Source organism: Sarcophilus harrisii, chromosome X, assembly GCF_902635505.1.
Source record: "Sarcophilus harrisii chromosome X, mSarHar1.11, whole genome shotgun sequence".
Taxonomy (NCBI): domain Eukaryota; kingdom Metazoa; phylum Chordata; class Mammalia; order Dasyuromorphia; family Dasyuridae; genus Sarcophilus; species Sarcophilus harrisii.
Window position 1 is genome coordinate 12935949 of NC_045432.1, and position 105436 is coordinate 13041384.

At 48.7% G+C, this 105436-nt stretch overlaps 4 protein-coding genes, 1 long non-coding RNA gene and 2 other non-coding genes across 14 annotated transcripts; 2 read left to right on the forward strand and 5 right to left on the reverse strand.

The window, feature by feature from the left end:
- Positions 1 to 3585: 3585 nt before the first annotated feature.
- SSR4 (signal sequence receptor subunit 4) lies at positions 3586 to 8588 on the reverse strand. Its single transcript, XM_023507283.2, has 7 exons — positions 8299 to 8588; positions 7048 to 7166; positions 6035 to 6109; positions 5714 to 5803; positions 5303 to 5368; positions 4943 to 5103; positions 3586 to 4131 (listed from the first exon to the last, which is right to left on the reverse strand). The coding sequence occupies exons 1-6, from the start codon at positions 8522 to 8524 to the stop codon at positions 4999 to 5001; spliced, it is 681 nt and encodes a 226-aa protein (XP_023363051.1). The 5' UTR covers positions 8525 to 8588; the 3' UTR covers positions 3586 to 4131; positions 4943 to 4998.
- Positions 6191 to 6326, reverse strand: LOC111721677. The gene has a single exon (XR_002770757.1). It is a non-coding gene; the product is annotated as a small nucleolar RNA SNORA42/SNORA80 family (small nucleolar RNA).
- On the reverse strand, positions 7401 to 7542 carry LOC111721676. The gene has a single exon (XR_002770756.1). It is a non-coding gene; the product is annotated as a small nucleolar RNA SNORA42/SNORA80 family (small nucleolar RNA).
- Positions 8589 to 8669: 81 nt separating the features above from the next.
- IDH3G (isocitrate dehydrogenase (NAD(+)) 3 non-catalytic subunit gamma) lies at positions 8670 to 23157 on the forward strand. Of its 3 annotated transcripts, XM_003775204.3 has the most exons (13): positions 8670 to 8876; positions 13374 to 13415; positions 13920 to 13928; positions 14563 to 14660; positions 16101 to 16213; positions 17484 to 17544; positions 17638 to 17770; positions 20617 to 20750; positions 21090 to 21192; positions 21950 to 22096; positions 22186 to 22280; positions 22401 to 22461; positions 22894 to 23157. In XM_003775204.3, the coding sequence occupies exons 1-13, from the start codon at positions 8796 to 8798 to the stop codon at positions 22993 to 22995; spliced, it is 1179 nt and encodes a 392-aa protein (XP_003775252.1). In that variant the 5' UTR covers positions 8670 to 8795; the 3' UTR covers positions 22996 to 23157. The 3 variants fall into 3 exon arrangements, with proteins under 3 accessions (XP_003775252.1, XP_031800821.1, XP_023363049.1); XM_031944961.1 differs by lacking the exon at positions 13374 to 13415 and having other exon boundaries at positions 22894 to 23154; XM_023507281.2 differs by lacking the exons at positions 13374 to 13415; positions 13920 to 13928 and having other exon boundaries at positions 22894 to 23154.
- A 120-nt stretch (positions 23158 to 23277) lies between these two features.
- Positions 23278 to 33174, reverse strand: SRPK3 (SRSF protein kinase 3). Of its 3 annotated transcripts, none has more exons than XM_031944958.1 (15): positions 32537 to 33174; positions 31236 to 31369; positions 30686 to 30794; positions 30462 to 30549; positions 30143 to 30230; positions 29707 to 29813; positions 28439 to 28604; positions 28240 to 28265; positions 26677 to 26869; positions 26293 to 26589; positions 26097 to 26197; positions 24761 to 24868; positions 24609 to 24678; positions 24409 to 24501; positions 23278 to 23838 (listed from the first exon to the last, which is right to left on the reverse strand). In XM_031944958.1, exons 1-15 carry the CDS (start codon positions 33157 to 33159, stop codon positions 23654 to 23656), a joined length of 2388 nt encoding a protein of 795 aa, XP_031800818.1. In that variant the 5' UTR covers positions 33160 to 33174; the 3' UTR covers positions 23278 to 23653. The 3 variants fall into 3 exon arrangements, with proteins under 3 accessions (XP_031800818.1, XP_031800820.1, XP_031800819.1); XM_031944960.1 differs by having other exon boundaries at positions 31236 to 31440; positions 32537 to 32624; XM_031944959.1 differs by lacking the exon at positions 32537 to 33174 and adding an exon at positions 31613 to 32284.
- Positions 33175 to 35273: 2099 nt separating this feature from the next.
- On the reverse strand, positions 35274 to 90261 carry PLXNB3 (plexin B3). Of its 3 annotated transcripts, XM_031944951.1 has the most exons (37): positions 90111 to 90261; positions 89583 to 89747; positions 87728 to 87815; positions 82991 to 84037; positions 82523 to 82702; positions 77329 to 77457; positions 77122 to 77222; positions 72885 to 73023; positions 72580 to 72736; positions 72358 to 72466; positions 72028 to 72142; positions 71633 to 71758; positions 71422 to 71538; positions 71196 to 71289; positions 70899 to 71068; positions 70268 to 70419; positions 69127 to 69232; positions 68037 to 68167; positions 67495 to 67671; positions 67028 to 67241; positions 66688 to 66927; positions 66143 to 66304; positions 65776 to 65927; positions 64694 to 64794; positions 56589 to 56806; positions 43779 to 43957; positions 42893 to 42959; positions 42339 to 42654; positions 41637 to 41740; positions 41413 to 41506; positions 40699 to 40865; positions 39961 to 40121; positions 38699 to 38846; positions 38388 to 38452; positions 38133 to 38208; positions 36543 to 36617; positions 35274 to 36020 (listed from the first exon to the last, which is right to left on the reverse strand). In XM_031944951.1, the coding sequence occupies exons 4-37, from the start codon at positions 84026 to 84028 to the stop codon at positions 35916 to 35918; spliced, it is 5685 nt and encodes a 1894-aa protein (XP_031800811.1). In that variant the 5' UTR covers positions 84029 to 84037; positions 87728 to 87815; positions 89583 to 89747; positions 90111 to 90261; the 3' UTR covers positions 35274 to 35915. The 3 variants fall into 3 exon arrangements, with proteins under 3 accessions (XP_031800811.1, XP_031800810.1, XP_031800812.1); XM_031944950.1 differs by lacking the exon at positions 89583 to 89747; XM_031944952.1 differs by lacking the exons at positions 87728 to 87815; positions 89583 to 89747.
- Positions 86038 to 88986, forward strand: LOC116420336. Of its 2 annotated transcripts, XR_004230632.1 has the most exons (3): positions 86038 to 87335; positions 87471 to 87656; positions 88171 to 88986. It is a non-coding gene; the product is annotated as an uncharacterized LOC116420336 (long non-coding RNA). The 2 variants fall into 2 exon arrangements; XR_004230631.1 differs by having other exon boundaries at positions 86038 to 87656.
- Positions 90262 to 105436: the final 15175 nt, after the last annotated feature.

Consider the following 105436-nt stretch of genomic DNA (forward strand, 5'->3'; position numbering starts at 1 on the left):
TTGATGTTTCTCTTGGATCTCATATGTCAAATTTTCCTGGCAATTCATTGAATGTCTTTATTTTTTCATTCAGGATCATGCAGGTGTAATAATGATTAAAGCCTCAGAGAATATAGGATGGCTCAAGTTCAAACCCAATCTCAGACATCTATACCTATACACAGCTCTCTGGGTCTCATTTTCTTCAAATGGAACATAAGAAGGGAATTGTACCAGATGGCCTCTAAGGCCATCCCTGTTGCTCCTCTAGTATTCAGCAGGCCTTAAAAAAGTTCAGGCTAGATTGTTTTTGTCCCCCATCAGGGCCCAATCTCTAAAGAGAACATTCTCCTAATCAAGATATTAGTTCACAGCTTTATAGAGCTGGAAACTGAGGTCCAAAGAGTTTTAGCTACTTGTCTATAGTCAAGCAGTAAGCAGTGGAGACCAGGCTTGTGATTTGCTTTTTTCTTTCCTTTTTTCTGATCAAATTAACCAAAGGTTAATTTTGTTGGTTTTTTTCATAAACCCAACTCAGTTTTATTAGTTCAATAGTTTTCTTAGCTTCAATTTTTTAAATCTCTCCTTTTGAGTTTTAGTTTTCTCCATAATCCTAAATATTTTATGCATTTAAAAAAGTCCTAAAAAGTGGCCCACAGGCTTCATTAGACTGTCAAAGGGATTTGGCACATAACACCTAACAGGCTTAAGAACCTCTTCCCCGAAATCCAACTGGTGCAAACTTCCTTTCCCTCCATTTCTAGCTGATGGGGTTATTTCTCATTTATGAGAAAATTTATGCCTAAGCAGCCATCCCAGCACCTCTTGCAGCTGACATGCTATTGGAAGAATTGAGCAGAGAAGGGTGGTCTTTTTTTTTTTATATATGGGTAATTTATACATGGGTAATTTCTGTTCCAAACTTCCCGCTCCTTCCCCCCACTCTAGATGGCAGGCAGTCCCATACATGTTAAATATATTAAAATATATGTTAAATATGTATAGTTACCTTGCTGCACAAGAAAGATCAGATCTAGAAAGAAGGAAAAAAAACCTGAGAAGGAAAACAAAAATGCAAGCAAACAATAACAAAAGATATGCTTTGTTGTGGTCCACACTCAGTTCCCACACTTCCGTTTCTGGGTGTAGATGGCTCTCTTCACTGAACAATTAGAACTGATTTGGTTCATCTCATTGTTGAAGAGAGTCATGAATTGATCATCATGTAGTATTGTTGAAGTGTATAATGATCTCCTGGTGCTGTTCATTTCACTCAGCATCAGTTCGTGTAAGTCTCTCCAGGCCTTTCTGAAATCATCCTGTTGGCCATTTCTTACCGAACAATAATATTCCATAACATTCATATACCACAATTTACTCATCCATTCTCCAATTGATGGGATTGATTCCAAATGATTCATTTTTCAGTTTCTAGCCACTACAAAAAGGGCTGCCACAAACATTCGTGCACATACAGATCCCTTTCCCTCCTAGATCACTTTGGGATATAAACCCAGTAGTAGTAGCTGGGTCAAGTTTGATAACTTTGAGCATAATACCAAATTGCTCTCCAGAATGGTTGGATTCATTCACCAACAATATACTAGTGTCTATTTTCCCACATCCCTTCCAACATTCGTCATCGTTTTCCTGTCATCTTAGCCAATCTGAGAAGTACCTCAGAGTTGTCTTAAATTTGCAATTCTGATTGACTTGGAGCATTTTTTTACCATAATTTCTTCATCTTAATTTCTTAATCTGAAAATTGTTCATATCCTTTGACCATTTATCAATTCAAGAATGGCTTGAATTCTTATAAATCTAAGTCGATTCTCTTTATTTTAGAAATTTTTGTGAAAATTTATGAAAACCTTTGTGAAAACCCTTTGATATATTTTGTTTATTGCTTCCCTTGTAATCATGTGCATTGGTTTTATTTGTACAAACTTAAACTTAATATAATCAAAATTATTTTATGATCAATCCTTCTTTGGTCACAAATTCCTTCCTCCTCTATAAATCTGAGTTATGTTCTACTTATATCACTTTGTCTACATCATGAATCCATTTTGTCTTTAGGTGGAGGTCAAGGTTAGGTTTCTACCATACTAGTTTCCAATTTTTTTGTTCCCAAAAGCTGTGGTCTTCATCAAACACTAGATTATTAAAGTAAATGGTTTTGGTGACTGTTGCTTTATAATAGTTTTAGATCGAGTACAGCTAGGCCACCTTCATTTGATTTTCTCTTTAATTCCTTTGAAATTCTTGACCTTTTGTTGTTCCAGATGAATATTTTTTTAAGGTTAGTAAGAGTTTCTTGGGAGCCCGATTGGTATAGCACTAGATGAGTTTAGGTAGTGTCACCTTTATCAATTCACTGGACCTATCCAGGACTTGTTGGTACATGATTTGCAAGTAAGTTTCCTTATTACATACATCATTTCTTATTGGAAGGCTAAAGTCTTGATTACCATCAAAGACAGTTCTGACAATAAGGTGGAAAGGCCTGCCAGGGGGCCAGAATCATGTGGCTCACGATTCAGGAACCAGAGAAGCAGCTATGTTTACTCTTTGTTCCCATCACCTCTAGCTCCACCTTTGTGTCCAGCATTTCTTCTTAAAGCGTCTCCTTACTGGCTACAGATAATCTTCACCCTGGTTTGGGTATCCCCAAATATCTGGTAGCAAAGACTCAAGCTTGGCTGTGTTCTGGTGAGAGCATCTGGCCATGTATGGCAGTGCTATTTTTAGTGGTCAAGAGGTATAGGGTGTGCTGGCCTTTTGAACACCTCCTGGGGCTGATACCTTTCACAGTGAGCTCATTTGGGTTATTCTTGGCAAGATGATTTCCAGGACATTTTGCAAAAGAAACTGAGGCAAAAGGGGATAAATTACTTGTATGGGGGTCACTATTGGCAGAATTGAAAGTTTTAAGAAGTCCTAAGCTCTAGGAAATGTGGAGCTAGAAGCGACAGTTAAAGATTCGACAACACAGAATAGAGCACAGGACATGTAACTGGAGAGAAAATACAATCTCAGCTGCAAGGAACAAGCATGTACAATGTAGAAGGGAACCAACAGGGTACAGGTCTGAGGCTGGATTTGAACATGGGTATTGCTGATGCCAGGGCCAGTGGCACCTGGCTCTAAGAATAGAATTTAGATTTCTGGACCTCACCCTGAAGTGTAAGGAAGAGTAAAAGATTCCTGACACAGGTGGAGATCAAGCAGTTTACAAATCAGATTATACCAAATCAAAGTGAGATGCAATTGCTAGATGACAACTTGAAAATCCTGCCAACTGGGAAAAGCTCCAATCAACAGCAAATGTCCAAATTTGAAAAACCAATGGATCAAAAACTGCTAATCAATGAAATTTGACTCCTAGTTCCCATCAAAGTTCTATAACATTTAAGAAATGATGGTGCAAAATTCAGATTTTCTTACAAATCGAGTTTCCCACTTGTATGGCTTCAGAGAAACCTGGGAAGACATCAAGTGGGCAGAACCAAAAAATGTATGTAATGATAAGACAAGCTTCAAAAGCTGTAAACTGTCAACTGAATGACCAACCAGAGGACTGAAGATGCTTTTCTGTGCTACCACTTGACACAAGATACAAAATAAGATTTAATCTGGGATCAGGACAAACAATGACAATGTTTTACCTAACTATGCAAATTGGTGACAAGAATTTAATTGAGGGTTCTCATCAAGGAGTGCTAATTTACTTAGGACTTTAACAATATATGATCAGGCATCTCAGTATTCTCATGGCAGAGACTTGGAACAGGTTGAATGCACAGGTTCATGAGAGGTTAGTTCAATGTTATGAACTAACAGCTCCCAATGAAGTATCCATAAACCTTCACTCATCTCCAGTCATTAATACAATGACTTGGAGAAGGGTGTAAATGTCCAGGACAGGGGAAGCCTGGTTTGACAGGCCTTTGCATGAATCCAGATCTGGGTGTATCAGTCTCCCCTGTCTTTTGTCAAGATGAAATCTGAAGCACTTTGCTCAGTTCTAGGCAGCATCACAGGATAAAATGGCCACTGGAAAGGTGGAGAATATCCAGAGGGCAAGCAGAATGATCACAGGCCTCGAGTCCACACCTTGAGGTTCTGTCGAAGGGACTGGTGAGGTTTAGCCTAGAAAAGAGAAGACTGGGAAGTGGAATAGATACCTATGACCACCAAGCAGTGTGTTTCTATTTAAAGCCTGGAAAATCCCGATTCCAGCTGTTCTTAAGTCAAATAGGTGGCTCAAAGGGTTTGGCCAAACCTGAGGGGATTAAGCAGAAGCTGGTATTCCACTGGTTGGCCGTTACTAGAGCGACCATGTGGCATGAGGTCAAAGTGCCTTTTTAATTCTTAAATACATGGATTCAAACCAAATTAAAATGTAATTGGCAAACACATGGTTTTCTGAGTGACCCTCATTTTTTTGTTTTGATGCCACTGATCTATTTCATTCTTTGAGAAAGGAAGTGACTCATGGTTCCATAGTTGATAGAATCTTAACCATTATTCTGCTATAAGCACCAGCAACTTTTTCAGTCTCCTCTGTAAAATGGAGCAGGTTAACTCTGGTGTTAGAGCCATTCTACAAACACAACATCTCTCCTTGTGGAGAGCAAAAATCCTTCGAAGTCTTTCAAAGCCTTAGTACCATAGGGTCCAGATAGCATGATTTAGGGCAGACAAAAGTCACAGGCTGCGTGAATGCAATGGGCAGACTGTCAGTGACCATTAAATCATGAGTGCCTACCTACCTAAGGGACAGCCAGCTGCTTTCCTAGTGGCCTCTATCTTGGACCCAGGGGACCCTTGAAGCCTGGCCCTAGGATCTATTTGTCACACAGGCCTCAGTAACCTGTTCTACTCCTGACCAGGCCACCCCGGTGTTCTCCCTTTAATGAAGTTATGAACTGCCACCACAACATATTCTCCAATAACAAACCCTTTTATTTTTTCATGAAGAAAAACTTGTATTCAGAGAAACTCAATTCATATGGCTCAGGCTTGAATGTTGCTTTTGGCACTAAAGGCCATGTAATAGACCACCATGCCGATCATTGCAGCCAGCACCTCGGTAGAGACCCAAGGCCCATTCCAAGCACCCTGAAAGAAGAAAGACCAGTTGGTAGGGAAGTGAAGAATCCCTCATCCCCTGTACTCCCCGCCCCCGCCCAGTGCCCTTTTCATCCCAACAACTTGAGACAAATAGTATATCCTTTACCCCACCCTCTCCTGTACTTAGGGGCCAGTACAGATAGTTTTTCCTTCTCACCTCTGAAAAAATTCTCATCCCCTTACTTACCCGGTGATCCACGCTAACTGTGAACAAAGGTTTAATGGCCGAAATATCCTCATTGCTTCTCTGGGCCTAGAGCAGAAGATATAGCATAGGAGTTAAGCACCTAATCCCTGAAGAGGCAAGATATATTCGACAAGGATATCTGGAAGAAATCTCAAATCATTACTGGCAAGTCCAAAGTCTAAAGTGTGGAGAGAAAAAATGTCAAGTAATTGGTGTTCACTGTGCAGCTCTCCCAACAAAGATGGCTTATTTCCACTCACAAAGCTTCCATCTTGTACTTATACACAAACTCTTCATTTCATGTGTAAATAGGGCCCCCTAGTGGCCATTACTTCATCTCTAGGAAAAGAGATACTTGTGCTTATGCCTGGGTCCCTAATGCTTTCCTCCATGACTGGAAATCCTGCTCACCTTTCTCAAAAGACTGTAAGATTCTTCATCAAAGAACTTGACTTCATATGTTCCAGAATGAGCACTCCTATGTTCCAAGCTCCAGGATACCTAATATCATGGAGAATGAGAACTCTAGTCAGAAATATCCTGGGGCTTTGTGTCACCACCCTCTGGAACCCTTTTGCTTTGGGGTAATGGGCACACTGTCTACAGAAGAATACAACTCATTTGTTGCATTTCCAATCCATTTGACCTCAAAAATCCCCCGGGTGTTATCTTCATTCTATCAGCCCAGGGACCCCCTTCCTCTAAAAGCCCAAGTACTCTCCCCTCTCTTACCTGATAACGGCCAACGTCCTGGCCCCGGGTCACTGGGAACTGCTTTCCGTTAACATCAGCATAGAGGGCTACATTCTGGGGAGCAATCAATACAGGCAAAAATCAGAGGAAGCCAAAGAGCCCTCAAAAAAGACATTCGTACAATCGCTAATAGTACACTGTGCCACCCACATCAGTGCTCGTGACTTACAGGTATAAGTCTGGCAATGGTTCGGGGTGGTTGATTTCTCTGGCATGGAATTCACTGAGAGGCCCATGGAGAAAGGACCTACCATAAATTCAAAAACCATGCTAGGAAGGAACTCTGGGAAATATGAGGTACTAGGCTTTTGGGAGAAATCAAGCCCTCAAGTCATAATGCCTTGCCCTATTCCTATCTAGCTCCACCCTCTAGGCGTCTGTCCTAGATCTAGAGTCTATCAGTCATGGACCGTCCTTTGGCAGTCTAATAAATGGCTCAATGGAGGCCATTTCTCAGAGGTAATTTAAACTCAACTCACCAATAAACAGCAATCTATTTTATGCCTGCTGGAAGGATGATCTCCTAAGACAGACTAGCCTGGCTTTTGGATGACTAACAGAAATTCTTCCTGTTTAACTGAAATTTGTTTCTTTCTAACTTTTACACATAATTCTAGTTCTGCTCCCTAGGACCATGTAAAATAAGTGTAACAGGAGTCCTATAACTCAAAGACAACTGTCTCCCTCTATTCCAAGCCCTTTCTGCAGGCAGTCTCCATTCAATCATTTTTCATATGGTATATACTCTTGCCAAGATTTCTTGGTCATTGAAAATATTTTTAAGTGAACTGGCATGCAAATATTTGACTGCACTTAAAAAGGTCTAGCCTGGGGACAAGATCATATGGTTGGATTAAAAAAAAAAACAACCAAAAACCATCATGGATGTGAAAGCTACTTTAAAAGTTAAAGGACTCATGAATAAATAAACCCAGGATCAGAGGCACTTGCCTTCCTCTTGCATAAAGGTTCTTCCCAAGTTCCTCCCTCACCTGTGCTCCATTCTTGCACATCAGAGAGATCTCAACGATGAAAACAGTCTCGGTGGAAATGACTGCATCAGAGGTGGTATAGTAGGAAGGAGTGATCATAGGGTCAGTGCATGGTTCCGCTGTTTTGAGAGGATAGAAAATATCAAATTAAAATTATACCAATGGATACCCAACAGATACCTATCTATACTTCACCCTATTGTGTGAAGTATACAGAGGTACAATTGGGGTGGGTTAGTGGTTAAGTATGAAGGGGCTCAAAGAGAGGACCAGTGAGTATTAACACAGGCAAATTTCCTGTGTCACTTTGGCTATACCTTGATGGTTGAGGCAGAAGAAAATATCTTCAAACATCCTGTTCTACCCACTTCAGGGCCTAAGGCCTACAGATTGTGGAGGCCAGGCAATGGTTCAGGGTAGTCAATTTCTCTGGCATGGAATACACTATGAGAAACCCTGTTTTTGGAAGGGTTTTTCATAAATCCAAAGCCATGCACAGTCCTAAGCAATTAGACACAAACCACAAGACAAAAAGCTAAGACCACACTGTGGTGCTTTAAGTACTAGGTTGAGTTCACTTAAAATTTACTCTGGAAACAACTAGTAAAGCTTTCTGTGCAATTAGATTGGGGGTGGGGGGAAGCACAACAGTGAAAGATGAAAGAAAAGCAATTACTGATAACTGTTGGGATTTGATATGAAGGAGAACTCCCAAGAGCCAGGTTTTCGAGAAACCTGAGGCCCAGGAAAAATAGCATAGCCTGCAATCACTCGATATCCGGGTACTACACGTGCGCAGGAAACGGGGGGGAGGGGGGAAGTTATCCAAAGTGCTCGCTCGCAGCCCGCCCCCTCCCCCAGTCCACATAGATGAATTGGTCAATTTCACTACGAACGGAATACGTGCCACGATTCATATAACGCTAAGGCTAGCGAGGGGGGAGGGGGCGGACGACGGATATAAAAGAGGCCCGGCGCGACCCCCGCCCCAAGAGCCCCTGGCCAATTAAGGAGTACTTCAGTTGGTTCAATTACTCCGCTCCAGGACCTCCGGGGCACCGAATGGGCTACCTCTTGGCGCCGGCCTCGCGGTCGGGAGCCAGGCCCCCCTCCCCACGCACCCTTTTATTTTGCGGGACCGCCCCTCCCCCCGCCAAGCCCGGGAAACGAGGTGGCTCTCCCTTCCCCCCTCCCCCCGCCAAGCCCGGGAAACGAGGTGGCTCTCCCTTCCCCCCTCCCCCCGCCCGATACCTGAGCAGCCGGGGAGCCCGATGAAGAACAGCAGCAGGACCAAGGCCTGGCGCACAGAGACCAGGGAAAGCTTCAGAGGGCGCGCCATCAGCTCCCTCCAGCGCGGGCGGGAGAGAGAGGGAGCGTGGAGCACGGCTGGCCAATTTAATTGCTGAGGGCTGGACCGGATGGTGCACGTAATCAGCTCCTGCGAGCCAATCAGGGGAAGTTCCCCCAGGCACCCCATTGGGAGAGCTCCACCACGGCGCGGTCCTGACGTGGCCTCCTCCAGCAGTTAAGAGTTTCGACAAAATGGCCGAGGCTGCCCTCTTCCGGCCGGGAACTACCTCGCACCGGAAGAAGACGTCAGAATTGACCTTGCTTATGCGCATGCGCGTTACCGTGCCTCCCGCTTTCGATCCCGAAGTCTGGATATCTTCTTCCTTCGGCCCTTCCTCAAATCTCGCGACAGCGGCTAATGCTCGCGAGCGTCGGTGTGCCGGGATTCACTTTCAACTATGGCGACTAAGGTGGTGACAGCTGCCAGTAGTACCGCGAAGGCCATCTTAAAGTTAGGGGCTATTAGTCGCCCTTGGGAGGTGAGAGCGCTTCCGGGCCAGTGGTAGGGTGACGGGATACCGACCGAGGGGAGAGGAGTATTGGCCACCGCTTCCCTGAGCGACCCCAACAACTCTAAAAGCGACGAATTGGGTGGGGGAGGGACAACAGCGGTTTCCGAAGGGAGCCTAGTTTGTCTTACAGTCCGAAAGTGGGGGCGGGAATTTTTCCGAGACCTCGGGTTTGACTAGTCGTGGTGGGACTAGAGGGTCGTTTGTCGTGGCTCATTGGCCGTTGCCTGTGTGTGGTAGACGGGAGGGCGCGCGAACTTCACCTTGAGAGTGGCCGGTGTGAGCTGGGACTGAGACCGAGGAAATGCTCGGATTCACCGCTCTGTCCAAGAACTGTGGGCTGCCATCACATTGCGTAGTAAGACGTACAATGCGCTGGCCTTGGAGTCAGTCAGTAAACACTTAAGCACCTACTATGTGCCGGCCCCTTGACTAAGCTCTAGGAATCTAGGAGTCTTTCTCCCAGCCTGAGTAGGCCCGCAGTACATGCCTTTAAAAATGCCTCACTGTGAGATGGGTGCTCGACAGAGATAGGCTGGAACTGGATAGAGCTGGGAGGAGCAAATGAGAAATTGAGAGAGGGGCTAGGGAATAGGAACCCTGGCTAATCTGATCATTCTGCACGGCCTACTGAGATAGAGCACTCAAATAGGAAGGAAGCTAGTGGGAGAGTGTCCCCAAAAGCCAAGTGACAGAAAAATCTCAAGCCCTCTCAAAAGCTGTAGTGCTGAGGCCTGAAAAAGGCTCTGCCATTAAGCCATCAAGAAATCATTGATCTCTTTATTACCGAGTCAATCCTCCTAATGTTTTTCATATTTTGTTGCAATTTCCAAACCAGACAGCTAAGGAGATAGAATGGCTTAATGGATAGAGAGTCAAAATGAGCTAAAATAAATTGCAAAGAAGGTGTGCAACTGGTAGAGGAATTTCCCTATACTGCTGAGCTCATAGTTGTGCCAGTCTATATCCTCATCCCTTTTGTCAAATAAAATCCTTAAAAGGGGCCATCCTTGTTTTATATTTATTATATTTATTTATTTTGGCAGCCATGCTGCTAAATATTTCTCGTTCAAATATAATATCAGCTCCTGGGTTGAGGTACATACTTTTATCCAATTAAGTAATCCCCCCCTTCCTTTTAAGTGATTTTTTGTCATGAATGTTAGATTTTGTCATAGGCTGATTTTAGAAAGTGAGAAGTTTGGATTAGTTATTCTTCATTTTCTCAATTCTATGAGCCTATTCCCTCTGGAATATCTAGAGGATACATTTCACTGAAAGCCCTTTGTATATCATAGAATGCTGTAGAAATGTGAGTGGTCTTACTGTTGTCATTATCATTAGTAGTAGTAGTACAGATTACACTGAGCCATTCATTTAAGTAGCTGTTGGCTGTATTTTGTTTCCCTTTATAGACTAGAAACTTATTGAGAGCAGAAGCTGCTTTGGTTTTGCTTTTGTATGCCCAGGTCTTAACTCAATAAATGCTTATTGATTAATTTGCCACAAGTCCCAGGAGAGGCAAGGTAAAAAAGTTTACTGGATTACAAATTGGAGCACATGAGTTCAAATCTCATCTCGGCTGCTTTGGAGGAAGTCATTTTACCTGTATCATCCTCAGTTTCCCCGTGTGTAAAATGAGGGCATTGGATTTAAACATTTTCTTTTTGAACAGTGTTTTTTTGGTGCTAAATTCTGTGATATTGGGTTAATTCCTTGTCTGCAATAATAATAATAATTGTGTGTGTGTGTGTACACACGTGTGTGAAAAGTTTTAGGGACTTTCTTCACAGTGGTGAGTAGGTCAGGTCAGGTATTGTGATTTCTGTTTGAATGATGAGGAAACTAATTTTCAGGGGGGTGGTGCGGCTTGCCAGTAGCGTCAGGGCTAGTAAGTGTCACTGCCTGAATTCAAGGCCAGAATTCTTCACTTCAGTTCACTGTGCTTGCCTCTCTACAATTCTTTCTTTGGTCAGAAATTATTTCTGTGCAGTTTTGGGTTGTGACCGTTTTTAGACAAATGAGAGTGATGTTTTGTTTGTATAAGTCATGGAGTTCTGTTAGAGAAATTATTTTCCTGGAGGTTGAGACAACCATGCTAGCATTTCTGTAAAGCAGGTTAATAACTTGTGAGGATGGTTTCATGATGGCTTAAAGGGACGTCTCCTGAAGGCCATTTCTCTCTCTGTACATTGCAAACATTTCATTGGAAACCTGACTTTGCATGTATACTTATTGTGTATCTAATTTATATTTTAATGTATTTAACATCTACTGGTCATCCTGTCATCTGGGGGAGGGGGTGGGGGAGTAAAAGGTGAAAAAATTGGAACAAGAGGTTTGGCAATTGTTAATGCTGTAAAGTTACCCATGCATATATCCTGTAAATAAAAGGCTATTAAATTAAAAAAAAAAATTGAGATCATCAAAAAAAAAAAAAGAAAGCTGACTTTGCTCACCACTGGAACACCCCCAAAAATGTTATTATTTTTGCATGGAACCTTTGTGATCTGTACTTCCAAAACTTAGCCTCGAGAATCCCTTAGTTGGAGGCCATACAAGGGAAGCTTACAATCTTTTGGGGAAATGAGATCACCTTGTTTCACAGATCTTTCTGGATTTGATTGACTTGGACCATCAGTGAAAAGTGCAGATCTGTATTTGATTGACTTGGACCATCAGTGAAAAGTGCAGATCTGTATACAATGAAGTGCCTACTACTATTCCCAAATCATCCTGGTGAATTGTTGTTCTGGAGCCCTAGCAATAATCTCTCTGAGGACATGGGTTGTTTCATTTAGAACTCGGTGTCCTAGCTCTTCTGTGTAATGAGCATAAAATAATTGTTTGAATCCAATATCGCCTATTAATTTACCTACAGCATAGTTAGAGCTAAGTGCGCCCAAAGACAAGCAAGTGCCAAGTGGCACACGCAGTAAGCTGTGTCAGAGGGAGGGGAGAATCTAGGCATTCTTACTCTGTTAAATAAATAAGTAAACAGCCTCTGATTGAAATCTATCTGCCTTTCTCTCCTTGGGTCAGTGTGTGAGAAAGAGAGTTGAGAAGCAGGAGGGGATCAGAACAAGACCCCAGCAGAGGAGAGCACACACATGGTTTTGGTGTACTGCAAGACTGCTCTCTTGAGGGAATCATTCTTGGGCCTGAGCTACCTTAGGGCTGGTGTTTACAATTAGGTTGAGCTAGAGATCAACCTAACTGATCTCTAATCCTTTCTCATGGGCCTTAGCCTATCATGTGATGGATTTTCCTTTCCAGTTAGCTTCCTAATTGCTCCTAATTGGCTTTGCTTATCTTGACCTGGTTTTTTTGTTGTTGTTGTTGTTTATTTGGGGTTTTTGTGTTTGTTTTGTTCTGTTTTTTCAAAACAGAAAAGGGCTAGTTGGCTTCTTAGGGTTAGAGAGTCCCAGTCTGGTAGCTGCCCTGACCCTAGGTTTCCTCCATCTCTGATTACAGGGAAAACTAGGAGACAAGTGGTACATCGAGCTGACAGGGCAGGGACATCTTGCCTTTTGTAGCCTGTTCTAATCCCAAAGAGAACTGGGCAGTCCCGTTCCCTGCTCTGCCTTGCCAAGAGCCTTGAAAAGAGTAGTTTCCCTTGCAGTCAGCGCTTGTGGTCCAGTTCAGCCATTCACCAGGATTGGTGGGAGGGAGGCAAGACAGCATGGAGCTTCCAGTCTACATGTGCTCCCCTTTTTAAAGTAAATCCTATGCATGATAAATGGCCATTTGCTTAAAATAATTCACTTATCTGAAATAAATTATTTCTTTAGAATAACTAAATTTAAAATAAAGGAAGGCAGCAATGGTAACACCACTACTTGCTAGCTGAACAAGCTTCTGTGAGCTTCCCTTTTCTCATCTGTAAGATGAGAGTGCTTGGACTACTTATTCCAGGAAGGTGTTTTGCAATCCTTCAAATGCCACAGGTATTCAAGTCGTTGTTCCATTCTTGGCCCAGGGCTGGGCCCACAGTAGGGACTTCATCAAGCCTTGGTGTGCTCCTTCCTAATGCTTCCCAAGTGCATTCGGGTAATTGGCTCCCCAGATGCAGCACCATCGCGGGATAGTTCTAGCCCTAGCTCTGCCAGAGATGTGGGCCAAGGCTCTCCTCCTTGCTGGGCCTCAGTTACCCCTTCTATAAAATAGGGAGGTGAGACTCCAAATTTTCTGATTCTCTCATTTGATTACTTAGTTCACATACACTCTGCAGTGTGTATGTATATATATATTTGCTGTGTAAAGTAAATGCTGCTTCTTGAGAGTCAAGCTGTAAACCCAGGCAACAATGGGAGGCTGTGTTAAACAGTATCTAATCAAGTGCTAGATATGGTGCTAATTCCAGGAGTCCTAAGGAGGGAGGCCAAATCTAGTCCCTCAGTCCCAGTTCCTCTCCTAGGGAACAGCATGGGAGATAATGGAAGCTCGGGTCTGATTTTTGTTTTCCAGGTTTTAGGTGCCCGGGAGGCCAGCTGGAGGGGCTTCTCCTCAGTAAGTGCCTGTCTTGCGTGTGTGCAAATTCCCTTTGCCTCAGTCCTTCTGGGTGCTGCTGAACTGTCGCCAGCCTCCAGGGGTTCTGCTCACCTCCCCCACATACCCTTTGCCCTCCCTCTTCCCCGCAGCACGCTTGACAGGAGCTTCCAAGGAGGCGGCTCGAATCCTCTCTGGGTTTCCCACTTAGAGTGGGGCTGGGTCCCCCTCCCGGGCTGATCTCTCATCTGTCCCAGGCTGCCCTTCAAAGAGTCCCATGTCACCTTGTCCCGCCCTGCATCTGACTGTGCAGGGCTAACCAGTGTTGAATGGGGAGGGAAAGGGAGGAGGTCCTATGCCAGGGAGTGCCAGCCTTGATGAGCCCCTAGCCCCACCCCAGGTGGTCAGCAGCAGCAGCCAGACCTCACAAGGTGACCACTCTAACTTCTGCTGTTTTGTCTCCTCCCTTTTACCCCGTCCTTTTCGTTTTGTTTTGTTTTGTTTTCCTGTTCCTGGCACTAACAGCAAACAATTGTGAGTATTGTTTTTCTTGCTTCTGGGTAGGCACAGGGTCCTGCTCACCATCCCCACCTAGTCCCCTCTGGGTTTAAAGGTTGACACATCTGCCTTCCCCAGGTGTTCAGCCTGGGTATTCTCCACTTTCTCATTGTTTCTCTTCAGTGATAGGAGAGGCCAGAGCAGCATTTGGCTCAGAATCCTCCCCTGTGGGGGGAGCGTGGTGGGCACTTCAGTGGGCAGAGCATTGCCTCCGCTCATAGGAATAAAAGGGTATTCTGTTACCAGCCTAACCACAGGTGGTTTAGGCATGCCCTGCTGATGTACACTTGACCCTTGGGGTGTGTAGGATAAGAGAACTGGTTGGAATTAACTGGGGCTAAAAGACCCTGAGGCCATTTTTAGAACTGCCCTGCGGTCTCTCTGCCCCGGGATGCCCCCTCCTACCCTCTGTGTCATATCCATTCCAACTCGGGGCAGGCGGGCAGATACTTCTGCTAAGGGATGGGTTCGGCATGGGTGGCTCCCCCTCTTCTTATAGCCCAGGTCATGGGCATGGTGCCTAATGAAAAAGGGCAAGGATGAGGTAAGGGGTGGGGGCTGCTGAGCATCCCAAGGTGTTCCTTTAACCCCCTTGACTTCTCTCCCACAGCCTCCGTCTGCCAAGTATGGAGGCCGACACACCGTTACTATGATTCCTGGCGATGGCATTGGGCCTGAGCTCATGCTGCATGTTAAGTCTGTGTTCAGGTATGGAACCGACTTCTCCCTCCTCATCCCTGTACCTTCTCTCAGTGCTCCTACCCTGATGTCCCCCCCCCCCCTCACATTTAGCCTTGCTGTTTTGCAGTTTCTAGAATGTTTGAGGTAGCAGGGCCCTCAGAGATCATTTGACCCAGGGAAGTCGGTGGGTGGTTGGAGAGGCGAAGGCCAGAGATGGTTGGTACTAGACCCCAATCTAGAGACTCCACGCTCCCAGTGGGTCTGAAAAGCGGAAAGAAGTTTGTTTGGTGACAGTCGTGCCTCCCAATTCCAGTAGACTTGTGATAGAGGGAGCCGTCCACGTCCAGAGAGAGAACGATGGAGACTGAATGTGGATCAAAGCAAAGGAGTTTTACCTTTGTTGCTGTTATGTTTGCTTGGGGTTTTGGGGTTTTTTTTTTTCCCCCTTTTATGATGTTTTTTCCCTTTTGATCTGATTTTTCTTGTGCAGCATGATAAATGTGGGAATGTGTTTAGAAAAATTGCACATGTTTAACCTATATTGGATTGCTTGCTACTTAGGGGAGGGGAGGGGACAGAGGGAGAAAACTTTGGAACACAAGGTTTTGCAAAGGTGGTTGTTGAAAACTATCTTTGCATGTATTTTGAAAAATAAAAGGCTATTATTAAAAAACAAAACAGTCAGGCCTCATGTTTGCTGAGTTCCTCATTGAGGCCAGTGGGGTGTAAGGGGGAAAATGGGGGACTAATGAACTTCCAAATGAACAGACTTTTTAGACCTGCCGTTCGTAAGTTCAAACAATTCATTCCAGCTCCTTTGGGCTCATTTCTATTGTGTATCAAATGTGGAGGTTGGACAGGATGGGTTCTCCCAAGCCCCACTGGAACATTTGACAGATGAGGAAACTGAGGCACAAGGAATTGTTGGGAAAGGTCCTGCATGAAATATTCTATTGCTTTCTTCTCCCCAGGCCCCCAATATCCCCAAATCAACCCACTTTTGACTAAAACAGGATTTTTCCTGATCAAGTTTGATTAAAACACAAAGAAGCATCTGTTGATGGCTTGGTTTGCTTTGTCTCCACTAATTCTTAGCACTCTTGCTCTGCTCGACACCTGCTGGGGTGGGGGTGGGGGGTACTCATTTCATTTTCCAAAACACTGAGCACCTGCTGTGGCTCTTCACAGTGTGGCCTTGGTTTTACTGTTATGGGAGCAGAGCGAGAGCTGAGCCCTAGCTTTCTGAATGTTGTTATGTTTGGGGACTAGCCCCAAGCCACCCAAGAACCTTGTGAGGCAGGGAGAGAGTGATCAAGTGGGAAATTAGGTGACCCTTGAGACTTGAAGGAGAAATGAGCTTCCTGACAAGGAAATCGGACAATTCAGGCTCTGGGGTCAGTGCTGAACTGGGGAATTGAGGGGGGGCTTCCTGGCACTGCCCACTCCACTATCTTTTCTTTGCCCCAGACATGCCTGTGTGCCTGTGGATTTTGAAGAGGTACAGGTGAGCTCAAATGCTGATGAGGAAGACATCCGCAATGCCATCATGGCTATCCGACGCAATCGTGTGGCTTTGAAGGGTGAGCCTAATCCTTGATTGTGAATATGCTTAGGATAAGGGGGGATGAGCAGAAAGAGACCTGAGCCCTAGCTTTCTGAATGTTGCTGTGTTTGGGGAGTAGCCCCAAGCCACCCAAGAACCTTGTGAGGCAGGGAGAGAGTGGTTCTTTCTCCCCTTTCCCAAGTGTCAGAAACCGGGTTTGATCTCAGCTGCTCCTGACTCCAGCAGATTAGGAAGTGAGACTCCTGGGCTCCATTCCCAGGACCGTCTAATACAGAATCTGATCTGAGAAGCTCAAGAGTTGGAAGGGACCTTAGTGGTCATCTGGATCAATCTATTTTAGCTTAGAAGTTTCTCAAGGGCAAAGATTATTTTATTGTATCTTTGTCTCTAGCCTTGAACACGGGCTGTAGGAGACTCTTGAACCTCTCTGTTGGAACAGGAATTGCTTTGGAGCAGCATATTCTGATAGGAAGCTCCCCTGATGCAATAGTCTGTGCCTTGTGATGCTCATTCTGCCCATTGGCAGAATTGCTACCTAAGCCAACCTTGTTCACTTTTTCATATGACAGCTCTGACTGTTTAAAGGCAGAGCTGGTATTTCTTGGAAGCCTTCTCTTGGCTAAATATCCCCATCTTCTTCCACTACTCTTGCCGTAGTATAGTACCCAGAGCCCTCCCTACCCTGGTCTGCCGCTTCTGAAGTTAAATGCGAGGGACTCTTTAGGATGGGATGTTTCTATTAATACGGCATCAGATTTCATTTGTTTTACTGGCAGTCATGTTACATTGACTCATACAGAGCTTGCAGTTGGAGAAAACTCTTAAGTCATGGGAACTGATGTCTCATCAGATCTGCCTTTTCCCATTCTTGGGGGGCTGTTTTTGTTTGTGTGTTTAATCTGAGTTACAGCAGTTTCTTGGATCCTTGTGAAACTATAGCTTGTTAGTACTGGCCCGTTGGGAGAGTGGTTTTTCTCATTGTCTCAGGGATCCTGGTACCTGTGCCCCTGACGGCAACAGAACATTCCTCAGCCTTCCCCAGATCCAAGCAGTGCCAGGAGCTCAATGGGAAGGAAATACCAAGAAGGAAAGAGACGGTTTCCAGATTGTCTAGACATCACCCTTTCTCACCAGTCACTTGAGCAGAAGTATTTCTCTCCCCCTGTTTTGAGAAAGAGAAAGTTCAGAGCTAAACAATAGTTTGGTAGAAATAGCATTTGAGCCCACCGGTGACTTCCCTCTGTATCCTCTTAACCCAAGCTGACTGCCTTGCTTGTAATTCCTAGGAAACATTGAAACCAACCACAATCTGCCACCATCTTATAAGTCCCGTAACAACATTCTGCGGTAAGAGCCGGTATCGTGGTGGGGGGTGGGGAGAATATTGGCAGTTTCCTGCTGGATGTGTGACCCCTCTCTTCCCTCTTCTTTCATCTCTAGCACCAGCTTAGACCTCTATGCCAATGTCATCCATTGTAAAAGCCTGCCAGGTGTGGTGACTCGCCACAAAGACATAGACATCCTCATTGTTAGGGAGAACACAGAGGGAGAGTACAGCAGCCTGGAACATGAGGTAAGACCTCTTCCTCCCTATCCATTTCCTGCATCCCCAGCTAGACAGTGAAGTGTCAATGGACCTAGGCTTAGCTGCACTATCCCAGGGACTCTCCTACTTGGCTTTGGGAAATCCCTTCCACATGTAGAATCCATCCAGGTATAGCTGAAGACCCAGCTGGGTTCTCCAAAGAGATGGAAGTCAAGAACCATCAAATATTCTAAAGCTGCTGGAGTGGACTTTAGTGAGCTTCTAGATTCTAACCTTCCCAGCAGGCAATTTTCCTATTCTTTATCAGAATTTTTGAGTCCTTCCACGGGTATGTGCTGCTTTGACAATGTTCCAAAAGTCCGGTAGGCTTGGCAGATTGGAATGAGTGACCCACAAACTTCTCCATAGCAGAGGTGTCACTTTGTTAAACATGCTGAAAAGGAGAGGGAGGTCCAACCAAGAAACTGAGCTTCCACGCCTATAATTCCCACTTAGCTCCATCATTGGAGGGATGAAACCCATTACACCCCCACCCCTACCCCTAGCTAGTGGAAGGAAAGACTCTTCAGAAATCTAGGTTAGAGCAGTATATCACCAGTGACTGACCACCTGGGACCTTGACCTCACTGTTGCTGGGTCACTCTTGTTGGCGTCAGACAGCTTGGACAGAAAGGAGGAATTCTGTGTGAGCTGGTCATCAGGGAGAGAGTAAGCCTCTTTGGAGCCCCTCTTCCAGCCAGGAATCACCTCGGCAAATGAAAAGATAAGCTGAAGAGAATGCCTGTCCTGGCCAGCGTGCTTTGGCCTTATTTGGGGAGTCTGCATTGGGGAAAGAAAAATCTTGGCCCTTCTTATAATAGTGATGCATCATTTGTATCTTTCTGTCCCACTTTGTAAGCTAGTTATGTACATAAGAGGTCATTATGGACTAATGAAGCATCTTCAATAACTAGAAGAAAATACTGTATAAGGACTTTTATGGGAACATTTTGTAGACTTCTGCCAAATTCCAGGCTGACAGTGCACACTGCTCATGTGAAGCTTTGCCGAGCTTAATTTTTCTTAATTTTGATCACGGGTACAGTTTGGTCTCCAAATTGTCATTTATATAATGTTTTGATGCTATCTCCAGGATATAATAGGCCTTTGATCATCTTGGAAGGGGAGGGGAGAGCTGCATATATATATATATATCCCTTATATCAAGTTTTCAAGGTCTGGCCATACCACTTTTTGTGAAACCTTGACTTCAGGCCTTCCCATTGCTCATAGATTCCCTACCTGGGCCTGATTCAGTAGGCAGATGGACCCCTCAGAACAGTTATGGCTTCCATGTGTCACTCCTGAGCAAAGCATTCCTGTAAGTGGGATCCTTACAAAACTGACCGGTATGGAGCTGCCCGTTGCATTAGGAGCAGGTGCTAAAACATCATCTTACTGAGTTAGGAAAAAATAAAAACAGTTCATTTGGAAGAAGTAGATTCAGTAGTAACAGACCTTAAACTATAGTATAAAGTCAGAGCGTTGCTGGAGTGTAAAAGGGAGACTTTCGATTACTTTAAATTAAAATTTTCTTGTATAAATAAAACCTATTTGGAAGGAATGCAGAAAATTGGAGGAAAATTTTCATAGACAATTTCTCAGATAGGATGTGATTAAGGTGGAATATTGCTGTGGGGTAGTAAGTGTTGAACCGAGTGTGCACACATCTATGTACCCGGGCATATCTATGCTTAATTGTAGCCAGGGTTGAGGGGAATAAAATAAAAAGTGCATAGCAGAAAACAAAAGAAAACCAACAAGGAAGCAAAGAAAAGCAGTCCAGCTTTGGAAATAGTGTGATATTGATTTTATAGGTTTTCTTGAAGTGGAAACTTACTGTTTTATATTGATTCCTCTCTTACGTTCTTTGTCCATGGAAATAGTTTTTTTTCCCCTTTTCTCATTTTATATCTGTTTAAAATTTTAAAAATTTATCCAAAAAAAAAAAAAGAAGAATTGGGAGCAGCGTGAGACCCAGCAGCCAGATCTTCTTCTATTTAACACTGTTTCATTTCAGCGACTGGAGGAGGAGAACAAGAGCTCAGCTTAGGGGCTGGGGTAGAGAGAGAGAGAAGTAGGCTAGACGATGCAACAACCATTTTATTCATTTCTAACAAATTCCCTAATAGACATTAGCTTTTGGAGCAGTGTCCTCAAGAGGCTCTATTCTAATTGCCACAAGGCAGCTCAATATAGGCCTGGGACATTGGAGATCCTCCTCTTTGGGCCTGTAATAGATGGTTTTGAATGGCCTTGATTTGGTCCCCTGAAGACCAATATCGTTGAGCTGTTGGGAGCCAGGTGTGAAGATATTGGTGAAAAGTATCAGTCTGGGGCTTGAGAATCTTCTCACAAAGGAATGGAACTGCCCATTTCTTTCCTTAGTTCCCTAAACCATCTCAAAGGGAGATTCCCGTGAAGTCCATGGTGGTCTGAACTGGGACAGCATCCATGGGTCAGTGTGGCAAGGGGCCATAGTTTGCACATATCTGGTAGCTCAGTTTACAAAGCCGGTCTTACTCTAGCAATAATACTCTAGCAAATCCCATAAAGATGGGATTTATGAAGGCTCTGGTTCTTCTGAAATTTTGTCTTCCTGACCTAGACTGGGCTCCTTGCAATTAAGGCCTCTGTCTTCTCTTTCTTCTGCCTCTTAGTGTGGGAAGGAGTGGCCAGGCCAGGATTTCTGTCAACCCTTGAATTGAATTAGGAGGAGATGAGGCCAGTGCCATACTCTTCCACCCCAGTAAGGAGCTGAAGGCTTCCCGAGGGAAGAGGAATCACAGGGGTGATTTTTTTTTTTTTTTTTTTTTTATCTTTTATCCCCACAGAGTGTTTCAGGTGTGGTGGAGAGCTTGAAGATCATCACCAAGGCCAAGTCCCTGCGCATTGCTGAGTATGCTTTCCGCCTGGCCCAGGAAACTGGGCGCAAGAAAGTGACTGCCGTGCACAAGGCCAACATCATGTAGGGATGGAGGATTGAGGACAACCGATTCATTTGCTGCTGCCTCCCCCCTTCATTCCTTTTGTGCTCTTTCTCCCCACTCTCCACCCACCCCCCAACCCCTTTCCCCTGATCCAGATCGTAGGACCCATTGAAAGAGCTAGTCCAAACTCATTTTACAGATGGGGAAACTGAGTCCCAGAGAGGGATAAGGATTGCCCAAGATCATACAGCAATCCGGTTGTAGAACCAGAACTAGAATTAAGATCTCCTGTTCCAATCCTGTTTTTCTTCACTCTGTACCACTTCAGCGAATGTTATAGTTCTTGTGACTGACCAAACTTTCTGTCCCTTTCATAGGAAACTGGGAGATGGCCTCTTTCTCCAGTGCTGTAAGGAGGTAGCTGCAGGCTATCCTAACATCACTTTTGAGAATATGATTGTGGACAACACTACAATGCAGGTACTTGACTCCTGGGTTCCAGAGCCAACCTTACTATCTGACTAGCCCCAGTTCAACTACAGCTGCCTCTCCCAGCCCCAGGACCCCAAGTTGGTAAAAAAAAAAAACAAAACAAAAAAACCATAATCCTTCAAAGTGGATAAACCACTTTGGGGCTACAGCGGTCATCTTAGTCCAACTCCTTAGTCCTATAGATGTGGCTGTAGAAGCCCAGGCATTCACCAGACCATCCTGACAGAGCAAAATGTGCCAGAAACCTGGCTTAGGCCTGAGCCTGCAGCTCCCCATCTAGGTGACTTGGGGAAGCAACTCAGTTAGCTTAGCTCAGCTTTGTCAGGATCTACCATGATGGAATGATGGAATCCTCTGATTCCAAGGGAAAATGGCTGGTTGTTGGAAAAGCCAGGACTAACTCCCTCATCTGGGAACCAGCTTGTCCCTGATTTATTTGATTGAGCTTTGGGTTTGTCCATTGTGACATTTGGGTTTTAGAATTTTGTGTGCTATATTTTAGCCCTTGGGGACCCATGAAGGAAGGAGGAATTGAACTTTCTTGATTCCTTTACGTTGCCAAAGGGACTTTCCCCACTTTTCACAATGACCATTTCTCCTCTTCTGCTTGCTCTTGGCCCTTGAAGTTTGATTTTTGTCCCTTAGAAAAGGGAAAAGGGACCTCTGCTTTGCTCCCAAGGTTCCTCTGTGTGTTGATTATTGGGTATATGAAGTCTCAGTTCTGTGCATTTCCCTCTGTGTACAGCTAGTGTCTCGGCCCCAGCAGTTCGATGTCATGGTGATGCCCAATCTTTATGGCAACATTGTCAATAACGTCTGTGCTGGCCTGGTTGGGGGCCCAGGTCTTGTGGCTGGGGCAAATTATGGACATGTATATGCAGTGTTTGAGACGGTGAGTGGCTGCGATTGAACTGGGAGGGAAGTTGCTAGAATTGTTACCTCCCAAAGACCACCTCACATCCCTACCCTGTCTTCTTTCAGGCGACTCGGAACACAGGGAAAAGCATCGCCAATAAGAACATCGCTAACCCTACAGCCACCCTGTTGGCCAGCTGCATGATGTTGGACCACCTGAAGTGAGTCGGTCTTAAGGTTTGGTTAGTTGGGGCGGGCACTCAGCAGATTGTCTCCCCTCTCTCCTGGTGCCTGTGGACCAGAACTCTGATCTTTCTGCATCCTCTTCCTCTCTCCCTCAGGCTTCATTCGTATGCCACCTCGATCCGCAAGGCTGTCCTGGCATCGATGGACAATGAAAACGTGAGGCTTAGCAGCCTGAGACCCCTGGGTTTGTGGGTTCCAAGAGCTCTCTCCGACTCCAACTAGCCCGATGTTTTCAGTTTTTAGTTAGTTTCTCCTCAAGTCCAGTCAGTCAACTCCAGCTTCTTCTTGTGATATATATATGTGATCTCCCAAAGGTTAACTCCGCCTTTTGGAAGGAGAGGGATCTTAGTCTCCTAAGGGAGACTAAGCCCTGCATCCACCTTGCCCAAAATATCTGGCCCAAAATATCAGAGGTTTAAATCAGAGAGCTGCAACTCTCTAGAATGCATTCTTTTCTGGGATTTTCTTGCCCACTCAGCTCTCAACTGTTTTGTACAGAAGTTTGTACAGAAAAGTGATTTTGACCTCTTTTGACTTGATGGCAAGGGAAGAGTTTGCCCCTCACCCATTTTGGGTTTTTGTTTCTAGATGCACACCCCAGACATTGGGGGCCAAGGCACCACCTCCCAAGCGATCCAGGACATCATTCATCACATCAGAGTGATCAATGGACGGGCCATGGATGGCTAGCCCTTGAACCCCAGCCAAGCTCCCCCTCCGCACTCCCTCCAGCTGTGCTACTTATTTATTGGACTCCTGCTTGTCGAATGGTGAGGGGGCGCCTCCTCCTGGATCCCAAGTGCATTCTTTTTCCTCGCTTCTTAGGTTATAAAATAAAACTGTTCCCTTCCAGTCCTGCCTGTGGTGTTTGTTTGAACCTGGTCCCTCACTCACCTATCTAAATCTATTAATAAACACATGGGGAACAAACATACTAGTTTGTTCACGTAACAAATTCAAGCAAGACCTTCAGTAAGAAAAACAATTTTATTTTTTTTTTCTTCATGCCCTGAGCTGAAAATTGGGATTAGAAAGGAGGAAAACAGTTTAGGGAAACAACTCTAAATCCTCCAGAAATGCTGCTAATGGTCCAACCCAACTTAATCTATGGGCCTGAAAGGGGGAATGCACCAAGGTTCCGAGACATACAGGGGGATGGGATTGAATCAGCTTTGCGTTCCCAGCAACCCAGGCACTGATGGTGTGGGCCCGGTGCCTGAACACTTGAAATGGTGCCCTGACCTCTTGAGATGGACCTCCTGCCTGGCAGGGTCCCAAGGTACATTTAAAAAGCAGGCCACCCTCTACCACGGCAAACTAGGACAGGGAGAACGGGAGGAGCCTAGGTTTAGGAGTTAAGCCAGGGGTGCTGGAGGCACTGAGCAGCAGTGGCCCGCCTTTCAGGGATATACTCCATCATGGGCAGCAGGAAGTCTGTGAACTGTGTTGCTTGCTCCAGTGACCACTCATATTTCTCCATGAGGACTTCATATAGACCCCAGTGCTTGAGATTTTTAATGTGACGGAGCTCACCTAGGACAGCAGAAGTGGGTTAGCTTGGTTGGAAGTTGGCTGCGGGGATGAGGCAATGGGTAGAGCACTGGCCCTGGAGTCAGGAGGACCCGAGTTCAAATACTACCTCGGACACTTAACACTTACTAGCTGTGTGACCCTGGCCAAGTCATTTAACCAAATTGTCTTCCAAATGAGAAAAAAAGGAAGTTGGTTACTTGCTTCTATTCTCCTCCCACACTATCTAGCCACATCTTTGGCTCCAACTGTCCTGCCAGGCCTCCCATACTCCTTGACTTTATACCCCATTCCTTCCTGCCTTTATCCTACTTGTTCTTGAAGTTCTGGTGCCAATCCCTGAGGCCAGTGCCCAGCAGCAGAGTTGGGATTTAGTACACACAGTCCTACCACTAGGCTCCCCGGGGACCCTGACCACGTAGAATCCTTGGCTGGCTAAGATGGCTAACCCTCCAGCACTAGGCAGATGACAACCTAGACTGTCTCTAACTGTAACCGACTCCAAGGCTGGCGGCCACCCGGTTTCTCCTCCACCCCTCTCGTCTCCCAGAGGCCCTCGGAGCCACTTAGTACCACGTCTAGTGAAGTATTCCCGTGAATATCGGCCAGAGAGGGCAAAGGCCGGAGGGATGTCTCCCAGGAGTTCCACGATGTGAGCAATGTGATCTGGGAGGGAGGCAAGAGCTACAATAAGGGCTCTGTCCCTCTCGCCTTCCTCCCTTTTTTTCGTCCCCCAGGACGAAATCCCATGTCCCTCTGCATATGTTACCCACCTTCATCTCGAGTATAGGTCTCTCCAGAGTGAGGCTCAAACAGATAGTCTCCTGTGGCCAATTCAAAAGCCTGGGGGGGGGGAGATAAAAAAGAGAATGGGGCGAGTGGACTCTAGGCCCAAAAGAGGGGGAGCCATATGTGTGGGTCCTACCATGCAGGCAGTGCTCCAGATATCGGCAGATGTGCCATATTCAGCTCCAATGAGCACCTCTATTGCCCGGTACTGTCTGGTCTGGATGTCCTCAGTAAAGTGTTTGTGCTGTGGGAATAAGGGAGAGAGGTTGCTGGAGACGGGCCCCGATTCCGGTCGGCCTCAAGTCTGAGGAACAGAAGAATCAGGCTAGTTGGTCTCAACCTTGCTCGTCCTGACCTCTGAAACGCTTCCACTCCTACCTGCTTCCAGTGCCTCCCGAGGCCCTGAAAAAGCTTGTGACCTTGGCCCACAATGGTTTCTTTGGGGCGCAAGGGACCTACCCCACCCCCTCCTCTCTGGAATGCTCTACCCACACTTGGGGTTAGGACCTTTTCTGTCATGGATCCCTTCTCAGAATAGTTTTAAATATTAGATTAGAAAGATTAGAAAGGAGGGGAGTTCTATAGAAGTAGTCACAAAAATACTTTACAAAACCACAACCCATCCCAGGAGCTGATTGGAAGGCAGCAGGGATGAGCGGATGCAGGTGCTGGGCCCCCCGCCTCCCACTGGCTGCCACTCGGGGGGAGCCCTGGCCTTCTCGGCTTTGTCTTGGCCAGGATCACTGAAAGGCCCTGAGATCACGCCCAGACAGGACCCCTGACTTCCACGTCAGGGCTGTTCACTGAGAAACAGTGGGACAGTTAAAAACTCGAAGTATTTGTCCCATCAGTCAGGGACTCGAGGCCATGCTTCTCAATGGGATCAAATGAGGGAATGAGACAGATGCTTATTAGCCACCCAGGATTTGGGGAGATCCAGAGTTCCCCCTTTTTTCTAAGGTCCAAATTTTAAAAGTTCCATCTCGGGCCATGGCTGATAATGAGACTGGAGCAACTTTCTTGTTCAGACCCACCCAAGGGCGGGGAGCCATTGTGTTCTGCTCCCACGCGTCGGGACACAAATCCTTTGACTAGATGGTCCGAGGCATTACTTAAGATGGCAAAGTTCAAGCCCAGCCCCTCATCGTGAAATTCATCGTCTCATTGATAACCACATCCTTCTGAACATTCTTCTTCCAAAAGAAGACGTCAGCCCTGATGGTCCCTAACCTAGGAGATGGCCACATGATCATCCTTTTATCGAGAAACATGCTGGCCTTAGAATTAGCAAATTTCCCAGCAAAAAGGCGAGAGCCCCAGACTACTCCAGAAACCTTTGCACGTGCACGGCCCATTTCGTGTCTGTCTATGGCACTGGTGGTGCTGCCTGACCCAAACCTAGCGGCCGGAGCGGCCTGTGGGGAACTTGGAGGGTGAAGGGCCGATTCCCCGCCTCCCCCCCATCACCGTACCACCCAGCAAGCGTTGCCGAGATCGGCGATTTTGATCTTGATCTTGTCTGCGTTCTGGGGTTCCAGAGGGTTGACGAGGAAGTCCGAGGCATTGAGTGTTTCTGAGTGGGGGGAAGGAAAGAAGAGGGAGCTATAAGGCTGGCTCTGGCCCAGGGGAACTTCCTAGCCAATCCAGCCCTGTGCCCCCCTTACGTACTGTTGAGGGACAGAAGTCCCCCCTTCTCCTGACGGTTCGAGAAGCCCGAGAGGGTGGAGCCCGAAGTAGGGGAGAAGAGGGAGCCTGAAAATCCAGAAGTCTGCGAGTCCGGGCTGAAGCCTCGATCGCCGGTCCGTTGTCCCCAAGGTGGTGAGGAAGAGGCCGGGGAGGCCCCTTCACCGCCCCATGGGTGACAGCCTGAAGAGGAGGTCAGACTCTGGGGACTGCAGGCCAGGCTGCTCCCCAAAGCCTCGGCAAGGGTGGTCCCTCCGCTTTCGCCCAGCTGTGAGTTGGTGACTGTGGGAGATACGGGCCAGTGTGATGGGGGGGAGGGGAGATGGCCCCTCCTCCTCCTCCCTCCACAGCAAAGAAAGCCCCACTCACATGTGGCCCCTACAGCTTCGTCGGAGTCTACGTCAGGAGGCTGGGGGGGTGGGGTCAGCAGGCCTTTCAGGCCCCCCTCACCGTCCAGGTCTTCCAGGCGCTGAAGGTCCCGGAGGCGCTCCTCCAGAAGCTGCTTCTGCCTCTTCTGCTTGCGTCTTAACTTCTTCTTCTTGTTCTTCGAGAGCTTTCCATTCTGAGCAAAGAGAAGCCAAGATGGATGAAGGATGAGGAAGGGGGGAGGAGAAGAACTTCTCATCCTCCCAAGGGTCACACTCCCCCCCCCCATTAACAGTTTCCAGCCAAGGGACCCCAGATTGGCTTGTTCATCTTTGAGGTCACAAGTACGGTCCAGAGATCCTAGGAGAGTTTTCAGTATCTATCCCCCCTATCCCCATCACAGCATGGAAATAATACTGGCCAACACCGATATGGTGCTTACTATGTGCCAGACACTGGGCACATAGTAAGTGTGCCATGACTATCTTATTTGATTCCTACAACAACCGTGAGACATAGAAGCTACCCCTCTTTTACATTTGAGCAAACTGAGGCATGGGGGCAGTGGCTTGCCCAGGATCACAGGCTAGTAAATGTCTGAGGCTGGATTTGAACTCAGGGCTTCCTGATTTCAGGCCCAGAACTCCGTACACTGAGGTGCCCCCTACTCAGTCCTTAAGGTAAGGGAGTTAGACTAGATTGCCTCTAAAATCCCTATGCAGGATAATTCTAGGATCCTATGAATTGGTCAATAAATTCCCAAACTCCCGCCGCTGTGCCCTAGTGCAAACGCTGCCCATTTCACAAACATTGGATTTTAGAATTTCAATGGCCGCTGTGGTCTGTGGCATCCTGGACCATCGAGGTCAATTCCCCAACATGCCTTGCCTTAAGGTCTAGCTATTGATGTTATTCAAAGGTCACTCTCTGTGACACACAGAAGGGACCTGGCTTGGGAATCCAGGATCAACCTATTCAAGGAGGATGATTGCAAATTGGGGCCAGCCTATAAACTCCCTGAGGGCAGGTCCAAGTCAGCCCCAGAAGCCCTCCAGGGACTCTTTCAGCAAAGAGAAGGGGTGCTCAGTAAAGACTGGTTGAATGAATGATGCTCAAAAAGAATTCTTTGAAGCTGACTTTGAGGGGCAGCTGGGTGGTGCAGTGATTAGAGCACCAGCCCTGAAGTCAGGAGGACCCGAGTTCAAATTTGACCTTCATTTCCTAGCTGTGACTGGGCAAGTCACTTAATCCCAATTGCCTCAGGGGGAAAAAAAAGTTGACTGAGAAACTTGAAAAGTAGCTTAAAAATCCAACCAAGCCAAACCAAAGTCCACTTTTTCTCTGAGTTCTCAGAGAATATGAGGCACATTTATCAACTAGATTTATTCTACAAGGCTTCAATTGGGGCTACTCCCACCCACAGCCCAGGTTCCCCTCTGGACTAGGTGGCAGAAAGGACACTACCCCCGAATCTTGGTTCCCTGCACCATTACTCTGTCCCATGGGAGGACACAGACTTTGGAATGAACTCAAAGGCATAGGATGGGCACCGGGACACCAATTTACCATGATCTGCTGAGGTGCAGAGCTCACTGGGAGTACGCAGACATGACAGCGTGGAGGGGAGACAGAAAGAAAGAGAGAAAGTTAAGGGGGTCAAATGCAGACGGAAGTCTTAGATCCCAGGGCCAGGAACCCGGGGCCAAGAGAACTGGGGCTAAGGGAAGCTGCCTCCCCACTCCCACCTCCCCAGTTCAAGTGATACCAGTGTTGCCAGAGACAGGGGGGGCCCCCGACTGCTGCCACAGAGTGGCCTCTGCCGCCAGTCTTCGGATGTAGACCTCACCCACGCAGAGAAGAATGTTCTCTGGCTTGATGTCAGTGTGGATGATTTTACATTTGGTGTGGAGGTAATCCAGGCCCTGAAGTACCTAGTAGTGGAACCATCAGTGATCAACTGGATTTCCCTCAGGGTCTCTCCACCCCCACCCTCCAGCGAAGAGTCATAGGCTCCAAGATTTGTGGTAGAAAGAGTTCTTAAGAGGTTATTTGGCCCCAGCCTTTCATTTTACAAATGAATAAATGTATATATATATATATATATATATATTTAGAGAGATCAGATAGAAATAGGGAAATAGATTGGATAGATGACTAAATTAGGCAGATTAGATAGAGAATTGGATTAGAGAAATAAATTAGAGATAGATTAAATCAATAAAATAGAAATAGATTAGGTGGAAAGAGATTAGATAGAAATGGATTGGCTAGAGAAATAGATAAAAGTGATTGGAAAAATAGATAAATGAGATGCTAGATGAATGATGAGGGCCTGGCATGATGAGATCTCAAACTATACAAGTCAGAAATTGTTTTAAAAAATTTGTTTCTTAAATAAGGGGCAGCTAGGTGATGCTGCAGTGGGTAGAGTCAGGAGGACCCAAATTCAAATTTGACCTCCAATACTTGCCACTAGCTGTGTGACCCTAGGCTTAATTGCTTCATTCAAAAAATTGATAGTAGTTTTAAAAAAAATTAGAGAATTGGTCAACAGAACAGAGAAGCCAGTAGGAGAAGTCCAGTAGAGTAGCCAGAAATCCAATATAGAAATTCCATCATATGGGACAAAACCCCAGAGGACTGGGGGGGAAGAGGGGGGAGTGACAGACCAGTTGGAATTCCTGCTCTGGGCTGTGGCTGGCTGCTCTACTGCTCTTGGAGGCCTGGGACCGCGGGCTGCTTGTCCAGGTTACCTAAGAGGCGGGAACCTGGCGCCCAGCTGATTCGTATGCTTACACGCAAACACTAGCGAAACTGGGAATCCACCTGTGAGCAATCGGGCAAGCGGCCCGGGCAGAGCAGCTGCTCCCCGAGGGCCCACTTTTTGCCTTTCTTTGGCTCTGAAGTCCTGGGTACAGCGCCTAGCAGACTGGAGGGCTTCCTAGGCTTGAGCCTCGCTGGTCTCTCAGAAGCCCCCTGCCCTCTGTAAGGGCCCCTAGCCCGCCCCTCCCCCAGTTCCAAAGCCAGCTCTACCTGGCGGACGATGTTCTTCACGCAGGAGAGGGGCAGGCCCTGGTAGTTAGATTTGATGATCCATTTGAGGAGCTGGTGGCCCAGAACCTCCAATACCATGCACACATCTGGCGGGTAGGGGAGTGAAGGCACTGGAACCGAGCAGCAGCTGGATGGGCGCTCCCTCCTGGGGCTGTGCCTCCCCCACCCCCCCGGGGCCCGAGGGGATGGCGAAGAGACGCTCCCCAGATAGCTTTGCAGAGGGGCCTCCGTGATTTTCCAAACCCAGGGGATCCTTGGCCGCCTTCTTGGCACTGCCCCCTCCCCTTCCGGTATCATTTTTTTAAGCACGGCAGTACTGAACCTCCGGACCTTTTTTTACTATTCACCTTCTCTAACCCCCTCTCCGTCCTCCTCCCTCCCCCCCTCCCCCCAGCGCCCAAACCTCCAAGGATACGGACGCCATTGATCCCTGAGATTTTGAAGTCATCGATGAGCTGCACCACAGTCTCTCTTTTGGGGTCACTGGGATCGCTATCCCGGACCTGGAGGCGTTTGGGGACTGATCAGTGGGGACTGGACTGGGGGGGGGGGGCGGGGGAGGCGAAGAGCCTTTCACGCCATCCAGGAATGTGTTCCTGCGTTCTCCCTCCCCTGCGGGAGCGGGGAGCCCCGTTCTCTCGGGCTGCACCCCTTGAACCCAGTGGGGCGTGGGGGGGTGGGGCAGGGCAGAAAGGAGACTCGGAGAGTCTCCCAAAGGGAGCCTGAGTCCTCACGCATTTCAGCAGTTTGATCTCATCCAGAGCAGTCTCGGTGTAATGGACAGCACTCTTCACCACCTTCAGAGCCACAAACCGTTTCCGCCTACAAAAGAGACCCCGCCAGAGTCAGCGTCCGGCCCCGCCCCCCCCAACCCCATCCAAGGCCGGGAGGGGGAGCCCACCCTCCCAGACAGCGGCCAAACGGGCCGGGAGGAGAGTCGGGGAGGGCAGCCACTCACTGGATATCCCAGCAGAGCCAGACGGTGGAGAAGTGGCCCCACCCCAGCTTTCGAACCACGTGGTATCGTCCATTGAACAGGTCTCCAATCTTCACCGGGTAGTAACCACCTGGGGGAGGGAAGGAGACTTCGTGGCTGCCCCGCCGGAGTTAGGATCCCATTTCTCCCGCCTCGGAGTCAGTGCCGGGCCTCTGCTCCCGTCCCGGCCCGCACGGGCTCACTCCGCGTCCTAATCGTGGGCACCGCGGTCCGGGAGCCCCGGCAGATCTTGCCGGCCTCCTTCCAGACGAAACCCGGCCCTCTTCTGTCTCTCCCCCCCCCCCCCCCCCCCGGGTAGTAACCGCCTGGGGGAACTCGGGCAGGGGAACGAGAAGGGCCGAGATGTTATCACTTTCACCCCCACCCCCACCCCCACCCCTTCCCTGGAGGAGAGAGACCGAGCTGCCTCGCTCTCCGCCTTCGGGCTGCCCGCCTGGGAGGGACCCTTTGCCCCCCACCTCCCCAGCCAAAGGGAGAGGAGGCCAAGTTGGCTTTGGCGGCTCTCTATTACCCCTGCAGTAATCGGTGGGGTCTTCCTGTTCCTCATCATCAGAGCCCAGAAGGCCCTCCAGTACCATGGGGGGTAGCACCCGACCAGCTCTCACCTCCAGGTCAGTGGACTCGTGGCCACATGCAAGATGTGAGCTTGTTGGTAGGGGTGGAGAGGGAAGGCCTCAGGTTACCCTGCAAGCCTCCTTGGCCTCCCCCGGTCCTCCCTGCAATGAACAGTTCATCCCCACCAGATTCTCCCTTCCCCCACACTCCACTCCCCATCCCCCACCCCCAATCCATTCTTCAGGGCCGCTCGGCCCTGCCCGGGCCAGGAGGATCCCAGCAAGAGGTCCATTTCTGGCTCCGGCCCCCACGGATCTGAGGCGCCCCCCCTACCTGTCGCTGCTGCTGCTGCTTGAGCTCATGTCGATTTCACCACTACACTACCTACTGTACCCCGAGTGAGGGGGTTACCGGGAAAATCTAGCAGGCCCGAAGGGCTCGGGTGTTCTGCCCTCAGTCACTTGGCCTGGCTCTTTGGAGGTAGGGAGTGGGGATGGGGCTGACGTCAATTTCCTCTTTTGGAATTTTTTTTGGGAGGAGGGAGACCTTATCTCTACTATGGAGAGAGTGGATTGAGAGAGTGGCATTTATAGCTGGGGTGATTTCACTCGGCTGGCCAGGGAAAAGGTTATAAATAGATTCTCAGCTGCTTTTAGGGAAGGGAAAGGTATGTCAGTGGAAAGGTCCCCTCCCCCTATCACCCAAAAAAGTCCACTCTACCAACTCGCTGAGGGTCCTGGTCCTTTAACTCTTAAAGGCACACGTTACCTAAAAGGCGACGTCCCCAGAGCCGGGTTGGCCAACATCGGCCACATGAAGGGGCGTGCTACCCGTTCTACTTCTAAACTCTACAATCCTAAAATCTCGCTGTGGGGGTCCGCGGGTGCGCTGTCTCTGCCTGTCTCCGTCTCCCGACTGAAGAAGACTCATCAGCTCCTCAGTCTGTTTCAACTTCTTGTGGTCTTTCCCCCCCAAGTCTAGGGGGAAATAATGGCCAGCCCTGGGCCTGCCACGCCCCCCCCCCACTCCTCTTTTTAGAGTGCTTCTGAACTCTCAGAACCGCTTCTGGGGGGGGGGGGCGGGTCCGTACTGTCGGTCCTTCCAGGCCGAGCCGCCCCCTACTCTATCCCCCATCCCCAGAGGCTCGGAGCCGCACCTGTCGCAAAATCACCTCCTCCTCCTGCACCACTTGGGCTTCCCTCCCGGGAGATGTCGGCTTAGGGGGTCTGACCCCAGCGGGCCGTCGGGATAACTTACTCGGGATGCACGTGCTGGTTCCTCGGGGGTGACAGAGAGGGTGGTGGAAGTGGCGTAGCAGAGGTGGCAACGGTGGAGGCGATGGCCGGGGGCGGAGGGAGCGGAGAGTGGAGCTGCTGCTGCTGGCTCATCTGCTGTCTCCGCTCTGGCTGCCTGAGCCGGCCCCCTTGCGATTGCGGGGCGCTACCCCCAGCGTCGTCCGTCCCGCCCCCTTCCTTCCCCCGCTGCTGCTCCTTGCTCTTCTGGCCAGAGTTGGGCGGGTTAAGTTCTAAGGGAGGAGGGGATGAGCCAGGACGGGACGGGGCGGGGCAAGACCGGAGGGCGGAGGGCCCTTGGGGAGCCCAAGTGTCGGCCGTCCCCTTCGAGCGGGGCCGCCCGGGACACTTAGCCCGCACCCGGCCGGGGGCACATACCGCCCCGCGCTCGGCCGGGGGTACATGACCCGCGCTCGGCCGGGGGCACATAATGCTCCGCGCCCGGCCCGGGGCACATACCGCCCCGCAATCGGTCGGGGGTCCGGCTCCCAGTTCCCCACCCCGCCCAGGCTGGCTTGCTGCAGCCCCGTCCCATCTCGGCCCGGGCCGCTCCGATGTGGGGTAGCGCTCACCCCTCTCCACGGTCATAGTTGCCGCCACGTCCAGCCGATCTGGGCCCGTCCACACTTGCACAAGCGTGCCGGCACGCGGTCACCGTCGCTCTGGTTCCAGACAATGTGCTCCCAGATGGTCTGCACCGTTGCGAATGAGAAGTGAGCAGAAAACCGGAAGCAAGTGCTCGGGTTCGAGCTACACGGCCTCGGAAGAACACCGTTGGGGTCCAACTTCCCTTCGCCTCAGGCATCGCGAGCCCTAGGGGGCGATCCTTTATTAAGCCAGTGGTTCCCAAAGTATGGTCTAGGGAATCCTGGGATCTCTGAAACCCTTTTAGAGGGTCTAAAAATTCAAAAATAGCTTTTATTTCCAACATGGTGGATGTCTATAGATATAACCCAGATAAACAAAAACACTTTGGAGAGCTCCTCAATCATTTTTAATAGGATAAAAAGACTCAAAACCAAAGTTGGAGAACCACTGCTTATGCTTATGCCCCAGTCCCCTTCCCACAGAGCCGACATCCCGGGCACCGCGTTTTTCGCTTGGTTTTGCGAAACGTCCCACGTTTCCTCCCTTTTGCCGGACACTAGATTTCGTCCCCAACTCAGTCTCTCCCAGACTCAGTTGACCCGTACAAAAAACAAACAAACAAAAAACACTCGCCAATCCTTTCCCCCTCCCAGCTCTGTCTTTTTGTCCCCGGGACTCCCCTCAAGCAGTCTCAGAAAAACTGGATGGCTTCTCGCCATTCCTCACCCTCTACCGGCCCGGGACCCCCCTCCGTGCACTGCCGTGGGCCCCGGCAACGTCCCCGAGTTTCGAACGCCCTTCCTCTACCCTTCTCTCGTCTTCCTGGCTTTCGGAAGGTTTCCTGAGTGTGTCCTACTCCGTCAAACACGGCCTCCATTCCCGCTCTACCTTCCCCTCCGGGCTCGGTGGCGCAAACTTTCTTCTAGCCCATTCCTTCCCGACCCTCTTCCCCACTCCCCTCGTATCGGGCAGACCCTGTGGGGATTTTGTAGATAGTCCATAAACATTTATTGAGCGCCTGCCGCATACCAGCTACCCCGCCAGGTGCTGAGGCAAAAGATGGTCTTCAAAGAGCTCACAATCTAATGGCAGAGGAGGAAGAAGAGGGGACAAACACATCCATGCCAAACAGGCCCCGTGCAGAATCGATAGGAAATAATGAGCAGCGGGAAGGCCCTGCAGTGAAGGGGGATGGAGGCTTCCCCATAGGGGCTGCTACTTTAAATTGACTCTAAAAAAAGAAAGCCAGGGAGGTAGGCCCTACCTCTGCCCAAGAGGCAGAGCATTCCAGGTTTCGGCCAGAACAGTCAGGGGGCCAGGGTCAATGGGCCGAAGAGTACATGCAGGCTAGGAGGCGCACAGCATGCTGGGTTTGATCCCAGAGGCGATAAGGCACCAACGGAATTTGAGGTGCCATGGTGGGGGATTGGGCGGAAGGCTTAAGGGGAGAGATAATGAATTCTGGTCTAAACATGGCTCAAGATGTCTATTAGACAGCTTGAGCTGCCTGGAAGGCACTTAATCGGAGATGCAAGATTGAAGGACAACCTGAGGGTTATGCTGGGATGTGGACCTTTGAGCATCAGCATAGAGAGTAATGACGAAGTACATGGCAGCAGATGAACTCACGACCAGTAGCATAGAGGGGGGAGAGGAGGGGGCCGGGACCTCCCTGGGGACACCTGTGGTTAGGGGGTGTGATCTGGAGGAAGATCCAGCAAAGGAGGCAAAGAAGGAGCACTTAGAGAGGGAGGAGGGGAAGCAAGAGAAAAGGAAGAGAAGGCAAAGGAGTGTGTGTGTGTATGTGTGTGTGTGCCTGTGTGATTGCACCCTCCACTCAATTCCCGACATTATGTTCCTGGCCCCATATATTGTTGGGAAGTTGAGGTTTTCTTGCTCCTCATCCAGTGGCTCTCCACTCTATTCCCTTAGGGCCCAGCAACAGGCCTTAAGGATGCAGGGATCCTCCTCAGGAAGTATGGCCAGAACTGCCTTTTCCCCCACGCCCTGCACAAACACAAACCACCAAACGAGATTATTTGGAACTTTTTTTAAAAGGCTTTGATCTCCATTTATTTCCAAATCTTCCAGCAAGTAAATAAATACATGGGGCGGGGGGGGGGGGGGGAATAGGGGAGGGCAGGTCATCCTTTAAGTATCCCCCAAGGGGCCGGAGCCGGTGTGAAGTAGGATAGCTCGAGGCTGTGTGAGACTAGCTACGCTGTAAGTAAGAGACCTCGATAAGAAAGGCAAAGCTTGGCGCCCCCAGCCCCACATACCTGCACTAATGATCCCAGTGGCAGGGGCCTGGGGAAGTCATGGGCTGGGCCAGACTGGCTCCAGTGGGAAGTCCTGAATGTTTGCCCCCTCCCCCCTTCTCCATCCCAGATCAGGCTCGTTCTTCGCTGTTTCCTCCAAACTTGGGAAACATTGGATCAAGCTTTGGCCACTACTCTGGGTACCAACGGTGTTCACCCGACCCCCCGGCTCAATCTGCCCCAAACCTCATTTGAGGGTCTTGGAGAGAGAGGCTCTAAGCCCTCTCTAGCTCCATTTTGGGGGGAGGGGAGAGAGAATCCGTAAGGACAGTCACCCGTTGGGTCTATGGGGAGCTGGGACAAAAGGCACTACTGGTAGGAGAGGAGGGACCCTGGCAGTTGATTTGAAGCTGGAGGGTCTGGCTGGAGCAGCTCCCACACCCCAGACCCCAGTCCGTCTTCTTCTTGGCCCAGTATCTGGGCCCTGAGGGTGGAGACTCACAAGTCTGTGACTTTATTCTCCACCAGGGCGGCAATCTGTTGAAGCCGGTAGGCCAGTTGCATCTTCTGACCTACAGGGTCCTCCTCCAGGGCACTGATGATCTGGGAAAAGCCAGAGAGAGCTGGTGGGTCAGCGATGCCCTCCTGGTCGGTCAGCGTTGCCTCCTGCTCACTGTCCCTGCCCCTTTTGCCCCCTCCTGCAATTCTTTCTCTGCTGAACTCCGAGAGTGCACTCTTCCCTAGTCCAAAACAGACCCCCCCCCCTCCATAGAGCTGGAGCAAATCTTCAGGAAGCAGGTTCCTTTCCATCTCCGAGCCCCTGCTCCCAGATGGCTGCTGGGAACTTGGCTGGCAGGAGCTCTTTTGCAGGGAGCTGGGGTCTGATTGGGAGGCGATTTCCCCTCTGAAGGCCCTTCAAGATGTCAGGTATTAAGACAGAGCTCTGATCTAAGCAAAGCTGACTCCAGGAGGCTGGGAACTTAGTCTCACTCAGCTCCCCACTGCCTCAGCCTCCTTTCTATCTTTAAGTACTTCTAGATAGCTAACCTCAAGGGGCTCTTTTCCTCCCTTCCAGGGTTCTAGGCCCTTCTCCAATCCCTACCCAGAAGCCCACTTGTTTCTCACCTGGTCGTAATACTTGTTGATGTAATTATACAACTCATGCAGGGCAACCAAGCAGGTGATGTCAGAAGCATAATTCTGGGGTTGGGAGGAACACACATTGTTGGGAAGAGCATCGAATCTTGTCGGGGCAGGGACCACTGAGGTCAGGATCACCCTCTTTTGGACACTCGGTCACCAGCAGCCGTGTCCTGTCCTCCCTCCCCCCTGTGTCCCACCTCCCATACAATAAATCTGTCCCCCTCCCACTGATGCAATCTTTTGCCCCTGCTCCCTTGTGCCCAGACACGTCTTCTTATGGCCCTTTTTCTATAGTCCACATCTCCACCTTGAAGTCAGCAAGACCTCCCTCCGGCATTTGTTGACGCAGCTCAGTGTTGTGAATAGGGAGTTGGCCTTGGCTTCAGGATGCTAACTGTGACCCTAGCAAGTTAACTTCTTTAATTCCCCATGTCCTTATCTGTAAAATCAGGGAGCTGCACTCATTAGTCCCTAAGGTCCCTCCTATGACCCTCAAAGATGAATAAATATTTATAGTTGCTCTTTTTGCAGTGGCAAAGAACTGGACATTAAAAGGTTTGGGCCAGCCAGGTGGCGCAGTGGATAGCACACCAGCCCTGAAGTCAGGAGGAGCTGAGTTCAAATCAGATCTCAGACACTTAATCCTTCCTAGCTGTGTGACCCTGGAAAGTCACTTAACCTCAATTGCCTCAGCAAAAAAAAAAAAAAAAAAAAAAAAAAAAAAAAAAAAAAAAAAAAAAAAAAAAAAAAAAAAAAAAAAAAAAGGATCCATCTATTGGGGTATGGCTAAACAAATGATGGCATATGAATATAATGGAATATCGCTCTGTTGGAAGAAATGGTAAAGGAGTAGGTTGTTATCAGAGAAACCTGGGAAGACTTGCATGAGCTGATGCAGAGGGAATCGAGTAGAACCAGGAGAACAACCAATAAGACAAAAATAGTGTAGTCTTGAGAACTCTGATCAATGCAGTTAGCAACTGTGATTCCAGAGGACTCCTGAGAAAACAATCGCCCACCTCCTGACAGGTGCTGAGTCGGGGTGCAGAAGAAGGCATACGTTTTTGCAAATGGTCACTGGGGGAATTCTGATGACTGTGAGATTTATTACAAAGGTTTTTTGTTTTGTTTTTCTCCCTCCCCCCCTCCCCGCCCCCCATGGTGTTGGTGGGAGAGAGGAAATAGATGCTTATTGTCTGAAATAAAATTTACCAAAAAAAAAAAAAAAAACTATGATCCTATGATCTGGAACACATTATCTTCAACCATTGCCCTCACCTGCCTATCTTTCTGGGATTCCTTTAAGTGGGCCCTCTTCCAACCAGTCTTCCCCATTCCATTCAATCCACTTTCCTTCCCAAGAATTGAAAGCTCTCACTCAAATCTGTTCACACCTTTTCCTGCTGGTTTGAAAACATCCTTCGAGGAGAGGCCAGTCTCCCCAGTCGGGCCGGAACAAATTATGGGTCTGGGTCAAAGCTCGGGTCTCTTGTTTCTTCCGTCTGCCCTGGTCATCGATCGCTGCCAAGGCCTAGGGCAGCCCCAGCCGAACTAACTAACCGTGCTACTTACCCCCGACAACTCTGTCAAGGCCGAGTTCATCTCCTGGTAACTGGCAGTCGTATTCTGCCGAATATCTGAGTAATACCTAGGCAGCAAGAGACATGAAGGAACAGTCAAGCAGCTCGAGGACCAGCGGGAGTCCCGGGTGGGCCTTCCCCTCATCCCAAACTTCCACCTCTGACAGAGCCAACCCAATGGTTCCCTCTCCTCAGTCGCCCTCCCCTGCCCTCCCGGCAGCCCCTGCCCAGTCAGCCGAGCACGCACTTCTCCACCATCTGCTTGTAGCGAGGGATCTCCCGGGCATAAAGGAGTTTATTCACAGGGGAATCCTGCCATCCGCAGAAAAAAGGAGAAAGGACTCAAAGTGAAACATTGCAGGAGAAAGTGCGCCACGCCCGCCACTATGCACAGTTCTCAACACCTCACCCTTCATCCTCCCAAGTACCCCTCGGCCAATGTGTTGTTCTGGGTCAGGGCTCTCCTGGATGTTCTTCCTAGCTTTCTGACACCCCCCCACTCCAGTGAAATATCAAAACCTCGATTCTGCAGATGTAATTTCCCCCATCCCTTCTCACCCGGCCCACTTTGTGCTCAGAGATGGTGCAAGAGTCGATGAATGTCTGGGCAATGACGGTGAGAATAGCATCCACGTTGTCCGAGACCCGGACATCAAAGATGAACTGGGGGTTCTTCAGGGTGTTCACCCAGAAGCGCAGCAGCAGGCTGACAATAAAGACCAGAGAAGGAGGAGTGTCTTATTACTTCCCTCAAACCCCCTTTCCTAGAACCTGCGACATGGTTGTTGAATATGAACCCTGATCCAGTCTTTTGGAAGAGCTACCTGGCAATTTTTTAAACAAGAGTTTCATGAAAGCAATGATCACATTGGATGCAGAAATTCCACAATTTGGCATAAAGATAAAGAAAACAAAGACAAACCGAGGAAAAAATCAGAGCTCCATTATTTTTCACCGAGGACAAGCGTTTGGGTTTCATTTCTGTGGTTCCGTAACTCTACACGGTACCAGACACACAGAAAATGTCGAATAATTCTTGTTGCTGGAATGAATGACTGAGATATGAAGGAGGAGTAGCTAAATGATGGTATTTTGAGAAAGTCTAATATTATGGCAATGCTAAAAATGGCAAATATGAGAATTATAAGGAAATATGGAAAGGCAGAAGACAGCAGAGTGAAAAAAAAGAGCTGAACTGCAAGAATAGCATAGAATTTGGCCAGACCTCTGCATTTAGCCGTCTCTATGCAGGTAGAAATGGACAAGGGTCAGAAGGGGGTGGGTCAGATGCTATTTTTATGGTAAAGGGTTCTGATTATATGTTCATATCAGGCTTTATTCCAGGGATTCCTGGGGTGGTAATATTAAATTGATAATAAAAAGGAATTCACCAAAACCCTCCATGACCAGGACTGGATAAAGTCATCTGCTCCTGTGAATTACATGAATCATCATGGAAATGTGTGAACCATCTGTCCTTCCTAACAGGGAGGAAAAGGTGATCCCCTTCCCCTTTTGGAGCCTTGATGGTATATGGTTCATGTAGTTAGGGGGGGCAGCCTCATCATCTTTCTACAATCTATTTGTTTCTAATAATAGATTACGATCCATTATCTCCTTCCCCATAATCTAGGTGTCCCCTTCCCCCAAGAAGCAGGTAAGGTAGACTTGGGAGTCAGGACACCTGGCTTCTGGCTCTGGTGCCATCACTTTCTGCATGTTCTTGGCAAGGCACTTTACTGCTGCGGGCCTTACTTTGCCCACCTGTAGCTTGAACTAAGTGGTTGAAGTGCTTTTCTGGTGAGTTGGGAGAGGGCTACCTGTTGGTTTTCCAGATGTGCAGGGTCTCCTGGTCCTCAATGCCATGTTTGTCTGCCAACTCATCCAAAAAGTCAAATAAATACTTGACCGCAATGGGCACAGGCCGGTCCACACTGAGGATGGCTTGGAAGGTATCATCTACAAACTTTTGCAGTGTGCCCTATGTAGGAGATAGGCAAGATTCTCTTTGTTTTACTTTAATTTAAATTTCTTTTCGCAAGTCTCTTTTCTCTCCCCTTCTCCCTCCCAAATTATAAAAGAAAAAATGAAAAATAAATCCCATCATTCTCAAACCCTGGTGACAAATATGCAGTCATGTAAAAGAAATTCTCTTTCTTTGTCCAGTATTTCTCAATAGGTCTTTGGAACGGTGACTACTGGAACTCACTTTACTTCATTGATGAATTGTAGCGGAAAGATCCTGAGCCCAGGCATCACAAAGCCGGGTGATCTTAACTTACTCCTCTGCCCTGTCTGGACCTGGCTTCTTCATATGTAAAGAGAGGGTTTAGAAGATGGCACCGAGGCCCCTTCCAGTCCTGGCTTTCTGGTATGGCTGGGTTGGCTCCCTTCTCTCTGCAAGGCCGGAATGGTCACCCTGCTACTTTGCCTTCCGAGTTAATCTTCCCCAGCAGCTTGTCTGATTTGGCCATAGATATTCCCACCGAGCAGTTCGGCAGACCCCTTCCCCGGCACCCCGGCTGTGGCCTCGGCAGCCAGGATGCTGCCCCGCCCACCTTCATCGAGAGTAGGCGTGTGAGGTAGATTTCGGGGATGGCTTTAGCCCGTTCCCGGTCTCGAAGGCTGCTCCTCCTCTGCTTGGCTACCTCGGGTTCCTCTGTAGATTTGACCAGGTGCCACAGCCGGATGCCACTCTCGTCACCATCCTCCAACATGGGTAAGCCTGAGAGGGCACAGATCATGTGGAGAGACTACCTGCCCCTTCCCCAGGGAAGACTGGCTCTGGTGACTGGAGGGCAATGGGTGTGGGGGGGATGGGGGACAAGTGTAGAAGGAGAAGGGAGGCAGGGTGGAGCTCGGGATCCTCAATCCAGCGTGAGCCCTGTGATTTCCTGGAGAGGATGGGTCCCCACAGACTTGGGGCGATTCTTCCCCCCTCCTTCCTACTTTAAATTTCCCCTTTGGTTCAGCCCAGTCATGCCTATGGCTAATTTGGTAACTGATCCATAATTCTTTCATGAGAAAGAGAATCTGCACCCACATAGTGCATTCTTCCCAGCCCTTGACTTCCCTTTGATTTAGCTGGGGAGAACTGGGTGGGGAGAAGCTGGGCCCCCATTTAGTATGATTCATGTAGCGAAGAGATACTCCTTTTAGATGAGAATTCCGGACCCCCGCCTTTGCCCCGGTTTCTCCCAACAGCCCCTAGTTGGCACAACCCAGTCCACTGCAGTGCTTCCACCTGGGTCCAAACACTATATGCCACTTACTCTCTCCAGAGAGAAAGCTCTGATTAGGGCTCTTGGAGATGCTACTCCCGTTGTGCATTCGGGGGATGAGCCCCACAGTTGCCCCGTCTGGGACCTACAGGGAGGGAGAGGGGAGCACGACAAAGTTGACAGGAGCGGGGCCTCCTCCAGGGTCAGGGACCAAGGAAAGGCTCTAGTGTCCCTCCCCCCTCCCCCTTCTTCCCTGACGTTGCTAATCCCGGTACCTTGTAATGCTGTAAGGTGTTGAGTCTTTTCCACTGATTCTGGGTCACAGAGGTCAAATCCTCATCTGATAGGGTCAGGTGCCCGGCCACTCCTGAACGCCACTCTAGGGAAATAAGGGGTGGGGTGGGGGGTATGGGCTTGTGATAGGGCTGAGATTGCAGGGGTCCCACCACTTCAGCAAAAAGAAAATCTCCAAATCTTAGAACAGTTTTTGGGCCTTAGGTCCCTTGATCTTAGAGGTCACCCTGGTTTCTGCAGCCAGATAGGGAATTAGGATTCTGATCTTATCGCTCCCTCGCTCATAAAGCTTCAGACTTTCCCCATGGCTCGTCAGATAACATCCAAAGTCTTAAACCTGGCATTCAAGGTCCCTCCCCCGCTCCATCCTGGTTCGACCTTTCTAGTCTCATTTACCGTTCTTTATGTTCCATGGAGCTCGGGACATGGGGTCCGTTCCTGTACACCAGCCCATTCCCCTGTTCCCACCATGCCTTCAGCCCTCCTCTCTGCCCCAAATGAATTATCCCTCTTTCCCCAGGCCCCAGGGTTTCTCCCCCTCAAACCTATGTTACAGGGCTTAAATGGACACCGCTCCCCTTGGGATATTCCATGACTTGGCAGGTGGTGTTGTATCTCAGGGCTATAGGAAGAATCCTAGAGCCTTCTCCAGATAGGGTGCTTTGGGAATCGAGTTATCTCACCGAGGTCAAGGGCATGCACTGAGGGCCTCTGGGAGAAGGGTGTGCCCTTGTAGATCTGGTCCAGCACCTTCTCCTTGACCTGAGTGATGGTGTCGGTGTTGAGCACGCGGGCAGGCACACGTTGTGGCTCACCGGTCCCAGTCGCAGGCCCTACCAGCACAGTCAGCGTCAGTGGCCAGAATTCCACGTCCTCCCGCAGAAGCCGGCTGTCGTTCAGGGTTCTCTTTGCTTTGCCTGTCACCGCGTCCACGGGGCCCTTGTCGACCTGGTACTTAATGGCCCGGAATAGCATGTACAAGGGCTCCCCTGCCACCTCCTAGGATCCGGAGAAGAGAGAAATATCCATCAGTAGAAAGAACTGAAGGAACAGGGAGGCATTGGCCAATGAGATCAGAGACATGGGAGGCATTCATCGGGAGATAAAACTTCAGAAGTGAGGGTAGCGTTGATGGGCAGGAGAATAGGATTTGTGGTGCTCTGGGTCAGGAGACTAGGAATCAGGGCGGTCCCCACTCTGAAGTCCTCAGACCTTTACGAGGGTGGGGTTACATCACCTTCAGGAAGGAGTAGAGACATATGGACATCCAGTTGGTTAGGAGCTTTTCCACCATGGTCTCAGTCCTATAAAGTGACACAGACCATCAAAGAGGATCCTGGCATTCAAGAAGTGGGCAACTGCCACGTGGAATGTCACATACACTGTCGGACTTGGTCAAAGTATAGATTTTGCTCAACTCTTTCTCTGTTACAAGGCAAAGCTCCCTGGGGTGGCAGAGGGTGGGAAGGATCGTCAACCAATAGGTGACAGATAAAGAAAAGGAAGGGTTTTAAGTCCTTGTCCACCCTTTGACTCCATCCTAGACTTGCCTCCAGAGCATGAAATATGTGGAATTAATTCAGTAAGCCCCTTGGAGTAGTGATTCTGAGGACGGAATCAGAAAGAAGGTGGGAGAAGGTGACCTAACCTTTCCCCCTTTTTCTCTTTCTTGTAAGTGGTATTTTATTTTTTCCAATTACACGTAAAGATAGTTTTCAACATTCACGCTTGTAAGATTGATTCCAAACTTTTCTTCGTCCTCTCTTCTTTCCTCAGGATGGCAAACAATGTGATAAATGTACTATCATGTTAGACATATTTCCACATCAATGACATGTCCTTAACAAGCACTTTCTACACAACTTTGCCAAGTTAGCGGTGCAAAGTTTATCACTCCTGTGTTAGAGATGAGGAAATCGAGCTTCAGAAGCAAGTGAAACAGTTAAGTCACATGACTGAACAGCAAAATCAGAAAGGGAATTTTGGCTCCTAAGGCCAGCGAGGTTTCTCCCCCCTCCCCCCCATCAGGTCATTTCAGCAGGCTTCCTAAGGGCAATAAGTGTGGGCTCGGAGCTGGGCTGGAGTGGGCAGCTTGGGCTTCTGGCTCTCTATGCCTTCCTTACCTGCGAAGCATCAGTTTGGGGTTCTTGTGGACATACTGAGCTGTGAGGTCACTGAGAAGGGTCTTCATGATGTCGGTCAGATATTCTAACTTGCCGTGGAGAGCCAGAGACAGCAGTGAGGCCACGTAGCACCGATCTCTCTGGGAGAACGTGGGCTGTTCCTCTAGAGTGTGGATAAACTTGGGAAGGGAAATGAGAGTTCAGTATCTTTCGGTCTGTTGTCCAAACAAGTATCATCACCGGTCCCGAGTCACCGATCCAGAGGGGGATCCCTGACTTTTCCCCTTCTCTGCAGCCCTCTCTCCAGCCAAGTTTCCGTAGATTGTGAACCCCAGAGAAGTCAAAAGAGCAAAAACAGCCACCGAGGACCGAGGGCCGAGGGCACGATGATTTAGTCTGAGAAGCTGAAGTTCGGCTACCTGCGATGCTCCCTGGCTTCAGAAGATCTGGCTGCTTGCCTTGTCTCTTCACTAAGTAATAAGGGGCCGAAGAGGAGGAATTCCCCACCTCTGCCAGCTTAGCTCTGCCAGCTCCACCACTTAGTTGGAGAACTGCCCGGGGAACCAAGAGATCTGGGGCAAATAATCCACAGACTTTGGTGAAGCAGCTACCTTGGGCCTGGCCTGAAACTGGCAGTTAGGGAAAAAGAGCGGCGGGCCCCACTCAGAGGGAGCTGGCGTTCCTGGGAGGGGGGCAAGATGGAGCCGGGCTGTAAATGCATAATAAATCTGGAGAAAATTCAAGGTGAGAGAAGCTGAAGAGGCACTGGCCGGATGAGGAAACCCTTGAGATGAGCCTCACCAGAATCAGGAGATCCCAAGAGGAAGAGGTCAATGTCAGGGTTGGAGCAACAGCCTGGGCAAAGTCAGGGGAAACTCATTAAACGCTTTTGAGTAGGAGAATGAGGGGCATGACCAGGCCTATGCCTTAAAAAATTACTCTGTCTGGAAGGAATGCAATATTTGGAAGCCTACCTGTTGAGAAAACCCCAGGAACTCCACCGTTAAAACACTTTTTCCCCCCAGAAAGATAACTAATTGGAGAAATGTTCATTACTCATGGGTAGGTCACACCAACATAATAAAATGAAAATGCTACCGAAGTTAATTTCTCTGTCCAGTAGCAAAACTACCAGAGGATTATCTTGTATGGCTAGAAAAAAACAATAATAAAATTCGGATGGAGGAACAAATGAGCAAGAATATGAAAAGAAGTAATGGGGAGAAAAGTAAGAAGGTAGATGGTCTATCTGGGGCAGCTAAGTGGGGGACAGACTCCAGACCTGGAGTCAAGAAGACACATTTTACTGAGTTCAAATCCAGGATCTCTAGGATCCCTATCAAGAAAACCCCAAATGAAAGAAAAAAACCCCAAATGGAGTCATGAAGAAGTGGGCATTCTCAGTCTCAGTCTCCGATCTCAAACTTCACTACAAAGCAGCACAAATCAAGAATCATCAAAAATGGTTTGGTATTGGTTTAAAAAGAGAGAGGCCCTTTCTTCAAATATAGAGAGAACCCAGTCAAATTTTTGAAAACAAGAGCCATTCTCCTGTTAAGTAGCCCCAAAAAGAGTCAAAATAGGTCATTTTCAGATGATGAAACCTAAGTTATCTCTAGACATATGAAAAAATGCTCTAAATCTCTATTGATTAGAGCAGTGCAAATTAAAGCAACTCGGAGGTACCGCTTCCCACCTCTCAGATTGGCTACGGGGACAAGAAAAGATAATGATGAATGTTGGAAAAGAGGTGAAAAAATTGGGACACTAAAGCACTATTGATGGAGATGTGAACTGATGCAACCATTCTAGAGAACAATTTGGGACTGTGCCCCAAAGGCAACAATTTGTGCAGCCATACCACTACTAGGTCTGTGTCCCAAAGAAATTATAAAAGGGGGAAAAGGACCCCACGTACAACAATATTTGTATCAACTCAATGTGACAAAGACATGGAGATCAAGGGGACGCCCATCACTTGGGGAAATGGAATGATGAGCAGGTAGGTTTCAGAAAAACCTGTAAAGACTTACATGAACTGATGCTGAGAGAAGTGGGCACAATCAGGAGAACGCTGTACACAGTAGCTGTTGGTAGTTTTAACAACTTGCTCCCTAGGGGGGAAACTGCATGCACCCATACCTTAAAGTTTAATCTGTATTACGGACACTTCCTTGATTCTAGACAATCAACAGAACACTAAATCAAGCCTTGATTTTTAGCTTAACTGCTTATTTTTGAGAGGTAAATACACTGAAAATTTAATAACCAGAGTAGGCTTCAGCACACTCTTGGATAAACTCAAAGACCCTAGTTTGTGGGGTGGGGTAAGGGACAGGGGACAGGAGAAGAAGGACTCACTGTCAGACAAAATTTCCTGGGAAAACTGGAAAGCAGCTTGTCAGAAATTAGGCATAGACCAACATTCATACCATATACCAAGATAAACTACAAATGGACACACGACTTTTGACGTCATAAGCAAAATAGGACAAGAAACCTTTCAGTCCTACAGGTAGGGGAAGAGTGCACGATCAAGCAAATGATGGGGACGTCACAGAAGATAAAAAAGGGCAATTTTGATGATAAAAATTGTAAAAGTTTGTACAGATCTACGGTGGTTACAATTAGAAAACAAACTGTAACTGAGTGGGGGGAGGGAGAATCTTTGCAGCGGGTTTCTAGGATAAAGGTCTTATAGTCAAGATATAGAAAGAATTGATTTAAAGCAACATCCAATAAATAAATGGCAAAGGATATAAACAGGTAGTTTTCTTTCTTTTTTTTCAATTAAAATGAAATGTGTGTTTCTTTTGAATAATATATATATTTAAACAGGCAATTTTCAAAAGAAGAAAAAAATCCAAGCTATCAGATATATGAAAAAATGCTTCAAATCACTAATAATTAGAGACTTGCAAATTAAAAAAACCTCTGAGGCTCCATTTGTCCATATCAGATTAGCAAAGACCACAGGAAAAAAAGAACAGTTCTGGAAAGCAATCTGCAACTGCGCCCCCAGAATTACCCATTTTTCAGTTTTTTTTACCCAGCTATCCCACTATTAGAATCTATGCCCCAAAGAGATAGAGGAAAGCAGAAAAGGACCACATGTACAAAAATGTAAATAGCCTCTCTTTTCATAGTAGCCCCAAACTGGAAGATGCCCATCTTTTGGGGAATGGATGTACAGATTATGACAAAATAGACAGCAGCAGAGGAAAATGGAAAGACTTACAAAGTGACGTAGAGTGAACTGAGCAGAATTAACAGAGATGCAATGACATTATGAAGAAAAACCTGGCATGACTCTAGAACTCACATGAACCATTCTGGAGAACAATTTGGAATTATATCCAAAGGGCTAATAAACTACATACTCTCTGATCCAACAGTGTCTCTACTTGTCTTTTCCCCAAAGAGATCATAAAAAAAGGGGAAAGCAAAATTGTTTGTAGCAGCCCTTTTTGTAATGGCAAGGAACTGGAACGTGAGTAAGTGCCCCTCAGCTGGGGAATGGCTGAATAAGTATATGACTGTAATGGAATATTATTGTTCTATAAGAATTGATCAGCAGGATGATTTCCAAAAAGCCTGAAGAGGTTTACAGGAACTGATACTAAGGGAAGTGAGCAGAACCAGGAGATCACGGTACACGGCAACAGCAAGATAATGTGATGATTGACTATGATAGACACAGCTCTTCTCAGCAATGCAGCAATCCAAGACAATTCCAAGAGATTTGGAATGGAAAGTGCCATCCACATCCAGAGAGAGAGCTATGGATACTGAATGTGGGTCAAAACATAGCATTTTTATCTTTTTTTGTTTGTTTGTTTATTTGTTTCTTTCTTGTGTTTTTTTTTTCCCTTTTGGTCTGATTTTTTGGTACAAGAAGACAAATACTGAAATATAATTAAAATAATTGCACATATTTAACTTATATCAGATTGCTTGCTGTCTTAGAGAGGAGGGAGGTGAGGGAAGAAGAAAGAAAAATTTGAATACCAAGTCTTACAAAAATGAATCTTTGAAATTATCTTTACATGTATTTGGAAAATAAAATACTATTGAAAATAAGTTTTTACACGTATTGGTCAATGTGCCATCTGGGGGAGGGGGTGGAGGGAAGGAGGGGAAAATTGGAACAAAAGGTTTTGCCATTGATAATGAAAAATTACCCGTGCATATATCTTGTAAATAAAAAGCTATGATAAAAAAGGAAAAAAAAAACATGAAAAAGATAAAAAAAAGAAAATAAGTTTTTAAAAAGGGAATGATTTGATAAGAAAGATACTTGGGAAAATGAGGGAGCTCTTCATACCCCTCTATTTTCATGACCAGCATTCACTATTATACAAGACAGAAAAATCACACACACACACACACACACACCCCACTGCTTGATTTAGTCTTTGTTTTAAGAATCAGCTCCCTTTGACAATATAACTTTAATTTTGTTAAATCTGAACTAAAGCAATCGTGTTTCATAATTTATAATTTTGTTTTTCAAGACAAAATCTTAATCATACTTTAAAATCCCCCACTATTCCCGAGTTCAAATCCAGTTTACTACCTGTGTGACTCTGGGCAAGTCACTTAACCTTGATTGCCTCCCAAAACAAACAAAATCACTATTTACTATGAAACATTGATCCTTGGGCCAGCGAGGTGGAGCAGTGGATAGAGCACCAGCCCTGAAGTCAGGAGAACCCGAGTTCAAATTTGCTCTCAGACGCTGAACACTTTCTAGCTGTGTGACCCTGGTTAAGTCCCTTAACTCTAATTGCCTCAGCAAAAAGAAAGAAAGAAAAAAAAAAACACACATTGATCCTTGAAATGGGTTTACTTCAAGTGGACTTTTCCTGGAACCAATTCTCTTTGAAAAGTGAGGCCCTCTGAGTACTTTATACATAATTCATTAGTTTAAATGTCAAAGATTACTAAATAGTTATAGTGAAATGCATTGTGGTTTAATGCTGGGCTTTTCATAGAACTTTTAATTTTTAAAAATCTTCCCTGATCTGCAGCTGCATTAAGAGAACCAGCCTCCAAAAGGAGGGAGATGCCAGCCCTTGCTGCCTTTTGCCTCCTGGGGCCATAGTCAAAAGGAATAGGAAAGAAAGAAGCAACCAGTTAAGTGTCTGAGATGAATTTGAACTCGGGAATCCCTGACTCTGAGCACCCCAGCCGGAGCACTGTGCTCTTGTCTTCCCAACCTGTCCTTTATGCTTGAGATCTATATTCCTCTGAATAGAAATCGCTTCTGATTTGGGCAGAAACCCCGAGGGTCTTCCCCTCTCAGACGGATTCTTGTGACTGATTTTTTCTGTCTCATATCTTTTAAAAAATATTATTTTTCCCCAGTTACATTTAAAACACATTTTTTCCATTTGTTTTAAAAACTTTGAGTTCTAGATCCTCTCCTGTATCCCCGGCTTAAGAAAGCAAATATGAAGTTATGCAAAACATTTCCATAAAAGTCATGTTGTGAAAGCAAACATATGTCTCCCACCCTTAAAAAACCTCAAGAAAAAGAGAGAGAGAGAGAGAGAGAGAGAGAGAGAGAGAGAGAGAGACAAAGAGAGAGACAGAGAGAGACAGAGAGAGACAGAGAGAGAGAGACAGAGACAGAGAGACAGAGATGTTTTAATCTGTATTCAAACACAATCTGTCCTTTTTCTGGTCATGGACAGGATTTTTCATCCTAAGTCCTTCAGAGTAGCTGTGGATTATTGTATTGCTGAGAATTGCAAAGTCATTCCCAGCTGGCCGTCCTAGAACATTGCTCTGACTTCGTACACAGTACATTTCACTTTGAGTTCACTCTGTCTCGTTTCTTTTTTTTTTTAAATAATAGCTTTTTAATTTCGAAATTCAGACAAAGATATTTGCAACATTCACCTTTGCAAAACCTTGTGTTCCCAAGTTTTCTCCCTCCCTTTCCTCCCCCCTCTCCTAGATAGTAAGTAATCCAAAGTAGGTCAAACATGTGCAAGTCTTCTCTACAGATTTCTGCCCCACTTCCACCTCCTTTAATCACTGAATGGGGGTCCCCTCAGTCAAACTGAGACCTGGGGAAGACCTTCGCTTAAAAAGGCCCAGGTCTCCCAGTGCATCCCGGGCCAGCTCCAAGCGTCCTGATCTCTATCTGGCTACTGGCCCCAGATGGCTCTGGAGGGGAAAGTGAGGCAGGTGACTTTGCACAGCTCTCCCTTACTTCAGTCCAACTCACTCGTGTGTCTTGGAAGCACCTCCCTGACATCACGGGTCCTCTTCGAGGGCAACAACAAACAATGATACTCTGTGTGGCAGCCAAACTAGGCAATTCTGCCAACTGTGCCCGATCTTCCCTCCCACCCTCCCCTTTCAGTGTGTCCCCTCATGCTTCAGGCCTCTTCTCAGGCTCTTTCCCTAGGTCTGAAGTGAGTCCTCTCCTTCATCACTCATCAAACCCCCTCCCCATCTCCAACTCCAATACTGCTTCCTCCAGGAAGTCTGCCCCAAGCCCCTTGTGGTTAGCAACAGGGGGCTCTGAAGGGGTGCTCTCTCTTGCCCCAGTCAGATTAATTGATTCCATCTATGTTGTGAGAGATAGGGCACAAACAACATAGTGTGGGGGAGAGAGCCAGCCTGGGGGGGCAAGAAGACCCGGATTCAAGTCCTCACTCGGACCCACAGTGACTGTGTGATGGAGCTTAACCTCTCTCTGCCCCGGCTGCGGAGAAGTCACTGGCCCGAGTTGGAAGGGGAAGCCTCGCCATGTGGCAATTTTCTCTATGACAATGACATTTAAGGTCCAATCCTCATTCTCTCCCCCCCCTCCCCCCGCCCCAAAAGAGACGAGAAGCTTGGGCGGCGGTTGCTGACCCTCGCCTGGACTTTGTGTCTCCCCACGCCCTGTACACAGTAGGCGCTCAAAGATATGGTTTGTAGCTACTCCCAGAGAAAGAACTCTGGGAGATGACTAAAAACCATTACATTAAATTCCCAATCCCTATATTTATGCACACATGCATTTTTTATTTCCTTCACAAGCTAATTGTACAATAATTCAGAGTCTGATTCTTTTTGTACAGCAAAATAGCAGTTTGGTCATGTATACTTATTGTGTATCTAATTTATATTTTAATATATTTAACATCCACTGGTCAACTTGCCATCTGGGAGAGGGGGTGGGGGGAAGGAGGGGAAAAATTGGAACAAGAGGTTTGGCAATTGTCAATGCTGTAAAGTTACCCATGCATATAACCTGTAAATAAAAGGCTATTAAATAAATAAATTAAAAGAAAAAGATATGGTTTGTATTATACTATGCACTGTTTAAAGGAACATTTGCTTTAACTTGCCTCAAATGAATGAAGTGGGAAAAATGAAGTTGTCTGAAGAGTCAGTGATTCGACATTTATTAAGTACTGGAAAACTGCTAAGCACTGGAGATACAAATACAAAAAATGCTTGTTCTCGTCCCCAGGGAGCTTATGACCTAGTGGGATTACATTTATTTGTTAATCTTTCTTTCTTTCTTAATAAAAGGAAGCTGAAAACTGGGGAATGGGCACAGAAGGTACCAAAAGGAGGTTTCGAGTCCATGAGCCCAGTCTCCAATTGGAATCAGAGGGTGGTAAGGAAGTGGAGGCCCAGGACTGCAGGTCTTGCAGAGGGATGAGGCTGTCCCTAAGAATGAGCTTCCTGGGGCACAGGGAAAAGGCAGGCAGAGGAGTCAGAAAGCAGCCAGCTGGGAAGCAGGGACAAGCCACGTGTCAGGCATCTGAAAGGCCCCTACCATGATAATTCAGGGCTTGTTCTGGAGGCCCCAGTGGCCAAAACCAGAAACAACTGGTGGAAGCTTCAAGGACATAGATTTGGGTCTAACGATCATGAGCCATTTAAGGGCCTACCCTGTTCCATACACCCTCTTCTCTGGCTTTCAGGGCTATTCAAGGCTGTGCTAATTCCAGGGTGATAAGAGACTGGGGGAGGAAGTATCCGGAGACAAGTAAGAAGAATCAGGGAAAAAGACACAGTGCACCGCAGAATGATAACAAAGTAGATGAAAAGGTCCCTGAACAAAGAATCACGAGTTATCAGAACACTGATTACCAACCCGGTGACCCCATAAGGAAGTGCCTCCCTACTCTGGGGTCCGATGCTGAGGACTGAGAACAAGGCTCCAGTCTGCTTTTCATGCCTTATCTATCTCTGGCAACCCCAAGGTTTTGCATTTTGTAGCCAGGCTGTTTCCTTAGTGGTTTTTTGTTGTCATTAGGAAAGATAAGAATCGGTTCTGGGAGAGGGGAGCGAGATGGGAGCCATATCCAGAAATGACAGTGACATTATTTTAAAATATATCATTAAAAAAAAAGAACTGTGGTTTAGCCCAGTGATGAAGTGGGTAGATGACAAGCCCAAGAATCAGGAGGACATGAATTCAAATACAGCTTCAGACACTTACTGGCTAGGGTCACCTAGGCAAGTCACTTAACCCCAAATGCACCCTAATAAAATAAAAATTACTATGGGGTATATGTAAGTATTGGTGATGAAGAGAGCCCCGAAACTCTCTCTCTCTCTCTCTATTTCTCTCTCTTTCTGTCTCTCTATTTCTCTCTCTCTGTCTCTATTTCTCTCTCTATGTCTCTCTCTGTCTCTATTTATCTCTCTGTCTATCTGTTTCTCTATTTCTCTCTGTCTCTTTCTCTCTGTCTCTGTATCTCTTTCTCTCTGTCTCTCTCTTTCTCTATTTCTCTCTCTCTCTGTCTCTATTTCTCTCTGTGTGTCTATTTCTGTCTCTCTCTATTTCTCTCTTTCTCTGTCTCTGTCTCTCTCTCTCTCTCTCTCAGACTTTGGGGGGAAAGCTTGGGAAACTCCCTTGGAGAAGTTCTCCCCTGAGAGACCTGCCTCAGGGAATCAAAGTGGTTTCATTCTGTTATCTACCTAGCTGAGTTGGAGATCTAGATAGCGACTTCTGTTGAGTTGGAGATTAGTCCAGGGACACTCATTCAATCTGAAGATTCTCTATTCTGATTCCAACTCAAAGGGCTCCCAGCCCTAACCAAGAGCTACCCATATAACAAGCTTCCTTCAGCTCAGTTCCTTGCAGAGGGCCAAAAGTAGGAGTCATGCCAAGGAACCTCTCTCTCCCTTTGGCATAGCTGTGACCCTCTGCCCGCTGAAAAGACATTCTCTTTTCAGCATTACTCCCTCTTTATCTCTCTTACCTATTTCCCTAACAGGACCTTATTTACCTCTCTGTCAGGATTTCTCTGCTATATCTTTACTTTTCTGTCGGGACCTTGCTACTAAGAAAGTCACCCTGCAAAAGATGACTTCTCAGTTCTAATGATAAACTTCTTTTGCCAGTTTAAATTTTTGGGTTTGTAAATTCATTTACGAAGGACCTGGGCTGATCAGAAGGGGGTTCCCACAATTCCCTGCCCTGAGCCAAACCTCATCATTGAGGTGTGTGTACATGTGGAGGGGCAGCTTGGCTGGGGGTCTCCTCCACTCCACCTGATACTTTTAAGGTAGGGAGCAAAGGATGTATCAGGCTAAAGAAGGGACCCACAAATCTAGGTTGGGGTGACCATCTGGGCACAGAGCCAGCTCCCACTTTTCAACTCACGCTCGAGGTCATAAACACTTCTCTTTTGTTCCTCATCATATCCATTAGCTCAAAAAACAGTGTGGATGCTTCTCAGGACCTCAGAGTCCGGGAGGCTGGCTGGGCTCAGCAGCCTTCTAATCTAACTCATTTGTGACTAAGAATCCCCACAATAACAAACTCAACAAAGGGCTGCTTGAAGACCTCCAGAAACTGGGAACTGCAGGGATTATTTCTCACATGACCTGAAGCCTAAGAGGGTATCTCCCAACCCTTCTGCTCTTTGGGACCAGCCAGGACAAGGCTGAGCCTTCCCTGATCTTCCAGAAACAGCCCTTCACTTACTTAAAGACCCTTCTCCCTTTCCTCAGCCCCCAGGCTTCTCTTCCCCAGGATCAACATTCCCATAGCCCATTCTCCCATGGCATGAGCCCAAAGGTCTTAACACTCTAGTTACCTTGCTCTGGACACTTTTCCTGCTTATTAATCACTGGCATTGATTAAGGGCCTACTACATGCCGAGCACCGAGTTCACGATCTACAGGCAAACAACTATTTGCCAACCATGCAGGATAAAAGGGTGGGGGGTAGCCTTAGCAAGCCCCGTCCCATGTCCTGTCCCACAGGTCTCCCCCACATACCTCTATCTAGTTCTGCTTCCTGCTCCATTCATCCCCACACAGTTGCTTTTTCCTGCCAAATATAGATCTTTATATTGCTCTTTTAAAAACAGACTCTGATTTGATTTGGCCCACCATCCTCCCAGGCACTGGACTCCTGGCATTTGTATCTTCTGGATTCTTCATTTTCCCTCCTCTTCCCTCCCCGTATTCAATCATATCCCCTGCACCCCTTGTGTGATAACAGTGTGATTTCAGACTATCATCTTCTTTCACTTGGATCATTTCAAAATAGCCTTCTAGGGGGGCTCTCCCCTCCCCGATATATTCTCCATACACCTGCCAAATGACTTCTAAAGCGCTACTGCGCGTCACTCTCCCGCTCAAGATGTTCCACCGGCTGCCTCTTGCCCCTGAGACAAAATACAAATCTCTACTTGACATTTTGCAGCTACGTGGTGCTGCAGTGAATAGATCACAGGGCTTGGAATCAGAAAGACTCCTCTTCCTGAATTCAAATCCAGCCTCAGACAAGTGTCTTAGCTGTGGGATCCTGGGCAAGTCACTTCACTCAGTTTACCTCAGTTTTCTCATCTGTAAAATAAGCCGAAAAATGAATTGGGAAAACACCCCAGTGTTTCTGCCAAGAAAACCCCAAAAGTGGGGTCACAAAGAATGAGACAACAACAAATCTGGCACTTTCTGTTCGGAGGGGCTCGGTTTCCCGGTTTGTCTCTAATTTACCTTTCTACCCTGATTTCATAGTATTTTTTCCTTATTCTATGCTTCTGCCAAGGTGGCTTACCAGCTATTCCCCTTCTGCATGATCTTTCACGACTCGCCTTTCTGTCTTTGACCAGACTTTGCCTGTTTGACACGTTTTCCCTTTTTATTGCTCCCTCTCTGGGACCCCGAGCTCTCTTCAAGTCTCAACTCGAGTGCCGCCTCTTTCAGGAGCCCTTTGCTAACTTTCCTCAGTAGTCAGTACCCCACCACTCCCATCCCTAGCCACTAGCTTTATTTTTCTATATCTAGCCTATAAATATACCATTTTTGTAAAACACAAGCCCCTTGAAGGCAGTGACTGTTCTGGTTTTATCTGTGTGTGTCCGTGTGTCTCTTTGTGTGTCTCTCTCCTCTGTGTGTGTGTCTATGTCTCTGTATATATTTGTGTCTTTTTGTGTCCCAGTGTGTGGTTCTGTCTCTGTCTGTACGGGTCTCTATATGTGTGTCTCTCTGTGTGTGTCTGTGTGTATCTCTGAATATATGTGTCTCTGTGTGTCTCTATGTGTTTGTATGTGTTGCTATATCTGTGTATGTGTCTGTTTGCCTATCTCTGTGTGTCTGTTTCCTTATTGTGTCTGTGTGTGACTATGTCTGTGAAGGTGTGTATCTGTCTCTGTATATATGTGTCTCTATGTATCTCTGTGCATCTCTGTCTCTGTATGTGCATCTCTGTATGTTTGTATGTGTCTCTATATGTGTGTTTATGTGTGTGTGTGTCTCTGTGTTTCTGTGTCTCTGAATATATGTGTGTCTATGTGTGTTTGTGTCTATGTATGTGTCTCTGTGTGGTCTGTTTCTTTATTGTGTCTGTGTGTGTCTCTTTGTATGTCTCTGCGTGTGACTGTGACTCTGTGTGTCTGTATATTGTGTGTGTGTGTGTGTGTGTGTGCGCGCGTGTGTGCGCGTTGGGGTGGCAAAGCAGAGCCGGCCTCCCCCTCCGTCGCTCTCTGGGCCGCTCTCTAGTCGTGGCTTAGTGGATCCCTGCCGCCATCTCCTGCGCCCGCTCGCCTTCCACGCTTTAGGCCACCAGAAACTCGTGTGGGCGCTGTCTCTTCTTTTATTTAACTCACGGATAAACAATACTGACTAGAACACTGACACCCCCCCCACTCCCCCCCCCCAGCTAATGTGAGACTTAAAAGGAAGGAAGGAAACAAGCATTTGTTAAGTTCCTGCTATGTGCCAGGCACTGTGCTAAGGGCTTTACCAATATTATCTCCTTTGATCCTTTCCACAACTCTGGGAGGTGGGTGCTATTATGATCCCCATTTTATAGTTAGGGAAACTGAGGCAAGAGGCGAGGCAGAGAGGTTAAGTAACTTGTCAGGATACCCCAGAGAGGATGGGTCCGAGGTTAAATCTCCTTCTCCAGGCCACGTGGCGCCACCTAGTGACTTCTGTTTGGTTTGTTTAAGCTTGAAGGAACCCTATAAAATCAGCTAGTCTAAGCCCTGCACTTTACAGAGGAGGAAACTGAGGGAAGGGACTGTGCCCAAGCTTACCCAGCGAGTAAAGTTTGAGGAAGATTTGGAGCCCGGGTTCATAACTCCAAGCAGCATTCTTTCCACTTCACTACATTCCCAAATTAAATCCCAGCTGGATCTCTCCCTTGTGACAACCAGCCAGGCCCAGCCCAGACATGGCGGCCCGGCCTAGCCCGTGTGAACAAGCCAGCCCTCATAGATACATGCACTGGGCAGTCTCCTCTCACACCCTCCTTCCCTCTTATGCACCCGGCACTTTCTTAGCCGCAGTCACATGTTGCCCTGCTACGGCGTCTGGCTCCCCGCTGGGCCTCACCTTGATGAGGAAGAGCTTACTGTTGAGCAGGTTGGCGAGCTGATTGAGGCCCTGTTTTACCGTGGCCTGGCGGGCATCTGGCACATCTATCTCGGATCGAAGCGGCGACCCGTGGTGACCGGGAAAGAAGACGCGTTCGGTGAAGGTTTTGTAATCCAGGAAGGGGATGCCGCTGCCTTCCAGATCGCTGCTGAGGTCTGTCATCTCGGTCATCAGATCTGCCGTGGAGGAATGGGAGACGGGAGCCATGAGGCCTGATTCTGAAAAAACTCTCCCCGCCTTGGTGCTAGCGGAGATCAATCATCACAATAATAAATCTCCCGTTTCTGTAGCATTGCCAGTTTATACCTCAAAATGGGCAAACTCTAAAAAGGAAGGGCTTTTTATTTTTTTGATTTCTAACCAAAGGAAATAAAAATTTCCCCCCCAACCGGGAGGGGGCAGCCCATTTTGAGGGGCTCAAAGGGAAAGGGCAAGGGAAAAACTCGGCCCGGGAAGGTGGGCCCAGGAAACTCCCTAGCCAGTCCCCAGGCCGTTTGGGTTTAAGCTAAGCCCAAAAATTCCTGCAAGCCCGCCTTTCAAGGAGGCTAGGGAAGGGCTGTCCAAGCACCCAGCTAAAGGAGAAATTTGGGCCGGGCCTCAGCCCTTTACCCACCAAATTTCGCTATCTTTAAACCAGCCAGGCCCAGCCCAGCATGGCCCCGGCCCACCTGGGCCCAGCCCAAGAAAGCCCAGCTTTCCCAACCTCCCCCCAGACCCGACTTTCAGCCCGGAATCCTACCCGGGCCCGCCCGCCCACCAAAAACTTCGGAGCAGGGCCCAGCAGAGGGCCCGCCCGGGCCTGCCCATCTGGCCCAACCCAGGGCCCCCGGGGCCAAAAAGCGCCAAAGTTTTTCAGGAAGGGGAAGCCTTTCCAGAAAGCCCAGGCCCGCCCAGCCCAGGTAGGGAGCCAGAGGGCCCATTCTGAAAACCCCCCCCAAGGGCCAACTCACTAAAAATTCCTGAGAGCCAGAACCCAAAAGGAAATCTCGGGGGCCATTTAGGAAACTCAGGTAGAAAGTTTAAAGGTTAAAAAAATGGTCCGGGGCAGTTTTTCCCCAGCAACCCAAAACTTTTGCCCAAAGTTTCAAAACAGAGCCCTCCTTAGTCCGGGCCCAAAAACCAACCCGTTTTAACATCCTTTTTCCAGAGGAGGGAAATTAGGAAGCAAGTGCCCAGCCCAGGAAGGGAGGGAGCAAATGAGAGACAAAAAGTGCCATTCCCCAAAGGCCCAGACCCAACCGCCCAAGAAAGTCGGGGCAGGGAGGGAAAAGGGAAAAAAAAGTTTGAAAAGAAAAAAGTCAATAGGGGCCCAGCCCACGCCCCGAGTTTCCCAGCCCAAGCAGGGACCAGGCATGGCCCAGCCCCCAGCCCCTAGCCCAAAAAAAACCCACTTCCCCTCCCGGGGGAAGAGGGGCCTGCTTGGCTTTCCAAAAGTCCTGGGGTCAGCCCAGCAAGCCTAGGGGTAAGGGGCCTCCCACTCTCACTCCTCATGCTCCTGCCCAGCTGGCAGCCAACTTGGCCAGCCAGCCTTAGCAAGACCAAACCCAGCCCAGTTAGCTGCCAGCCCAGCCAATAGCCCAGGAGCCTGGCCCGCCAATTAAGCCTCCGTTCTGCCCAGCCCAGCCCAGCCTAGCCCAGCCCCAGTCCTGCCAGCCCGCAGCCAGGCTCCTTGGCCACCCAGCCAGCCAAGTCCTGGCCCAGTCCTAGCCCAGCCCAGCCCAGCCCAGCCCAGCCCAGCCTAGCCCAGTCCTGCCCAGCCAGCCCAGCCTCCCTGCTTGCCCAGCCTGCCCGCCAGCCAGCCAAATCAGCCTGCCCAGTTCCTGCCCAGCCCAGCCCAGCCCAGCCCTGGCCTAGCCCAGTCCAGCCCAGCCCAGCCCGCCCTGCCCCCAGCCAAGCCAGCGGCCAGCCGCCCAGCCCAGCCCCGCCCCGCCCAGCCCAGCCCACCCGGCCCAGCCCAGCCCAGCCCAGCCAAACTCAGCCTAGCCCAGTCCAGCCCAGCCCAGCCCAGCCCACTCAGCCCAGCTCAGCCCAGCCCAGCCCAGTCCTGCCCAGTCCAGCCCAGCCCGCCAGCCCAGCCCAGCTCTGGCCCAGTCCCTGCCCAGCCCAGCCCAAGCAAACTCAGCCTAGCGTCTGCCAGCCCAGCCAGCCCAGCCAGCCAAAAGTCGGCCCAGCCCAGCCTTTCCAGCCAACTCGCTTCCCAGTTCTCCAGCCACCCAGCCCAGCCCAAACTAGCCTGAGTAAACCCAGCCCAGCCCAGCCCAGCCCAGCCCAGCCCAGTCCTGCCCAGCCCAGCCCAGCCCAGCCCAGCCCAGCCCAGCCCAGTCCTGCCCAGCCCAGCCCAGCCCAGCCCAGCCAAACTCGGCCCAGCCAGCCTAGCCCAGCCAACGTGGCCCAGTTCTGCCAGCCAGCCCAGCCTCACCTGCCAGCTCCCAGCCAGCCCAGCCCAGCTCTGGCCCAGTCCCCCGGCCCAGCCCAGCCCTGCCCAGCCAACCCAGCTCCGGCCCCGGCCAGGCCCAGCCAGCCCAGCTCCAGCCTTAGCCCAGTTCTGGCCCAGCCAGCCCAGCCCAGCCAAACTCCCAGGCCTAGCTGTCCTGCCAGGCCCAGCCCAGCAGCCCAGCCACCGGCCCAGGCCCGGCCCGGCCCAGCCAACCCAGCCCAGTTCTGCCCAGCCCAGCCCAGCCCAGCCCAGCCAGCCCAGCCCAGCCTAGCCCAGCCAAACTCAGCCTGCCAGTTCTGCCCAGCCCCAGCCAGTCCCGGCCCAGCCAGCTCCGGAGCCCAGCCCTGCCGGCCCAGCCCAGCCCAGCCCGGCCCAGCCCAGCCCAGCCCAGCCCAGCCCAGCCCAGCCTAGCCCAGTCCTGCCCAGCCCAGCCCAGCCCTGCCCAGCCCAGCCAAACTCGGCCCAGCCCAGCCTAGCCCAGCCAAACTCAGCCTAGCCCAGTCCAGCCCAGCCCAGCCCAGCCAAACTCAGCCCAGCCCAGCCTAGCCCAGCCCAGCCCAGCCAGCCTAGCCCAGTCAGTCCGGCGCCAGCCAGGCCCGCCAGGGGCCCTTGGCCGGCCCAGCCCAGCCCAGGTGCCAGCTAGCCAGGCCCAGTCCTAGCCCGGCCTGGCCAGCCAGCCCAGCTCAGTCCCAGGGTTCCCGGCCAGCCCAAAGGCCCCTCAGCCCAGGCCAGCCCAGTCCGCCAGCCCGGCCCAGCCCAGCCAACTGGCCCAGGCCCAGCCCAGCCCGCCCAAAGCCAGGCTAGTGGCCAGGTTCCGCCGGCCCGCCCAGCCCGGCCCAGCCAAACTCCAGCTTTGGAGCCCAGTCCAGCCCAGGCTCAGCTTGGCCAGGCCACCAGCCCAGTCAGCCCAGCCCAGCCCAGTCCTGCCCAGTCCAGCCCAGCCCAGCCCAGCTCCAGCCGCCCAGCCCAGTCAGCCAGTCCGGCCCAGCCCGGCCTAGGCCCGCCAGCCGGCCAGCAGCCTGCCCAGCCCGGCCCAGCCCGGCCCAGCCAACTTCGGCCAGCCCAGCCTGGCCCAGCCGGCCAGCTTGGCCCGGTTGCCCGGCCACCAGCCCTGCTGGCCTGGCCGTTGCCCAGGCCCGGCCCAGCCCGGCCCGGCCTGGCCCAGTCCTTTGCCGGCCAGCCAGCCTGGCCAGGCCAGCCAGTCCTGGCCCAGCCCTGGCCAGCCAGCCAGCGCCAGCAGCCCAGCCAGCCCAGCCCAGCCAGGCCCGGCCGGCCAGTTTGCCAGCCCAGCCCAGGGCCCAGCCCAGGTCCTAGCCAGCCCTGTGCCAGCCCAGGCTCAAGCCTGGCTCTGCCCAACGCCCAGCCCAGCCCGCCAGGCTCGGCAGCCTGGCCCAGAGCTCAGCTTGGCCCGTTCTTGGCCCAGCCCAGGCCCAGGCTCAGCCTGGCCCAGTCCGCCCAGCCCAGCCCGGCCAGCCAGCCCAGCTCGGCCCGGCCGCCCAGGCCGGCCCAGCCAGGCCCAGCCGCCCGCCCTGGCCCAGTCCTGCCCACCAACCGGCCCAGCCAGCCTAGCCCAGCCAAACTCAGCCAGCCCGCCCTGGCCAGCCAGGCTCAGCCGCCAGGTTAGCCCAGTCCGGCCCAGCCCGGCCCAGGCCCTGGCCCGAGGTCCTGCCCAGCCAGCCCAGTCCCAAAGCCAGCTCCGGCCCAGCCAGCCCAGCCGGTAGCCAGTTTTGCCCAGCCCGGCCCGGCCCAGCACCGGCCTGGCCAAGTCCTTTTGGCCCAGCCCAGCCCCAAGCCCAGCCAAACTCTTTGGCCCAGGCCCTAGCCAGCCAAATTCAGGTTTGCAGCCTGAGTCCGCCCAGCCCAGCCAGCTCAGCCTTGGCCTTAGCCCAGTCCAAAGCCTGCTGGCCCAGCCCAGCCCTGGCCAGCCAGTCCTTGGCGTTTGCCCAGCCCAGCCAGCCAGCCTGGCCAGTCCTTAGCCGCCCAGCCCAGCCAAACTCAGCTGTGGAGTCCTGCCCGCCAGCCGCCCGCCCAGCCGGAGGCTGGCCCAGCCCGTAGCCCAGAAACTCAGCTTGGCCCAGTTCTTTGGCCAGCCCAGCCCATCAGCCCTGCCTCAGCCCAGCCGGGCAGCTCTGGCTTGGGCCAGCCCAGCCTTTGGGTCCAGGGCCCCGCCAGCCCAGCCCAGCCAGCCCAGCCCAGCCAACCAGGCCCAGCCCGGCCAGCCAAAGACTCAGCCTTAGCCTTGCCAGCCCAGCCCAGCCCGCCCGCCTGGCTGAGCCAAAGCCTGGCCCAGCCAGCCAGTTGCCCGCCTACCCAGTCAGCCCAGCCAGCCCAGCCCAGCCAAATCCAGCCGGTTCAGTCCAGCCCAGCCAGCCCAGCCAGCTAGCCCAGTCTGCCGTTCCAGCCCCAGTCCTGCCCAGTCCGCCCAGCCCTAGCCAGAGCCCAGCCTAGCCCAGTCCTGCCCAGCCCAGCCCAGCCCTCAGGGCCCCGGCCAGCCCAGCCGCCAGGGCTTGCCCAGCCCAGCCCGGCCAGCCAGGCTTCAGCCTTGAGCCAGTTCCTGGCCTAGGCCCAGCCAGGTCAGCCCTGGCCGTCCAGCCCAGCCCGGCCCAGCCAGGTCGCCCAGCCAGCCAGCCCAGCCCAGCCCAGCCCAGCCTAGCCCAGTCCTGCCCAGCCCAGCCCAGCCCAGCCAAACTCAGCCTAGCCCAGTCCTGCCCAGCCCAGCCCAGCCCAGCCCAGCCAAACTCGGCCCAGCCCAGCCCAGCCAAACTCAGCTTAGTTTGGCCCAGGCTGGCCCAGCCCAGTTGCCCAGCCAGCAGAGCCAGCCCAGCCTTGTTATCCTGCCCAGCCAGCCAGAAACTCAGCCTGCCAGCCTCAGCCCAGTCCTGCCCAGTTGCCAGCTCTTAGGCCTAGCTACCAAACTCAGCTTGGCCAGTTTTCCTTTGGCCAGCCAGCCCAGCCGCCCTTAGCCCAGCCAGCTGGCCCTGCCCAGTCCTTTAGCCAGCCAGCCAAATTCTTGGCCAGCCTTGGTCTGGGGCAGCCAACTCGGCTTAAGCCCAGTTCTGCGTTTGCCAACCAGCCAGGCTGGGCCAGCCCAGCTGGCCAGCCAAATCAGGTGGCCAGTCCTGCGCCCAGCCAGCCCAGTTAAGGCTTTCGAGCCTGTTAGTCTTGGCCCAGCCCAGAGCGCCAGGCTTTAAACTCAGCCTAGCCCAAGTGGCCAGCCCAGTAAAGCTCAGCCCAGCTCAGAGTCCAGCCCAGACCCAGCCCAGTCCAGCCCAGGCTGCCAGTTTGGCCAGTTTGCAGTTAGCCCAGAGTCCTGCCAGGCCTGTTGAGTCCTGCTTGGCCAAGCCAGCCCAGCCAGAGCTCAGTGTTGTCCAGCCCAGCTGGAAAAGCTCAGCCCGGCCAGCCAAGCCCAGTCCTGCTCCAGCCCAGCCTGCCAGTCCAGCCCAGCCTTAGTCTCAGGTCCAGCCAGCTCCAGTCTTGACCCAGTAGCTCAGCTTGGCCCAGCCCATTTGGCCGGCTGAGCCTTAGCCAGCCCGGAAGTCCTTTTGCCCAGCCAGCCCATTGGCCTAGCCAGCCTGGCCAGTCTCTGGAGCCCAGCCCCAGCTAAGCTCCAGCTTAGCCCAGTTCTGTGGCCACCAGCCAGCCCAGCCTAGGCTTCCTGGCCCAGTCCTGGCCCAGCCCAGCTCGCCTAGCCCAGTTTGGCCCGGGCCCAGCCCAGCCAAACTCGGCCCAGCCCAGCTGTGCCCAGCCAACTGCCAGCTTCAGCCCAAGTCGCCCAGCCCTGGCCAGCCGCCCAGCCCAGCCAGCTAGCCTGCCCAGTCCTTTGGCCCAGCCAGCCCAGCCCGCCTTGGCCCAGGGCTCCTTGGCCCAGTTCCCAGCCACCCAGCCTAGGCCCGGTTGCCACCGCCCAGCCCAGCCTAGGCCTCAGGGCCCAGTCTGCCCAGCCAGCCCAGCCCTAGCCCAGCCCGGCCCAGCCCAGCCAACTCAGCCTGCCCAGTCCAGCCCGGCCCAGCCAGCCCAGCCTCAGGCCAGCCCAGCCAGCCCAGTCCGCCCAGCCCAGCCAGCGGTCCTGGGCCCAGCTGCCAGCCTGTGGCCCAGCCAAACTCAGCCTTGGCCAGCCTGGCCCAGCCGCCAGGGCGTCTTGCCCGGCCAGCCGGCCAGCCTAGTTAGTCGCCAGCGGCCAATTTAGCAAACTCAGCCAGCCCAGTTCCTGGCCAGCCTAGCCCGTCAGCCAGCCACCAGTCCTGAGTCCTTGCCCAGCTTGCCAAGCTCCAGCCAGCTCATTGCCCAGATGGGCCCAGTCTTCCCGCAGTCCTGCCTCAGGTTCCAGAGGGCCTGTCCCAGGTTAGGTATTCCAGTCTCTGGAGCCCAGTGCCAGCCCAGCCTGCCAGTCTTGCCCAGCCTCAGGTCAGTGGCCCAGTCCCAAAGCCAGGCTCTTTGGGCCCAGCTAGCCCAGCCCAGCCGGCCCCCGGCCTGCCCAGTCCTAGGCCCTTAGGCCAAACTTCAGTTTGGCCGTTTCTGGCCGGCCAGCCAGCCCGGCCCAGCCAACCGGTAGCCGATTGACAGTTTTACGGCTGCCAGTCCTGGCCCCTGGAGCCAGACTCATAGGCCCAGGTCCAGCCCAGGCCCTAGGCTCGTTAGCCCAGCCAGTACCCAGTCCTGCCAGTCAGTGCCCAGCCTGGCCCAGCCCTTGTTTAGGCCAACTCTCGGCCCAGCTGGCCGCCTTTAGCCTGGCCAAGCTTCAGTTGCCCAGTTTGGCCCAGTTGGGCGGCCGGGGCCTGCCCAGTAGTCCTAGCCTGGGTTCCTTGCCCAGGCCCAGTGGCTCGCCCGGCCCGCTGCCCGGGTTAGGCTAAACTGTGCCCAGCCAGTAGCCTAGGCCAATCAGCCTAGGTCCTGCCCAGCCCAGCCTAGCCGTTGCCCAAACTCAGGCTCAGCCCAGCCAACCGGCCCAGCCCAGCCGCCCGGGCCCAGCCAAACTCGGCCTAGCCCAGTCCTGCCCAGCCCAGCCCAGCCCAGCCCCCAGCCTAGCCCAGTCCTGCCCAGCCCAGCCCAGCCCCGCCCAGCCCAGCCCATGCCCAGCCGCCTGGTCCGCCAGCCCAGCCAGCCCAGCCCAGGCCCGCCTGGCCAGCCCAGCCAGTCCCTGCCCAGCCCAGCCCAAGCCCTAGCCCAGTCCTGCCCAGCCCAGCCCAGCCAGCTCAGGCCTGCCTGCCCAGCCGCCCAGCCCAGCCCAGCCAGCCTTGCCAGCCCAGCCCTGAAGCCAGCCTACCAGCCAGTCCTTGCCCAGGCCCAGCCCAGCCCTGCCCAGCCAGAAGCCCAACCTTGGTCCAGCTCAGCTTGCTCCAGGCCAAATGTTAGCCAGTTCGGCCCAGCCGCCAGGCCCAGCCTAGCCTGCCCAGTCCCCACCAGCCTACCCAGCCCAACCAAACTGCCCAGCCCAGGCTCTGCCCAAACTCAGCCTTTAGCCAGCCTGCCCAGCCCAGCCCAGCCTAGCCCAGCCAAACTCAGCCTAGCCCAGTTCTGCCCAGCCCAGCCCAGCCCAGCCTAGCCTAGCCCAGTCCTGCCCAGCCCAGCCCAGCCCAGCCCAGCCAAACTCAGCCTAGCCCAGTTCTGCCCAGCCCAGCCCAGCCACCTGTGAACTCTTTGCGGCACTGGTCCCCAACACTGATCTCCAAGTTTTCTAGTTGGACAAGGACTTTCTTGTAGTCTCGCATAGCCTGCTTGCTCTTCCTCCTGCACCAAGACAGACGTCAGGGTCATCAGGGACTCATGAGGAGAGAGAAGAAATGGGGAGAAACCCTTCTGGAGAGCCATATGGAACAGCGTCCAGAGGGCTATAAAACTGTACAACCCTCCGATACAGCAATGTCTCTACCCGGGCCTGTAGCCCAGAGGTCATGAAAGAGGGAAAAAACCCACATGCACAAAACCATTTCTCGCAGCTCTTTTTGTGGTAACAAGGAATTGGAAACCGAGGTAGATGCCCATCGATTGGAGAATGGCCGAACAAGCCGTGGTAGATGCATGGAATGGAATATATTGGTCTCTAAGGTAAGCAGGCAGATTTCAGAAAAAGCTGGAAAGACCTGTACAAATTCAATAAATGCTGGTTGAAATGAAATCAAAAAGGTTACAGACTCTTGAGGTGTCAGAACCAAAGGATCTTAGGAACCAGCTAATATGATTTCTGTATTTAATTTGAATTTTGAAAATTTATATTTGATTTTTTCAATTACCATCAAGCATTCTCTCTCTCTCTCTCTCTCTCTCTCTCTCCCCACGGGAAAAAGAAAAAAGAACGAGATCTTTGTAACAACCACGCCCATGGCCAAATGGTCAAGCCGAACAAATTCCCACATACACGGCCCACGCCTAAAACTGGAGGTTTCCTTCTGCAAATCAATGTGTCACCTGTGTCTTGAAGGAGGGAGACATTCTGCAGCACTGCTCCCCTGGAAGTTGGGGAAAGGGGCACCTGGAAAGGTCTCTGGGCCCAGAGAGGAAAGCCCACATCCACAGCAACTTATAAAAACTTACAATTCTTTCCCTCATCTACTGATTAATTGACTAGTTGTAAGAGGGTCTAACCTTGGGACCAGGTGCAGGGGAGGTTGGAGGTTTCGAAGTTTAAGCAAAAGAGGAAGGAGGATTGCTGGGCAGAATCGGGAGAGGAGAAGGCTGCTAGGGAAATGAGAGAGAATGATGGGAGATCACCTGTACATGAGGATGAGGAGCAGGACCATAGAGATGAGCACGGCAACTCCCACCCCCAGTCCAATCTGGGCCTCTGTTGGGAAGCTGGGCAAGGTGGTCTCCACCTCATATTTCACTGGGCCCAAGTTCAGCTGAAGGTTCCCCATTTGTACCTGAGGGCAAGGAATGGGAGTCAGGTGTTTGGGACTGTTTCCTCAGCTTCCCCATTCCTTGGGAGGCATTTCCCCCAACTCCTTTCTCATGGGGATGGTTGCTAATGTGACCAGAAATCTCCCCCCTCTTAATACGCTATTTTCCATGGAAACCAAACCCTCTGCTCTCCCTTCAAGAGTTGGGATGGGGAGGGGGGAGGAGGTTAGACACTTACTATGAATTCAGGCAGAGCACTGGAGCTATTGAGGGGCTGGGGGGCCCACATGGGGGGTTCGCAGTACAAGTGAGTCAGTGTCAGTGTCTTCACCACACACTCGCCTTTTCCAATTTGCACTTGGACCTCCTCCTTGCTGATCCCCAAGTTTAACCCTTCACCCTGAGGATGGGGAAGGGGGAAGAGGGGCTGAAACCACTTTGGCCCCCACTCCAGTCTCCCTTGTGCTCTTCAAGGCCCCGGAGCTGTCTTCTCCATCGGGAGGCCATCATTCACTGGGTTTGGCTGAGTCCCGAGGCTGCTGGTCACCTTCCTTGCTTCCCATAAAACCTGACCTCAAGCCCTGGCGGAATGGGCTCACGGTCAGCTGTGAGGAGTGAGGACAAGGACGCTGAGGTCTCGGCCCTTCCTTTCTTGCCCTCCTTGTCCGATCCCCATGAGAGTAAGACCTTTCCCCCCCACACTGCGCTGCGTCTCCTGCCTAGAGCCCAGACTTTCTGAGCCTCCCCACCTCCCTCCGGTCGCTGCCTGCCACGGTGGGTCACCTCCACATCCAGAACGTTGCCGGGCTTCAGGCGGTAGGGGTGCGCTGGCCTGTCTCGGCTCAGGGGATGGAGACGAGGATTGGGCTGGTATAAGAAGTCTTTCCCGCCACTCACATTGGCGAAATCCACAAGGACGTTGTCCAGGGTGAAGAACATCCGCCTCAGGCGGGCAACCCCGGGGATGGCAGGACTTGGACACAGGAGCAGGCCCGAGGAGTTGGCCCAACAGACGGTGGAGCACTTGGAGGGAGAAAAGACGGTCAAGGCTCCAGCAGGAGGAGAGGATCACCCGGGGCAGGACAAGACTTGGGGGGGGGGATGGCAGGGGGGGTGTCCTCACCTCCAGAAGGCCCGCCTCCAGCCAGGTACAGGTCTGAGAGGCGGCTCTGCGTCGGGCAGCCTGGGGACGGCCCCCGTCTTCACACTGATGCTCTGCCGCTTGCTTTGGCTCTAGCTGTTGGGGCCCGGCTGGGGCCTCTGCCAGCCACACTGACAACAGGGGTCTCTGTACCACATCCAGATTGCTCCCCGTCACCCGGATCACTCGACCCCCCCTATCCCAGGAGGGTCGACTGTCAGAGGCAGCCTCATTCTCCCCTTCCACCCACCGGCTCTTGTGGCACCTCTTCCCCCACAGCTCTCCCCACCCGGCACATCCTTCCTGCCTTCCCCATCCTTCCCAACTTTTTCCCACTCAGGCTGGGACTCCTCACTCCACAAGGATTGTGAAAGCCCAGCTTTGTTAGCCCAGAGGGCTTCCAGAGCTCTGAAGCCCTGATGGGACCGGCCCAGAGTCCTCTTCCTCACCCTCTGAAGCTGACGCTGGGCTCAGCAGACAAGAGCTGGGGGTCGGGTCTGTAGGAGAAGTGGCCTTTGGCCAGAGTCCTCTGGGCCAGGCCAAAGACCACAAGGAGATCTGCCTCCCCAGGGGTGGCCCGGGGCCCAGTCAGGCATACAATGGTTTCAGGGCACACAGGCCCCTGGCTGCAAGGACAGGGTGAGTGCTTTGTGACTACTTGCCTGAGGGTTCTCATTTCCCTCTTCCCTTCCCAGACTCCAGCCCACTCCCACCCCCAATCCACTGCTTCCCTGGTGACAAAGCTGGACCCCACAAAGGATGCTGACTAGCAGGCCCGATCTAGAGAGCCAGGGGATGAGCGGACCCTAGATTCAGGTGTGAAAGGGTTTTAGTCAAACCCACTGATTTTACAGATGGGGGAACTGAGGCACACAGAAAGAAAAGGAAGGGACGGCCTAGCAGAGTGAGTGAGTGGCAGAATTGAGGACTGGAAGCCAGGCCTGGGTCCCAGCCTCTCTCATCTCCTGGAAGGCAGCACCAGGCCACTCACATAAGGCAAGGCTCATCTCCCAGGAAAGCTCTGACGTTGTTCTCTGTCAGCAAGTGCTGCCCGAAGATGGTAAGGAGCGTGCCTCCTGCCTTAGGACCCTGCCAGGGACTCAGAGCACTCAGGACAGGGTCCTAGAGGACAAAGAACCAAAGGGAAGAAGCTCTCGGGATCTTGGCTCCGAGAGAGACGATGTGCAGCAGCCCTCCCGTCTCCCTCCTCCCCTTTGCCACCAACCTTCTCCAAACCCATCAGTCAGGAATAAACGGGGAAGCTTCCATTGCCTTCTTTCACCTTTCTCCCTGTATCCTGGTAATCTGATTTCCATTCACTTATTCCATTTACTCACCAAGAGTCTAAGCCCCTACTATGTGCAAGATATGCTACTCTAGTTCCCAGCATCCCAGACTCTGAGCTGGAAGGGATGGAATCCTACCAGTATCCAGCTCAAATCTCCCCAGTGGGCAAGCAGCCTTAGCCCGAGGCCCACCACTGCAGGGAAAAGGCACCTGCTACCTCTGAGGCAGCTCCTCCCATGAATCTCAGGAAGTTTTGCCTTTGATCCAGGCCTCTGGAATAGAGAGGCACTTCATAAAGGCTTCTTCATCTATTTGATCGATTGCATTTAAATCTACCCTCCACTGGTTATGAAAATGGTACCACGGTCCCAAACCCCATCCCAGCCCTTCCACTACCCCCTTCCAGCCCCTCCAACTCTCCATTTCGCCTTCTTTGTCTCTCTCGAAGGGGGCACCGTAACCTACACCTTGGAGCCCCCCTCGGAGCCGCTATCTTCTCATTCCTCCCCAGTGCTCACCACCAGTGCAGCCAGTGGCCAAATCCCACTTGCCAGCGACAGGATCACCACTTGGGTTCCGGCCCTTATTGTTTCACATGTGGCCTCACTGTTGGATGGCTCTCCCCCCACCACCCTTCCTTCTAATCCATCCAATGGATCATATTCGTAAAGTGCTTCGCACTGTGCCTGGCACATAGTCCCTGCCCCCATCCTACAGGGTTGTGGGAAGGGTAGGCAAAGAAAGCTCCGGGTGCTGAGGGAATATGGAGATGGAGGGTAGGTTTAGGAACTGACCCGGTAGCTGAAGAGCTGGGCAGACTTGCTAGGTGGACGGTTCTTGATGGTAACTTTAATGGGGCCTGTGGTGTCCTTGGGAGCAGGTGATGTCACACATACTATCCTGGAGGGAGGAGGTGAGGAGGCTTCTGAAAGAACCTGAGAGAGGAGCAGCTCCCTCCCCTCAAGAAGTCTGAGCCAGCACCGAGACTAGCGGGGCAGGGAGAAGGGAGCTAGGCCCAAGGGAGAGTCAGGCACCCCACCCCCAGTCAGACGCAGATTGACAAAAGGATGCTGTAGCACAAAGAAACACAAGCACACGTTCTATCCGTGCTGCCCTCTTCTCCTGGTCTTTCCCTTCCCCAGTCCCCAGGAGACCCCCACCCACCCAAGTGAGGATTGTGGGCAACTCCTGGGAAGGCACATGCTCTCTGTCCCCAAGGTAGGTGTGCTTCCACACACCCTATTCTCTGTGTGTGTCTGGGTGTATGTGTCTGCCTCTATCTTTGTCTCTGTTTCTGTCTCTGTTTCTCTCTCTGTCTCTCCCTGTCTTTGTCTCTAGTCTCTTGTCTTTTTCTGTCCATCTCTGTCTCTGTTTCTCTCTTTATATATATGTCTCTTTCTCTCTCTTTTGTCTCTTTCTTCATCTCTTTACTTCTCTCTTTTTGGCTCTTCTCCATGTGTCTCTTTGCTCCTTTTCTTTGTCTCTTCCTCCCTTCCATCTGTCTGTTTCTCCATTTTATTTCTCTATCTGCTTTGGAGCTCCCCCTTCTCTGTGTGTTTATCCATTTCTTTGCTTCTCTTTTTCTGTTTAACTTTTCCTGTGTCACCCCTCTTCCTGGCTCTCCACTTCTCTCTCAGTCATTGAACAAACAGTCCATGAATACCTACTTGCTCTAGGAGCTAGATGTACACATGGGCACGACATAATTCCCGTCCTCAAAAAGCTTTTATTCTCGCAGTCTTGCCCTGCCGAGTCTGGCATTTCAAATCCTCCACGGCCTGGCGCCATCCAACCTTTCCAGCTTTCTTACTCTTTAACAGTGTTTTCTTCCCCCAGTCCTCTAGGATCTAGAGCACCTCTCCCCCCTTCTTCCTATCTTCCCTCGACTTCTATTCCCACTCGGTCCCAAGCACCCCTCATCGATAGTCGCCTCACTGGGTGGAGATGCGGTAGAGAGTCGGGTCCAGGCGACAAGGCTGTCCTGCAACGCTCACAGCATTGGTCACATCCTCCAAGCGACTGCCCAGGTTAGAGCCCAGGATAGTGAGGACCACCCCTCCCTCAGGGGGGCCTGTCAGCGGCTTGATCTGGGAGGAACAGATGAAGATGAGTCAATCTCACAAAACCTTGGGGCACGATGCCATGACCGAATCTCAGAATTCATCATCCTTGGCCTGAGCCGAAGGTAGAAGTCCCCGGGTTTGTGGCCGCTTCTGTTCACACAGGTGGTCCCTGATGTGCAGATGGGATGAGCAGCTTGACCAGCTCTCATAGCGAGCAGAGTTGGGCCACAAATCCAAGGATCTCTGCATCAAGAGCCAGCCCTTCTTACTGCACCGTTCAGACAGGTTGGGGTTTCCAGTGGCAGGGGGGCCAGAGGCTTGGCTCTTGAGAGTCTTTGGCCTCTGCTGGCTTGCAGAGCTGCTTAGGGGTTGGGGCAGAAAGGGCACAGTTCTTCCTAGAGGGGGGGAATGAGGTGATCACGGAAGGTGGGCAATGATTGGTCAGGACTGGATTAAAGTTTGGGGCTAAGATCAGCTTTGGGGGTGAATTGATGTTGCCTCACCGAATGGATGCTGGGCAAAGGACAGAGCGACTCCACAGCTTCTGGTGGGCACAGGGGCCTGTAGTTACAGACGGGCCTGCCCTGGCCACACCACACACAGTTCAGATTCCTGTCAGCTGCCTGGCAATGGCTACAGTCCTCATGGCCCACGGTACAGTCATATAGGGTCACTAAAGGTGAGAAGGGGGAGGAACTAAGCTCCTCCATGGGCACCCCTTTCCCCTCCAGCCCCCAGTGGCTCCACAGGGCCAGCCCCAGCCCCTGGGGACCTCCTTCCCTGGGGCCCTATCCACTCACCATAAATGTCAGCAGCATTGTCTACTCTCTGAGTGTTGCCCCTGGTAACGTAGATGGGCACCCGGAGTTCCTTCCGTGGAGGGGAGGGTCTGAACTGTGGGGGTAACCGTTGTCAGGGGGATTAAGGGAGAAGTAAAGTGGAGGAAGGCTAGGAATGGGTCCCTGGAAGAAGACACCGGAAAGTTTGGGACATAGAAAATGGGAAGGAAGATGAAGTGTGGCGTACCTGCTGAGCCTGGCACCGGATGAGTTGGGAACCCCTGTCTCCCTCTTCTAGGGAGGCCTGGAGCCCTAGGAGGGCTCCCGGTAGCTCCAACCAGCAGTGATAGGAGGCTGCCTTGTTCTAGTCAAGAGGAAGCAATTCCCTATGGGTTTTGTCACAGTTTTCCCTCCATTCCTTTCTTCTCCACTCGTTCCCCTCCACCCTGTCCCCATACCTGATAGTAATGTAGGTTCCGGACCCGTAAGGCAAGCCTGGTCTCCCAGCCCACAGGAACAAGATGGGATGTACCCAGACCTTCCACATGGGGGCAGAAATCAGGGCCCTTCATCAGGACATCTACCTGGGGAAAAGGGCAACCTCAGTGGGGGGGAGGGGGAGGGCCTTTTTCAGTTAAGCTGGAGGAGAAACAGGTCAGAAAGGGAGGTGGGTAAGGGCAGTTTGGAGTAGAGAGGTGGGACAAGAGTCTGTGGAAGTGGGAGGGTTGGCAGAAATGCTGCTGCACCCTCGGGCAGAGTTCAACTGAGAGAGAGAACTGGGTCACGGAGAGCCAAAGAGATAGGGAAGAGCGAAGCATGGCCTGCCTTCCTCTAGCTCTCTTGAGAAACTTACTTCCTGAGCATGGTAGACGGTCTTCTCCCCATCTGGACACCCATCCCCATACACACAGAAGGCACTTTGGGGACACCAGTGGCATCGCCAGGGGCTTCTCACGCATGCACTGCACCTGGGCACAGGGGTGGGATTCAGCCCCAACCACTCCCAAGAGGGATCCTCCCGACTCCGGCAGGGAAGAAGAGTGAACCCCTGGGCGGCGGGATCTGGTCCTGTGTTTCCCCAAGGGTTAGTGTGTCCTAGTGTGCAAGGAGGTGAGGCTGGGCTAGGAGTAGCCACAATGGGGATGATAGCCAGAAGGGGGCAGAGTGAGGGCCCAGGACTCACGGAGCAGCTATATCCAAGGCCCCAGTAGCCTTACAGTCATAGAAGGAGAAATTGGTGACAGCCACAGACACATCCTCGAACATTAGGGCCAATGGTACGGTCACATGATCTAGGGAAGAGAACATAGGGATGAGGTGAGGGCATAGTCTGTTCTTCCACCACCTTTTCTCATGCTGACCCTCCACATCCTCTCCATGTCCTGGGGCACTGGTCCTCTCTTACCTGTGCCCTCGGCATTGGGTGGCAACTGGTCCTGCGGGGGCGACTCACAAACTACCTGGGTTCCTTCCACATGGGCCAGTGTCTCATAGTTGTGGAAGGCACAGTGAAAATACTTGTCTGGTGCCAAAGATGGAAGCTGGGGCACCACCATGGTGACCTGAGGAGCAGAGGGCATGGAGAAGAGGAAAAAAAGGTAATGAGAGAGACCAAGGGAACTTGGTGCTGAGTTCTAAGATGTCCCCCCAACCCCTAGCCCAGCCCCGATTGGGCCCAGGCCACTCGATGACCCTGCCGGCCCAGCTTACCTGGCCTTGCTCTTGGCGAGGCTGCTGGCTGGGCACCAGGCTTTCGATAGCCAAGCAGCGTCTTCCCTCGGGGGGTCCATAGCTCCACAGCCACTGATGACTCTGCTCAAAGCCCACACATTCCTCCTTCCTCACACACCTGCAGGCATGCACATAGTAGGAGGGAATACCAGGGAAAAGTAGGGAGGGAGGTAGACAGGGCAGAGCACATCCACTCCAGGAACCTCGTGGTGTCCTCTCCACTGTGTCCCAGACCTCTATCACCAGCTCAGGTACTGTGCCTTCCTCCCGAGCTCAGTTTTAGCCAGTGTGAAGAAGAAATGAGAATTTTATAGGCACAGGCCTTATACAAATCTGGATTCCCACCACCTCCCCTATACGTACTTGCCTAGGGTCCTTTGGGGCCCTCACACTTATGGCCAGCCCACACTGGGCATGAGTTCATGAAGAAAGAGACTCAGCCCTTAGCTCTAGCTGAGGCAGGGGTGGTGAAACTTTTTTCTGCCAAGGGCCATTTGGATACTTATAACAGATTCAAGGGCCATGGAAAATGACCTATTTGTCTTCCTCATCACTGTGAACAGGAAACGTAATTTGACTGGATATCCTGACTGGCCAGTTCCTCAGGTACCTGCCAATTTTACTTGCCGTGGAGAAAATAAGAGCTGTCTTATTTTGTTAAGAATTAACTGTGTGGAAATAGTCATTAAGGAGCAAAATTAAAATAGAAGAGTTATCAGAGACAAAAAATAAGAGATATGCAGAAACACTACAAGGATCAGGAGGAGCATTTACTAGGAAAAAAGTAGGACTAGTAATCATTGATCTTGGAAAAAATTAGACTTAAAGATGCTATCAAAAGAAAAATTCACATTATAAATCAACCATATTATTATTATTTTCAATGAATGTTTACTCATATGTATATATGTCAGCATATGTGTGCATGTCTATGCATGTAGGTCTATGTATGTATATATATAGAGACATGTATATGTGTCTGAGTTTGTGGGTATGGGCATATGTGTTGGGGGTGTATACACACATGTATGTATGTATTAAAATATATCTGTGTTTAAGTGTAATTTGCTTGGGGGAGGTAGAGAGGTAGAGGGGATGAAAGGGGAGAAAACTTAAGTATAAAATGCTGAGCAGAGAACAAAAGAATAATCTACAAGGAAGCAAAGAAAAGATGGATACTCATGAATAGAATTTCTCCTATTATTAAATATGTTTTCATGAAATTGAAATTTATTATTATATATTTTGAATCTTTGAATGTTCTGCTGGGCACATGACACTTTTGTTTTGTTTTATTTTATTTTATTTTTTCCCTTATTTTGTAAAAAAATTTAATTTAAAAGAAAAAAAAGAATTAACTGTGTGACTATCAAAATCTAGTGTCTGATAAACCCAAAGACTCCAGTTTCTGCAATAAGAATTCACTATTTAGCAAAATTGCTGAGAAAATTGGGAAATAGTATGGCATTGATCGAGAAACTAGGCATTGATCAAGATAAGATCAAAATGGGTTCATGATTTAGACATAAAGAGTGATACTATAAAGCAAATTAGAACAAAGGATAGCCTACCTCTCAGATCTGTGGAGAAGGAAGGAATTTATGGCCAAAGAAGAACTAGAGCACATTATGAAATACAAAATGGATAATTTTGATTATATTAAATTAAAAAGGTTTTGTACAAACAAAATCAATGCAGCCAAGATTAGAAGGGAAGCAGAAAACTAGGAGAATTTTTTTACATCCAAGGGTATGATAAAGGCCTCATTTCTAAAATATGTAGAGAATTTACTTGAATTTATAAGAATATAAGCCATTCTCCAATTGATAAATGGTCAAAGGATATGAACAATTTTCAGACAAAGAATGAAAGCCATTTTTAACCATATTAAAAAATGCTCCAAATCACTATTGATCAGAGAAATGCAAATTAAAGACAACTCTGAAGTACCACTATACACCTCTCAGATTGGCTAAGATAATAGGAAAAGATAATGATAAATGTTGCATAGGATGTGGGAAAACTGGGACACTACTACGTTGTTGGTAGAGTTGCGAACTGATCCAATTATTCTGGAAAGCAATTTGGAACTATGCTCAAAGGGTTATCAAACTGTGCATACCCTTTGCTCCAGCAATGTCTCTACTGGGTCTGTATCCCAAAGAGATCATAAAGGAAGGAAAAGGACCTACGTGTGCAAAAATGTGGGACCCCTTTTTGTAGTGGCCAGAAACTGGAAACTGAGTGGATGCCCATCACTTGGAGAATGGCTGAATAAATTGTGGTATGTGAATATTATGGAATATTATTGTTCTGTAAGAAACGACCAACAGGATGATTTCAGAGAGGCCTGGAGAGACTTACACGAACTGATGCTGAGTGAAATGAGCAGGACCAGGAGATCATTATATACTTCAACAATAATACTATATGATGATCAATTCTGATGGATTTGGCTCTTTTCAAACACTGAGGTGATTCAGGCTAATTCTAATAAGCTTGTGATGGAGAGAGCCATCTGCATACAGAAAGAGAACTATGGGGACTGAATGTGGATCACAACATTTCCACCTTTGTTGTTGTTTACTTGCCTCTTTTTTTCCTTCTCATTTTTTTTTCTATTTGATCTGCGCATGATAAAGGTGGAAATATGTTTAGAAGAACGGCACATGTTTAACTTATACTGGATCACTTATTGTCTAGGGGAAGGGAGGGAAGGGATGGAGAAAACTTTGAAACACAAGGTTTTTCCAAGGATGAATTGTTGAAAACTATCTTTGCAATTGTATAAATATGTTTACATATGTTGGATTTAACATATATTTTAACATGTAGAACATACATTAGATTACTTGCCATCTGGGGGGGTAGGGGGAAGGAGGGGAAAATTTGAAACACAAGGCTCTGCAAGGGTCAAGGTTGAAAAATTACCCATGCAGATGTTTTGTATATAAAAAGCTTTAATAAAAAAAGAAAACTATCTTTGCATGTATTTTTAAAAATAAAAAGGTTATTACAAAAAAAGAACTTACTGTGTTGGGGGAAATGATTAACAATGCTCTTTAATGTTTTATTTGTTATATAAAGATATTCATATGATGCTGATTTTTCTAACTAATCCAAGTATTCAAATGAGCAACTTGTGAATAAAGTGGCAAAACTAAAAAAAAAAAAAAAAATGATCAACTTGTAGAACTCCAACAGTGGGAGGTTGTATCTGGCTTTCCGCTCCTCTTGGCCTGAAGTTGGTGTGCAAATGATTTTGCAGGCCTCATACAGCCCCCAAAGTCTGAAGGTTCCCCACCCCGAGCTAACGAGTGCTCCCAGTAGCCTTGCAAGACTACATCTGCCAGGGACCCCCGGTGGTGACTATGACAGGGAAGTCTAGAGAGACTGAGGGAAGGAGCTTCTGGGAACTTCAGTAGGGGAGGAGGTGGTGGAAGCAGCCAAAGATGGGTACTCTTAGGCCAGGCAGCGGGGACAGTTGGAAAGGCAGCTTGGACCAGCTTGAAGGGCTGGGATGAGGATTTTTATCTTTGCCCTGTAGGCACTGCATCTAGGCACAGGGGTAGGATTCTGTGCTTTGAGTTTTTCCTACCCTAGATGGGAGGCCTGATCCCTTGGATTCCCCAGGGAATAGCAGGCCCTGATGTGAAAGGAGGCAGGACTGTCAGCAAGGGTGAGCCATTGGAACTTTTGGGTAGGGAAGTGACCTAGAGAGACCTGAGGTTTTGGAAGATTATTTTAGCAGCTGTGTGAAGGCTAGGTGGGAATGGGGAGGGACTGGAGTCAGGGAGAGTGACCGCTAGTCTAGGTGGGCAGTGATGAGGGCCTGGTCAGGGTGGGGAGGAAGGCCCAGGAATCAAGCCTGGAGAATGATGGTGCTCCTCACGTAAAGAGGCAAGCCAGAAAGAGGAGCAGTTTGGGGAGGGGAAGCAAATGAGAAGTCAACTGACAGAGGTCACATGTGTTGGCAGAGTGTCTATGGTCACAGAAATTCTCTATGTTCCCAGAGGCCTCTATAACTAAGGACCCCCACCTCCCTCCAGTGTGGTTAGGGCCATCCTAGATTAATATGGGCTGAACAAAAGCCTGTGCTGTGTACTATGTAAGCCACAGAAACCTGCTCATTTGGGATGCTCAGGCTTCCTAGTGTCACCACCTCTTCCTCAGAGAGTACTATGGGTGACTCCGATCCCCTTCTCCCAACACTCACCTGCCCTGAAGGACACACCAGCCACAGAATGGGTCCTGGGCTTGGAGGCAGCTGGGGCAGTCCGTAAAATTTTGGCAGGAAGAGATGGGCAATTTGGTTACCTGTGGAGGAGGAGTTTGGGCTCAGTAGGCGTGCAATAGGGAGGCTCTGACGTCCCCTCTTCCTCCCCTGCCCCTTCTTTCTTCCTTTCTTCCACCCCTACCTCACCTGAGAAGTTGTCATGACGTAAAGGTGGCTCCCATTCCTGTTCAGGAGCAAATCAGGGCTCACGGCAGTATCCGGGGGGCCCACAGGGAGAGAGCTATACAACTGGCCTGTTGAGCCATTCAGGAACACCTTGGGGAGACAAGATCAAGTAATTCCCTAAAGCGATGGGGGGGGGGAGCGGTGGTGGCTATCTGTCATGGCTGATGGCAAACAATGACAGTGATGGCGAGCAAGGAGGGGCATCCTGCCAAGTGCATTACATCAAGGGAGGCAAACTCTTCCAAACAGCATTTTTAGAGGTGGCAAAAGGCTGGAAATAGCCGATGGCCATCGATTGGTGAACAGCCAAGTCGATATCGATCGACTAAATGGCACGTGTGAATGTAATGGGATGTTGCTGTGCCATGAGAAATTATTCATAGGAAGATACGGCCTTGTAGGAAGCGATGCACAATGCCAAACACAGAACCAGGGAAGCAACATACATGGTGACTATAGAAATGCAAATGGAAAGAACCCCAATGCAAAAGTCAATGTTCTATCATCCTTGGCCTGGAGAAGAGGGGGGGATACAGATGAGAATCATTGCACAGTGTCAGACACGGTTAATGTTTTGGTCAGTTTGACAGAACTATTCTTTACTCTTTCTCTTGAAATTACTGTTATATGAGATGGCTCGCTGGAGCGGGGAGAAGGGAGGAATATATTTGGGAAGGAAGGCAGATCAAAAAAAGACACATTAAAAAATAACCCAGGGGTCAACTCATTTCTGAGCCTTTCCTGAGCGCTTCCTCCTGAAATGTTTTTGTATTTACTTCCTTGTGCGCATACATTGCATCTTCTCTCCCCCACCATGCCCAGAAAAATCCAAGCTTGCCGAGGGCAGAGATAGATGGCTTTGTGGATCCCCCAGCACCTGGCACAGTGGCTGGGAACAGACTGTAGTGACACATTGCCCGAATTCATTCTCCAAGGGCTGGCACACTTGCCCCATCATGCTCTCTCCATTCCAGGGATTCTGAACTCCTGGGGGTTGTATGAGACCCATCTCCCATTTCCACTGAAAAACAACTGGTAGCATTTCTCTAATGTTTTCAGTTTTGTGAAGTACTTTGCATCCTATTTGATCCTCACATCAAGGGGCTAAAATAATGCTATTATCTCCATTTTGCAGATGTGGAAACTGAGGTTAAGTGACTTGCTCAGGGTCTTCCTGACTGCAAGTTTAGTATTCTATACACTTCATCACCTGGTTGTCACTTTCTGCTCCTTGGCTTCCATCTTCCTCAACGCTAATCAGCCCCCTACCCTCCTCCCACCAATATCTTGCTCCAAATCTATTTTATGCTGTGCTTTCGAGAATGCCTGTTCCATAGTTAACAGGCCTGTCTTCATCTTAAACCTTTTCCTTTTCCACTCCCTCCATCTTCTGATTATCACTGAACACTGGCTCCCTCCTCATGATAGAGCCTCCCTAGCAACTCTTTCCAGCACTGGTTGAACATTTCCTCTTGTTGCCCCTTTCTCCCCACCGGCAATGCGGGCGAGCGGTAATACTCTGTGTTCTCCAGCGCCACTTCCAGGTTCTCCCGCAACCACCCTCATTCAGTACCTTTTTGTTTTTTTTTTTTTAACCATCACTGAAGCCACATTTCCCACCTAATCAAGGTTCTGGTAGCTGTTACGTAGGGACACCCAGGACCTGTTCCTTGTTTCCTCAGTGAATTCAGGACTTGGCTCCTAATCTTTCTCTACTCCCTGACTCCCACCCTCATATTAGAGGACTTCAACATAAACAGAAATGCTCCTTCAAACACTCTAAGCTCCCAATTCTTCAACTTACTCATTTCCCATGATTCCACCTCCACTCCATTTCAGCTACACACACACGGCCACACCCTTGATCTTGTTATGACCCACAGATGCACCCCTTCCATGTCCACGAGTGCTGAAATGCCTTTATCTGATCATAATCTAGCATTACTTCTTCCCTTCTTCCCATCTGGCTATTTTCCTGGACTTCATAATCTCTACAAACTCATCATTTTGAAAGAGGAATCAAGTCTAAAACTCTCACCTCCTTAGCTCACTTCCCACCCCAGTCACAGGACTTCATCCTACCCCCAAGCAAGGCAAGCAACCTCCCCTCCTTTCCTTTCCAGCTTCTTTTTATATGTCGTCTCTCTCATTAGACTAAGCTCCTCGGGGGCTCGGACTATCATGGGTTTCTTTGTAGCCTAAGAATTTAGCACAGTGCCTGTCACATAGTAGGTGCTTAATAAATGTTCACTGACTCTTCATTCGGCTTTAACCCTGGTCTTTGCCTGACCTTGGTCCCATCCCTTCACTCAGTTTTTTCCACGCCATCACTCCTGCACTGGTCTACACTCTTCTTTCTCTATTTTGGCCCATTGGTGAACCAGTGGAGCTTCAGATCCCTTCCCTACCATTCCTTATCCTCTCACTGATTATGCTGCAAGCCTCAATTTTGGGTTATTTGGATTATCGCCTTTGCTCCAATTCATGTCTTGGGTTCTATCTGGCCTGGGTCTATTACAACTTTGTTACATCATCTCAACTGGGCCTTCACAGCAAGACGATCATTTTCAGCTTGCTAATAAAGCTGCTTTAAATCTTCCCGTTCATCCTCCGGCCTCCCGTGGCTCTCCCTCCCCTCTCCCCCTCAGCCAGGAACTTTGCCTCAATTCTCCCTTTTTGTCTCTTTCTCCTGTCATCTCCCTTCACTCGGAGGTCTTCACTCATGATTTCCTTGCCAAGGAGACACCCTCCACACAAAGCCTTGATCTTATTTCGTCCTATTTTCTCTAGCAAATTGCCCCTGTATCATCCCCAGTCTAATCTTCACTCTTTCGGTTCCCACTGACTCCTTTCCTGCCACCTACAAACACACCTTTCTCCCCTGCATTCTTAAAAAACCCTTCCACCTGATTCAACTATCCCTCTTAGATAGCTTCCTCTATTCTCTTTTTCCTGTCGTGGCTAAGCCTTTTCAGAAAGTTGTCTACAATTCCTGCCTCTACTTCCTCTCTTATTTTGCTTCTAAACCCTCTGCGTGTCTGGCTTCTAACTTCATTATTCGATTGAAAATGGTTTCCTGCTTTTTCCAAAGTTACCAATGATCTCTTCGTTGCCAATTCAAATACCCTCAGCCCTCAACCTTAACTCCAGTCATGGATGCTACTGCTCCTTCTCTGTTTCCCCAGTTGGATCCTCTCCAGATCCCACCCTAGAACTACAGGTGCCCATCAGGGCTCTCTTCTCTTTGCCTGTAGATCACTCCACTTTCCAATCTCATCAGCTCCCATGGACTTGATTACCATCTCTGTGCTGATGATTCTCAGTCTCCCTAGCCTGTCCCCTTCTCTGTTGGCCTCCGATCTCCCATCTCCCAGACATCTTGAATAGAATGTCCTATGGATGGCTCAAAGTCAAAATGTCTAAACTAGAACTCATTTGTCTTCCTGCGCTCCCGCTCCCAGTCCTCCTCTCTTCCCAATGCTTCTATTACTGTTAAGGGAACCACTGTTCTCCCAGAATGAGAGGCTCCCACTCCAGATGTCATCTTCACTTAGCATTTCTAGCCCTGATACCAACCTATCATCAAGTCCTGGCGATTTCACCTTTGTGACATCTCTCTGATACGCCCTGTTCTCTCCTCCAACATCCACCCCAACTCTGGTCCAACCTTTATCACTTCCTACCTGGATTATGATGATAGCTGTTGGGGCGGGGCAGTCTGTCTGCCTCATGTCTCCCCAACTCTACTCAGCCACCACCCAGGTCTTACCATGTCACCCTCAACACCCCTCCAAATTCAATCAACTTGGAGGCTCTGATGTCAAATATGAAATCTTTTGCTTGGCATTCAAGGCTTCCTATCTTTCCAGAATTCTTAGGTTTCTGGAAGATTCCAGAAATCTTCCTTCCCTCAATGTACCAGTGACCCTGGTCTTTTTGCTATTCTTTATCATTTCTTGGCTCTGCACATTTTTGCTGGTTGGCCCATAATACTTGGAATGCTCTTCCTCCTCATCTTGGCCCTCTGTTTCTTCTACTTCTTTCAAGATTCAGTTCAAAAACTGCCTTCTGCCTTGGTTTCCCCAATTGCTAAGGCCTTCCCTCCCACCTGGAATAAAAACATGTTATGTTTTTGCCTTTCTTTGTATCGTTGGTGCTTAGCAAAGTACTTTGGCACATGGCAAGCACTTAATAAACGCTTAGTGACAGCCTGTTGAACTGGATTATATCCCTATAGAGGCAGCTGGGTGGCACGGTGGATAGAGTGCTACACCTGAAGTCAAGAAGACCTGAATTCAAATCTCACTTTGGGCATTTACTAACTGTGTAAACTCTGGGTAAATTACCACTGTGTAAATCACTTAACTTTTATCTACCTCAGTTTCCTCAAATATAAAATGGGAACAAATAACAGCCCCCACGTCCCAAGGTTGTTGTAAAGATCAAAGGAGATAATACTTGTAAAGTGATCAGCACAGTGATTGGCACTTAATATTTATTTTCTTCCTACATAATGGAAAGGCTGCCTTTCTCCTCCCGAGGATAACCTCAATGACTATCAAGTACCCCTCAGCTCGAGGAAAGAAGGGCCACGGCCACCGTGTCTGTTTGAATTCTAAGTTAGTACAGATCAGCAGAAGGCTACGCACACACAAATCTTACCGAGAGCCTCGGGTCCCTGATGAGGATTTGAGGTGAATGAATGATTCTCTAATTTGTACAAAGCTATGGATCCATTTAATGGCACCTGGAGTCCCTTCCCACTCTGGAACTCAAATCCTACGTATTTCTGAAGGCCAGAAATCAACCAGCAGACCTCCCCCTCAACCCCCACCCCCACCTTCTGTGTATTTATGTAGGTCCTACATAAAAAAAACAAAACCCAAAGCAGATAGCCTCATTGTAGAAAAGGTACTGATCTTGGAGGTCCAAAGCATCGTTACCTAGCCTTGGTTCGGCCACTAATATGCTCTGGACATGCTTCTCTGTTCTGAGTCTCAACTTCCCCAACTAAAAAACGAGGGGATGAGTTCAGTGACTAAATAGCCTCCAAGGTCGGGGTAGGAATATTGTCGCCTCCCACTTTAGCCCACTCCCCAGGGTTGTTTAGGCCCAAATTTGTGAATCTCCTTAGGTCCTCGCTGGGGCATCTCACCTTGTGTAGCTGGCCCTGGGTGTCCCCCAGGAAGACAATGGTGTGCCCGACCTCCTCGAGAGCAGCAACGGCACTGAGGTGAGGGACGCTGGTGAGCAGGGGCTCTGCCTCCAGTGGCTGGTGACTGGCAATGGGACTGGGAGTGTGCTCGTCCCCACAAGGGTATGAGTCCGGGGAGTCCTGGGGGTAGGGGGTCCAGGGATAGGTCAGGGGAGCCTTCAGTCCCAAGCCCCTCAGTGGGACTCACACTTTCAAACAGAGAGAGACGACTAAGACAAGAGAGACTGAGTGAAACAGAGGGAAATGTGGGGACACACACAAGGGACGCACGAGCACAGGAGCAACATGAGATACCGGAAGGCACACAGAAAGGGGCAAACACTGAGGATCATAGACATCGAGACAACAGAAAGAGGTTGAGCCAAAGAGCTGGGAACCCATCGCCTCCCCCCATTCCAACTGGCTCACTGAAGGCAGGAAGACACATCGGGACGTGACACCATATTCAATGGTAACTTCCTCCCCAGCCGGGCCCTGTCCGCCCACAGTGTAGCAAAGTCTCCGGGCCCGTTCCATCTGTCTGTCGACCTCTTGCAGCGGGAAGGCACACAGTGCAGAGCCTCCCGTAGGCCCTGGGGAAGCCACTACCAGTAGGGTTCCCCCTCCCTGACCCGGGGCCAGGTAAGCCGCCTGCACTAGGCTATGACCACGGCAGATGAGTGGCATTTCAACATAAGAGTAGAGATTGGCATCGTTCAGGCATACACGGGCAACATAGGAGCGATAGTCAGCTTGGGTGCGGGACCCCCGACGACGGAAGACAAAGTAGGCAAACTGAGTGCCCGCAAAAGCCCCCACGTAACTGTTGTTGTAATCAGAGAAGTCCCCCACGACCAGGCGACCCAGGCCTTCGCTGGAGAAGGCCTGGGGCCCGGCCAGCTGGCGCACAGTCAAGGGAGGCACCCCCGCGGACAGCTTGCCTGCCAGGCCCCGGGCCACATACAACAGGTCTCTCCCTGGGGTTGACACTACAAGGCCCACAGTGGCCACTCCTGGGGCATTGGCGGCCACGAATTGCCCATCGCCGGGATCTTCAGCCCGGAAGAGAAGCTGTGCCACGTTTCTCAGACTCCGTTTCTCACATACACCTTGGCGTACCTGTCCGCAGGCCACGAGCTCCCTTGCCCGCCCACTCACAAGCAGCAGTTGGTTGGCGTTGTCTGTGGGCCTGGCCTGTGGGCACTCAGCCGGGTCCCGGAAGGGCAGGCAGTCGGGACTGTCCCATATGGGGCCCGTGACCGCCTCACCCACTTGCTCCAAATCGGGTGTCAGCTGGTATAGGTGGTTCACAGCGCCAACATAGAGCATGCCTGTGTCGGCATCCATGGCCAGATGGTTGAAGGTGGTATTGGGGGCAAAGAAGTGGTGGGCGAGGACGAAATGCCAACTTTTCCACGAGGACAGTGACAGCAACAGGAGGAAGGGGCTCGGCAGCAGCCTGGCCATCTCGAGGACCTATACCAGAAAGGGATGGGGAGCAATCAATCAATGACCCCTCTCAAGCACTATGCTAAGTGGCTGATGATACAAAGCTGGCAGGTCCGTCTCTGTCACCAGGAACTTGAGGTCTCATGGGAGAGGCGGAATTCTATATGGGAGATGATAAAGAGACCAGTCGGCCAGCACGTATCCTAACATCTTTGCTTCCCGTGTGCCACACAAGGAGCTGAGCTGAAAAGTGGAAGAGTTGGCAGGTGAGGTGGGGGAGCGCCAGCTGATTGTGAGGAGGGAGGGGAAGTTTCCACAGAGGCAGAGGTCAGGGAAAATCTCCCGCCAATCAGAACTGTTCCCAAGTGGGGAGTTCTTCCACTTGGGAAGCTAGGGGGCTCCCTCTCAGAGCAGAGACTGGATGATCACTTGTCATGGGGAGGCATTCCTTGGTGAGGTCAGGGATGGATAGAGGCCTCTGGGGTTCATTTCAGCCTGGAGATCCTCTGAAGCAGAGAGGGCCTGTGAAGTCCCCAAGCAACGGGAAGCTGGCCCCAACCCCAAACTGTCAACATGGGACCCCGCAGGACCAAAAGAAGGGAGTCCAGGGCCAGTCCCCAAACTGCTCTCTCCTGGCTCCAAGTCCCTCTCCCCTCTCTAAAATAGAGCCAGAGGAGACCTGAGGGGGCACTGCTTACTAAACAACACCAGGCACAGTTAGCAAGAAATCCCTGAGTTTCCTGCTGCCTCTGTGGGACCTTCATAAGGCAAGGTGGTCAGGGAGGAACTTGGTTTCTGTTGATTTTCCCTCTCTCCCACTCAGCCTCCTTGCCAGCGGGGTGATCCCCTTCCTGGGGGTGGGGGGGTATCTCTGTCTCCAGTGCACAGGGGTGACGATTGGCTCCTCCCACAGCCCACCCTCCCGTGTCCCTCTCATGACACACACACATCACACAACCCCGATCTCCCATGTTACCCCCATACACCCAGCCCCACCCCCCACAGTTCACCCCTATATACACACACATCACAGCCCCACCTCCACATATTACCCCCATACACACAGACACATGACATAGCTATACACTTCCCCCCCATTACCCCCCACATATACATTATGTATACATATGCCATCTTCAGAAAGCCCAGACACTGAGGCTAAAACAGGTGGACAGTCAGGGGCCAAAATGTGGTCAAAAAACCCAGCCAGCCCCAGGTCGGCCCAGAGCAAAACAGAGACACTAAAGCAAAGAGACGCATCTGGAAGATGCAAATTCAAAAGCAGCTACGGGGGAGGGAGAAGAGAAACAAATTCAGGCTCTGAGAACTGGAAAGAAACACGGCCCCAAAGGAGGGGTGGCCATGAGGTCCACCAACGCCGGAGCGAAGTGGAAGACCGCCACCTCTCCCTCCCACGCCTTCCTTCCGGCCTGGCAGAATTTCCCTCTTGCCCTCCGAGTGACTAAAGTCACTTTGTAAATATTGGCATCTGAGACAAAGGGCTGGTCTTGTAGTCTTCCGACACACAGCACCTGTGGGTCCCTGGGCAAAGCATTTTGTCTCTCCGGGCCCTGGGAAAGTTTCCAAAAGCAGAGGGCAGGCTGAGCCAGGAGAAGAAGGGGGTTTCTACTCCGTAATGAAGACCACACCGACGGAGCCGCCAGACCAAAGGCAGCTTGGGGTTTGCTTTTTGTGCTCACTTCTTACTTCCTATCTAGTGAGCGGGAGCTTCTCAGAGCAAAGATTTTCATCTTTATGTGCCTGCCGAGCAGGTGAGAGGAAAATCTGTGCTTGTTGCTGAATGGGGGTGATGGGGTGGAAAGACACAGAGGCAGATAGAAGAAATAGAAAAGGGCGAGGAGGGGGGAGGAGAGAGAGAGAGAGAGAGAGAAAGAAGGGATGAAATGATCTCCCAAATATAATCTATACTGAATTACTTGCTGTCTAGGGGAGGGGAGGGGGAGAAAACAAATTTGGAGCTCGAAATCTTAGAAAAATGAATGTGGGAACTATCTTTTCCATGGTGATCAGTGGAATAAGTTATAGGTTTGAAGAATAAAATAGTCAATGGGCAGAGAGAGGCGTGAGTAGGAAATGAGTTATGTCACTAGTAAATGTCTGAGGCTGGATTTGAATTTGGGCTGGCTCCGGGTTCAGGGCTCTATCCTTAGGCTGCCCATTTGTGCTTAGAGGGCTATAGCCAAAACTGCCTGGTTTTGAATCCGGTCTCAGACCATTAGTAGTTACCACTTGATCTAACTGGCCTTCAGTTTCCTTCTCTATAAACTGGGGTGGTTGGGCCTTCTGGCTCTGAAGAGACATTACTGGGACTCTGAGCCGGACTGGATTCCCAAGTGCCCACACCTTGGGACAGTCACAGAGCAGCTTAGGAAGCCCTGGCCTGCTGGCTTGGGTCCAGCCCACCCATGCTAAGATATCAAGGTCAAGGTCAGCTTGGGCCTCGGAGTTCTGCAAGGAGGGCCAAAGCTGCGCCCTCCCCGGAAGGGTCACGTTGGCGTTTGTCAGTTGCGGACAATGGGACACGATCGCTTAAGCCATGTCCGTAGAGAGATCACAAAGGGGAGCCGAGGAGGCCAGCAGTGCTGAGATACCCGCAGGATGCACAGGTACCAAGAAGCCAGGCAATGAGCACCGGTACAAAGCCCGAGCTAGGAGAAAGGGGACGGGGAGGAAGGGAGATGGGGAAGGGAAGACAGAGAGGCAGCAGGGCTGCGGGGCTAGGAGCCAGTGCAGACGCCCAGTCCCAGCAGGCTAGGCAGGCCGGGGCAGGGAGCCGAGGCACCTAGCGACGGTGACATGCACACACAGGCAGGCGTGTGGAGACGTGCCGAACCCCCGACGCTCGTGTCCTTTCCCCTCAGAGGCCTAGCCACACAGATTGCCCGACCGTGTTGTGCAGACCCCCTGCACGCGAATACACACGGAAATGCAGGGACCCCCTTCCACAGGCGCACACACCCTGCCCCCCACTGTCCCGGGAACCCAGCGACAGATCTAGCTATGCACTCTGCACACATCAACACAGGCATCTATTTTCCAGCACACACTTACATGAAGACCTGAACCCTCCACCCCCAACCTTCCTAAAACAGACAAATTCACAGATACAGACCACACACACACACACACACACACACACACACACACACACACACGCACACATACTCCCACACTCCTTGGGCTGGGGACTGAGCTCTCTCCCAGTGGAGGAAATTGGCTTTCCACAAAGACATGGCTCCTAACTATCTCCTCTTTCTCCCCAGGATCCCCTTATCTCCAGAGGCCAGAGACAGGAAAACCAGTGGTAAGGGGTTGACAGCGTGAGGATATGTCGAGTAACTGGGGCTACACAGGGGATGGGGGTGGGGCCCCCTCTGGAGAATGGATTTTCTTCCATTCCTGGGGCCCCAGGGCTAACCTTGCTGTCACCTTCCATCAGGTTCCTTCCTAAGAGCACAGACGTGTCCAGAACACATGAAATACACAGCTGGGACAGGCCTGGGCCCCAAAGTTGGACTGAGGGAGCTCAGAAGCCCCGAGACCCTCTTTCTTCCTAGAGAATCCCATGTGACATTCTGCCTTCCCTCCTCCCAACCGCTGGCCCAGCTGGCTTTGGGAAAAGCAGGTGAGAGGTGTCCCCTTACCAAGAAGGGAGCGTGTAACCCGGCTGGAGGAAGGTGTGTCTCAGTCACTTACCGGGAATATTGAGACGGAGGGGGACTCCTCCACTCAGCTGCCCCAGGACACTGCAGCCTGGTACACTGTGGCTGTGGTGGGCATTGTCCTGAGGGGGTGAGAGGGGGAGATGCTTGAGCCCTTGTTCATTCTGGCTCATCTGGGGGAGGGACGGCAGGGTCCACCCTGAGCACAGCTGGTCCTTTCGTCAATAGCGGCTATGATGGTGATTTTCTCCCCCCGTCCCCAACAATGTCTCCTCTGTTTCCCTAACCCCACCCAGGGGGGTTCCGGGGACCTATTATCCAGCCCTCCCCTCGCAGCCTCCATCCGAGGATTTCTGGGAGCTGAGAGAGCTTTTCTGCCACTCCAAGGGCTCTTGTCAGCCACAGAGATGCCTTCCTGGCATAGGGGGGTAAGGGCACCAGAAATGCCAACCCAAGAATTTGATCCTCTTCCCTTAGGATACAGAAGCAGAAGAAAAGATACCCACATAGGGCCCCAAGCCCAGCCTGGCAGCCGGTAAGCTGACCCTACCCTTTTGGGGTACGGAAAGGGGAGCTCGGAAAAGTGCTCATCAGGGTTCAGAAAGGTGTGAGTCTGGCCCCTCTCCCCTGATTCCGAGCCACAGTTTGGCCGGAAAGAAGGGAGTTGGGGGTGTTTGGCTTGAAGCTGGAATGGGAGGAGAGGGTGGATAGTGTCCCAGGAATGGGATGGGTGGCCCTGGCACGTGCCCACCCCAGCCTCTGTGCCCTCCCCGGCTCCTCCTCCTCTCCTTGAAATGAATTGCCAGCCTTAGGGGTTCAATGCCTGCCTTTGTCTAGCAGAAGGGAGGGGGCAGGGGGCCCGGGGACAGAGGCCTAGCTGATAAAAGGCAACACAGTACCCAAGACCTTCCTCCCCCCGCCCCCCAGTGAGTGACTGTCTCCCCTGTGGCATGCCCCCCTCAGCCCTCCCTGGATTAACCCCGAGCATTCTGGATCAGGCTGGCCCCACATTCCCTCTCTCACACGGTGACCTTTGTGCAGTCCGGGGACACAGATCCCCTTATTCCTGCCCTGCCGGGCTCGGGCCAGAAACGGCTGGTGGGACCGACCCCGGTGGGAAAATGCCCAAGAGAGGGAATGTGGGATGAGGGGAAGGGAACAGAGCCCCTTCTTCACCTGATACGGAAAGGGTGGGGCCCAGAGATGGCACCTCAGCACATTTCCTCGCAACTACCTTCATGGCCCCAGGTATGGAAAACGGCGGTCACAAGACCCACCCTTCCTGGCCACCTACTCTAGGGGAAAAAAGTAATCCTCGGAGATTAAGTAGCTTCTGGAAAATCCTCTTCCCTAAAGCCTCACAGCTATCTCTTCCCCCACCTTGGCCTTGGTCTCACCAGGCAAGTTTTACCATCCGCTTATATGGTCTCTCTGAGAGTTCTGGGCAAGGCACTCCCAAGCTCCTGATGGCACAGGCCCTACCTGGGTGGGTGTGACCGTGTAGGTCTTGTGGGTATCCTCCAACACAGCTGGAGTTTCCCCCCCCCTCTATTTGCCCTATTTCTAAAGTAGGAACACTTGGGGGGATGGGGTGGGAGGAAGTAAAGAAGTGTTGGGATGGTAGGGGGACTTCCACTTGCCGGTGCCTAGCAGTGGGCATGATGCCTGGGGACGGGCAGTGGGGGAGGAGGAGAAGAAAAGGGCAGGCAGAAGAGGCTGGGAACAGAGGTGACGGGTGGATCTGCAGCCCGGCCAGGCTGGTTGGGTGGCTCTGGGGGAAGGGAGCCCGGAGCCTCGGTCCTACCCCGTCTGAAACCCCAGACCTCTGGCGTGGGACAGCTGCTGGCCAGAAAAGCATCCCTCTTTTCGCCCATCTGCCCACCCTGTACCTCGGTGCTGGTGCCAGGCTCCTGCTATCTCTGGGACAAAAGAGACGGATGGCACAGATGGCACCGCGAGGAATAGCCACTGAGCGTTCCTCTCCTTATCTGCCCCCCTGCCAGAGGAGACGGCACCTTCTGAATCAAGGCCACTTGGAATTGCCCTGGCAACTCCTGCGGGAGGGAGGGACGGACGGAGGGTCAGAGCTCCGGCTGGTGCCCGGGCTAGAACTCGCTCTCCCACTTGCTACAGGCAGATAACCAGCCCCCAAAGCTGCGGCTTCCCTCCCCTTCTCTGGACGGGGGAGAGCAGAAAAGGGGGCCCTTTCAGACCTTGCCATCTTGACCAGCTGTCTGTCTCCCCGACCCTGAAGGGTTCCTAGTTTCCCTTGCCCGATCGTGATCTTCTGAGCTGAGATGGGGGGAGCAGGAAGGGTGGGGCAACCTGCTCCCCAACTGAGCACCCCCAAACTGCTCCTGCCCCCCTACTGGCTGCCCACGGGCTCCCCCACGAGGCAAGGGCATATACCCACCTACCTGGGCAAGACTCCCGCAGGGGCAGAAAGGAGGGAGGAGGGAGCGAGGGTACAGGCCGTCCCGAGCGGGAAACAGGGGGAGTTGGACAGCCAGGCAGGAATCTTCCCTCCCACTTTCCCTCCCTCCTTCTTCCCTCCTTGCCGGTGCCCCAGCTTCCCCACAATGCAATATGCCCAAACCAAGCCAGCCAGCCCTGCCCCTTTGCCCGCCCTCCCTCCACCCCTCTCATTCCCAGCGCCTGCACTCCATCCCAAAGCCGGTGGTTGCTGCCCTCTGCAGGCCTTCCAAGGCAACAGTGGGTGCTGGTGTGTGTGGTGGGGGGGCCCCCTCTGGGGTGGGTGCATACGCGCATGCGTGTGGGAGTGTGTGTGTGTGTGTGTGTGTGTGTGTGTGTGTGTGTGTGTGTGCGCACACGCGCCTGCGTACTTACTTGCAGGCACATGGCCACTAGGATAAAGGAAAAAACTGAGATGAAAGGAAGCGTCTCCTGGTGGAGATGAGAGGAAGGGCAGAGCCAGGGATGCCTTGGCCTACTCTAGCCCCAAGCTACCCTGTCAGGGGCCATTCACCACTTCCAGGAAAGCTCCTTCCCGCATCCCCAATCAAATCATCAATCTACAAGCACTGATTAATCACCAGCGACCTGACAGGCATTGTGTCACGTGCTGGGAAGACAAGAATGAAACTATCTTTATTCCCAAGGAACTGACATCTAGGTGAACACAAAACATGGTACCGCGTATCTCCAAGGTGCCCTAAGGTTTACAAAACACTTTACATATAAATGGTCCTATTCTCATAACAAGTCTACAAAAGACACATAGTTATTATCCCCATTTTACAGATGGGGAAACAGGGGCCAAAGGCTGACAAACATTAAGTGACACAACTGGATTCAAACTCAAGTCTTGGCTATTGCAGATTAAGTACTAGATGACGCAGCAGGTAGAAGCTGTACCAGACCTAAAACTATATTGTAAAGCAGCAGTTATCAAAACCATTTGGTGCTGGCTAAGAGTAGTCGATCAGTGGAATAGGTTCCGCTCACAGGACAAAATAGTCAATGACTGTGGTCATCTAGTGGTAATCCCAAAGACCCCAGCTTTTGAGATGAGAACTCACTATTTAATAAAAATTGCTGAGAAAATTGGAAATTAGTATGGCAGAAACTAGGCATTGACCCACATTTTTTTTATTTAATAGCCTTTTATTTACAGGTTATATGCATGGGTAACTTTACAGCATTAACAATTGCCAAACCTCTTGTTCCAATTTTTCACCTCTTACCCCCCACCCCCTCCCCCAGATGGCAGGATGACCAGTAGATGTTAAATACATTAAAATATAAATTAGATACACAATAAGTATACATGACCAAACCCTTATTTTGCTGTACAAAAAGAATCGGACCCTGAAATATTGTACAATTAGCTTGTGAAGGAAATCCAAAATGCAGGTGGGCATAAATATAGGGATTGGGAATTCAATGTAATGGTTTTTAGTCATCTTCCAGAGTTCTTTCTCTGAGCGTAGCTGGTTCAGTTCATTACGGCTCCATTGGAAATGATTTGGTTGATCTCCTTGCTGAAGATGGCCAGGGCCATCAGAACTGGTCATCATATAGTATTGTTGTTGAAGTATATAATGGTCTCCTGGTCCTGCTCGTTTCACTCAGCATCAGTTCGTGTAAGTCTCTCCAGGCCTTTCTGAAATCATCCTGTTGGTCATTTGTTACAGAACAATAATATTCCATAATATTCATATACCACCATTTATTCAGCCATTCTCCAACTGATGGGCATCCACTCAGTTTCCAGTTTCTGGCCACTACAAACAGGGCTGCCACAAACATTCGTGCACATACAGGTCCCTTTCCCTTCTTTAAGATCTCTTTGGGATATAAGCCCAGTAGTAGCACTGCTGGATCAAAGGGTATGCATAGTTTGATAACTTTTTGAGCATAGTTCCAAACTGCTCTCCAGAATGGTTGGATTCGTTCACAACTCCACCAACAATGTATCAGTGTCCCAGTTTTCCCGCATCCCCTCCAACAATCATCATTATCTTTTCCTGTCATCTTAGCCAATCTGACAGGTGTGTAGTGGTTTCTTAGAGTTGCATTGACCCACACTTAACACCCTATAAGAAAATAAGGTCAAAATGGGTTCATGATTTAGACATAAAGAGTGATACTATAAGCAAATTAGAAGAACAAAGGAGAATCTACCTCTCAGATCTGTGGAGAAGGAAGGAATTTATGGCCAAAGAAAAACTAGAAAACATTATGGAATGCAAAATTGATCATTTTGATTACATTAAATTAAAAAGGTTTTGTACAAACAAAACCAATGCAGATAAGATTACAAAGGAAGAAATAAACTGGGAAAATTTTTTACATCCAAAGATACTGATAAAGGCCCAATTTCTAAAATATATAGAAAATTGAATCGAATTTATAAGAAGACAAGTCATTCTACAATTGACAAATGGCCAAAGGATATAAGCAATTTTCAGACAGAAATGAAAGCTATCCATAGTCACATGAAAAAATGCTCTAAATTACTATTAATTGGAGAAATGCAAATTAAGACAACTCTGAAGTACCATTATACACCTCTCAAATTGGCTAAATTAACAGAAAAATATAATGATAAATGTTGCAAGAGATGTGGGAAAACTGGGACACTGATACATTGTTGGTGAAATTGTGAAAGGATCTAACCATTCTGGAGCAAATTGGAACTATGCCTAAAGGGCTATGAAACTATGCATACCCTTTGCTCCAGCAGTGTCTCTACTGGGTCTGTATCCCAAAGAGATCATAAAGGAGGGAAAAAGAGCCACATGTGCAAAAATATAGCAGCCCTTTTTGTATTGGCAAGGAACTGGAAACTGAGTGGATGCCCATCAGTTAGAAAATGGTTGTATAAGTTATGATATATGAATGTTATGAAATATTGTTCTGTAAGAAATGACCAGAAGGATGTATTTCAGAGAGACCTGGAGAGACTTCCATGAACTGATGCTGAGTGGAAGGAGTAGAACCAGGAGATCATTATACACGGCAACAACAAGATTATACAATGATCAATTCTGATGGACGTGGCTCTTTTCAACAATGAGGTGATCCAGGGCAATTTCAATAGACTTGTGATGGGGAGAATTATCTGTACCCAGAGAGAGGACTGTGGGGACTGAGGGTGGATCACAACATAGTATCTGCACCTTTGTTGTTGTTTGCTTGTTTGTTTTTTCTTTCTCATTTCCCCCTTTTGATCTGATTTTTTATTGAAGCTTTTTATTTTCAAAACATATGCAAGGATTTTTCAACATTAACCCTTGCAAAATCTTGTGTTCAATTTCTCCCTTTCCCCCTCCTCCCTCCCCTAGATGGCAAGTAATCCAATATATGTTAACCATGGTAAAAATATATGTAAATTGAATATAGGCATTATCTTGCTGCACAAGAAAAATCTGATCAAAAAGGAAGAAAAATGAGACAGAAAACAAAATTCGAGCAAACAACAAAAAAGAAGTAAAAATGCTATGTTGTGACCCACCCTCAGTTCTCAGGATCCTCTCTCTGGGTATACGTGGCTCACATCATCACAAGATCATTGGAACTTGATCTGATTTTTCTTGTGCAGCATGATAAATGTGTGTTATGGGCCAGAACTTAAATCAAAGAATTCTTACAAGGTACTAAGTCGGTGGAATTGATAGCAACAATAGTTATCTAGTTTAGCACAATGCTTAACACTTCTCTAGTTCAGTACATGTACTTAGTACTTACTATGGTTCTACAAGATTCACAGCTTTGATAAGAGAGCATATATAAGCTAGGAGCCTCAGCCAGGATTGTCAGGAAGATTCAGAAGCCAGAGAAGGTGGCAGGAGTTCAAGCTCTGGGAACCAAGGCCAGACTGAAAGGCTCTCCATAAAGCTGCCCAGCCCCGGGAAGGAGATAATAAAGGATCTGGAGTAAGAAAGCTAACCGGGTTGCAGGAAAGGAGACAAGACTTGGAAAGAGACAATAAAGGATTTGGACTTTAACCCCTGGTTGCATCTGAATTGAAAGGGAGGCTGCCTCCAGAGACCCCCAAGAAAATCTAACAGAGAATATTATAGTTTAGAGAGAATATTACAAATGTGGAAATATGTTTGAAAGAATTTCATATGTTTAACCTATATTGGATTACTTGCTGCCTTGAGGAGGGTGGAAGAGGGGAGAGAGGGAGAAAAATTTGAAGCACAACATTTTGCAAGGGTAAATGTTGAAATCTATCTTTGAATTCAAACCATTCTCCAACTGATAAATGATCAAGGGATATAAACAGACAATTTTCAGATGAAGAAATTAAAACCACTTATACTCAAAAGAAAAAATTGCTCTAAATAATTAATGATCAGAGAAATGCAAATTAAGACAACTCTGAAATACCAGTACACACCACTCAGATTGGCTAAGATGACAGGAAAAGATAATGCTGAATGTTGGAGGGGATGTGGGAAAACTGGGACACTGATACGTTGTTGGTGAAATTGTGAACTGATCCAACCATTCTGCAGAGCAGTTTGGAACTATGCCCAAAGGGCTTTCAAACTGTGCATACCTTTTGATCCAGCAGTGTTTCTACTGGGCTTATATCCCAAAGAGATACTAAAGGAGGGAAAGGGACCTGTATGAACAAAAACATTTATGACAGCCCTTTTGTGGTGGTAAGAAACTAGAAACTGAGTAGATGCCCATCAATTGGAGAATGGCTGAATAAGTTATGGTATATAAGTGTTATGGAATATCATTGTTCTGTAAGAAATGACCAGCAGGATGAATACAGAGAGGCCTGGAGAGACTCACATGAACTGATGTCAAATGAAATGAGCAGAACCAGGAGAATACCATAGACAGGAACAACAAGATTATGTGATGATCAACTGTGATGGACTTGAATCTTTTCAACAATGAGGTGATTCAGGGAAATTCCAATAAACTTGGGATGCTGAGAGCCATCTGGATCCAGAGAGAAGGTACTGAATGTGGAGCACAACATAGTATTTTCACTTTTTTATTATTTGCTTGCATTTTGTTTTCTTATTTCTTTTTATTTGATTTTTCTTGTGCAGTATGATGATTGTGGAAATATGTGTAGAAGAATTGCACATATTTAACATATATTGCATTACTTGCCGCCTAGAGGAGGGGATGGGGAGAAGGGAGGGAAAAAATTTTGGAACAAAAGGTTTTGCAAGGGTGAATGTTGAAAATCATCTATGCATATGTTTTGAAAATAAAAAATCTTTAATTAAAAAAGAAATTAAAATTTAAAAAACCTATCTTTGCTTATATTTTTAAAATAAAGTGTTAGACAAGCTAATTGTACAATATTTCAGAGTCTGATTCTTTTTCTACAGCAAAATAACGTTTTGGTCAGGTATACTTATTGTGTATCTAATTTATATTTTAATATATTTAACATCTACTGGTCATCCTGCCATCTAGGGGATAGGGTGGGGGGGTAAGAGGTGAAAAATTGGAACAAGAGGTTTGGCAATTGTTAATGCTGTAAAGTTACCCATGTATATATCCTGTAAATAAAAGGCTATTAAATAAAAAAATAAAATAAAATAAAGTGTTAGAATAAAAAATAATGAATACAAAGCTTTCAAAAAATAGAGTGGCTAGGTAGGGAGCAGCTAGGTGGGGAACAGCTAAGTAGAGAGTAGTAGGGAGTAGTTAACACAGACTAAAGAAAGAATGTCTCACATAAGGTTAGTGTGTAGAAAGGAGAGTAATGTCTAATGAAGCTGGGGTCCCAATCTGATTCCCTCCTTTTTGGTTCCTGTCCTGCCCCTGCTAGTGAAGGGGAGATTCCCTTCCTCCTCCTCCCCACCCCCCACCCCATCACCTCCCTCGTCCCTGTACCTCAGACTGGATTGATTAAAACTCAAGGTTTCCAGTCCATATAGGCATATATTAGAATTACGGGCAGGAACAAATAGAACTTAAGGAACCAAGACAAGAGCTCAGATATACTTTCCTATCTTATTGTTCCCCTGCTCAGGGACTGGGGCTGGAGAAAATCCAGTCTCCTCCTAACCTTGCTTCATAAGAGGAAGACAGATGTCCCTCCAGAATTTATGGGAGGGAGATTGACTTTGTCTACTAAGCATCTTCATACACAGGGGAAAACAAAATCCATGCAGTATTCCATTAAAAACAAAACAAGCTAGGTTGCTATCTACTTAAAAGAGAAACGCAGCACAAAAATATTCCAAACTGGTCCTTTTTAAAAAATTATAACTTTTCATTGACAGTACATATGCCTGGGTAATTTTTTACAACATTATCCCTTGCACTCACTTCTGTTCCGACTTTTCCCCTCCCTCCCTCCACCCCTTCCCTCAGATAGCAAGCAGTCCTATACATGTTAAATATGTCACAGTATATCCGAGATACAATGTATGTGTGCAGAACTGAACAGTTCTCTTGTTCCACAGGGAGAATTGGATTCAGAAGGTAGAAATAACCTGGGAAGAAAAACAAAAATGCAAACAGTTTACATTCATTTCCCAGTGTTCTTTCTTTGGGTGTAGCTGCTTCTGTCCATCCTTGATCAATTGAAACTGAGTTAGATCTTTTCTTTGTTGAAGAAATCCACTTCCATCAGAATACATCCTCATACAGTATCGTTGTTGAGGTATATAATGATCTCCTGGTTCTGCTCATTTCACTCAGCATCAATTCATGTAAGTCTCTCGAGGCCTCTCTGTATTCATCCTGCTGGTCATTTCTTACAGAACAATAATATTCCATAACATTCATATACTACAATTTACCCAACCATTCTCCAATTGAAGAGCATCCATTCATTTTCCAGTTTCTAGCCACTACAAACAGAGCCGCCACAAATATTTTGGCACATACAGGTCCCTTTCCCTTCTTTAGTATCTCCTTGGGGTATAAGCCCAGTAGAAACACTGCTGGGTCAAAGGGTATGCACAGTTTGATAACTTTTTGGGCATAGTTCCAGATTGCTCTCCAGAATGGATGGATTTGTTCACAACTCCACCAACAATGCATCAGTGTCCCAGTTTTCCCATATCCCCCACAACATTCGTCATCTTTTCCTGTCATCTTAGTCAATCTGAGATGTATCTTAATTTGCATTTCTCTGATCAATAGTGATTTGGAACACTCTTTCATATGAGTGGAAGTAGTTTCAATTTCATCATCTGAAAATTGTCTGTTCATATCCTTTGACCATTTATCAATTGGAGAATGGCTTGATTTCTTATAAATTAGAGTCAATTCTCTATATATTTTGGAAATGAGGCCTTTATCAGAACCTTTAACTATAAAAATGTTTTCCCAGTTTGTTGCTTCCCTTCTAATCTTGTTTGTATTAGTTTTGTTTGTACAAAGGCTTTTTAATTTGATGTAATCAAAATTTTCTATTTTGTGATCACTAATGGTCTCTAGTTCTTCTTGGGTCACAAATTCCTTCCTCCTCCACAAGTCTGGGGGGTAAACTATCTTATGTTCCTCTAATTTATTTATGATCTCGTTTTTTATGCCTAAATCATGAAGCATTTTGATCTTATCTTGGTATACGATGTTAAGTGTGGGTCCATGCCTAATTTCTGCCATACTAATTTCCAGTTTTCCCAGCAGTTTTTGTCAAATAATGAATTCTTATTCCAAAAGTTGGGATCTTTGGGTTTGTCAAACACTAGATTGCTATAGTTATTGACTATTTTGTCCTGTGGACCTAATCTATTCCACTGATCAATTAGCCAATACCAAATGGTTTTGGTGGCCACTGCTTTATAATATAATTTTAGATCAGGGACAGCTAGGCTACCTTCATTTGATTTTTTTTCATTAATTCCTTTGAAATTCTCGACCTTTTGTTCTTCCAGTTGAATTTCGTTGTTATTTTTTCTAGGTCATTAAAATAGTTTCTTGGGAGTCTAATTGGTATAGCACTAAATAAATAGATTAGCTTAGGGAGTATTGTCATCTTTATTATATTTGCTCAGCCTATCCAAGAGCATTTAATATTTTTCCAATTATTTAAATCTGACTTTATCTATGTAGAAAGTGTTTTGTAATTTTGCTCATCTAATTCCTGACTTTCCTTTGGTAGAGAGATTCCCAAGTATTTTATGCTATCAGCAAAAACTGGTCCTTTTTTACATCATAATTTATTTTGTATTTTATTTTTCCACAGTTACATGTAGAAACAATTTTTGACATTCATTTTAAAAACTAAGTTCCTATGCTTAAAGGGTTATAAAACTGTAGATAGCAATACCATCACTGAGTCTGTATCCCAAGGAGATCAGAACAATAACAACAAAAAAGATCCACATGTACAAAAATGCTTACAGCAGCTCTCTTTGTGATGCAAAGAATTGGAAATTGATGGGATGTCCATCATGGAAAAGGCTGAACAAGCATTGTATATGAATGTAATGGAATAGTATTGTGCCATAAGAAATGACAAGCAGGTGGATCTTAGAAAAACCTGGAAAGACTTATGTGACTTGATGTTGAGTGAAATGCAGAAGCAGGAGAACACTGAACAACTCTGGGTGATGAACGACTATGGTAGACTTAGCTCTTCTCAGTAATACGATGGCCTAAGAATTCTAAAAGACTCATAATGGAAAATGCTATCCATATCCGAGAAAGAATTATGGCGTCTGAATGCAGATCGAAACATACATTTTTCACCTTTTTTGTTTCTCCCTCGAAGTTATGTTGAAAACTATACAGAGTGTATATATATATATATACATATATATATGTATATATATATATATATATATATATATATACACACACACACACACACACACACATGCAAAAAAGGAAAAAACCCAACCTTTGAGTTCTAAATTTTCTTCCTTCCTCCCTCTCCATCCTCCCCAATCAAGAAAACAAGCAATTTGATACAGGTTATACACATGTAGTCATGCAAAACATTTCCACAATAGTCACCTTGAGAAAAAAACAGCATAAAAACCTTAAAAAAAAATAAAGTATGTCATCAGTTCTTTCTCCGGGGATGGATAGCAATTTTCATCCTAAGTCCTTCAGAGTTGTCTTGGATTATTAGATTGCTGAGAATAGTTATGTCATTCACGGCTGATCATGTTGCAATATTGTTACTTTGCATACATAAGCTGGTCCTTTGGTTCACTTCCTAAATTAACCATAGACACTAAAACCCTATTCAATAGTTTACAGCAGATCAAAAGGAAACTGCGATTCCTCATTCCAGCCAATTAAAGGGCAAAACCAGAATGGGGAGAGAGGATAAGGTAGGAAATGGACACAGAAGCAGACAGGCCACTTTGATGACCTATGTAGTCACATTTCTTGGGGGAATAAAGTGCTACTGGAAATGAAATCTTGGCAAATGTTTGTTCTAAAATAGTTTTTCCTTGCTCCCTTAAGTTCAGAACCACTGGAGATATGAAAAAGACAGATTTCGGGTTTTCCATTGTTTCTAAACTGTTTTTCTTGTTCTGTTGTGGAATCTGACTCTTCATTACCGCATATCACACTAGTCTCTTCTGTCCTCCACTTACCGAAGTTTGTCAAAGTTCGTGTTAGTTGCTTTCATAACACAATAGGACATCTCATCCTCTACCATCCTCTTTTCCTTATGCCTTCAATCTTTGTCAACATGAGGATCTTTTCTGATTATTTGGCCGAAGCATTTAAGTTTCAGCTTCAGGATTTGACAATCTATTGAATAGCTTGAATTAATTTCTTTAAAGTATTCTTCTCCTCCTCCTAAAGTGTTGATCTCCTTCCTGTCCAAGGGACTCTCAAAAGCCTTCTCCAGGACCACAATTCGAAAGCGTAGATTCCGTGGCCCTCAACTTTTCTTAGAGTCCAGCTCTTATACCTCAATACAATGCAACTGGAAAAACCAGAGCTTTGACTATGTACATCTTTGTTGACAAAGTGATGTCTACTTTTTAGTATATCTGAAGCCGCATCAAATTTCTCCCGATAACCTTAATTCTGGCTTTTGATTTCTCCATCCCAGCATTTTGCCTGATGTTCTCTGTATGTAAATCAAATAAATAGGGTGACAAAATTCAACTTTGTCATATTCCTTTTCCAATCTTAAACCAATCAGTTGTTCCATGTTCTATTCTGTTGCTTCTTGATCTGCATATAGGTTCCTCTGGAGACAAATAAGATTATCTAGTACTCCCATCTCTGTGAGAACTTGCCACACAGTCAAAGGCTTTAGTGGAGTCAATGAAGCAGAAGTAGATGGTTTTCTGGAAGTCCCTTGCTTTCTCCGCCTCTTCACAAACCAGCCTGCTCTTCTGGTAATTCTTGGTTCACAGTTTGTTGAAGCCCAGCTTGCAGAATCTTAAGGACAATCTCTCTGGCATGTGAAATGAACACAAGCTTTTGGTAATTTGAACATTCCTTTAGCATTACCTTTCTTTAAGATTGAAATGTAAACTGATCGTTTCCAATCTAATAGCCACTGCTGAGTTTTCCAAATTTGCTGACATATTGACTGAAGGATTTTAACGGTATATCTTCTGATTTTTCTTGCACAGCATGACGAATACAGAAATATTTTTAGAAGAATTGCACTCTTTAACCTATATTGGTTTGTTTGTAATCTTGGGGAGGAGGGATGGAGAGAGAGGGAGAAAAATTTGGAACACAAGGTTTTGCAAAGGCGAATGTTGAATATATTGTATTTAACATATACTTTAACATATTTAACATGTATGGGACTACCTGCCATCTAGGGGAAGGGGTGGAAGGCAGGAGGGGAAAAGTTGGAACAGAAGTTTTGGCAAGGGTCGATGCTGAAAAATCACCCATGCATATGTTTTGTATATGAAAGCTATAATAAATAAATAAATTTGAAAAAAAGGGAAATAAAAAGGTGAATGTTGAAAACTATCTTTGCATGTATTTAGAAAAATAAAGTACAATTAAAAGAAAAAAAAGTATGTCTTTTAAGATTTTCAATAGCTAAGCTGGAATTCCATCACCTCCACTGGCCTTATTGTTAGCAAAAGCCCGCTGTACTTCATTCTCCAGGATGTCTGTCTCTTATGGCTGTTGGACACTTCATTCCCAAAGAGGATCACGGCATCAGGCATCAGCGGTGCCAAGACAATTGGATTTAAGTGAGGGACAAACAACAACCTCCATCTGGCTCTAGATAAGTAACCATGACACGTAGGTTACCAGTGATGTTAACATCTTTCTTATATAGTTCTTTCATATATTTTCTTAATCTTTTCTACCTCTATTAAGTCCCTACCATTTTTATCTTTTATCACGCCCATTTTTATATGAACCATTCCCATGATATCTCTCATTTTCTTGAAAAGATCTTGTCTCTCCCATTCTATTATTTTCTTTTATTTATTTGAATTATTCATTAAAAAAAAAAAAGCTTCTCTCTTTGGAATTCAATTGAGTATATTTTTCTCTTTTCCTTCTTTCCTCAGTTATCTGTGAGACCTCATCAGATAGGTATTTTGTTCTCTTGCACTTCTTTTGGGGAGGAGAGGGTAGTTTTGTTGTTGTTACTGCTGCCCCCTGTATGGTATTCTGTAAATGCTTGACTCTGGGAGTTCACTTAATTTGTGAACATCCTTGTACTACTCTACATTCATTATTGCCAGTCTCTCCTAATTCCCAGGCCCTCACAGAAATCTCCGGTCACTGTCTTTTGCAGTGCTTAAACCAATTTACCAAGCTTACCTCTTTCTGAAGTCTTCAGAGATCTCTGGCCACTGTTTCATGGGAACAGTAGTTTAAATACCGGTAGCGTGCTCAAGAACAGCCATGTGCAAGCTCAAAGTCTTTTATTCACATGTTCACATCCTGCCCTTGACCTCCTGTTGACTCCCAGGTGAGCACCAGGTTAAAGAGAGCGACTTCCTCCTCCTTATAGCTTAAATAGGATCTATGAGGGCACACACACAGCCAATCAGAGAAGGAGACACTTCCCATTAACGAAGCAATCTCAATATGGCCAGAGTTTCGGCTCCCGAGGTGGTCCCTGTTTTGCTCACAGCAAATCATTTCCAGTGGTCTCAGGCAAATCCTGTTTACTTCCTGTTTGCACTGAACATGACCTTTTTCCTCTGACCCTTACAGGATTCTATAATACTGTAATAATACAGTATATAATAATATAAAAATACAGATCTAATCCCTTAAAACTTTTTTACTTCCCCTTCATATTCATAAGGATGTTATCTAGGTCATAGACATATGGACTGATGGCTTTGCCTACTTTCATCAGTTGAAGTCTGAATTTTGCAATAGGAAGCTCATGATCTGAGCCACAGTCAGCTTTAGGTCTCCTTTTACCCGACTGTGTAGAGCTTCTCCACCTTTGACTACAAAGTATCTATCAATCTGATTTTAATACTGACCATTTGGTAATGTCCATGTGTAGAGTGATTGCTATCACCAGCAAGCTATCTTGACAAAACTTGATTAGTCCCTGCCCTAAGTCATTTTGTATTTCAAGACCAAGTTGTCCATGATTTCAATGATCTTTTGATTTCCTACTTTAGCATTGCAATCCCTTATGATGAATGTGACATCCTGTTTTAGGGCTATTTCTAGACATTGTCAATTGTCATAGGATTGATCAACTTTGGCCTCTTGGGCCTCAGTGGTTGGAGGACAGATTTGTTGAAATGTGATGTTGAATGGGTTCATTCGAGACCTTTTTGGAACCATTCGTACGCTAGGCCTTCTGTGAGTAGGATGATGAGGGAGTATGCTAGGATAAGTATAGTATTGGTAGTCGACAGCTGGATGGCTCAGGGCAGGGGTAGGAGGAGGGCGATTTCTAGGTCCAATAGGAGAAATGTAATGGCAACTAGGAAGAATTTTATTGAGAAGGGAAGACGGGCAGAGCCTAAAGGATCAAAACCACATTCATAGGGGCTAGACTTTTCTAAGTATAAATAGAGTTGTGGTAATCAGAAAGCAATAAGAACTACGATGGTCGCTAAAGCAGAGTTTTATTTTATTATTTCAGGAAACAATAAAAATGAGATTCACACAGTTAAAGGGCTGGAGTAGAATTTATTGCCTTGGATTCAGACAGATATCATTCTGCCATTTTTGAGATTATATCCGGGTCCTGCTTTTTCTCACCCTCTTATTGACTATGAGGGCTACTCCATTTCTTTTAAGGGATTATATATAAGTGATATATGTAACTTGAATTAAATCTACCCATTTCTGATTCTGGAAGACAGAATAAGTCAAAAGACTTTGGCTCTCCAAATTTTACACACACACACACACACACACACACACACACACACACACCACGGATGGAACATTGCCTCAGAGATTTTCGAGCAACAGAAATAAACACGTCAGTGTAGTGAAGCAGTTGTCTTCCTAAAACAACCTGAGAGGACTCCAGGAAAGATTTGACTTCCCAGGTGGAGCTTTGGCCTAAATACAAATACCTCCAGGCTGACTCTTTGGAATCAACAAACAAGAAGCCCTGGAGGTACTTGGGTTTGGAAGCAGCCTCAGCCTCACCCTCAGCCTCAGCCTCAGTCTCAGGAACTTTCACCACTAAGAAAGGGTGAAGGTTGGGAGGCTGAGCAGGAAAAGATTGAAGGCCCTTCTGCTGTCCAGGAAGGTCGAGCACAGCCCTGTCAGTCAGATGGGTGCTCTGCTGGCTATGGACACTTGCAGGAGAGCAGAATCTCTGGTCTTGGTTCCAGGGTGGAGAGGACGAAGTTTGCAGCCGCTGGAGGGATGGCAGGGAGCAAGAGCGTTTGCAGAAGTGGGTAAGGGGAAGCTGGTAAAGTTGGACACTGAGAAATAATAAAAACAAAAATTAAAAAAATGAAGAAATAGAAGAGAATGGGCAGTAATTGATCTGTACAAACAAATGTAGATCAAGGAGAAACAGTATAAGAATATTTGGATTACTTGAAAGTTGCGATTAAAAAAAGACTCTTGATGCAATATTACAAGAAATTAAGGGAAATTGCTTTGAAGTTCTAGAAAAAGAAAGTAAAGCAAAAATAGACTCCTCCTCCCCCAATCACCACCTGAAAGAGATCTAAGGAGAAAAACTTACAGGAATATCATAGCCAAGTTTCAAAGTTCCCAAGTAAAGGAGAAAATCTTGCAAGTAACAAGACACACAAAAAATAAATATTGCGGAACTACAATCAAAATTTTATAATACCTTGCAGCTTCTACATTAAAGGACCCTAAGTCTGAGAACGCTATTTTGTAGAACAAAAGAGCTGCGTTTATGACCAGGGTAAATTGCCCTGCAAACTTAAGTATTATTCTGAATGAAGGGGAAAAAAAAGGACATTGAATGGACTGGTTTTCATATTTTAAAAAAAACAAAATTTAATGGAAATTATTATAAGATTGGAGGATAAAAACATTAAAGACTTATTTATTATAAGGGACTTGATAAAGTCAAACTGTTTACTTCTTTTTTTAAAAAAAGTATTTAAAATTTTATTTTTCTCCAATTACATGTAAAAACCAGTTTAACATTCTTTTTTCTTTTCTTTTTCAAATTTTGAGTTCCAAATTCTCTCCTCTCCATTGAGAAGGCAATTTGGCATAGGTTCTACATGTGTAGTCATGCAAAACACACGTTATGTTAGTCATTCTGTGAAAGAAAGCACAGATGAAAAAGAAGAGTAAAGAAAAAGTGTCTGATCTGCTTTCCAGCTCTACCTGTTCTTTCTCTGTAGAAGTACTATTGTTCTTTTATCATAAACCCTACAGAATTGTCTTGGATCCTTGCATTGCTGAGAATAGGTAAATTGTTTATAGATGGGTGGGTAGATTAAGGAATCAGAGGGCAAGATAGCCTATAGAAGTAAAGTAGAAGAATAAAGAGGGTTAGAATAAATAAGGACAGAAAGATAGTGAGGAAAAACAGGATGGAGGGAAATACACAAGTAATAACTTTATTTTTTTTTAAGAATCCAATAAAAGTTTTATTATTTAACTCTTTTTTTTTATTTAATAGCCTTTTATTTACAGGTTATATGCATGGGTAACTTTACAGCATTGACAATTGCCAAACCTTTGTTATTTTCCCCTCTTTCCCCCCCACCCCTCCCAGATGCCAGGATGACCAGTAGATTTAAATATATTAAAATATAAATTAGATACACAAAAAAGTCTACATGACCAAACTTTTATTTTCTGTACAAAAGAATCAGACTTTGAAATAATTACAATTAACTGAAGGAAATCAAAAATGCAGGTGGGCATAAACCCTTTAGGATTGGGAGTTCAATGT

What these genes read in the sequence shown, in the direction of transcription:
- SSR4 (XM_023507283.2), bottom strand. Translation starts at nt 8,524, where the DNA reads ATGGGGTGCCTGGGGGAACTTCCCCTGATTGGCTCGCAGGAGCTGATT. An exon ending in CGGGCTCCCCGGCTGCTCAG is followed by an intron (nt 7,167 to 8,298) that starts GTATCGGGCGGG and finishes CTCTCAAAACAG; the next exon opens with CGGAACCATGCACTGACCCT. An exon ending in CAGTTAGCGTGGATCACCGG is followed by an intron (nt 5,104 to 5,302) that starts GTAAGTAAGGGG and finishes TTCTTCTTTCAG; the next exon opens with GGTGCTTGGAATGGGCCTTG.
- IDH3G (XM_003775204.3), top strand. Translation starts at nt 8,796, where the DNA reads ATGGCGACTAAGGTGGTGACAGCTGCCAGTAGTACCGCGAAGGCCATC. An exon ending in TCCCGTAACAACATTCTGCG is followed by an intron (nt 17,545 to 17,637) that starts GTAAGAGCCGGT and finishes TTTCATCTCTAG; the next exon opens with CACCAGCTTAGACCTCTATG. An exon ending in TATATGCAGTGTTTGAGACG is followed by an intron (nt 22,097 to 22,185) that starts GTGAGTGGCTGC and finishes GTCTTCTTTCAG; the next exon opens with GCGACTCGGAACACAGGGAA.
- SRPK3 (XM_031944958.1), bottom strand. Translation starts at nt 33,159, where the DNA reads ATGACCGTGGAGAGGGGTGAGCGCTACCCCACATCGGAGCGGCCCGGG. An exon ending in AACCAGCACGTGCATCCCGA is followed by an intron (nt 31,370 to 32,536) that starts GTAAGTTATCCC and finishes CCTACCAACAAG; the next exon opens with CTCACATCTTGCATGTGGCC. An exon ending in CCCTGTCTCTGGCAACACTG is followed by an intron (nt 28,266 to 28,438) that starts GTATCACTTGAA and finishes GCGTACTCCCAG; the next exon opens with TGAGCTCTGCACCTCAGCAG.
- PLXNB3 (XM_031944952.1), bottom strand. Translation starts at nt 84,028, where the DNA reads ATGGCCAGGCTGCTGCCGAGCCCCTTCCTCCTGTTGCTGTCACTGTCC. An exon ending in GGAACCTACATTACTATCAG is followed by an intron (nt 71,539 to 71,632) that starts GTATGGGGACAG and finishes CCTCTTGACTAG; the next exon opens with AACAAGGCAGCCTCCTATCA. An exon ending in GTGCTCTGCCTGAATTCATA is followed by an intron (nt 65,928 to 66,142) that starts GTAAGTGTCTAA and finishes CCTTGCCCTCAG; the next exon opens with GTACAAATGGGGAACCTTCA.